General features: G+C 37.5%; 1 protein-coding gene across 2 annotated transcripts; it reads right to left on the bottom strand.

The window, feature by feature from the left end:
* Positions 1 to 2,821: 2,821 nt before the first annotated feature.
* On the bottom strand, positions 2,822 to 110,623 carry SCAMP1 (secretory carrier membrane protein 1). 2 transcript variants are annotated; one of them, XM_059061394.2, is made up of 9 exons: positions 110,372 to 110,623; positions 85,042 to 85,119; positions 64,677 to 64,775; positions 63,304 to 63,412; positions 60,987 to 61,115; positions 56,554 to 56,713; positions 27,659 to 27,760; positions 24,217 to 24,334; positions 2,822 to 5,639 (listed from the first exon to the last, which is right to left on the bottom strand). In XM_059061394.2, exons 1-9 carry the CDS (start codon positions 110,615 to 110,617, stop codon positions 5,475 to 5,477), a joined length of 1,206 nt encoding a protein of 401 aa, XP_058917377.2. In that variant the 5' UTR covers positions 110,618 to 110,623; the 3' UTR covers positions 2,822 to 5,474. The 2 variants fall into 2 exon arrangements, with proteins under 2 accessions (XP_058917377.2, XP_058917378.1); XM_059061395.2 differs by lacking the exon at positions 85,042 to 85,119 and having other exon boundaries at positions 110,372 to 110,577.
* Positions 110,624 to 121,896: the final 11,273 nt, after the last annotated feature.

Here is a 121,896-nt window from a genome sequence, read left to right as displayed (position 1 = left end):
TAAAGGAAACAGAAAGCTGTTAAGATCTTTTCTGTGTCCTTCATCCTACCTGTTTTTGCATGTCTGCTTCATTCTTCACTTTCATTACAGATCAGCTTTCTAGTAACTCTTCTGAAGTCTTGGCAGAATATGGCTATCCACATGTCCCAATTCTGGAACAGTATAATTCCAGACAAATCTACATTCAGAGTAAAAATGTAATGAGCCACGCATGACTCCACTATAGCTAGATGACATCCAGTACCAATGTGGTCTTCAGGGGCCCAAAGAAATGGGGCTTGTGAGAGGTAGGTAAGCCATCCCCAAAGGATCTATTACAAGGATGTAGAAGGAAATCTTATTTCTTAATATTAGGAAAAAAATTGTCTTCCTAGAAAATTAATAGAAAGATATGAACCAAATTTTAACAGTGGTTATTTATGGGTGTAAAATTATAAGCAACTTTAGCTCCTTTTGCTGTAAATATTTTTTATAATTTATATGAAATGTAATTTTATAAACTCAATAAGTTAATTTTAAAAGCTAAACTATCAGGTCATTATGATATAATGCTAAGTGAGGGAGAAACAGGATAAAAGTTCACATTGTTTATATCCCTTAACTGTATAAAATGTATGTATAGAAAAAAATGGAAAAAATACAATAAACATTAGCAGTGGTATCTCTAGATGATAAAATTACACATTGTCTTTATTTTCTCATTTATCATTTGCCATACTTTTCAATATTTCTATAACAGATATATATTTTTCATACTGGAAAAAAAATTACTTGGAGGGATATGTATGCCCAGTGGGCTCAGTTTCTGTATAGGAGACTATAATATTGTAGGAACCAGTCACCGCCAGATAAAAAAGTCATTTGGGGCATCTTGTTTCCTCACCCCCAAGCACCTGAAGAATACTATAAATTGCCAATAGTAAAAACTACACACAACCATGATTTATCTTGAGAATCACTGGCCCACAAAATTTTTAAAGAGTTCTGGAGGAACTCTAGGATTACAGCTAAGTGCTAAAAACAAGTTAAAAAATAAAATTTGCAGGCTATGATTCTACAGATTCAACTGTTTAAATGTAGACAGGATAATATTCAGAGTAATCTTATACAAGTATATGAAACACTACTAGGCACAAGAGGATTAATGACTTTCTGTCCCCAGTAGAGAAAAGATAAAATGGGTTTTAGTGGCAGAAGGATTTTAACTACACCATCAGCCATGCCAAGCCCAGAAAGTTATAAGCTGAAAAATAAATCAAGATTTGGATAAACTTAAAATTTAACACTTGCTGCATTGTTACATGCTGGCTCCCATGTCCCTTGCCATTTGAAAACATGAACAGTGCCAATGAAAATTCTCCAAGTTGAAGACTTTGTCTTACCAAAACCACAAAGTTAAATTGTAAATATGAAACCTACAGGAAGGGTAAGAACACTAGAGGGGAGGCATTCCCTATTTTCCTGGAATCTTCAAATTAAAGATATCCATATATCTCGGATAGATTAGTGGCAATGCCTGGCTGGCTTAGAAATTTTCTACAGATTCCTTCCTATCTTTCTGTAGACTGTGATAAAACCTTAAAATAAGGTTTAAAAACACCCAACCTTACAAAAAGCATGCTGTTTTGTATAATGTACCCTAAAATTCTAGTAGAAATACTTCACTTTCCACAATATTTAACCATTGAGATACAATCTTTTAGTTTAATAAACAAGTATTAAAAACTCTAGTGTTTTAAAACATATTATTCTACTCTAAATAAATTTATACTATGGTACTTGAAAATCTATCGAAGTGTAGATTTTAACCATGCTCAATTATTTTTACATTAACCTCTTTTATTTCCCCTCTAAAGTTCTTAACCACATGGAATAAACAAATTCCTCTAAACATTTACCTTACGGATAAAATGGAAGGAGATACAGTGAAATGGTGTGTGATGGCCACTGTCATTCTAATAAGGGAAAGTTGCACAAAAAAATGCAACAAATTCTGTATATAAACAGTCTAAACGTAGATTTTTACCAATAAAGATATAAAATTAGATGCTAATGTCAGTGTTTTCAGAAAAAGATAAAATAACTGTATAAGCATTATAGTACTACAAATGATTTACAGAAACTAAGAAACTTAATTAAACATAAACCCCCTCTAAAATGCAAACCATACATTATCTCAACATGACTTATAGAAGGACTGTATCCAATGAAAATCCAAACTCACTTTTAGGTAAAACCCAGAAAACTGAAAATGCTGTTCCTATTTTAATTTAACATGTATTTCTCAAATAAGATTCACCATGAACATTATTTTAGACTATATTTTTATATCCTCTTTAGATAGCCAAGTGAAAAATCCAACAGTACACCAATTTGTACTTTCATCAGTACATAAAACAACAACAGGTAGTGAGGCTAGAAAACAGAACACAAGTTCAATCTGATCAATACAATACTAGTACAGAGGCATCCATGTTAACCTACAAGGAAAAATCTGGGCCACAAAACACGTTTTCCATTTTGAATCTCACTAACTGCTAGACAGTCTGTGTATTTTGACCTTAAAGTGGTCAAAATATTTAATGAGTGAACCTCATGTTCTACTACCTACAAAGGTCCAAAGCAACAGAAAAATTGTCATTTTATGTTGCTGTAAGTTTTTAACTAAGTCTTTTATATTACTTATTTTGTTTAGTAGCACGTGATAGAATTATACACAAATTATTTTTTTAATTAGATGTGGTTATTTCTATATACATTAGGCCCTCAGCATAATTTCTGCCTCTGAAGTGTTAATACAGTATTTAAAACTATACAAACATCCAGTAAACAGCATTTTATTGTATGACACTCTGTGTTAATACAATAAATATACAAAACTTCCAAACCACTGAAAACATGCAACATTAGAGGGACAGATGGAGGGCATTTATACAGAACTATGACAGTCACCGTAATGGCAGCGCAATATTACTCGTTGACAAAATATACAAACATCCCTAGATAAATAATCCAAGTCCCAAATTAAAAACCACTGAGCAATGATTTTTCCAGTGTTCAAACTTTAGTTTGAAATAAAATAGCCAAAACTTAATATTACCAACTGAAAAATGACATGGATCCTTACAATGTGAAGACCATTTCATGATTGCGATACTGGGTAATGCTAATATTAAATATAAAACACTAACAAGTGCCAATCTTCTACTGAGTGCAAATGTGACTATTTACTAATAATTATTGTTAAGAGAATAGAGATTATAAGAATTAAAAACCCCTCTACCTTATTAAACTGTTAAGCAGTGCCATCATTTTAATGCATATTTATGTTAAAAAAACATTTTTCTCTTATAAGCTTGTATTAACCCAAATAACTGGAATTTAAAACATTTCCCTCATCCAAACAAAAAAAGGTACAGTTGGTTGTAATTATTTTTTGCTATTTAGCAATAGAGGATTTCTACAGAATAGAGAGAAGCATTACTAATTCTTGAAGGAAAGTATCTCAGTATTTTTCAAAAGTCTCTATGATAAAGTTTTCATTTTGCAGTTTAAAGAAAAACAAAAGGAACTTGAGAGATGAATTAATGACAGACATAAGTACTTTTGCTGTATTTTGTGGTTAATGTTTGTAAAATCCACACTCAACAAAGCATACTAATGAGACAGATTTTCAGTAAGATTATAGACTCTAAATATCTTGAACTGGCTTATTTGGTTGAGAAAGTAAGTAGAGATTATCACTGATCAGAAATATTCATAAAAACAGCTTTAAATTCATACTCTGAATCCTACTTTCATCAGAATAAAAGAAATATCTTCCAAGTATATTACTTCAACAAAGTCCCAAATAAATCAAATGTAAACACCATCTGGATGGATCCGTGTTATATCTAGTATCACACAAAGCTTCTTTCATAAATAGAACTCACCATCTTACCCCCAGCATGAAACTCATTTTAACTCCAGATTTGGGGGGAAGAATAAAAGTGATTTAACCATTTACACCCAGCCAATTTTTTAGTCTCAAATAATATAATCTAATAGAGTACGCTTATTTTTCAAAATCAAGTTGAATACTTATTATTCTTCAGTCCTTTAGGTTAACTAATGACTTCCAAAATAACAGTATCGTGACTTTACAAATGTCTTTAAGTCATTTAATCAGTTATTAAAAGTGACTCAAAGTTTCAACCCAAGTATACTATAAGAATGAAGTTCTGTGCTGCATAGTAATAATTTTAACATGATTATATCCATAATTAATGCATTCAACTGTATCTATTTTCTTGCTTGATGCAAGTTAAATGTTTTATTTGTCCTGTTGCTACAAATTTTAATGTATTCAGTCAGTCTAAAAAATTCAAAGACTGAGGTGCATTAGGGATTCAAGTATATGTGAAGTGCCAGGGTCTTTTTATTTTTAATGCCAACTAGACATGAGAGGCTAAAAGAAAAATTTCTTAAATACTGTTATGTTCTTTTTGGACATGGAGTTAGGCTAGATTTTAATACCTCTGTTAAAAATTACACACACATACCCCAGAAAAGAGCTGCCAAATACAATCTCAATTCAATTAAAAAGAGTAGCCACAAGAATATACCAAAGTTTCCATACAGTAATATTGTACTATGATATGAATACTGAAAATTAAAAACAAAAAGGTACTATCATCACTACATTCTATTCCATCAATTATCTACCTTTTCTTTTGGATAATGCACTGCATATTATATTATATCCTCATATTGCACCCCAGTGAATTTTTATTTAAAAGAAAGTATTACAGAAAATCATTTCTATGATTCTATAAACAACTCCCCAATCCTGCAACCATAAGCAGTGCATAACCCAAAATACTAATTCTTTTAAGAAACATGGTGATCATGCAAGATCAGAGCTTGATTATCAAAATATCAACTACTCTAAAAAAAGAAAATAAAAAGATAAAATTTACATTATCTACCATGAAATGTACACAGGCTCTTCACTGGTGACTGAAACTGCTAAAAAGCAAGCCAATTTAAAAATCCCTAAGTCTCTGATGTCCTATTTCTTTCAATATAAACAAGGAAAAGGAATGAAGCATTGCTTTACTGCTCCAATGTGTAATCCTTACGTCTGACTCTTGAAAGAATGACTGCAGCAAGTACTAAGTGCATTTTTAATCATAAGTGCCATGTTAATTTCAGTGTGTCACCACTGAAATAATTCGCTGAACATTCATCCCCCAAAAAATATGGAGAATATTTATTTCGCATGTAATTTTTTTTTTGCAAGGGGCACTGAAATATTAAGAAACTATCAGGTAAATAATAAGACAAGGAAGTTTTTCTGGTTTTAGCCCATGCACAAGTGATTAGGAAATATACGTGCTGTGTGTACTGTGTTTTGAACAAAAAAAATATTTATAGAATACAGTAACTGGAGAAAAAAGTACAGTCAGAAGGTAACAATGTATTGTTTGAAGACTCTAAATTTGGTTACCCTTGAAAGCATTCTGAGCTGCACTAGTTGCTGCGGTTGAAGCTGCATTTGCAGCTGCAGTCTGGACAGTTTTGTTGGACATCACACCAGTTGCAAACTCTTGTTGGGCCTTCTCAAAACTAGCACCTGTTGTGCGATACAGTCCATGTACCTACAGAGGCACAGAAAAGTGGGAGAAGATGAGTGGTAATCTACGCGTTCATTATCAATAGCTCTTCAATTAAACCCAACATGACTCAGAGATAAAAAGACTAGATTCTAAAAAAAGACTAGATTCTAGGCAGGATTCCTAGATCAAGAACATCAGCCACTACAGTGGCACACAACATTGTATGTAAATATTTTCTTAAAATAGATTCTTCCCTTTTATCCCCAATGCAGAAGAGATAATTATGCCTATGCCAAACCAAAAATAATATAAAAAACGACTTCTTAACCAAATGCAAAAAGCTATGTTTTCCACTGTACCTAATAAAGATATTACAGCCTTACAAAAGAATGGTTTAAACATAACAGGAGACATTCTGACTTAAATACGTTAATTTACTACCCTAGACAATTCCAAAAAAATAATACCTTACCTATTTCTATGTTGGCTACATATACACCACTGTCCCTATTGTATCAAATGGTATCGTTTTATCGTTTAATGTAGTGAGCAATATGTGTGTCCTTAAAGATAATTCACTCTGAATACTATTTAAGTTTTTGTGTATGGTCAAGTCCTAAAGGATTTAAGAAGAAACACTTCTGAGCGCTATCTGTCCATACTGATTCATCACTCAAATCTTAAGATTTTTACGAGCAGGGCTCAAAAATACTCTTTCTGTTAGCATCTCTCTCGAAGATGCATAAACTATGAAGCACATCAATCCATAACATCAGCCACTCCATCTAATACAACTTTGAGAAAGGAAATAACAAGGCACATTAGGACAAATATTGATATTTATTTATTACATACCTACAAACTTGGGGGTATGAAAGATGAGGAAAAAAGATGAGGAGGAAAGATGAGACAGAAAAGAACTTTTCAACTTGCAGTGAACACTGCATTGTGATTAGGTCTAAATTAGAAGCCTGACTACAATGTCATCAAAGCAGGTCTGGAGGATGGGGGCAGTACACCCAAGTCAGCCCTTTTCCCAAACCTAAATATGTAGGAACTGGTAATTGTGAAGTTAAGTGTGGAGTGAGGAAAAGTAGAAGGAGTCAAGTACTTTCAAGTCAACTTTAGATCCTGGGAAGTTGTTTCACAAAGAGAGAATACAGAGGATACACTGGTTTGGGGGGAGAGTAGACACTAAGTTCTAAACATTCATCCATTGCACAAATGTTTATTGAATACCTACTCTAAGCCTGCCCCAGCAGGCAGGTGAAAATTTGGTTTGGAGGTAGAGAGGAATGGGCTAGACACATGGACTTGGAAACCAATGACACATAATGGTAGCTACAACTCTGATGTAATGAAACTGTCCATGGAGAGATAACACATAAAGTGGAAAGAGAAGATAATCAAGTACCGAAGCCTGTTTAGACACCAGTATTAAGAGGTACCCATAACAAGAAATGATTAAGAGAAGAATGAGTAAAACCAGGGACCTTTTCACAGATGCCAAGGGAAGAAAGCAGTTAAGGAATGAAGAGCTGTCGGGGAAAATAAGAGGTCAAAGTCCCAAGTTCTTCTGATACACAGTAGTGAAAGCAAATGCCGTATTACTATGGATAAAAGTATTAAAGGGTCAGGGAGAGGGACTTCCCTGGTGGTCCAATGGTTAAGACTCCGTGCTCCCAATGCAGGGGTCCCAGGTTCAATCCCTGGTCAGGGAATTAGATCCTGCATGCTGCAACTAGAGATCCTGCATGCCGCTACAAAGATCCTGCATTCTGCAACTAAAAGATCCCACATGCCACAACTAAAGATCTTGCGTGCCACAATTAAGACCCAGTGCAACAAAATAAATTTTTTTTTTTTTAAGGGTCAGGGAGAGGGACTTCCCTGGTGGCACAGTGGTTAAGAATCCGCCTGCCGATGCAGGGGACATGGGTTCAAGCCCTGGTCCGGGAAGATCCCACATGCCATGGAGCAGCTAAGTCCGTGCGCCACAACTACTGAGCCTGCTGCGCTCTAGAGCCTGAGAACCACAACTACTAGAGACCGTGTGCCTAGAGCCTGTGCTCCACAGCAAAGAGAAGCCACCGCAATGAGATGCCCACGCACTGAAACGAAGAGTATTCCCCGCTCACCACAACTAGAGAAAGCCCACGCGCAGCAACGAAGACCCAACACAGCCAAAAATAATAAATAAATAAATAAAGTGCAAATTTAAAAAAAGAAAAGGGTCAGGGAGAATAAGAGAGCATTGACAAGTACATATACTGGTGAACCTTAAAATTCTTTTAGTACCACAGCACTATCATAAGTATAAAATATTTTTATTCCCTTTCCAAACCAAGTTTTTAAAATAAAAAATTAAAGATACAGATAAATTACTATGCCTATGTTCAAGAAATTTATCTCACAATGAGTACATATGATTAGATCCTACAAATTAAGTGTATTATAGAAATCTAATAAACCTTCTTTACTTACTAGACCTAGTCACAGTGCAAAGTAATTACAGGTTAACTTGTCTGTCTCTCCCCCTTACCCCCACCCCAATTTATGGGCATGTAATTAACAAACATCTGTTCTAATTTATTCCTTTTTTCAAATTTGTATTAAATTGAGTGGCTGATGTTATGTATTCATGAACTTCATGGTTTAATTACTTAAAATGTAATTAATAGCCCCACAGAGCAGAGAGGTAAAATAAAGGTAGGAATTTCTCACTAGTCTATATCTACATAAACCCAGAGAGCCACCTAGAGGGAAAAGACTGCATATGTATTCAGTGCACAATGCTCAAATACTGCATTAGATCCATGATATCCATGTGAAAGGGGTGATTCTTCATTTCAGTGTCCCAGCAAGATGATGGGCTACTTACAAGGATCAACATCTCAAAAAGCTTACCACTTCCCTGTTTTGTTTCAGTGATATCTACTGTTATCTATTGATAACACACTCCTTAAGAAATCAGGGAGATAGTTTTAAGATAAAACAGTGTAATTAAAAAGCAAAAACTAAACAACTTAAATACTTGCTATGTCTTCTACTTATGAGAACTGTACTAACCTACATATTTAGTCCTAGGAGTACCACAGAAAGGACACTAGATTTGGTACCTACTGATTCCACTACTTTCTGCAGGGCTGGGCACCACTCAAAACCTCAAGTTTAAGGGCTTCCCTGGTGGCGCAGTGGTTGAGAGTCCACCTGCCGATGCAGGGGACGCGGGTTTGTGCCCCGGTCCGGGAAGCTCCCACGTGCCGCGGAGCGGCTGGGCCCGTGAGCCATGGCCACTGAGCCTGCGTGTCGGGAGCCTGTGCTCCGCAACGGGAGAGACCACAACAGTGAGAGGCCCGCGTACCACAAAAAATAAACAAAAAACAACAACCTCGAGTTTACTTCTCATACAATAAGAATATTTCTTGTCCTATTTGTCTCTCAGAGTTTTCCTGAGGATCAAATGAGAATTATGTAAATGTGTTCGATTAATAAAAATTAAAATTAACCTTAAAATATCTGCAAAAGTGTCACAGCCAAGACACAACTCCAGAAAAGAATCCTGCTTCCTTAATGTATCTTCAAAAATATCTTAGTGTACAATGTGGTTGAATGACACACAAAATATTGTATACTATGGAAATTAAAAACCTTGGTACTTTATTTAAACAAAATAATCCAAATATATTGTTTCCTTAATGTTTCCAGAACACCGTATCAAGAAATCATGCTTTTGGATGGCAGTGTAGGAAGACCCTGAGCTCACCTCCTCCCACGGACACCCAAACTTACAGCTATTTACAGAGCAACTATTTATGAGAAAGACCTGAAGACTAGCAGAAAAGATCTACTAAAACTAAAGTTATACAGAAGGACGCACAATAAGACAGGTAGTAGGGCAGAGATGCAGTACAGTCAAAGCCTAAACCCCTGGGTGGGCAATCCACAAACGGAAGGATAATTAGAATCACAGAGATTCTCCCTGAGAAGTGAGGTGTTCGAGCCCCACATTGGGCTCCTCCACTGAGGAGGTGAGCCCCCAGGACGTCTGGCTTTGAAGACCAGCAAGGCTTGCTTCCAGGAGAGCCAGAGGGCTGTAGCAAACAGAGACTTCACTTTTAAAGGGCATGCACAAAATGCCACCTGCTCTGAGACACAGGGCAGAAGCAGTAACTTGAAAGAAGCCTAGGTCAGACCCACTTGAACAGCCTCCTGCAGACACAGGAGGCAACTGGAACTCACCCTAGGGACACAGATGCTGGTGGCAGCCAATTTGGGGAGCTCGTGCCACCATAAGGTCACTGGTGATAGAAAACGCCATTTTGGAATCCTCCTTCTTACCAGGGTCAGGACCTGGTCCCACTCACCAACCTGTCAGCACCAGAACTGGGAAACCTCAGGCGAAGCTACTAACAGGTGGACACAGCCTGACCCACCAGCAGACCAAGCAGCCTTAGGATCCCCAGAGCCCCCAGCTAACCCAGGACCCAGCCCCACAAACCACTGGCCAACATCAATCCCCAGATCTTGAGGGCCATGCAGCCAGAGACTCCAGAACTATTCACCAGTGGGCCAGCACCAGCCCCATGACTCAGCCTCATGCACCAGTGGGCAGTCACCAGCCCTGGGACCCCTTGGGCCCCAGTCACACCCAAAAGAAAGCCAACACCAGCTTCAAGACACCATGGACATGGCAGACAGTTATGTCAGGAACTGGCCCCACCCACCAGCAGGCCAACATGGGATCTGGGACACCTAGCATACAAACCAGCCAACATGAGACCCAGCTCCATCCAGCAGTGGGCCAGAACTAGACCTGGGACCCCCTGGGGCTCTGTAACCAGCCACCTTGTGACACGGCCTGGCCCATCAGTGGCTGGCAGCCTCTACACAAGGCAGGCCATAGCAACCAACCAGACCAGGGGCTAGCCATGCCTACCAGATTGCCCACAGTAGTCAGCATACCACACAAAAGGGCCCATGCAACCTACCTATGGGGCAACCCCAGAACATATAGCTCTGGTGACCAGAGGGGAGTACTCTGCTGGGACACATAGGACATTTCCTACATAAGGCCACTTCTCCAAATCAGGAAATATAACAAGTCTACCAAATACAGAAAAGTGAAAACAGTGAATTAGCCAAAATGAGGTGACAGAGGAATATGTTCCAAACAAAGGAACAAGATAAAACCCCAAAGGAAGAACTAAGTGAAGTGCAAGTAGGCAATCTACACAATAAAGAACTTAAGGTAATGATCATAAGGATGCTTAAAGAACTCAGGAGAAGAATGGATGAACATAGTGAGAAGATTAACAAAGAGTTAGAAAATACAAAGAAGAACCAAACAGAGTTGAAGAATACAATAACTGAAATTAAAACCACACTAGAAGGAATCAACAGTAGGCTAGATGATACAGAGGAACAAATCAGAGAACAGGAAGAGAGAGCAGTGGAATCACTCAAACTGAACAGAAAAAAGAATTTTTTAAAATGAGGACAGTTAAAGAGACCTCCAAAACAACATCAAGTGTACTAACATTCACTTTATAGAGGTCCCAGAAGAAGAGAGAAAAAGGGACAGAGAACATATTTGAAGACATAATAGCTGAAAACTTCCCTAACCTGGGAAAGGAAATAGACATCCAGGTCAAGGAAGTACAGAGAGCTCCAAACAGGATCAACCCAAAGAGGACCACATTAAGACACACTGTAATTAAAATAGCAAAAGTTAAAGATAAAGAGAGAATATTAAAAGCAGCAAGGGAAAAGAAACAAGTTACATACAAGGAAACTCCCATAAGGCTATTACCTGACTTTTCAGGAGAAACTCTGCAGGCCAGAGGGAGTGGCACAATATATTTAAAGTGATGAATGGAAAAAAAACCTACAACCAAGAAGACTACTCAGCAAAGCTTTCCTTCCAGTTTGAAGGAAAGATCAAAACTTTTACAGACATGCAAAAGCTAAGAGTTCAGCACCACAAAACCAGATTTATAAGAAATGTTAAAGAGATTTCTCAAAGCAGAAAAGAAAAGGCTACTACTAGAAATATGAAAATTACAAAAAGAAAAATCTCATTGGCAAAGGCAAACAAACAGTAAAGGTAGTAAATTAACCACTTATAAAGCTAGTAGAAAGCTTAAAAGACAAAAGTAGAAAAATTTGGACTTCCCTGGTGGTGCAGTAGTTGGGACTCTGCTCCCAATGCAGGGGGCCTGGGTTCGATCCCTGGTTGGGGAACTAGATCCCACATGCATGCCACAACCAAGGAGCCAGCGAGCCACAACTAAGGAGACACCAAGCTGCAACTGGGGAGCCTACCTGCCGAACTAAGGAGCCCACATGCTGCAACTAAAAGGAGCCCGTGAGCCGCAACTAGGGAGCCTGCCTGCTGCAACTAAGACCTGGTGCAACCAAATAAATATTTTAAAAATAATAATAATAGGGCTTCCCTGGTGGCGCAGTGGTTGAGAGTCCACCTGCCGATGCACGGGACACGGGTTCGTGCCCCAGTCAGGAAGATCCCACATGCCGCAGAGCAGCTGGGCCAGTGAGCCATGGCCACTGAGCCTGCGTGTCTGGAGCCTGTGCTCCACAACGGGAGAGGCCACAACAGTGAGAGGCCTGTGTACCGCAAAATAATAATAATAATAATAAAAGGTAGAAAAATTATCTATATCCACAATAAGTAGCTAAGGGATACTCAAAATAAGATGTAAAATATGATGTCAAAAACTGTAAATGTGGCAGGGTGGAGTAAAAATGCAGGGTTGTTAAAATGTGTTCAAACTTAAGAGATCAGCAACTTAATCATACACACACACACAGACTGCTATATATAAACCTTATGGTAACAACAAACCAGAAGTCTATAATTGATACACACACAAAAGAAAGGAATCCAAATGTAACACTAAAGATAGTCATCAAATCACAAGGGAGAGAGCAAAAGAAAGAAAAAAGAACTACAAAAATAATCCAAAAAACAATGAACAAAATGCCAATAAATACATAACCTAACAGTCACTACTTTAAATGTAAATGGACTAAATGCTCCAATCAAAAGACATAGAGTGGCTAAATGAATACAAAAACAAGATTCATATATATACTGTCTACAAAAGACTCACTTTAGACCTGAAGTAACACACACAGACTGAAAGTGAGGGGATGGAAAAAGGTATTCCATGCAAACAGAAAAGAAAGCTGGAGTAGCAATACCTATACCAGACAGAATAGATGTTAAAACAAACAGTAACAAGAGGCAAAGAAGGACATTAAATAATGATCAAGGGATCAATCCAGAAAAAAGTATAACAGTTGTAAATATATATGCACCCATCATAGGAGCACCTAAATATACAGACTACATACAGTAAGTCCCCTACATATGAACCTTCAAGTTGTGAACTTTCAAAGATGCATTCCATCAATGTCAGGCATGAGTGAAACTGCAGCTTACCCTCCATCTCCTATTGCTGACGATCCTTCAGCTCTACCATCTCCCACCCCTTCTCCCTCCTCTAGTCAGTAACTCTTCTTGCCTGTTCACTTAATGCCAACCTCTGTATGCCAGCTATTGTACTGTATGACTGTACTTTCCAAGGTACTGTACTGTAAGATTAAAAAGGTTTTTTTTATTTTTTGCATTTGTTTTTTTATGTATTGTTTGTGTGAAAAGTATAATAAACCTATTACAGTACAGTACTATATAGCTGATTGTGTTAGTTGGGTACCTAGGCTAACTCTGTTGGACTTATGAACAAACTGGACTTACAAACATGCTCTTGGAATGGAACTCATTTGTATGTAGGGGAATTACTATACTAACACACATAAAGGGAGAAACTGAAAGAAACCCAATAATACTAGCAAACTTTAACACCCTACTTACATTAATGGACAGATCATTCAGACAGAAAATCAATAAGGTAACACTGGCCTTAAATGACACAATAGACCAAACGAAGTTAACAGATAGATAGCATTTCATCCAAAAGTAGCAGAATCACTTTCCTTCCAAAGTGCACTAGGAACATTCTCCAGCATAGGTCACATGGCAGGCCACAAAACAATTCACAGTAAACTTAAGAAAACTGGAATCATATCAAGCATCTTTTCTGACCACAACGCTGGGAGACTAGACATCAACTACAAGAAAAAAAATGTAAAAAAACACAAACACATGGAGACTAAACAATTTGCTACTAAACAATGGGCCACTGAAGAAATCAAAGAGGAAATTTTAAAAATACTCTGAGAAAAAGGAAAACAAAACCACAATGATCCAAAATCTATGGGAAGCAGCAAAAGAAGTTTCTAAGAGTGAAGTTTATAGTGATACAAGTCAACATCAGGAAATGAAAAATCTCAAATAAACAACCTAACCTTACACCTAAAGTAACTGGAAAGAGAACAAACAAGACCCAAAGTTAACAGAAATCATAAAGAACAGAGTATATATAAAAAGTTCAATGAAACTAAGAGTTGGTTCTTTGAAAAGGTAAACAAAATTGATAAGCCATTAGCCAGACTCATCAAGAAAAAAAGAGAGAGGGTCCAAATCAGTAAAATCAGAAATGAAAAAGAAGTGATAACTGACACTACAGATATATAATGGATAATAGATTGCTATGAACAATTATATGCCAATAAAATGGACAACCTAGAAGAAACAAATAAGTTCCTAGACATGTACAATCTCCAAAGACTAAATCAGGAAGAAACAGAAGCTAGGAAGAGACCAACTACCAAGAATTAAATTAAATCAGTAATTAAAAAAAAAATCTCACAGCAAACAAAAGTCCAGGACCAGATGGCTGCCCAGGTGAATTCTACCAACATTTAAAGAAGAGTTAACACCAATCCCTCTCAGCTATTCCAAAAAACTGCAGAGAAAAAATGTTTCTGAACTCATTCTATGAGGCCAGCATCACCCGATACCAAAACCAGACAAAGATATCATAAAAAAAGAAAATTACAGGCCAATATTACTGATGAACATAGATGCAAAAAACCTCAACGAAATATTAGCAAACCAAATCCAACAATACATTAAAAGAATCATACACCATCATAACATAGGATTTATCCCAGGGGTGTAAGTATGGTTCAATATCTGCAAATGAATCAACATGACCACATTAACAAATTTTAGAATAAAAATAATATGATCATCTCAATAGATGCAGAAATAGCTTTTGATAAAATTCAACATCCATTTATAATAAAAAACTCTACAAAGTGGGTACAGAAGGAACATACCTCAACATAACAAAGGCCACAAATCACAAGCCCAGAGTTAACATCACACTCAGTGTTGAAAAGCTGAAAGCATTTCTTCTAAGAACAGCAACAAGACAAAGCTGCCCAACCTTCTACTTTTAGTCAACATAGTATTGGAAGCAATACACATAGCAATCAGACAAGAAAAAGAAATAAAAGGAATCCAAATTAGAAACAAGTAAAACTGTGACTGTTTGCAGATGACATGATACCATGCATAGAAAATCACAAAGATGCCACCAAAAAACTACTAGAACTCATCAATGAATACAGTGAAGTTGCAGGATACAAAATTAATATACAAAAATCTATTGCATTTCTATACACTTACAATGAACTATAAGAAAGAGAAATTAAGGAAACAGTCCCATTTACAACTGTATCAAAAAGAATAAAATATGTAGGAATATACCTACCTAAGGAGGCAAAACGTCTGTACTTGGAAAACTATAAGACGCTGATGAAAGAAACTGAAGATGACACAAACAGATGGAAACATATACCGTGTTCATGTATTGGAACAATTAATATTGCTAAAATGACCACACTACCCAAGGCAATCTTAATATTCAATGTAATACCTATCAAAATACCAATAGCATTTTTCACAGAACTAGAACAAGTAGTTTAAAAATTTGTATGAAAACACAAAAGACCCCAAATAGCCAAAACAATTTTGAGAAAGAAGAACAGAACTGGAAGAATCACAGTCCCCAACTTCAGACTATACTACAAAGCTACAGTAATCAAAACACTGTGGTACTGACACCAAAACAGACACACAGATCAACAGAACAGAGTCCAGAAATAAACCCGTGTACTTATGGTCAATTAATCTATGACAAAGGAGGCAAGAATATAGAATGGAGAAAAGACAGTCTCTTCAATAAGTGGTGCTGGGAAAACTGGATGCCTACTAGTAAAAGAATGACATTAGAATATTCTCTAGCACCATAAACAAAAATAAACGCAAAATGAATACCTAAATGTAAGACTGGAAACCACAAAGCTCCTGAAAGAAAACATAGGCAGTATACTCTTTGACATCAGTCTTAGCAATATTTTTTGGATATGTCTCCTCAGGCAGGGGAAACAAAAGCAAAAATGAACAAATGGGACTACATCAAACTAAAAAGCTTTTGCACAGTGAAGGAAACCATCAACAAAACAAAAAGGCAGCCTACTGTATGGGAGAAGATATTCCAAACAATATAATCTGACAAAGAGTTAATATCCAAAGTATACAAAGAACCCATACAACTCAACATCAAAAAAAAAAAAAAAACCAACCTCATTTAAAAATGGGCAGAAGACCTAAATAGACATTTTCCAAAGAAAACAAATAAATGGCCAACAAGCACATGAATACATGCTCAGCATTACTAATCATCAGGGAAATGTAATTCAAAACCACAATGAGATGTCACCTCACACCTATCAGAATGACTATTATCAAAAAGACAACAAATTACAAGTGTTGGCAAGGATGTGGAGAAAAGGAAACCTTTGTGCATTGTTTGTGGGAATATAAATTGAAGCAGCTACTATCAAAGAAAGTACGGAGGTTCCTCAAAAAATTAAAAAAAGAACTGCCAAAAGAGCCAGCAAACCCACTCCTACGTATTTATCTGAAGAAAATGAACACACTAATGTGAAAAGATATCTATTCATTGCAGTATTATTTACAATAGCCAAGATATGGATGCAACCTAAGTGCACATCAATAGATGGAGAAAGAAGATGTGGCATACACACACCCCCACGCACACAACAGAATACTACTCAGCTATAAAAAAGAATGATATCTTGCCATTTGTGACAACGTGGATGGACATAGAGGGTACTATTCTAAGTGAAATACTGTATGATTCCACTTACATGTGGAATCTAAAAAACAAAACGATTGAAGAAACATAGCTAAACAGGAACAGAATCATAGATATAGAGAACAAACAGGTGGTTGCTAGAGGGGAGGGGGTGGGGGAGGAGAATAATAGCTGAGGAGATTAAGATTAGAAATTTCTAGTTGCAAAATAAATGAGTCATAGGTATGACATGTACAGTGTGGGGAATATAGTTAATAATTATGTAATATCTTTGTATGGTGACAGTTGGTAACGACTTATTGTGGTGATCATTTTGAAATGTACAGAAATAGCAAAACACTATGTTGTATAACAGGAACTAACAGTGTTCAAGATCAATTATACTTCAAAAAGAAACAAATTCATAGACAAGGAGATCAGATTTGTGGTTATAAGAAACACGGTGGAGGGAGGGGGAACTGGATGAAAGTAGGCACAAAAGGCACAAACTTCCAGTTATAAGACAAAGTACCAGGGATGCAATGTACAACATGATGAATATAAGTAACACTGCAGTATGTTATATACAAAAGTTCTTAAGAGAGTAAATCCTAAGACTTCTCATCACAAGGAAAAATATTTTTCTATTTCTTTCATTTTGTATCTATATGAGATGATGGATGTTCACTAAACTTATTGTGATAATCATTTCATGATGTATCTAAGTCAAACCATTATGCTGTACACCTTAAACTTATATGGTGCTGTATGTCAATTATATCTCAATAAAACTGGAAGAAAAAAAAAGAAAGCATGCTTTTAAGATCCCTGTCATACCAAAATGATTTCAACATTTTTTAAAGCTGGGAAAAATGAGTTTTTGAAAATTGTTTCATTCTCATTTCGAGTTTTTGAAAAAACTTCTGGACCTCTAAGCCTAATTTTTCCAATTAAACATTTCTTAGAAACTCTCTATGAACGCTCCTGCCCATAGATCTGGGTCAGATACCCTTTCTGTAACCTCTTTAACTACTACTCTAGATCCACACTGTTGAAATTCCACTCATCCTTTGAGGTGTATCTTAAATATTGCTGTCCTCCTTCTGCCTGAACTAGCTGTAGCTCTCCCTTTTGTCAGCACTTCCAAGACTTTTAGGGATGTATATTGTGACTCTTCTTTTGCAGGGTTTATTCACATGTCTTATATCCTACATGCTTTTTAAGTTCCTTGAGGGGAAGTGGCAATTTCCACACATAGTTATACCCCCAGAACACATAGTAACTTGTGGTAGAAGTCACTGAACAATTATTTGTTTCTATATCTCCTATGGATTAAACAAATGGCCCCAAATCATCCTCATTATTTAAAAAAAGTTACCAAATAAGTTTAGTACTACTCTAGCAGACTATACCTGTGTTACAAAGTAAAATGCTTATTAGTTTGCAATTACCTCAGAGGTTAATTGTTTTAAAAGTGAACATACTATTTGACACCTACTAGGATGGCTATAATCAGAAAATGGAAAATAAATGTTGGCGAGGATGTAGAGAAATTGGAACACTTGCACATTGCTGGCAGGAATGTAAAATGGTGCAGTCACTGCAGTAAACAGTTTGATGGCTCCTCAAAAAGCTAAACATAGAATTACCATATGACCACCAAGCAATTCCACTCCTAGGTATATACCCACAAGAACTGAAAGCAGAGACAAAGCAATACTTGTACATCAATATTCATAGTAGCACTACTATTCACAGTAGAAAAAAGGTGGAAACAATCCAAGTGTCCATCAACAAGCTAATAAACACAATGTAGTATATACATAGAGTGGAATATTATTCAGTCATGAAAAAGAATGAAATTCTGACACATGCTACAACATGGATAAACCTTTATGTTAAGTGAAATGAGCCAGACACAAAAGGAAAATACTGTTTGATTCCAATTATATGAAATATCTAGAATAGGCAAATTCACTGAGCCAGAAAATAGACTAGAGGTTATTAAGGGCTGGTGGTAGGGGGAATTGAAGAGTTACTGCTTAATGACCCCAGATTTCCTGTTGGGGTGATGAAAAATGGAAATAGTGGTAATGGTTACACAACATTGTGAATGTAATTAATGCCACTAAGTAGTACACTTAAAAATTATTAAAATAGCAAATTTTATGTTTTATGTAGAGCCACAATTTTTAAAAATTAATAATGTAATATACCAAAAAGCATTGAATTATACAATTTAAATGGGTAAACTGCATGATATGTGAGTTACATCTCAGTAATAAAGCCATTAAAATATGCATATAAAGATTATTTGGATGAAAATATCATATGTACAGCATTATAAACTAGCAGATCCACTGAATTTGAAGATGCCTACGTAAAGATAATTCACAATAATTTAGTTATATTAACCGAGGTTTGGGATCTAATAAGTAACTAGCCTAGTACTCATAGAAACGGATAACAAAATTAAGATTGGGGCAATCCAAAAAAAAAAGTGAACATACTAAGGATACCAACTGATAACAGATATAAACAACCTGCTCAGAGTGCCAATTTTTCTAGGGATTCAAAAGTATTACTGTACCTACTCTGTGTCCCCTGGATGAAGATAAGCAGCATGTGGACTAGCATTTAATAGGCAATGTGAATCATCTGAAATTGATACCTAATCAGAAAAGACCTTAGTACTGGACGATTCAGAGAGGGGAAGAGAGAGAAGCAGCATGCTTGTCTGTGATAGTACAGAAAGATATTACAGTAAAATTATCAGCATTCTGTCCTAGATCCAAAATAAATCAGAAAGAAAAGGGGGGGAGGGTAGTGAACAACTACAATGCTTTCAAAGAAAGTGAAATTCACTTTTAATCTAAGCAGACTGTCATTTTATATACAGTAGGATAGCTTCACAAAGCATTTACTGTAAAACACCAATTTAACTAATAAATGAGACTTTTCATTATTGTGGATCCTATACCCCAATTCTATACTCTCACACAAAATAAAAGATCATTTGCAAAACAGATTATTTGTGTATAGAAAAAAATTTGTTAAGTACTTTAAAAACTTGTTTTTTAAAGAAGTGAAATAACTTTTTTCTAAAATTCTTCTGAAGTGCAAAAAAATCACTACTAACAATTATTTTATTAATGTGGACAAAGTCTATTAACAATTTTTTTAATTTCATAGAAAAATAACCATTCAAAACTAGGTCCCAAAGGAAATACAAATTATGTATTATCTATTTATCTCTACCATACTAAGTTATTCTAGCTCTTATATCAATTAAAGGATGGGGGAAATTTTGTATTCCCCTGATATATAATCTCCTATGACTCGTTCATTTGTTATTTGAGCCATTTATAATACCTCCCCCTTAGCCCAAAACTATTATTTAATTCTTTCTAATAGCTTACTATAAAAAGATGGGCCTATAAAAAAATATTGTTTGGGAATAATCTAAAAGAAAATTTTAAAAAATCTATCTGTGAAAGGTAAGGATTAAACTATTCCCTTATCTACGAAGAGGTACAAGAGACAGATATTCCTGCATTTCAATTATTTTAAATTTGGATTATAAGATGACACTATGGGGAAAACAAAGATACCATAGTGCTCATACTGGGCACTTTAGACACCAATGATTAGCTAACTCCGAATTATGCAGGACTTCAGAATGTCAACAAAATTCTCAAAATTGTATTCATTGCCATTGAAATAAATATATACCACAGAGCACCGTTTAGCTGGTACTGGAGACACAGAATAACCTAATAAAAAGCAACTATTCTAGAGCCAAAACAGTGTGCACAGATAACTTTTAGAGGGCATTAACTGCTTATGGAAAGCCTGACTCCTAGTGGTTATAAACTATGGCTACATAGCCCGAAAGGACTTTTCTTTTAAAATGTACAGTGTGGGGAATACAGTCAATAATAGAATACCGTTATATGATGACAGATGGTAACTAGACTTACTGTGATGATCATGTTGAAACATACAGAAATATCAGATCACTATATTGTGTACTAGAAATTAACATAGTGTTGTAGGTCAATTATACTTCAAAAACAAACAAACTCATAGAAAAAGAGATCAGATTTGTAGTTATGAGAGGCAGGGGGTGGGAGAAGGGGAACTGGATAAAGACAGTCAAAAAGGTACAAACTTCCAGTTACAAGATAAATAAGTAATAGAGATGTAATGCACAACATGATAAATATAATTAGCAGTGCTGTATGTTATATATGAAAATTGTTGAGAGTAAATCCTAACAGTTCTCATCACAAGGAAAAACATTAAAAAAATTTTTATTTTGTATCTACATGAGATGATGAATGTTTGTTATACTTATTAAAAATCATTTCATGACGTATGTAAGTCAAATATTATGCTATACACCTTAAACTTATATAGTGCTGTATGTCAATTATATCTCAATGAAATTGGAAGAAAAAACAGCAAGTTTTGAGCAAGTATGGAAAAGAAAATAAAAAGAAAAATCAGGTTTTTTCATTGGATCTCAATTTCTATAAAATTAAAAGAAATCCTTGCTGTTACAAATATGAAAGCTGGCTCAAACTATATTTTAGCTTATATTATCTCCATTTATTGTACTTCATAAAATCATCTTATCTAAATTCCTTATTTCACAGACGAAGAATATGAGACTGGAACTAGGTCTTGAAAGAACACTTGTAAGTCTTCAACTGGCAGAGAAGATAAAGTAACCCAGAGGTCAAGAAGCATACCATGAACAAAAACTGAGACAAAGGAATGTACGTGATGTATTTAAAGAAACCAAGCAGTAACTTTGAATGGAGTATAAAGTCTGGATCCGGGAGTTGTGAAAGGTCACCACCAGCCCTACTACCACTACCACCACAATCCCATTCCCCAACCTGAAGTCCACTTCAAAAATCTTCAGAGTACTGGGTCTGTTTGGGATTTTTTTTTTTTTTTTTGCAGTACGCAGGCCTCTCACTTTTGTGGCCTCTCCCGTTGTGGAGCACAGGCTCCAGACGCACAGGCTCAGCGGCCATGGCTCACGGGCCCAGCCGCTCCGTGCATGTGGGATCTTCCCAGACCAGGGCACGAACCCGTGTCCCCTGCATCGGCAGGCGAACTCTCAACCACTGCACCACCAGGGAAGCCCTGGGATTTTTTTTTAGATTAAAATAGTAACTATACATAAAGTGAACTGAAGGAAGTGGGAATGGGGTATGAGCGACTTGTAAAAAAAATCTCTGGGTTAGCTGAGGTTGGAAATGGAAAGGAAGAGAAAGATGGAACAGACACTAAAAAAGTATCTAGGAAAGTGAGTAAAAAAGTAATGGAAGCACTGACAAAGTACTGACATAAGTTTTAAATGGAATCACATGAAAAAGTACTTAGAACCACTCATGTATAATAGCTACTTAATAAATTTCCTTTTTAAAACACAGCTTCATTGAGATAAATGTTGTACACTATACAATTTATCCTTGTAAAGTGTACAATTCAATGGTTTTTAGTATATTCATAGACCTTGTTCATCATCACCCCAAAAAAGAAATTCTATAACCATCTGTAGTCACCCTCTACCCCACCCCTGGTTATAGGCAACCACGAATCTACTTTCTGTCTCCATAGATTTACCTATTTTGGATATTTCATATAAGTGGAATCATACAATATGTGGTGTTAATAAATGTTTCTTGAATATGAATCAGAACTTCTGGAAGGAGTGCTGCTTCTGAGAAAAGAATGAGTTTATGATGCATTACTGTGAGATGATGATACAAATCAACTGGAGATATAAACAGTCACCTGAAGATGCAACTAAATGTTTGTGTAAAGCATTGTCTTTCAACTCCAACATTCTAGTTCATGCAGGTAGGGAAGAAACTGAAACTATGAGGGAGGTTGAAATTCCCAAGGAAAAAACACTGTAGAGCAGGAACAAAGAGCAGAGACCTGACTGCATTTAAGAAGACCTTTACTTAAGAGCTGAACAAAGAAATGAAGGAGAAAGACTAGCCTCAGAGGCAGGAGAATCAGAACATAACCATAAAGGCTGAGGAAGAGGGGCCACCTGTAGAATAGAAGGCTTCAGAGTCCAAGGAGGAGGAAAACGGAAAAAAAGGCTGGTATAAAATCTAGTAACTTTAGAAAGCAGAGTTTCAATAGTCATGTATATGTATTTCTAAAAAGAAGTAAAAGCTTTTAAGAGGGAAAATGAGTAGCAAAATATGGACAGAAAGAACATAGCCTAGGTTTCACAGAGTTTTGAGAAGGATTAAAGACAAATGTACAAGCAAAATATTTCAAGAATGCAGTTTTCTTAAATATGAGGTACAGTTATTTCTGTGCAATCCTTGTACATATTCTCAAGTTGCCATAAAGTAAAAAAAAAACAAAGAAAAAATGTTTTAAGGACTTATTTTCCTTAATGTGAGACCCAACAAAAAGTATTATTTTAAAACATAGGTGTTATTCACAGGGTCTCTATATTATGTTGGAACATGTGTAGAATATCAAAAATACATAACCAAGGAACGATAAAACTTTATATATAAAAAAACCTGACCTTTCTCCTACCCTATGGAATGATTTTCTTTAAGGCAGGGAAAACAGCTATGGGAATTCGACAGGAGGAGGCGCAGTCATCCCTCAGTATCTGTGGGTACTGGATCCATGATACCCTCATCCCCACGCCCATGGGTACCAAAATCTGAGGGTGTTCAAATCTCTCATACAAAGTGGCATAGTATTTGCAAGTAACTTACGCACATCCTCCCCACATCTGTCCCATAGGTATACTTGAAATCATCTCTAGATTACTTATAAAACCTAAAATAATGTAAATGTTATATAAATAGTTGTAAAAACAATGTAAATACTATGTAAATAGTTGCCATTGTGTGGCAAATTCAAGTTTTGCTTTTTGGAACTTCCTGGAATTTTTTTTTTCCCTAATATTTTCAATCCACAGTTGCTCAAATTAGAGGATGTGGAACATGTGGATATAGAGGGCCAACTGTATAGCTAAGATAATTGGGCAGTTACTAAAAATAAAATTCAGTCCATAATTCAGCCTGAATCTGTTACCAGCTCACTTTATACTCTTAGATAAAATATAGTGTCTTTAAATTATAAATACAGATAAAATGCACATACCACACAAGAGTTTTACTTCTATTTATTAATCGGGCTACTATGTTTCATATTCAAAAAAGAAATCAGAATATATAAAAAGATACAAATTTTTAAAATGAGATTGACTCTTCAATTGATAAAAGAAGCCCTCAGTTAACAGAATTTTAAAATATCCCCTATCTATGGGAAACATTAAATGTGATGCAATTTTCTAAAATTTATCTATATATAACTTTTAATTGTAAAAAGTAATCCTCAGAGAGCAAACTTGCATAAGAATAACAACCAAATGTCTTGAGGTTACACTAAATAAAGAGCAAAATGGGAAAATGAGAACTGAATATCAGGTTCACTAAAACAATTTACAGACATAAAATTTCAATTACCTTTTTAAACATAACTAGTGAGATGACTGCTGAGGCTGTGAAAAGTGCTGCTATGATTATCATCATGATTCCAACAGGAATACTTTTGTTGAGACCAGTAAGGGATGAAATCCAACCGCTATGAAATTAGAAGAAAACTAAAATTAGGCAAATAAGTTAATGCACAATTTTTTAAAACAGCATAATAACTAACACATTTTCAGCACTTACGATCCAGGCAACATCCAAGTTCTTTACATGTATTAACTCATTTAATTCTCAGAACAACCTGCTACGATATATGCTCTTTTTAATCCCTATTTTACAGATAAAAAACTGAGTCACCAAGATTATTCAGTAACTTGCCCAAGGTCACACAGCTAATAAAAACAGCACAGTCTGAATTCAAACCTAAACAGCAAAATCCAGAGCCTTAAATGTGTATCATGAGATTTTACATTTTTTAAGCCTATGATTTCATTATTAGTTTTTAAAGTTCATTTTAAATTTTGCTTAATTATGTAAAAAAAATTTGAGAACCACATATTCAACAAAGGGCTAGTATCCAAAATATATAAAGAAACTTCAAAGCTCAACAGTAAAAATAAATTCTTATAATTAAAAAGTTTCAATTAGAAAATGGGCAAAGGACTTCCCTGGTGGTCAGTGGTTAAAATCCACCTGCCAATGCAGGGGACATGGGTTCGATCCCTGGTCTGGGAAGATCCCACATGCCGCAGGGCAACTAAGCCCTGCACCACAACGACTGAGCCTACATGCCAGAACTACTGAAGCCCACGTACTCTAGAACCCGCGCACCACAACTGCTGAAGCCCACGCACTCTGGGGCCCGCGTGCCACAACTACTGAGCCTGCGTGCTGCAACTACTGAAGCCTGTGCACCTAGAGCCCGTGCTCCACAACAAGAAGCCACCACCACAATGAGAAGCCCGTGCACCACAACAAAGAGTAGCCCCCCACTCGTCTCAACTAGAGAAAAGCCCACACGCAGCAATGAAGACCAGTGCAACCAAAAAAAAAAGAAAATGGGCAAAGATATGAAGAGACATTTCACCAAGAGGATATACAGATGACAAATAAGCACATGAAAAGATAAAACCATCATGAGTCATTAAGGAAATAAATATTAAAACCACAGCGAGATATCATTACACACCTATCAGAACAGCTTAAAAAAAAAAGTAGTGACAACACCAGAGTCTGGTGAGGATGTGGAGGCTGAATCACTCATATGTTGTAGTTGGGACTGTAAAATGTTACAGCCATTCTGGAAAATACTGTCAGTTTTTTAAAAACACTGAACAGGGAATTCCCTAGTAGGTCCAGTGGTTAGGACTCCCTTGGCTCTCATTGCCAAGGGCCAGGGTTCAATCCCTGGTCAAGGAACTAAGATCCCAAAAGCTGTGGTGTGCAGCCAAAAATAAATAAACAAATAAATAATGTATAAACACTAAACATGCAACTTCCATATGAACCAACAATTAACACTCTTCTCTTGGGTATTTATCACAGAGAAACGAAAACTTATGTTCACATAAAAACTTGTTTACGAATGTTTTTAGCAGAATAGCCCCAAACCAGGAACAATCCAAGGTCCCTCAACTGGTGAATGGTTAAACAAACTGTGGTCCATCCATACCATGGATGCTGCTCAGGAATAAAAAGGGATGAACTACTGAGACACAACAACCTGGATAAATCTCCAGAGCATTATGCTTAGTGAAAAAAGCTAAAGTTCACAAACTGTATGATTCCATTTATATAACATTCTTGAAATGACAAGCAGATTAGTGATTGCTGGGGTTAAGGAGGGAAGTGAGTGTGGCTATAACGGGCAGCATAAAGGATCCTTTGGTGATGGGAATGTCCTGTGTCTTCACTGTATCAATGTCAAGATCCTGATTTTGATATTATACCATAGTTTTACAATATGTTACCACTGGGGAAAACTGGATAAAGGATACTTGGGATCTCTCTGCATTATTTCTTATAACTGTCTGTGACTCTACAATTATCTCAAAATAAAGAGTCTAATTTTTTAAAGTCTGCTAAATTACATGAGGTCTGTCTTACAACAGGTCACCTTGTATGCACCCTCAGTAGCAGATTCCTGTGCTATTTAGTCACCTCACAGGCTGCTGTGCTCAATTTTAACACTTTTTTCTAAGTCTGTTCTAAAAAGCAAAAGAAGGGCTTCCCTGGTGGCGCAGTGGTTCAGAATCCACCTGCCAATGCAGGGGACATGGGTTAGAGCCCTGGTCTGGGAAGATCCCACATGCCGCGGAGCAACTAAGCCTGTGCGCCAGAAATACTGAGCCTGTGCTCTAGAGCCCGCAAGCCACAACTACTGAGCCCACGTGCTACAACTACTGAAGCCCGCGCACCTAGACCCCATGCTCCACAACAAGAGAAGCCACCGCGATGAGAAGCCCATGCACTGTAACAAAGAGCAGACCACGCTCACCATAACTAGAGAAAGCGCGTGCACAGCAACAAAGACCCAACGCAGCCAAAAATAAATAATTTTTTTTTAAAAAAAGCAAAAGAAATTATTTAGGTTTCATTAGAACACAAAAAGTGCTGTTAACATACGCAGTGTATTTTTAAAATTAAACATGTAAAACATTTCCTTTATCTCAAATGCTAAAGACTAAACATTTTTAAAAATCATAATGAAATCTACTCTTTCCTAGAACTGATTTAAAATACCCCAATAAATTCTCTGCATATATATGTGCCCGTTAGATCTGCAAAGCTATCAACAGTTGTCTGACTTCCAGTGACTACTCTAATTCAGTAGTAGCATACTAAATTTAAGTCTTCAAATACACTCTAGTTACATAATCATTTCAGTTTACGTACGTAGCACAGCAAACTTGTCTCGCACATGCTTTTAGCTTATAAAAATTCAACTGTACGCAATGGTTGTTAAGAGAAAGAAGAGAGGGAGGGATGATTTTATACATAGGTACTCTTCTATGCACCACTTCTCTCAAGGAATGTTTGCTCCAGAGTGTCTGAAGAGAGATATAAATCTATGACCTAACTTGTGTCCAAATAGTCTCCGTTTCTGAGGGTCCCCCATTGAGTGAGCATTTTGCCATGCTAAGAACGATTCTATTTGTTTACAGATATATCCATATATGTGCATGCAGTGACTCCACTTTTCAAAGACGTGTGTGCATGTGTGCACACATGCATTTGTGTGTGTATGAAAATACATGTTTGTATAACTAAAATAGCACTTTACACATAACAGGTACCCTTTTCTTAAATTCCTTCAAAGGTTATTCCTTAGGAAACTTTTAAATTGCGTTTTTTATTATTTGTATAATTTTGCTAATCTGGTTTTTCTGTGTCAAATATTTTTAGGAATCCAAAAATTATATTAAGATACTAGATGAACAGATTATAACTAGAGTAATTAAAGTAAATGACTTACCAGTTACCCCAATTATGAAATCCTGCAGCCTGGAGTACATGTACAGCAAACTGACAAATATAGACGAAAAAGAATACAAAGAATCTGAATGAACTGTCACTCCTGTTTTTAAAAAGAAAAAGAGTAGGGAGAAAAAGAAAGGGGAAAATGTCATTGTTCTCAATGCCTTTATATTCACTTGTAGACTGACATTCAAACATTAAAAAATATTTTTAAAAATACCAGTGGCAACTACCTGAGACTTGAAATTAAAATAACGTAATAATGTATGTGAACCGTTAATCCAAATACTAGACAACGTTATTATTATTCCAGCCTCACTTTGTCCTTTCAATTTCCAACTGCACCACAAAACATCTTGGCAAAAGAAAAATTTTGTTTTCCTTTTATTTTTTTTATCAAATAGCTTCACTGAATTATAATTAACATACAATAAACTGCAAGTATTTAAAATATACAATTCAGTAAGGTTTGACATAAGTATATAACTATGAACCTTCTCTAATCAAAATAGTGAACATATTCCAAATTTTACCTTGTGTTCCTGGTTAAACCCTCCCTCCCCACCCATTGCTTTCAGTCACTATAGTTTCATATTTCAGAGTTTTATTTAAATGGGATCATACAGTATACACTTTTTTCTTGTCTGCCTTCTTTCATTCAGCACATTTTCAGATTCACTCATGTTGCTACATGTAACAAAAGTCCATTCTTTTTCATTGCTGAGTTAGTATTCCATTGTATAGTACACCACAGTTTGTTTCTTCATTCACCTGTTGATGATCAGTTAGATTGTTTCTAGTTTTTTACTTCTATAAATAAAGCTGCCATGGACATTCATACATATGTCTACATATGAACATACATTTCTTTTTCTCCTGGGTAACTACCTAGAAGTGGAATGGCTAGAACACATAGATATAAGTTTAACTTTTTTAAAAATTAATTTTATTTTTGGCTGTGTTGGGTCTTTGTTGCTGCATGCGGGCTTTCTCTAGTTGCGGCGAGTGGGGGCTACTCTTCGTTGCAGTGCATGGGCTTCTCACTGCAGTGGCTTCTCTGGTTGCGGAGCGTGGGCTCTAGGCACATGGGCTTCAGTAGTTGTGGCATTCAGGCTTCAGTAGTTGTGGCACATGGGCTCTAGAGCGCAGGCTCAGTAGTTGTGGTGTGTGGGGCTTAGCTGCTCCGCAGCATGTGGGATCTTCCCAGACCAGGGCTCAAGCCTGTGTCCCCTTCATTGGCAGGCAGATTCTTAACCACTGTGCCACCAGGGAAATCCCAAGAGTGTCTTTTAAAGAACAAAAATTGGAGTTCATAAAACGACAAAACTTATCAATTCCTTTATGGATCTTGATTTTATTGCTGTATCTAAGAATCTGTGCCAAAGACAAGGACACAGTTTTTTTTCTTGTCTTTTTCCAGAAGTTTTATATATTTTTGGTTTTACATTTAAGTCTATGTCCCTTTTTTAGTTAATTTTTTAAATATAGTATGAGGTATGGATTAAAGTTCCTTTTTTGCATATAGATACACAATTATTCCAGCATAATTTCTTAAAAACTGTCCTTTCTATACTGCATTACTTTTGTACCTTTCTAAAAAATCAGTAATCTATATATGGGTGCGTTTATTTCTGGACACTCTATTCTGTCTCATCATTCTATATGTCAATGTTTATGTCAATACGATTACCTGGGTTTTCTAATAAGTCTTCAAATTTGTAGTGTTAATCTTCCAACTTTGTTGTTCTTTTTCAAAGTTCTTTTGGCTATTCTAGACTATTACATTTCTATATACATTTTAGAATCACTTTGTTCATTTCTATAAAACAACATGCTGGGATTTTTATTGGGATTGCATCGCATCTATAGATCCATTTTGAGAGAATTCACATCATCATAATATTGAGTCTTCCAATCCATTAACAAGGTATATCCATTTATATTTCCTGCATAGATGATTATGTAATCTGTGAATAAAGACAGTTTTACTTTTTCCTTTCTAATTTGATGCCTCTTACTTGGTTTTCCAGCCCGTTTATACTGGCTAGAACTTCCATTTCAATTTGAATATAAGTGGTGAGAATGAACATCCTTATCTTGTTCTTGATCTTAAGCAGAAACCCCTTTCAGTCTTTCACCATTAAGTATGATGTTAGCTGTTACAGTTTTTCATAGATGCCCTTTATCAAGTTGAGAAAGTTACCTTTTATTCCCAGTTTATTGAGTGTTTTTATCATGAAAGTGATTGCTGTTACATTTCGTCAAATGCTTTTTCCGCATCAATTAAGATGATCATATGGTTTTTCTATTTTAGTTTGTAATATGGTGAATTACAGTAACTAATTTTCTAATATTAAACCAACCTTGAATTCCAAGAATAAGCTGCACCCACTTGGTCATGACACAATATCTTTAAACATACTGTTGGGCTCCCCTGGTGGTGCAGTGGTTGAGAGTCCGCATGCCGATGCAGGGGACATGGGTTCATGCCCCAGTCTGGGAAGATCCCACATGCCGCAGAGCGGCTGGGCCCGTGAGCCATGGCTGCTGAGCCTGCACGTCCGGAGCCTGTGCTCCGCAACAGGAGAGGCCCCAACAGTGAGAGGCCCGCGTACCGCAAAAACAAAAACAAAAACATACTGTTGAATTTGATTTGTTTGGCAAGATTTTCAAATGTCCTAAGTTTACTCCATTCCTGTTCATCCCAGTGACTATTCCAACCCCAAAACACATTTTTGGAAGTCTTCATTAGAGAAGATTTGTCCCTTCCACTTCATTTATTTATCATTTGTTTATGTGAGCATGGCTCATAGATATTTTCTTTTTTCTTGTTAATTATTATCTTGCTTTATTATCTATGTACCAAGAAACCAGAATATCAGAATGGTTAAAATTATATATAGAATATATTCTCTGAATAAGGGCTTCATAAATAGACTAATTCTAAAGGCTTCACAACAGCTATTTCAGTTACCTAAGAGCGATCTTTCTACTTAGTTCCAAGCTCACAGATATAGTCTAGAAGCTGAAACTGCCTAATAACAGCCTCAAAGAAATCTATTACAAGGTACAGAATATGTTTTAAAACTTAAACTGTCCTACTAAAAAGGAACCACTTCTAAAACATTGCTCTCAAATACAAATGGAGGAATGTAAAAATTGGTGTGCCTTCCTCTTTTATAGGTACAGTTAGTACCTATAAAAGCACAGCTAGTATACTAAGTTGATGAAATGGAAACCTCGGAGTCCTTAAAACTCATTTTTTCTACTTTTACTACTGAAGGAGGCAAAATATCTTTCTCGATAGACTTCGTTTGCCTCATTTTATCAACCAACTTTCCTGTTTCTGGACAAGGAAACAGTAAAATTCATTTTGTGTACATTTACCATGCTAATATAAATGATTATTTTAAAAATACTTCAACTGGCTTCCCTGGTGGCGCAGTGGTTGAGAGTCCGCCTGCTGATGCAGGGGACAATAGGTTCATGACCCGGTCTGGGAAGATCCCACGTGCCGCGGAGCGGCTGGGCCCGCAAGCCATGGCCACTGAGCCTGCGCGTCCGGAGCCTGTGCCCCACAACGGGAGAGGCCACAACAGTGAGAGGCCCGCGTAACGCAAAAAATAAATAAATTAATTAAATAAATAAATAAAATAAAAATACTTCAACTTTCTCTGAGATTTAATCTCCATGTGCCAGCACTTACTCAACTATCTGGACTCGTACAAGAGTGCACAAATCTTCCTCTATCTAATCTGTCCAAATTATTACAAATGTAAAATCAAATTCAAATTTTTAAAAGGTTACTTTGTTTTTAACTACACAAGCAGTCACTGAAAATATAGTTCTTCACATCAAAACAATATAAAAAAGTGAATCTGACTCCCCTGTGAAAATGATTTTACAATACCAGGTTGCAATTCCCTGCCAAAAGCCTAAAATTTATTAAAGACATATGCAAAAAACTGAGGTAGTCATAGTGCTAGGAAGCACATTAAGTATAAATAATTTCCCATATACTAAATAGTAGAAAACTCTGTAAAGTGTAAACTTAAACAATACAATCATCACAAGAATTTCAAGTTCATCTGAGTTGCTTTAAGAGCCAGGTAAGGCTGTGAAGCTCTTACAGGGCCAGATAACCACTCCCCACCCCACAAGTGGAGGGCTGTACCAGAGCCAGAATCAGAAAAAGTCCAGAAGAAAAAACATCCTTGTGGGTGTGGACAATGTCTACTGGCATCCCAAAGCAAAGGCAATGGGTCTTGTATATACAAAGAGGTTACGAAGCCGACTGTTTAAACAACCCAGCTTGTACACAGTCATTTTAATCCAAAGAAGAAAGAGTAGAACTACAGTTAGAAAAACACTATCAACTGATTTAAGCTAAGTACTTTTAAACTGTAATCTGCCTCAGTTTACAGTGAAGTACTTGTGGTATTTTGAATATTTATTCATAATAGATCCAACTATGTAACCAATTTCTTCATCAGAATAAATAACTAAATAATAAAAGCTTCCTATTGCTTGCCATCCTGGCTCTTCCAGATCAAAGCCTATTGGAAAACTTAATCTCAAATAAGCCAGTTGTTTTTGGTTTAATTGTCTTCAAATAACATACTGACTAGTTATAGTACACCTTTCATAAAAATTTCCTTCCCTAAATTATTATTTAAAATCTCAGAAAAACTGTATTAAGATCACATAAATCTTTTATTTCACATTACATATCAGTAACAGAGATTAATCACAACTACAGTTTGAGGAATCAGGGAAGACAAAGTATTTCATTATTTTAATAGGGAGAACAGAAATTTTACATTTAACCACAATAAATGGGTACAACTTAACTAAAGTACTAAACATTTTACCTTTGGTAACTCAGCATAGTAGTTAAGAGCATGTAGCTTTAGAGAAAGATTTGAGTTTGAATCCAGACTCTTCCAGTTAAAGTTGTGTAACTTCAAAGAAAATTTAGGCCTAAATCTGAGATTTTCTATATGCAAAATAGGAACAACAGTGGAATCTACCTTTATATGGATGAAATAATACATGTAAAGTGCTTAGCGAGGGATGTACAGGCACATAGGAAACAATCAATAAATGTTACTTGTTGGTACCTCTCTTACCCCAGTACAGTACTGCACTGCAAACAATTTTGCTCACAGAAGTAATATTCTGCTTACAGAAGTGACATTTGGCTTCTGATAAAATCTTGAAAATTTCTGGGACATGATTGGTAACTTCATTACTACCAGAATCAAGTAATACATGAAATTCCTGATGATGCAGATGATGTTAAGGCAATAGAATAAAAAGGAACCTAAGAAATACAGCTGCTTTCCTTGTCTTAGTCACTTTGAGATGCAAGGCTATCTAAACCAGCCTCATTCTCCCCCTAATGCTTTTGTGCCAAAATCAATTCTTTCTCCAAGAACAGGGTTCCATAAATAGGCTTTAAAAGGCAGCACCACGAACCCACCCAAATTGTGCATAATATTTTGTATGTCTGTATCTTTTTAAGAAGAGGAGTCACAAATTTTAGATTCACAGTGGAGTCTGTGATATAAAATCTATTAAGAACACTCACTAGCCTAAACTAAAATGCATAGAACTGGGATGGAAGGGACCCTAGACTTTGTCTTCTTTCCATCTGTGTTCTGCTAAAAGCAGGGGGCATAATAAAAAGTTTGTATGTAATGAAATTTTAAACTTGGACAATTTTAAACCTAGTCCACAACCTGGGTTCAAGCTTTGGATCTTCTATACTTAACTGACTCCATATTTTGCAATATCAGCTAACATTTGTTCAACATTATGTGCCAGGAACGATGGCAAACACATGCATTACCCATTTAATGCTTACATTACCCCTATGAGGTAGACACTAATATTGACTCCATTTTACTGATGAATAAGCAGATAGACAGGTTAAATGATCCAAAAACAGAGCTAGTAACAGAAATGCTGAGACCTGTCTGTGTATCCTGATGTTTTTAAGCATGTGATAAAACTATCTCTAGGATATTATTTTAATTCCATCTTGTCCAAGAAAGCTAATCATCAATCAATAGAATACTACTATCTACATTAAATTAATCCCAAATGCTCAGTTTTTCTTATATGAGAAGATTATAAATTTTTTCATTTGTAATAATTTAGGTTCTTTAAAATACTTCCTTTTAGAAAAAGTCAGGGAGAATACAATAGACAGAATAGTATTTTGCAGCTAATAAGAAAATAAGGACTAAAATTTACTAAAACTTTTACTTGATTAGTCAAAGATTTTCTTGAGTGACAACTAAAATCTCACAGTTGAATTGCCATTCAATTTAGAAAGCATTAAACAGCTAAACTCAGCCAATAGCCAACCATTTTCAAATTACCTTTGAACAGCAAAACTAACTAAAGCAAAATAGAAGTCAAGTTAACATTGGTTAGACTCTAGGTCACAATTAAACTGTCTTCATCATATTACACAAGGCTCTTATCAAAGAGAAAACTTAAGAACATATATTTTTTTCCTACAAATATGCCTCTAAGACACTTCTGTCAACAAAGAATACTGAACAATAATACAGCTTGAATTTTGAGGTATCTAGCACTCTTATTTAAAATAAGAAATTTCAAATAACTATGATTAATATGTTCAAGACTCCAGTCAAAAAGGTAGATACCATGAATGAAGAGGACTCTCAGCATATAAGTAAGCTATAGAAAATAACCAAATGACTATGGTAGAAATTAAAACCATGGTAACAGACATGAAGAATACCTTGGACAAGCTCATCAATATACTCAATACAGCTGAGGGTGAACCTGAAGATAGAAACTATACAAACTGAAATGCAAGGATAAAAAAAGAGTGGACAAAACAAGAACAGAGCATCTAAGAGCTGAAGCACAATATCAAGCAGTCTGACATACATATAACAGGAATTCCAGAAAAAAAAAGAAAAAGTGGCAGAAGAATTACCTGAAGAGATAATACTGAGAATTTTCCAAAATTAACTAAATACTCCAATGAGAAATCCAAGAACATTAGAGAACACTAAAGATACACACCAAAACACACACAAATGAACACACAAACATGCACATCATAATCAAAATGCCCAAAATCAGAAATAAGGAAAAAATCTTGAAGGCAGAAAGAGAAAAAATACTTTAAAAACAAAACAAGAAATAACAGACATCTCATCAAAAGCTCGGCAAGGGCTTCCCTGGTGGCGCAGTGGTTGGGAGTCTGCCTGCCAATGCGGGGGACACGGGTTCATGCCCCGGTCCAGGAGGATCCCACATGCCGCGGACTGGCTGGGCCCGTGGGCCATGGCCGCCGGGCCTGCGCATCCAGAGCCTGTGCTCCGCAATGGGAGAGGCCACAACGGTGAGAGGCCCGCATAACTCAAAAAAAAAAAAAAAAAAAAAAAAAGCTCTGCAAGTCAGAATACATCAAAGTGATGTGTTTAAAATACGGAAAGAAAAAAATAAAGAACTCAGAATTTTATATCCAGTAAAAATATCCTTCAAAAATGAAAAACTATAGGACTGGTTACCTGCAGACTTGTACTAAAGAAATATTTAACAAAATTCTTCTAGCAAAACAATTATGATATGAAACAGAAACATGGGTCTAAACAAGAAAATGAAAAGTGCTGAAATGGCTTTAATGAAGTCCATTATAAAATTCATTTCTATTTTTAATTTTTATAAGAGACAACTATCTGACGCAAAAGTAATTACAATGCATTGTGTATTTCTAGTGTATGTAAAAATAAAATACCTAACAAAAATAGCACAAAGAATTGGGGAAGAAAATGGGAGTAATCTTTTGGGAGGTCCTTATAGTACACATGAATAGGAATATTATAATTTGGACATAGACCAAGACTAATTAAAAATGTATACTATAAAAACTCAGGCATCACTAATAAAGATTTTGATAAGAGGTAGAAATAATGAAGAATAGGGGAACATAAAATTATTTACAAATACTCAATTGATCCAGAAGACAAAAAGGAATAAAAAAGAAACAACAGTTGGAACTAATAGAAAATAGTTTGTAAAAAGACAGATTCTAATCTAATCAGATCAATAAATGTAAATGGCATAAATGCACAATTAATATAGACAGACTGCCAACTTGGATGCAAAAGCAAGACCCAAATAAAGATTGCCTACCAAAAAAGTCACTACAAATATAAAAACATTAGTAGGTTAAAGGTACAAGAACAGAAAAAGATATAATATGCAAACATAAATTAAAAGAAAGCTGGAATAGTTGTCATAATATCAGATAAAATAGATGACAAAAAAGGATGATTATACCAGGGACAATGAGGGAAACTACATAATGATAAAGAATTCAAAGCACAAAGAAAACATATCATAAATATATATCTACTTAACAAGAGTGTCCATCTACATGAAGACAAAACTAAAAGAAGACAAAAATCCATAATTAAAGTTGGAAATTTCAACATTTTTGTCAATTCTCAGGAACTGACAAAACAAGCAGACAAAAAATCAGTATGAATACAGAAGACCTGAACAACACTATCAACCATTTTGACCACACTGATATTAACAGAACATTTCATCCAACCAAAGCAGAATATACATTCTTTCAAGTGCACACAGAAGGAGGTGTCAGTTTCAGAGTTTTTCAATCCCCAGCACTGCTACATTCTCTATGGATTTTCATATCAGCTTCTACCCTGAATCTATTCTATATTATTATGGTTGAAAATTAAGAAAATCAGCTTTACACAGATATACAGTTAGAAAAGGGAGAACCTTAAGCTCTCTGAAAGGAGAATACCAAGGGTCCTTTCATCACACTAGAAAAACTACTATAAAATAAGCCACATAAAAATTAACAGACCATTTTCCTTCTCTTCACTCTCAACACTCAGCTGGTACAGAACTTTGTAATGAATAGTAAGCTCTGAACTACTGTGGTTAAAGAACCATTCAAGAAATAAACATTGCCAGTAAATATAGCTGACCTTTGAACAACGGGTTAGGCATACAGACCCCACCCCCACCCCAGTCGAAAATCCATATAGAACTTTACAGTCAGCCCTCTGTATCCAAGGTTCCACATCCACAGATTCAACCAACTATGGACCATGTAGTACTGTAGTAGTATTTATTGAATAAAATCCACATATAAGTGGATTCAAGCAGTTCAAACTCATTTGTTCAAGGTTCAACTGTATTCTAAGATTAATTAACCCACTGAACAGAGATTATTGAGTTACCTAGATTCTCTGCAAATTAAATAATAATGTAAACATAATAAAGTAGAAAGGAAAACAGGAGCCCTAAATTTCCAGTCTGAAGGCTTAGGTGAAAATCTCAGCAACTAATGATCCACTAGAAAGATTCTAAACATTCAACAATATAAAGTACTGAACAAGACTTGTAGACTCTAAAGCACTATATATTTATATACACATGGAAGAAACTAAACAGTAGGTTCCTCTTGCAGGTATAGAAAGAATATTACCCCTCCTTAAGATAAATTTAATATGAGACTTCACTTTGGAATCAAAAAAAGAAAAATTCTCTTTTTCTGGTTATACAAACAGGATGAAAAAGAGTCAAGTTAATTACAAAAGACAGTATTTTAACGTACATTAAACTAACTTGAAAGACTATTTAAACAACATAAAAATGAAGTAATATCAATTCCTGAGCTTTGGATGTTTTTACACTTAAAATCAAATATAAAGTATCTTTTTACAGAAAAAATTTGATTGACTTTCTGGTTTCATACACTAGTATAACACTTTTCAAGATGTTAAAATAGTGTTATAGTTCAATTATATTTGATTTTTAATTTCAATTAGCAAAATATTCCAACATAAAAGGTGCAATATCCCTACAGATACTCAGTATGTTCTAAAGAAACAGGACCAAAAATATACTGTCTACTGCCCAGAGATAGCTTACTTTTAAAAAGTATACCTGAGGGACTTCCCTGGTGGTCCAGTGGTAAAGAATCCACCTTATAATGCAGGGGATGCAGGTTCGATCCCTGGCCAGAGAACTAAGATCCCACAATGCCATGGGAAAACTAAGCCCGCATGCTTAGTGAGCTTGCACACCTCAACTAGAGAGCCTGCATGCCACAAACTACAGAGCCCATGCGCTCTGGAGCCTGCACACCACAACTAGAGAGAAGCTTGCGCACTGCAGTGAAGAGCCTGTGTACCACAATGAAAGATACTGCGCGCCGCAACCAAAAATAAAATAAATAATAAATCTTTAAAAAGAAAAAGTATACCTGGAAGAAGCTTAGAAGTAGCAAACCATCCTAACTACAAGTAAAAAGCTGAACAAACTGAAAAGTCAACAAACTCTTCTTAGATCTGAAAGAGAAGTGAAGCCAGAGGACAAACTGCAACCCCAAAGCTGGGAGACAGATAGATGAATACAGAGAATCAAGTTATTAGAGCAAAAACCCATAAGCAGAAACCTCTGCAGCAACCATTGCCAGGGGAGGAATTCTGAACTGTAACTGACAAGAGGCTCAGAGTGGACAACTCTGAAGAGTTAAAAACTCCAGGGAGATCTAGTCATATGGGGAATCCCACAGATTTGTGAATTTTACCAACAACAGCTCAATATGGTTCTCAGAGTGAATTCTTTAGAGAAAAAAATCCCCTCATGCTTCCTGGAGGAGGTGGGAAACGGAACCATCTGCAAATACTCTAGAGCACTCTGTTCTTAACAAGGACTGACCTCAGGAGAAACTAATTAACCAGAGCCCAACCTGCTGCGGTTTTATTAGAGCCTAACCTACATGAGGAAACAGAAATGGCCAACTCCAGCCCACTGTAGGCCAGCCTGTCCCACCTGAGGAGAAGGAAGTACTGAGAAGCACTGGTGCAGTTCACAGTCCAGAGGCTCAAGCTAACTGAAAGACCGAGACCTAATCACAGGCCTACAGAACGCTTCCCCTCCCCCACACCTTACTATCACATTACTAAAGGTCTATTTATAGCAGTTCCTTTTACCTAGTACATCATGTCCAGCTATCAAGTAAAAATTACAAGACATACTAAAATGCAAAAAACAGTTTGAAGAGATAGAGCAAGCATCAGAACCACAGTCAGATATGACTAGGATGTTGGAATTACCGGATCAGGAATGTACAACTATGATTAACATGCTACAGGTTCTAATGGATAAACTAGACAGTATGCAAGAACAGATTAGCAATGTAAGCAGAGATGGAAATTCTAAGCACCAAATAAATTAATTTTATTTTTACGGTTCCAAATATGACAGAAAAGCTGGTGTCCAACACATCCCTACCAAGGGCAACTAGAACAGTAGGATAAAAATGGGTAAAAAAAAAAAAAAAATCTGCTTAAATCTGCTGAAGCATCCAGGAATAGAGGGACCATGATTCTGGAGTGGAAGAGAACTACAGAAATGTAAGGTGACTTTCTACGGCCTCAATTCATTTTTCCTGAATGCAAGACAATAAGTTGAAAATTCAGATTCTGTCTGCAGAGAGCACTGCTGCCAGGGAACAGACAAACCAACTGAGATTTGGCAGATTCACAAAACTAAACTAAGCGACACAAAACTAAAGATGCACTGTAACAAAATACTGATGAGAAATGAGAAGTGAGAAGCATAAAACTGGCCCAAACATGCAGCCAACTTTTCTCTCAAGGCATGTACCAAATACAGAAGCTAAAGAGATAAGCAGAGCCTCTGAAAGCAAAATAGACTTTTCTGCAGTGTTCCCTAATGGGAAAAGGATTAGAACAGCAATTCTGAAACTTTGGTCTCAGGACCTCTTTATTTTTGAGCATCTCTAGGAACATTTGCTTATGTGGGTTGTAGCTCTTGCTTTACCAAATGAGAAACTAAAATTGAGAAATGTTTAAAGCATTTAACTAATTTTTTAGATAATAAATTGCTTATAATAAAATAACATTTTCATGAAAACTGAAAAAAAAAACAGCAAAAAGAGTAGCATTACTTTATATTTTTGCAAACCTCTTTAATGTCTGGTTTAACAGAAGATAGCTGCATTCTCTTTTCTGTTTCTACATTCAAACTCTTTGCAAGTCATGTAAGCCTCTGAAAAACTCCACTGTATACTTGTAAGAGAACAACATCTTAATGTTATTATGAAATAGTTTTCATGTCATGGACCCTCTAAAAGGACACTGTCCTCCCTCCCTTCTCCCCTCTAGGGATCACAGGACTATACTGTGTGAGTCCAGGACTTGCTGAGGGAGCAGCCCAAGTGAACATATCAGGTTCTCAATTAAAAACCTAGAGGGTTAACCTCTATGACTAGGGCAGAACCAGACATAGAGGGAAATTAAACAAAACTGCAACTCAGCCTTAACTCAGCTTAGCCCCTGACTTATACTCTAGCTGACAAGCACGGCAAAGGTGAACTTGCTCTGAAACAACTGAACATCATCAGAATCCTCCACAATTCTTTATTCACCATATCCAGATTCAATCAAGTCTTGTTAAGTATACCAAGAGATGCACCATATGATTAAATATCAAGAGTTAAGTATGACACAAAAATAAACTCAAAATGGGTTAAAGACCTAAATGTAAGACCAGACACTATAAAACTCTTAGAGGAAAACACAGGCAGAACACTCTATGACATAAATCACAGCAAGATCCTTTTTGATCCACCTCCTAGAGAAATGGAAATAAAAACAAAAATAAACAAATGGGACCTAATGAAACTTAAAAGCTTTTGCACAGCAAAGGAAACCATAAACAAGATGAAAAGCCAACCCTCAGAATGGGAGAAAATATTTGCAAATGAAGCAACTGACAAAGGATTAATCTCCAAAATTTACAAGCAGCTCATGCAGCTCAATAACAAAAAAACAAACAACCCAATCCAAAAATGGACAGAAGACCTAAATAGACATTTCTCCAAAGAAGATATACAGATTGCCAACAAACACATGAAAGAATGCTCAATATAATTAATCATTAGAGAAATGCAAATCAAAACTACAATGAGATACCATCTCACGCCAGTCATAATGGCCAACATCGAAAAATCTAGAAACAATAAATGCTGAAGAGGGTGTGGAGAAAAGGGAACCCTCTTGCACTGCTGGTGGGAATGTAAATTGATACAGCCACTATGGAGAACAGTATGGAGGTTCCTTAAAAAACTAAAAATAGAACTACCATATGACCCCACAATCCCACTACTGGGCATATACCCTGAGAAAACCATAATTCAAAAAGAGTCATGTACCAAAATGTTCATTGCAGCTCTATTTACAATAGCCAGGACATGGAAGCAACCTAAGTGTCCATCAACAAATGAATGGATAAAGAAGATGTGGCACATATATACAATGGAATATTACTAAGCCATAAAGAGAAATGAAACTGAGTTATTTGTAATGAGGTGGATAGACCTGGAGTCTGTCATACAGAGTGAAGTAAGTCAGAAGGAGAAAAACAAATACTGTATGCTAACACATATATATGGAATCTAAGAAAAAAACATGTCATGAAAAGATTAGAGGTAGGACAGGAATAAAACACAGACCTATTAGAGCATGGACCTGAGGATATGGGGAGGGGGAGGGGGAAGGGTAAGCTGTGACAAAGTGAGAGAGTGGCATGGACATATATACACTACCAAATGTAAAATAGATAGCTAGAGGGAAGCAGCCACATAGCACAGGGAGATCAGCTCTGTGCTTTGTGACCACCTAGAGGGGTGGGATAGGGAGGGTGGGAGGGAGGAAGATGCAAGAGGGAAGAGATATGGGAACATATGTATAACTGATTCACTTTGTTGTAAAGCAGAAACTAACACACCATTGTAAAGCAATTATACTCCAAAAAAGATGTTTAAAAAAAAGTTAAATATGGACAATACAAAACAAATTCACAGAGCACTCTAGATACTGAAGTGTGCACACAAAGACATTAACAAAATTTCATAAGAGAATAAAATCTTTAAAAATGTTCAAGTACACATGGCAAAAGTGAAAGAAACTACTGAAATTAAGAATTTAATACATGAGTTTATACTGGGATAAATTCCTAGAAACATACAACCTGCCAAGTCTGAATCATGAGGAAATAGAAAATCTGAACAGATCGATTACTAGTAAGGAGAATGAATCAATAACCAAAACCTCCCAAAAACAAAAGTCCAAGACCACATGGCTTCATTGGTGAATTTTACCAAACATTTAAAGAAGAATTAATAACAATCTTTCTCAAACTCTTTCCAAAAGCACAGAAGAGGAGGGAACACTTCTAAACTCATTTTACAAGGCCAACATTACCCTGATGCCAAAACCAGACAAGTACACTACAAAAAAAGAAAATTACAAGCCATTGTTCCTAATGAACATAGAGGCAAAAACCTTCAATAAAATATTAGCAAGCCAAATTCAACAACAAATGAAAAGGATCATAAAGCACAATTAAGTGGGATTTATTCCAGGGATGCAAGGATGGTTCCAAATCCACAAAATCAATCAATATGATACACCACATTAACAAAATAAATAAAGGATGAGTATCATATGATCATCTCAATAGATGCATAAAAAGCATTTGCAAAAATTCAACATTGATTTATGATAAAAAAAAACTCTCAACAAAGAGGATATACAAGGAACATACCTCAACATAATAAAGGTCATATATGACAAGCCCACAGTTAACATCATACTCAATGGTGAGAAGCTAAAAGCTTTTCCTCTAACATCATGAATAAGACAGGGATGCCCTCTCTCACCACTTTTATTCAACATAGTATTGGAAGTCCTACCCAGAGCAATTAGGCAAGGAAAAAAAATCAAAATCAGAAAGGAAGAAGTGAAATAGTCACTATTTGCAGATGACATGATATTTACATAGAAAACCCTAAAGACTCCACCAATAAACTGTTAGGACCAATAAACAAATTCAGTAAAGTTAGAGGGCACAAAATCAATATACAAATATCTGTTGTGTGTCTATACACAAAAAATGAATAGAAAGGGAAATTAAGAAAAAAATCTCATTTACAATTGTACCAAAAAAAGAATAATAATAAAATGCCTAGGAAAAAATTTAGCCAAGGAGGTAAAAGACCTACACAATGAAAACTATAGGACACTGATGAAACAAACTAAAGACATAAATAAATGGAAAGATATTCCACACTCACGGATTGGAAGAATTAGTATTGTAAAATGACCATACTACACAAGGCAATCTACAGATTCAATGCAATTCCTAACAAAATACCAACAGCATTTTTCAGATTCACAGAAATAGAACAAACAATTATAAAATCTATATGAACCTTAAATAGATCCTGAGTAGCCAAAGCAACTTTGAGAAAGAAGAACAAAGCTGGAGGAAACAAGCTCCCTGACTTCAAACTATATTGCAAAGCTATAGTAATCAAAACAGTATGGTACTGGCACAAAGACACACACATAGATCAATGGAACAGAATAGAGAGCCCAGAAATAAACCCACACATATATGGTTAATTAACATTCTACAAAGGAGCCAAGAATATATAATGGGGGAAAGGACACTCTCTTCCATAAATGGCACTGGGAAAACTGGACAGCCACATAAAAAAGAATGAAACTGGACTACTATTTTAAACCATACACAAAAATTAACTCCAAATGGATTAAAAACATGACCATAAAACCTGAAACCATAAAACTCCTAGAAGAAAACACAGATGGTAAGCTCCTCAACATCAGTCTTGGCAACGATTTTTTGGACTTGACACCAAAAGCAAAAATCAACAAGTAGAACTACATCAAACAAAAAAGCTTCTCAGGACTTCCCTGGTGAGGCAGTGGTTAAGAATCTGCCTGCCAATGCAGGGGACACAGGTTCGATCCCTGGTCCAGGAAGATTCCACATACCATGGAGCAACTAAGCCTGTGCGCCACAACTACTGAGCCTGCACTCTAGAGCCTGCGAGCTACAACTACTGAGCCCACGTGCCACAACTACTGAAGCCCGTGCACCTAGAGCCCATGCTTCTCAACAAAAGGAGCCACCGCAATGAGAAGCTTGCACACTGCAAATGAAGAGTATCCCCCGCTCACTGCAACTAGAGAGCCCACGCACAGCAACGAAGACCCAACGCAGCCAGAAATAAGTAAATAAAAGACCTGACCTTTAAAAAAAAATCTTAAAAAACAAAAAGTTACGTACAGCACAAGAAATCATCAACAAAATGAAATCTATCAAATGGGAGAAAATATTTGCAAATCATATAATAAGGGGTTACTAACCAAAATATATTAAAAATCTCATACAACTCAATACCAAAAACCCCCCTAACAATCCAATTAAAAAGTGGGCAGAAAATCTGAATAGATATTTCTCAAACGAAGACACACAGATGGTCAACAGATACACAAAAAGATGCCTAACATTGCTAATCATCACATAAAAGCAAATCAAAAGCACAATGAGATATCACCTCATGTCTCTTAGAACGGCTATTATCAAAAAGACAAGAAATAAGAAGTATTGGTGAGGGAGATGAGAAAAGGGAATGCCTAGGCACTGTTCATGGAAATGTAAACTGGTGCAGCCACTGTGGAAAAGGGTATGGACATTCTTCAAAAAATTAAAAATAGAACTACCATATGACCCAGCAATTCCACTTCTGGGTATTTATCTGAAGGAAATGAAATCATTATCTGGAAGAGATATTTGTAATTCCATTTTCATTGCAGCATTGTTCATAATAGCCAAGGTACGGAAGCAACCTAAGTGTCCACTGATGCAAGAATGGATAAAGGAAATGTACTGTGTGTATGCGTGTGTGTGTGTGTGTGTGTAGTGTGTGTGTGTGTGTAGTGTGTGTATATAAACAAAATGGAATATTATTCAGCCTTAAAAAAGAAGGAAATCTTGCCATTTCCAACAACATGAATGAACCTGGAGGGCACTACACTAAGTGAAGTAAGCCAGACAGAGAAAGATAAATAGTGCATGGTATCACTTATTTGCAGAATTTTTAAAAAACAAAGTAGATTGGGGCTTCCCTGGTGGTGCAGTGGTTGAGAGTCTGCCTGCCGATGCAGGGGACATGGGTTTGTGCCCTGGTCCAGGAAGATCCCACATGACAAGGAGCAGCTAGGCCTGTGAGCCACAGCCGCTGAGCCTGTGCTCTGCAACGGGAGAGGCCCCAACAGTGAGAGTCCTGCGTACTGCCAAAAAAAAAAAAAAAAAAAAAACCTCATAGAAACAGAGTAGAATGGTGATTACCAGGGGCTGGAGTAAATTGGGAGAAGTTGGTAAAAGGACACAAATTCTTAATATGAATAAGGTCTAAGTATCTAATGTAGAACCTAGTGACTATAGTTGACAATACTGTATTGTATAGTTGAAATTTGCTAGAAGAGTACATTGTAAGGAAAGAAAAGGTAAATATGTGAGGTGATGGATGAGTTAACTCAATTGTGGTAATGCTCTCACAATGTGTATGAATATCAAAGCACCATGTTGCATACCTTATATATATTACAATTTTGTCAGTTATATCTCAATAAAGGTAAAAAATGAAGGTAAAATGAAAATGGTTTCAAACAAAATTTAAGGGAATTCATTGTCTGTAGACCTATATATAAAAGAGAAAATGATAAAAGAATAGATTAAAAATAGAATAATACTTTATTAAATAATCTAAAAGGTAAAGAAAAAAAGGTATTTAACAGATATGCTTTATATGGTAAGCAATAGCTATAAATATTAAATATAAATCCATGTACAGGGCTTCCCTGGTGGCGCAGTGGTTGAGAATCCGCCTGCCGATGCAGGGGACACGGGTTCGTGCCCCGGTCCAGGAAGATCCCACATGCCGTGGAGCGGCTGGGCCCGTGAGCCATGGCCGCTGAGCCTGCGTGTCCGGAGCCTGCGCTCCGCAACGGGAGAGGCCACAACAGTGAGAGGCCCGCGTACAGAAAAAAAAAAAAAAAAAAAAAAAAAAATCCATGTACATCACTAAAGATCAACAAAAATGTAACTAAATTACATATAATTTTAATGTAATTATATATAAGTGTAATTACAGCAAAAATATAGACAAAAATATTCCACTTAAATCTAGATTATCAGATTTTTTTACAACTCTTTATTAGCTGTATTTTTGTATATTTCTTCCCATTGATCACATGCACATAACCATGTACAGAAATGCAAATATCATTTCAGTCAACTCTTTTTTTATACAGCAGGTTCTTATTAGTCATCAATTTTATACACATCAGTGTATACATGTCAATCCCAATCGCCCAATTCATCACACCACCACCACCACCACCCCCACCGCTTTCCCCCTTTGGTGTCCATACGTTTGTTCTCTACATGTGTGTCTCAATTTCTGCCCTGCAAACCAGTTCATCTGTACCAATTTTATAGGTTCCACATATATGCATTAAAATACAGTATTTGTTTTTCTCTTACTGACTTACTTCACTCTGTATGACACTGTCTAGGTCCACCCACGTCTCAACAAATGACCCAATTTCATTCCTTTTCATGGCTGAGTAATATTCCATTGTATATATGTACCACATCTTCTTTATCCATTCGTCTGTTGATGGGCATTTAGGTTGCTTCCATGACCCGGCTATTGTAAATAGTGCTGCAGTGAACATTGGGGTGCATGTATCTTTTTGAATTATGGTTTTCTCAGGGTATATGTCCAGTAGTGGGATTGCTGTGTTGTATGGTAATTCTATTTTTAGTTTTTTAAGGAACCTCCATACTGTTCTCCACAGTGGCTGTATCAATTTACATTCCCACCAACAGTGCAAGAGGGTTCCCTTTTCTCCACACCCTCTCCAGCATTTGTTGTTTCTAGATTTTCTGATGATGCCCATTCTAACTGGCATGAGGTTAGTCGTAGTTTTGATTTCCATTTCTCTAATAATTAGTGATGTTGAGCAGCTTTTCATGTGCTTCTTGGCCATCTGTATGTCTTCTTTGGAGAAATGTCTATTTAGGTCTTCTGCCCATTTTTGGATTTGGTTGTTTGTATTTTTCATATTGAGCTGCCTGAGTTTATATATTTTGGAGATTAATCCTTTGTCCATTGATTCGTTTGCAAATATTTTTTCCCATTCTGAGGGTTGTTTCTTCAACTTGTTTATGGTTTCCTTTGCTGTGCAAAAGCTTTGAAGTTTCATTAGGTCCCATTTGTTTATTTTTGTTTTTATTTCCATTACTCTAGGAGGTGGATCAAAAAAAACCTTGCTGTGATTTAAATCAAAGGGTTTCTTTCCTATGTTTTCCTCTAAGAGTTTTATAGTATCCTGTCTTCCATTTAGATCTCTAATCCATTTTGAGTTTATTTTTGTGTATGGTATTAGGAAGTGTTCTAATTTCATTCTTTTACATGTAGCTGCCCAAGTTTTCCCAGCACCACTTATTGAAGAGACTGTCTTTTCTCCATTGTATATCCTTACCTCTTTTGTCATAGATTAGTTGACCATAGGTGCGTGGCTTCATCTCTGGGCTTTCTATCTTGTTCCATTGATCTATGTTTCTGTTTTTGTCATAGATTAGTTGACCATAGGTGCGTGGCTTCATCTATGGGCTTTCTATCTTGTTCCATTGATCTATGTTTCTGTTTTTGTGCCAGTACCATATTATCTTGATTACTGTAGCTTTGTAGTATAGTCTGAAGTCAGGAAGTCTCATCCCTCCAGCTTCGTTTTTTCCCTCAAGACTGCTTTGGCTATTCAGGGTCTTTTGTGTCTCCATACAAATTTTAAGATTTTTTGTTCTAGTTCCATAAAAATGCCATTGGTAATTTGATAGGGATTGCGCTGAATCTGTAGATTGCTTTGGGTAGTATAGTCATTTTCACAATAATGATTCTTCCAATCCAAGAACATGGTATATTTCTCCATCTGTTTGTATCATCTTTAATTTCTTTCATCAGTGTCTTATAGTTTTCTGCCTACAGGTCTTTTTTCTCCCTAGGTAGGTTTATTCCTAGGTATTTTATTCTTTTTGTTGCAGAGGTAAATGGGAGTGTTTCCTTAATTTCTCTTTCAGATTTTTCGTCATTAGTGTATAGGAATGCAAGAGATTTCTGTGCCTTAATTTTGTATCCTGCAACTTTACCAAATTTCTTTATTAGCTCTAATAGTCTTCTGGTGACATCTTTAGGATTCTCTATGTATAGTATCATGTCATCTGCAAACAGTGACAGCTTTACTTCTTTTCCAATTGGTATTCCTTTTATTTATTTTTCTTCTCTGATTGCCATGGCTAGGACTTGCAAAACTATGTTGAATAACAGTGGTGAGAGTGGACATCTTTATCTTGTTCCTGATCTTAGAGGAAATGCTTTCAGTTTTTCACCACTGAGAATAATGTTTGCTGTGGGTTTGTTGTATATGGCCTTCATTATGTTGAGGTAGGTTCCCTCTATGCCCACTTTCAGGAGAGTTTTTATCATAAATGGATGTTGAATTTTGTCAAAAGCTTTTTCTGCATCTACTGAGATGATCATATGGTTTTTATTCTTCAATTTATTAATATGGTGTATCACATTGATTTATTTGCATATATTGAAGAATCCTTGCATCCCTGGGAAAAATCCCACTTGATCATGGTGTATGATCCTTTCAATGTGTTGTTGGATTTTGTTTGCTAGTATTTTGTTGAGGATTTTTGCATCTATATTCATCAATGATATTGGTCTGTAATTTTCTGCTTTTGTAGTATCTTTGTCTGGTTTTGGTATCAAGGTGATGGTGGCCTCATAGAATGAGTTTGGGAGTGTTCCTTCCTCTGCAATTTTTTGGAAGAGTTTGAGAAGGATGGGTGTTACCTCTTCTCTAAATGTTTCATAAAATTCACCTGTGAAACCATCTGGTCCTGGACTTTTGTTTGTTGGAAGATTTTTAATCACAGTTTCAATTTCATTACTTGTGATTGGTCTGTTCATATTTTCTATTTCTTCCTGGTTCAGTCTTGGAAGGTTATACCTTTCTAAGAATTTGTCAATTTCTTCCAGGTTGTCCATTTTATTGGCATAGAGTTGCTTGTAGTAGTCTCTTAGGATGCTTTGTATTTCTGCAGTGTCTGTTGTAACTTTCCTTTTTCATTTCTAATTTTATTGATTTGAGTCCTCTCCCTCTTTTTCTTGATGAGGCTAGCTAATGGTTCATCAATTTTGCTTATCTTCTCAAAGAACCAGCTTTTAGTTTTATTGATCTTTGCTATTGTTTTCTTTGTTTCTATGTCATTTATTTCTGCTTTGATCTTTATGATTTCTTTCCTTCTGCTAACTCTGGGTTTTGTTTGTTCTTCTTTCTCTAGTTCCTTTAAGTGTAAAGTTAGATTGTTTGAGATTTTTCTTGTTTCTTGATGTAGGCTTGTGTAGCTATAAACTTCTGTCTTAGAACTGCTTTTGCTGCATCCCATAGGTTTTGGGTCGTCGTGTTTCCATTGTCATTTGTCTCTAGGTATTTTTTGATTTCCCCTTTGATTTCTTCAGTGATCTCTTGGTTATTTAGTAATGTATTGTTTAGCCTCCATGTGTTGGTGTTTTTTATGTTTTTTTTCCATGTAATTGATTTCTAATATCATAGCATTGTGGTCAGAAAAGATGCTTGATATGATTTCAGTTTTCTTAAATTTACTGAGGCTTGACTTGTGACCCAAGATGTGATCTAACCTGGAGAATGTTTTGTGTGCACTTGAGAAGTGTAATCTGCTGTTTTTGGATGGAATGTCCTATACATATCAATTAAATCTATCTGGTCTATTGTGTCATTTAAAGCTTGTGTTTCCTTATTAAATTCATGTTTGGATGATCTGTCCATTGGTGTAAGTGAGGTGTTAAAGTCCCCCACTATTATTGTGTTACTGTCGATTTCCTCCTTTATAGCTGTTAGCTGTTGCCTTATGTATTGAGGTTCTTCTATGCTGGGTGCATATATATTTACAATTGTTATATCTTCTTCTTGGATCAATCCCTTGATCATTATGTAGTGTCCTTACTTGTCTCTTGTAACAGTTTTTAAAGTCTATCTTATCTGAGTATTGCTACTCCAGCTTTCTTTTGACTTCCATTTGCATGGAATATCTTTTTCCATCCCCTCACTTTCAATCTGTATGTGTCCCTAGGTCTGAAGTGGGTCTCTTGTAGACAGCATATAGATGGGTCTTGTTTTTGTATCCATTCAGCAAGCCTGTGTCTTTTGGTTGGAGCATTTAATCCATTCACGTTTAAGGTAATTATTGATATGTATGTTCCTATGACCATTTTAATTGTTTTGGGTTTATTTTTGTAGGTCCTTTTCTTCTCTTGTGTTTCCCACTTAGAGAAGTTCCTTTAGCATTTGTTGTAGAGCTGGTTAGGTGTTGCTGAATTCTCTTAGCTTTTGCTTGTCTGTAAAGCTTTTGATTTCTCCATCGAATCTGAATGAGATCATTGCCGGATAGAGTAATCTTGGTTGTAGGTTCTTCCCTTTCATCACTTTAAATATGTCATGCCACTCTCTTTTGGCTTGTAGAGCTTCTGCTGAGAAATCAGCTGTTAACCTTATGGGAGTTCCCTTGTATGTTGTCTTTTTTCCCTTGCTGCTTTCAATAATTTTTCTTTGTCTTTAACTTTTGCCAATTTGATTACTATGTGTCTTGGCATGTTTCTCCTTGGGTTTATCCTGTATGGGACTCTGAACTTCCTGGACTTGGGTGGCTATTTCCTTTCCTATGTTAGGGAAGTTTTCGATGATAATCTCTTCAAATATTTTCTCGGGTCCTTTCTCTCTCTCTTCTCCTTCTGGGACCTCTATAAGGCGAATGTTGTTGCGTTTAATGTTGTCACAGAGGTCTCTTTGGCTGTCTTCATTTCTTTTCATTCTTTTTTCTTTATTCTGTTCCCTGGCAGTGAATTCCACCATTCTTTCTTCCAGGTCACTTATCCCTTCTTCTGCCTCAATTATTCTGCTATTGATTCCTTCTAGTGTAGTTTTCATTTCAGTTACTGTATTGTTCATCTCTGTTTGTTCTTTAATTCTTCTAGGTCTTTGTTGAACATTTCTTTCATCTTCTCGATCTTTGCCTCCATTCTTTTTCCTAGGTCCTGGATCATCTTCACTATCATTATTCTGAATTCTTTTTCTGGAAGGTTGCCAATCTCCACTTTATTTAGTTGTTTTTCTGGGGTTTTATCTTGTTCCTTCATCTGGTACATAGCCCTCTGACTTTTCATCTTGTCTATCTTTCTGTGAATGTGGTTTTTGGTCCACAGGCTGCAGGATTGTTGTCCTTCTTGCTTCTGCTCCAGACAACATTTTTTTGAGTTTATTTTTATCAAGCAATACAAAGAACCTACATACACTTTAGTGTACATCATGATTTCCTCCAGGTTAGACTGGGGTCCCAAAGGACAATGAACTAAAAGCAGCAAAAAATAACTTATAACAAGTAACAGTTTTATGGATCATCAAAAGTAAATGATAAAACCTAACAAAAACAAAAAAAATAAAACATTCCGTATGCTAAAAAAAAAAAAAAGTTCATGAAGAACCTAGGGGTAAGATGGGAATGGAGACACAGACCTACTAGAGAATGGTCTTGAGGATGTGGGAAGGGGGAAGGGTAGGCTGTGACAAAGTGAGAGAGTGGCATGGACATATATACACTACCAAACGCTGAATAGTTAGCTAGTGGGAAGCAGCCGCATAGCACAGGGAGATCAGCTCGGTGCTTTGTGACCACCTAGAGGGGTGGGATAGGGAGGGTGGGAGGGAGGGAGACACAAGAGGGAAGAGATATGGGAACATGTGTATATGTATAACTGATTCACTGCGTTATAAAGCAGAAACTAGCACACCACTGTAAAGCAATTATACTCCAATAAAGATGTTAAAAAAAAAAAAATTCCACCTACCATTTGTTGACCACCTTTAAAGACAAATATTTTGCACATATTATCTCTAATCTTCTTATCAACTCTGCAAATGTTATGCCCAATTTACACTCAAAAAACGGAGGCACTGAGAGGTTTTACTGCATTTTCATAACAGCACACAGCTTTTAAGTGGGGAAGCCAGAATTCTAACCCTTTCTTAGTCTGTTTCCAATAATCATACTTTTTAACAAAACACTGCTTCATTAATAATTACCTAATATTTTAGAGTATTTACATAATGCTTGGTGATTTGTGGAAGCATAAAATTAAGAACAAAGTCTTTTAAAAAATATGTAAATGACAAAATGACAACTCTGAGTTTAATTCTGATACCTAATAAACTTAATTTTGAAAAGCACATATGCTTGAAACTTCTCTATAAAATTCTTCTTCAGATTCAGGCAATGGGATTAATTCAGGGAGGTCAAAGTCCTTTGCATATATCAGTAAAAGGAGCTTCTTGGTTGAAAACTAATGTAACTGAGCAGGCCCTATGGGGCCTCCCTGGGACAGACCATTCATTCCCTCATAACCTCCACTGTAACTCCTCTCTGAAGTACCTAGATAATAATATCTGCTGCACACTTCTGGGGTTGTTCTATAGATGCTAAAACTATCACCAAATAGAAGAAATTAACTACTTGACAAACATGAGCATGTAGCCCCCAGACCTACTGGCGCCTAAGGATTGATAACATTAACTCCTGTTACATCACCAACAAGCAGTCAGAGAATTGTGTATGAGCTGGTCACATACCCTGGGACCCCCTTCCCCACCTTGCCTTTCAAAATGTTTTGCTGAAACACTTCAGGGAGTTCAGGGGTTTTTGAGCATGAGCCACCCGTTCTCCTTGTATGGTACCTTTACAATAAATGCTGCACTTTCCTTCACCACAACCCAGTGTCAGTAGATTGGCTTTACTGCACACAGGTGAGTGGACCCAAGTTTGGTTCAGTCACACTAAGAGAAGTCATATTCACATAGAACAGTATTTTATACAGTTTAAAACTCATCTTTTTCATGGACATTCTGATATTTCAATGGTTCCAGTAAAAACAAGGTTTGGGGTTTATTTTTCTGATTTCAGAAAAGAATGTTTATTAAAAACTTAAATCCTCAAAAAGATATCCAAGAAGACTCATTTGAAAATAACTAATCTTCTATTTAGAGATATATCACAGGTATGATATCAGTATTAAAGTACTCTATATTTCAAATTTTGGGGGTGTTTGAATATTACTGTTTTAATGTATAAATTCTACTAGCCAAAGTTTCAGTAAAGCCTACTTTTAAACTCGTTTATATATTATATATTTCTACAGGGCAAGTACCATGTCTTCTTTGTATCTCCAGCCTAATGTATACTGTCTGTATTCAGTGAGTGATTAATTTAACCTTAGGTACTTATTTTCTAACTGCTTTACAATCATTAGTTATTTATCTTAACATCTCCCTAAGAGCATCAAGTGAATTCAATAACAAACTTGCAAATGAAATACTGAAACAGAAACTCAGATGACACGGGAAAACCAACTTCTCATGCATGATAACTAATTTTTAAATGATTATTCCTAAAAAGAATTAAGCTTTATCACATTTTAAAATCATTAAATGTAATTATCAGTATGATTTAGTATATGAGTTTATTGATTATAATCACTTAAATGTAGATTTAAATTTTTTCAGTAGGCTCTAAAGCTATTAGCAAATACTTTAACTCAATCTAAAGGCATTTTATAATTCAGTTAAAACAATTATATTTTTCTTCCCAGCTTAAGAGTTAATATAAAAAGGTTTACTCAGCCATCATGTTATTAAGCAAACTACAACAAATTCGTGATAACAAAGTTAACCATTAACCTTTAAAAAGGATTTACTTTTAGATTATGAGTCAACAGGGAGGCAAAGAAGGAGATAAAGTATATACGGCAATTAAAAATGCAACTTCAACTGACTAAGGGACAAAAAGCAAAGAACTGATCATTCTAGAATAAAGACTTCCTAATATGCCCTCTAGTTATTTTCAGCACCCCACGACAAAGCTAACAGCTACTCTAGAAACTTGGAATTACCACCTATCTACAAGGGGGGAAAAAAAATTCACCAGACAACTAAAAAAAAAATCTGATCACATTCTCAGACCTAATGTCCCTCTAACTTGTATGTTTGCAAAGACTGGTTTATTCTAAAATCAATCCCTGGGCTTCCCTGGTGGCGCAGTGGTTGGGAGTCCGCCTGCCGATGCAGGAGACACGGGTTCGTGCCCTGGTCCGGGAGGATCCCACATGCCGCGGAGCGGCTGGGCCTGTGAGCCATGGCCGCTGGGCCTGCGCGTCCGGAGCCTGTGCTCCGCAACGGGAGAGGCCACAACAGTGAGAGGCCCGCATACCGCAAAAAAAAAAAAAATAAAAATAAAAAAAAAAAAAAAAAAAAAAATCAATCCCTGCCATTTTTTGGGGGGGCTTACCATTCTTTTCTTCACTTCTAGGAAAATCTGAAGATACCAAGTTCACAGTAGGTATTTAAATATGGCAATAGAGGCAAATACATCATTAGCCAGAGAAGAATAAAACTTGAAAAACTTTTAAAAAGCATTTTAGCTTCACTCCAGAGTCTGATTAATAAAAACTAAATGCTTTCAATAACAACTTCTTTTAAGAAATACATGAATCTGGCCTAAAAGATTTTAGTTACCCATTTTCTACTGACTTACATAATATGTTCAGATGCTTGTGTTTCATTTCTTAATCATCAGTGTTGAAAGAGAATATGAAACATTTGCACATCCTGTGACTCTGCCCCTTCTCAAAAGGCTGTAATCCCTGTCAAAATTGATCTCAAATAAAGCACTTATGTGAATATGTAAAGTCTATTTAAAACCCTGTATTTAATATAAATAATCATATCCAATGTATCTGGTTTAAGATTTCCATATTTAAGGGAGAAATCTGTCATCAGTAAATGTTTAAAAAACTTTACCAGATACTTCAGAAGAGACTTAACAGACCCAGAAACCACTGGCAATCTGGGTGAAGAAAATGCCAAAGTTATACACTGAGCAGGTATATTAATTAATGATTTAAAATACTTTCAACTTTCCCCTAAAAAAACTATTCTTCTCAGTTCTGCTCCAAACAGTAAAGCCCAGATAATTAACATATTTGTGATACATATACTCTAAAGGGTTGAGATGCAGCTAAGAATTTAGCCCAGGGGTTAATAATGCCAGAATTTAAAATGTTCCAGAAAGCATTTTTATTTTCACTGGCAAAGAAAAGGAATAAAAGGAACCAAGTGACTTCAAGTGATAAATGGCAGAAAACTGGCTTTTTATAGTTTGTTCTGGCTACATTTGTCACAGAAGGCTTAAAATTCAAAGTCTCTAGTTTCAGGTCATTTTCAAAGTCTCAAAGACCTCCCCATTCCCACCCACAAGCATCATTACAGATACACTGGTAACATGATGGAAGTAGGCAAGCAGAGGCCCCATGTCAAAAAATTAAAAATTAAAAAACTTGTGAGCCAGACTTAGATAACAAGGAAAAGAGCAGCAGTAACTCTCCTCCTGTTCACGCAAGGAGTAAATAGGTCCCTTTTATTCTTCTCCAACCTACATCTATAGGAGTGCCCCTCCCCATTCCTTGACAACCAACCTCTCACGTTCCATTAGATTCAAAGATTTTCCTCCCTTTCCCTCCTCCCATCTATTTTCTTCCCTTCGTTCCATTTCTAACCAATTTAGTTTTCTGTTGAATGACATCTTTTTTCTCCAAATTCCCTAATCTTCCCCCTTCTCCTTTTACGTTTTCTGTTTACGTATTTGCGTTTCTAATTCCATTTGGCAGGGCTTTGGGGGATGGGGGTGGTGATACAAATTCTGAATAATCAAAGAAATGTTTTGTTCAAATAGAAAAACAAAGTTAAACAACTGAATGTGGCCCTCTAATTTCCCTAATATATCATCTGCACAATACATGCCTATTTCCTAGTAATGCTGCTCCTCATACAGGAGAGTTGAAAGAGGTTTGTTATTCATAAATGAGTTTACTCAAATAAAAATAAGTTGATAAACAATTGAATACATGGACTCATCTAGGGCTATCATCTAAATCAGCATTTCCCAATGTTTATTTCCTAAAGCAAGAGTCCAACAAGGTACTAAACACACGTGCACAAATAATGGTTTCATGGTCATATCATAAAGCACACAAGGTTCTTAAAGAAGTCTAAGAAATTCTGAAATGAAGAAACTTATTTTATTATCCCACTGTCCCAAACTTAAGCTAATGAACTTTTTTTTCTACAACATCTAGTAATACCCCACAGAACACGCATTTAAGAAATGTTAATCCTAACCATTGATTAAAATATACCATGCAAAGTAGTATAGTTAATCTTATAGTCTAAACAGTTTTAAAACATTACTGCATTTTGAGAAACCAAAAATGAATTTACACAGAAAATAATTACCAAGTTGCTAGTTGAAAAGTGACTCACTTTAAATATCATATGTATATTCACCCTACCTAGGCTACCTAGGTTCATTTAAAAATTAGGCCGTAATCACCACTCCTGATTTTTTCTGAAGGGGAGAATAAAAAATAAAATTTTCTTTAAAGTCAAGTGTATCATATGGAATAGAATCTTTTACAAATATTAAGACCTAAGATTGTTCTCATTTTTCCCTCATTCATTTTCATGTTTGATCTTTTTCTCAAGTGGGAGAAAAGAATAGGATATTATTTGTTACAAAGTCAAATGAATACACGAGCATGTTATATACGGACTTAATACACCGAGATGTTATATACAGACTTTTCTGAAGGTATATTATACAATAAAAAATTTGAAAAATGAAAATATGTCACTTTTCTCTTTAAGGTGTACTACAAATTATTTACTTCACAGGTTTTAAAGAGCATATTTTAAAGTACACACATTTTACCTGAAAGCTCCGTAAAGTGGTCTGTACCAACAGACAAATGAACAAGGAGTAAAAAGCAAGAACCACAGGATACTCAATCCAAAATCAACCCCTCTTGGAGGATCAACACAAAACCAAGCCAAGCATCCGAAGATATTTAGAAACAGTGTTACAGCATGGACTGTGGAATCAAAAAACAAAATAGAAAAGAAATGTTTACATTCAATTTATGTGTTCATTCAACAAAAATTATAAATGAAAAAATACTTCCTAAGAGCAAGTGTATTCTACCCATGTTTCCATTTAGTATTTTTCAAAACATCGTTGCTATTTCTTACATGTTTGATTTGAAAACAGAGTATTCACAAGTAGAAGAGTCCTAATACATGCACTGTTTGGCAAAAATTCTTTTGGCCCTCCCCAATGGGCAATTACACAGCTAAACCAGAGATGCACAACCTTAAGGGGTTCTCCCCTGGGAAGGAAACGTGATGACATGTGATGTGTCTCTTGATTCAAGGCCCAAGCAGAAAAATAGTGGCTGCCAGGGAAAGAACCGGGACTTGCGAGGAAAAAGATCCTACACTCAGAACTATAATTTTTACAGAATGGGGTGGCAGGCTCCTCGCAGTGTGAACTACACAAGAGAAGAGAAAATAGAGAAGTGCCCTGCACAATCTCACTGTAACATTTTTAAGCAATAAAATTAATTAGAATCATTGGACTAAAAATACTAACACAGCAGAAACTTCCAGTGACTATACAGTCAATCTATAAGAATTATTAACTCATCTTCATAAAGCTGTCCACTTTTTAAGGTCCTGGGATTAAAAACAATGTTCTGGTAGGGGATTACACTTATTTTTTAAAGTTTACTATGATGCACTTTACCTGCTGTGGCAGATCTTTCTTTTCATTAACACAAATAGATCTTGGCAAATTCTTCTTATATTGTTAGTAATTACTTTCCCTGACAGACCAAAACCCAAAAATCTGAGTAACATCTAAGGACACTATGATCCTAAAGAACAACATTTACCCATTATAATTAATAACTTTTAAGAATTTTAAAAATTTATTCACAGGCTGAATTTATTACAAGAAAGAAATTATTTCAAAAGTTAAAATACTGTTTAATGTAAACTACCAATACAATAAAAATATACCAACAAGCTACTACTTTAATTAAAAATAACAAAGGGAAAACCTAGTGAATGTAAATTTTTAAAATCAACATACATTAAAAAAAACTTTAAAATCTCTTTAAATTATTAATCAAATAAAATTAATACTTAATGAAACAAGGTATAAACACATTCTAGGATGCCTCTAAATTTGCTCTCATCTAACAACCAGATAAACACACAAACTCCACAGAAGAATAAAGAGCTCCAGAGGAGGAATGAAAACACCTGGGTTACAGTGACATAATAGCGAGCTAATCACCCTCTGTGCATTTCAATTTTTCAACGGGAGAAATGCAGGAGGCTCTTCCAGCTTTAAAATTCCACCCCATTCTACTACACAGGAAAGACTGTTATTTATTCCCATTAGGATTTCTAACTCATGAAAGCTAGCTTACTAATAAATTTACTCAAAATCCTTTGCCAGGAAATAAAAGTAGTTCTGTTAAGGGCTTCAAAACAGAATTCAAGAGATTGTGAGATATTATTCTGTAATATTAAATGGCATCCAATTACTTAAAAAAAATTTTAAATGTTCAGAACATTCTAACTCAAATTTCAACCTCCAAAGAAATAACTTTTCAAGGTTTATCTCCTAACCTGCTTAAGAAAAAAAAGACAGACTATATCGGTATGAGTATTTTAAAGTTCACAAAAATTCTTCCAAGTATAGATAAAAATATCAATTGAATTTTGTGTAATCTATTAAAATTTTTTCTATATGTGTTTTCATAGCAACCAACAACCATGATCAATAATAGGTCATTTATTTGTACCCCAATGAAGAGTAAACATCTAGGCCTACTTACTAAACAATCAGCCCACTTACACAGAGATCAAAAAACATATAGAAAGGCAAGGTAATGTGAAATGCATGATTCTATGTTGCTAATGTCAATCCAATTCCAACCCACTTGGTGGATTCCAAGTATAGGTAAAACATTTAAGAAAATTTTAGGGCATTTCATTTACATGATTTCCAAGTTGAATGACCCTCCTTCTTATAAAATTTCAATTTGCTTTATTAAGCACTCAAATCTGGTATTAGTGGACCTAAATTTGCAACTATCACTAGAATCTAAATTTGCAACTATCACTCTTCTTGCTAAGTTCTGCATTACAATATAGATACCTAAAATAAACAAATTTAGGACAATATATATCTTCCTCACTAAGTGGTCTTTAATGTAGCTGGACTTTTTTCCTTCTCTTTAAATTCAAGAGTATACTCAAAGAGGTTGAGATTCATTTCATAGCGGTATTTTCTAATTGCTTCAGTTCCTTTAGAGTGAAAATTATTTGCTTCAAGTAAGGTAACTTTGAAACCATATCTTCATCATATTTGGGTTTAAAATGTAAATTACTTCTTTATTTTGGTACTTTGTAGGTGGTATAACATGGAAATCTAGACTCTGTGATCTAGAGTCAAGCTACCCAAGCCCAACCTTACTTGCTGTGTAATCTTGGACAAGTTACCTCAAATTCTCTAAGCTTTAGTTTCCCAATCTATAAAACTAGATAATATAGTAGCTGCTTCATAACATGGTTAAGATTTAATAACATAATGTATATAAAGTGATTAGTTCTGTGCCTGGCACAAAGTATTGATAAATCCTCCATAAATGTTATCTCTCTTTTTTTTTAATGTTATCTCTCGTTATAATTATTAGTACAATGTGAAAGCATTTAGTCAACTCCAAAATCAGTAACAAGATGACACTTCTTGAAAACAATTTATTAAAACAACCTATATTTTATGAAATTTAGAGATAGTGCTGAACTAGCACTAGATCTTACTTTGTTCCAGGTAATACTTCTTCAAATTGGAACCTTAACTGGATGGAATCTTGAGCCCTCTTTGAATACAGTTAACAGATCTGCCAACTGAATAGGGCTAGGAAAAACTATAGCCAACTATACTATTTCTAAGAACCTCAGAAAGTTATATATTTCTAAGACAAAACAGACCTATTTTGAAACAATCAGCATTGGTAAAGCAGTTAACCATTCAGTTAAAATTAATCATCTTACCCATTCAATCTCTATTTACTAAATTCCTTATAGAATTTTCTTCCAACACCCAATCCCCCATTTAAAATGTTTTTTCACTAAAGTCAAAGAACTTATACTTAAAATGTGAGGCCAATTTCTGCTCATTAAGAAAATAATTATTTTATAATCTGCATATATTTTATGATATATTGATTAAATAAAATATGAGTTGTTTAGTATGGACATATATGGAATCAAAACCTTTAAAAATAAAAATATGTAATACTACTGACACTCAGGATTAACCAAAGAAATCAGATTAACAACATAACTCAAAAGAAACTAAGAGTTAAAAATGTACTATCCATAACGAATCACTTCTCATATTCCAAAGCAGTTTCACAAATGTGAAGAATACCCCTGAAAGATTTTGAGGAAAATGATCTCATATACTTGGTGGAGGGAGGCTCCCTAATCATACAGTAAGAACACACACATTTCCTCCAACGAGAGTTTACTCCACAATGTGTCCATTAACCCAGCAACTGTGCAGATGAGAAGTCATGACAGCTACCTCTCCTACTGACACAGTGACGTTAAATGGGGCTGAGACTGCTGTTTGGAATAAAAATGCAACAGAATAAGTGGGAATTCTGTGTACATACAAAAAAACTGGTAACAGCTTGACATTTAGTTTTAATATTCCATGTGTCATAATTATATTCAAAGCAATGTGAACATCACAGCCTAAAATGTATGTCCCAACATTCTATTTAATGAAACATCCTATATTAATTAGGCACTTCCAATAATAAAAATATTACTCACCACTTGAAAATGAAAAGTAAATTGTGCTCAAAGCTCTAAGAAAAAGTTTATAATATTTCAATATTTTATGCCCCCCTTTAAAAAATCATAATGCTTTAAGAGACTTCATTTGCGTAAAAATCATATGAGTAATTTTTTCAAAGCAAATATTGCCTTGACAACATTTTGCAGGGAGAAAGGATCACTGAAAATTCTACTGTATGATAGGGAAGTCCTTTCCTCAAAAGAATGCCAGTTCTCAATATATAGGTCTTCCTCAGCTAACAACTTAGATTGTCACATAGTATACAATTTTGACATACCTAAATACGACATGATTCACTCAAAATTAAAATATCTATAGGAAAAGACCAATTTATGATACTACCCTTATATGAGTTTTTAAAAAGTGGATTTTGACAATAAAATATAAACTTTTTCAAATAAATATATAATTTGTTCTATACTCACACATCCACAAGTAGTACATAATCTTTACTGTCTTTTGGAATTCTACAGGAATGTCTACAGAAAAATCTTGATAGAAACAAGGTCCCACAGGAAAATTGTCAGGAAGAGGTGGCCAATTGTTTTTTCTTCCTGCAAATAAAAAAATGAAGTTATTTATATAGGGACAAATATGTGCTATTCTTTTTGCATGTAATTATTTGTTTCATAATAAAAAAGAATATTATCTATTATTTTAATAGGTGTTTCAAAAATATAACACTGTATCTCTACATTCCTACAACTCTGAAAACCAAGCTTTTTATTTTTAAAAATTTTCCCAGAATATCAATTTAGAACTCATTAGATGGTAAAATAATTTTCCAGTGTCATACCACTTATGTAAGTTGAAACAAGAAAAGAAGAAAGAGCACAGGGACATATCCTGTGACTGTGTCCTAAAAAGAGATTTATTTCAAAGTCCCAAGACTCTGGCTCTCACATGAAGGCCATGAAGTTTTTAAGTCTCTACAGATTTCCTCCTCCACGTCTTCAATCTTTAAATATAACTCCTAATGCATGTGGAGAGGGAAGACCAGCTTCTGAATCTTTCAAGTTTTCTACTGTTAACTCCATAAAGAAACATAAGATAACCAGTACCAAAGAATCAAATTTGGAAATCTCCAAGTCTGAAAAAAATAATGTCCAAAAGACACATGTAAGAAAAGCATAAAACTATGTGAAAACACAATACAGTCATGAGAAAGAAGCTGAGGAATTATAGCACCTTCAAAAACCTAGAGAAAAAACAAATTCCAACTGTAAGGAGAGAAAATGTGTCTATTTAAAGAAACTAGACTGAAAATAAGGCTTGGGAAGTGATGTGGGGAAATAAAAAACTAAAATTAAAGAAGAAGTCAAAACATTGAAAAGAGAGTAAAAATAGCACCTAAAGGCCATTTTCTCATTTTAGATATTATATCCCACACTTTCAAAGATTAGATTTTACATACTTTTTCATAGACCAGGAAATTCTTCATAGTGGGAAAAAAGCATCTTCTATTTCTGATTCTTCCCAACATGTCTCCACTGTTTTATCATTCTTTTCAAACTACATGTTTTTCTTTCATTTTTCATACAAGTCTCACATTACTCGAGAAGCAGAGAATAGTAGTAAGGAACAAAGGCTCTGAAACTATCAATAGAAGTGCCTAGACACTTACTGGCTAGGAGGCCTTGGGCAACTTATTCAACCTGCTGAAGACTTTGTTTCTACATCTGTAAAGTGAGAAGAACTCACCACCCTTCACAGAATTGTATTGAGGATGAAATGAGCTAACAGATGAAAAGTACTTAAGTGTATAACATATGGCAAGTCTCTTAATTTACCACACTTCATAACTACTTCATTTACTAAAACATCTCTCATAGAAGTAATTTGTGTTAGTCAAAGCTAAGGGAACAGGACAGATTTTCATTACATGTATTTTAGAAATATTGATCTCAATTAAACCTCTAGTTTCTCCTTTCACAGATGCTGTCTCTGATGTTGCAAGCAAGAAAATGGCCCAGGATAAATGTGTGCTCATGAGGAGGCCCTAGACTTACACATTCCAGGATAAGGAAGAAATAGTTCAGTATCACTGAATGTTATCACTGTCCTAAATTGTCACTCCTTCACTACCCAGACATACTCACAATGACTTGTCTAGTTCTCTCATCCCTTCTTACCCAGAGACTTGCTAGCTTTCCCTAAGCTACTCCCTTGAAGTGACCTTTGGTAGTCACAGCCTGAATGAATTTCATAGGACATAATCAAAATTCACCACTTACTTATTCCTTTGGAATCATCAGAATACCCCAGGCTTCCTAGAGTCAACTCACCACAGATGCTTTTTTTTTTTTTTTTTTTAAACATGGTTTGACATGTATGGATATACTTGTGAGGACAGGGGCAGATTAATTCGAAACTGGTCTGAATAAACCAAAAGTTAAGAGTTAAATGTAGTCAAACATAGGGCACACTCCCATGTACTCATAAAGCTTTAACAGACTGAGGTAAAGGCCCAAAAGCAGAAGCAAAGACTCCTGACCTTACAATAAACCAAAATCATCATATTTGCATTCAGAGGCTAACACTGTTCTAATCTATCAAAACACTATGTAAATCAGCCAAGATCAGAGAGTCACAGAGCATCAGGTAGAAAATCTGCCATGTCTGACCTCCTTGCTAGAATAACAGGGCAGAGTTTTATCCACAAACGAAATGATCTAGAGCTAGTGCAGGCTTATTTTAAAGAATTTTAAAGTTATTGTTATTTGAAACTTCTTAGGATATTACCATGTTGACTGAGATTTTGCATTTCTCGTTCTCGACGATCTAATTCTGCTGCTTTTCTTTCTAGTTCTTCCTGGCGTTTAAGAAGTTCAGCTTGGGCCAAGGCATGCTCCTAAACAAAAAATAAGGGAATACGTTGTCAGAAGTATAAAATACAGTAACATTTCTACTTCTACTTCTACTATACTCCTACTTCTCTACTATGCTAGAAACCTAATTCAAATTCTCTTTCCACAATATAGGAATCCACTAAAGATTACAGTTTCAGAAAAAATATTATGGAAATATTTGGCCCATTTTGGCCTTTTGGTTATGAAAACCCACAGTAGAAATGTTGGGCCCATTAGGACAAGAAAAAATTCTCTCAGTAAAAGCAGTTAAAATCCTAAGGTAGGACTTGAGGACACAAGAAGGGGGAAAGGTAAGCTGGGATGAAATGAGGGAGTTGCATGGACTTATATATACTACCAAATGTAAAATCGATAGCTAGTGGGAAGCAGATGCATAGCACAGGGAGATCAGCTCGGTGCTTTGTGACCACGTAGAGGAGTGGGATAGGGAGGGTGGGAGGGAGACGCAAGAGGGAGGAGATATGGGGATATATGTATATGTATAGCTGATTCACTTTGTTATACAGCAGAAACTAACACAACATTGTAAAGCAATTATACTCCAATAAAGATGTTAAAAAAAATCGTAAGGTAATTGGGAAAATGAAATTAAGGTGAACTCTGTGGCTAAATGAGTGAGGGACTGAGACAAAGAGAACAGCTGAGGAAAAGAGACAGGTGGAGAAAAGGGCAACTGAACTGGCTCTTATGAATTGGGTTAAATGGTACATAAGGTTCCCAGTGCAGGAATATTATATAATATCTTATATTTTATAAGATAATGAAGTGAAAGGAGGATATGGTTAAGAAATTCTGGTTTATAACTCCATCTGACTTTATGTAATACCAGGCACCCTATTCATCTCTTTTTCTTGGTATTTTTGCCACCTCCTACTTCCTACCACTGTGCTTTGCTTAGCCATCATAACTCCCTTCCAATAATATCTATTGATATATCATTGTTACTTTAATGGAATTGTGCATTAAAATGTGAGACCAAAAGCAATAAATATTTCTCTACACAAATTATACACCAAGATGATGTATGAATTCAATAACTGCTAATAATGGAGTAAAGCAAATGCTATAAGCTGAAAAAGAGGTATGAGTATTATAGGATTGAGAAGCTAGCTGACCCAGACTCAAAAGTGAGTTAAAAATTGAACAATAAGGAATGCACTATACAAAGAATTATTTTGCTCTCAAAGCAAATGTTATTGATATTGTAATTTCCAATAAGAATTTACAGATGTAACATGAACTAACCTTTGCAATCTGTGTATAAGCCGGATGTTCCTCTGTTGGTTTCATTATTGCTGGTTGTGTACTGGGTACGTTAGGCATTTTCACATTGCCCGGTGGAGGCTAGGAAGATTAAGAAAAGGACAAATTACATAACATAGAAATCCAATTTCAACTTCAACTTCTTTCAAAAAGTGTAACACCAATAAAAACCAAAATGGCAAGAACTGCCTCACTTCCTCCCCTGAATTCTCATAACCCAGTGTGCAGTAAAGAGCTAGTGAAACTCTTCATCTCCATTTTCTCAAGCTCACTCATTTCTTAACTCTTCAATGTGGCTGCTACCTCTAACACAACACTGTTAGCACTCTCCTCCAGAACACTATGCATTCAAAACAAAACAAAACGAAAACAAAAAACCTTCAAGTATGTTTTTTTAGTAAAATACAGATAGCACCAAACCCAAGAATATACACCAAGGTTAACTGTCAACTAGGCTGTCAACTCTTCCCACCTAACAAAGCTATGTGCCAGCGCCCTTAAAAAGTAAATATGAGAGGTCCTGGCAGAACCCCACTAATACTCCTTGAAAAGAATAAGAGGGGAGACATTAGGGAGATGGAAAATAAACTGCACAACCTCCACTTTGCCAGTGACGATCAACAGTACGTGAAAGTAGCAAGTTCAAAAAGTAGGTAGCTATCTTGGGTTTCCCTGGTGGCGCAGTGGTTGAGAGTCCGCCTGCTGATGCAGGGAACACGGGTTCGTGCCCCGGTCCGGGAGGATCCCACATGCCTCGGAGCGGCTAGGCCCGTGAGCCCTGGCCGCTGAGCCTGCGCGTCTGGAGCCTGTGCTCCGCAACGGGAGAGGCCACAAGAGTGAGAGGCCCGCGTACCGCGCAAAAAAAAAAAAAAAAAGGAGGTAGATATCTACAAATCCATCAAAGGGGAATTGGTTAAATTACTATATATACATACAATGCAGTCATCAAAAGGAATTAGTTAGTTCTACAGGAGAATGCCCTTTTAAATACTAAATGAAATAAAGCCAACTACAGAACGGCACACATATGACCAAATTTTTTTCTTTTATGAACACATATTTGTATATGTCCAGAAAAATATCTGGGATGTCTTAGCAAACTATCAAAGGGATTTGCACCTTTTGCTTTATACACTTCTCTATTAATTGCCTCCTCTCCCCATTATACTACTTTTTTTCAGTTAGAAAATAATTGTAAGTATTATTTAAAATGGCCATAAGAAAAAGGGGACAAGAAGAAAGGGAAAGGAAAATTAAAAAAAAAAAAAGAGAGAAAACATACAAGCAAGCAGCTGCAAAGGGAAATTCAAAGATCAGAACTATTAAAGTCAGAAGACACCACCAATGCAGCTTGATTTTATTCTGACACAGCAAACAGCAGCCCTGAAAAGGAAGCCAGACACAACCAAAGATATAAATGGAGTACAGCTGATTCTAAAATTCATATGGAAATGCCAACAGCTAAGAATAGGTCAAACAATTCTGAAGAAGAGTAAGGTAGGCAAACCTATAATATCAAGACTTAATATAGTAATAAACAGTGTGGTACAGATGCCAAAGATACGAAATATACCAATAAACAGTAGGGAGACCGAAACAAACCCCCAAAAACTTGATAAACAACAGAGGTCACACCATAAAACAGTGGAGAAATAATGTATTAGTCAATAAATGGTTCTGAGATAACTGGTTAACCAGATGGAACAATTAAACTAGATTTCCTACTTGACATTACATACAAAAATAAATTCCAGGTGGATGAATGACTTAAAAGTGAAAAAGCAAACTTTAAACACTTTTAGGAAAAAAAATATACATGAATATTTCCATGAACTCAGGATACATAAGAGCTTCTCAAATATAAGCTATAGAAATCTTTGTGTATCCTATCTATGATGTAGCCCAAGTACCTAAAACAGTTCCTGGAAAACAGTAAATGATCAATAAGTATTTGTAAAATTAAGGTTAGCAAGCACATAAACCATAAAGTTAAGATTGTTATTAAATTTCAGTATAGTTGAATTTGTCAAAGTGAAAAGTCAAATCATGGACTAGGAAAAATTGGTTTTAATAGATTTAACAAAAAGTATTGCTACTCAGAATACAGGAAGAACTGTTACAAATCCATAAAAATACAAACTACTAATAGGAAAATGGGCAAAATATATGAACAGGCAAAACAAAGAAGAGAAAACAGGAATGGCCAATAAACATATGAACTAATGGTTCAACCTCACTAGTAATCAAGAAATATAAAAAAACAGTGACATATCACTCATATCACTCATCACTGTATATACACAATGATGTACATAAAAATTAAAGCATATGATCAAGATAGTTTTTCAAATCAGTGGGAAAAGAAAAGATATCAATAAATGGTGCTGGGACAATTATTTAAATGTTTGGGAGAAAACAAAATCAGATCCCATATGTTAACAGAATAAATTCCAAATGGATGAAAGTTCAATGCAAAAAGAAAAAAACAAGGAAACTATAAAGATATTAGAAATAATACAGTACACATAGAATATAGATGACTCGACTTCCCTGGTGGGGCAGTGGTTAAGAATCCGCCTGCCAATGCAGGGGACACGGGTTCGAGCCCTGGTCCAGGAAGACCCCACATGCCGTGGAGCAACTAAGCCCGTGTGCCACAACTACTGAGCCTGCATGCCACAGCTACTGAAGCCTGCGTGCCTAGAGCCCATGCTCTGCAACAAGAGAAGCCACCTCAATGAGAAGCCTGCACACCGCAACGAAGAGTAGCCCCTGCTCACTGCAACTAGAAGAAAGCCCACACACAGCAACGAAGACCCAACGCAGCCAAAAATAAGATTAATTAATTAAAACATTTATAAAAACAAAAAATATATTCAAAATGTCAACCTCACCAGTAATCAAAGAAATGCAACTTTCACCTAATTTATTTTTCAAATGATTATTACCATAAGACTACTACCACATTTTGGGAAAGATGTGGTAAAATGGGCATTTCTCACACACTGATAATGGTAATATAAACTAGTTCATATAATAATCCTGGAGCACAACTTGACATCATGTTTAAGAGTCATTTAAGTATTTATACCCTATGACCCATAAATAGCTACTCTTTTCTTTTTTTATAAATATATATATATATATTTTGGCCGCATTGGGTCTTCATTGCTGCGTGCGGGCTTTCTCTAGTTGGAGCAAGCGGGGGCTACTCTTCATTGCAGTGCACGGGCTTCTCATTGCACTGGCTTCTCTTGTTGTGGAGCACGGGCTCTAGACACGCGGGCTTCAGTAGTTGTGGCACATGGCACAGGCTCAGTAGTTGTGGCTCGCAGGCTCTAGAGAGCAGGCTCAGTAGTTGTGGCACACGGGCTTAGTTGCTCCGCAGCATGTGGGATCTTCCCAGACCAGGGCTTGAACCCGTGTCCCCTGCACCGGCAGGCAGATTCTTAACCACTGCGCCCCCAGGGAAGCCCCATAAATAGCTACTCTTAAAAAATATACAGAAATAATCCAAGGTATGCACAAATGTGTGTATGCCAAAATACTCCCTACAGCATTATTTGCAAAAGCAAAAAAAAGTTAGAAATACCCCCAAATGTCCAACAGTAGATAAAATATAGACAAATTGATAAATTATGATCCACCCATAGGAGAATATGTTATGCAGCTATTTAAAAGTTTTGAAAGAATATTAAATGGGGAAAGCTTGTATCAGTTATAAGTTGTGGGACTTCCCTGGTGGTCCAGTGATTAAGAATCCGCCTTCCAATGCAGGGGACGTGGGTTCAATCCCTGGTCGGTGAACTAAGATCCCACATGCCATGGGGCAACTAAGCCCCCGTGCCACAACTACTGAGCATGCGAGCCACACCTAGAGAGCCCACATTCCACAACTACAGAGCCCATGCACTCTGGAGCCTGCGCACCACAACTAGAGAGCCTGTGTGCCGCAACTACTGAGCACAACTACTGAGCCCGTGTGCCACACAACTAGAGAGAAGCTGCGCACCACAACAAAAGATCCCACATGTCACAACCAAGACCCCATGCAGCCAAAAATAAATACATTAAAAAGTTATAAGTTATAAAACAAAATTGTATATACAGTATAATCCCAATTTTTTATTTTAAAATGTATCAATATGTTAACAGTGATTGTTGCTGAATAGTGGGATGTAAAGCTTTTTCTTGTATTTTTATCTCCACTATAATTTTTGTCACCGAAAGAACTGTAAATTCTCTATTCCAATTGCCTGTTCTCCCACTCCAATACTTCATATTAATAGGCAGAAAAACTGAAGCTGATCAATCCTAACTATTCTCCAACTAGAAAATCATGGCCCTAAAGTATCACTCTCTTGGTTTAAATAAGTAGCAACAACAAAACAATGACCGAATAAAACGCCTGTCAAAGTTAGTTTGGCAGCACACTTCAGGAAAAGCACACAGAAATTACTCAAGAATTCACCCAGTTGAAACCATACTATAAATTCTTTACTGCTTTAGGTAACAAATGAAGTATTAAGTATAAAGAATTACCAGATAAGAATGAAGGCTAGTTTAGAGCTAGTATTTGATATATTCAATAGGGAAGGAGAAAATCAGTGGGAAAAGAAAAGATATCAATAAATGGTGCAGGGACAATTATTTAAATGTTTTGTTTGACTCTGGATAGGGAAGGAGAAAAAAAAAAAAAGAAATCTTCCCTGAGAACTCCTCATCATAAACCTACCACCTTGCAGACTTGGGGCCAGGTTTCACACTACCAATACAGATAAAATATTCCAAGTTGAAATTTTCATTTCCAGATATCCCAGGTTGGTAGTGACCTCAAGTACCTGGCAAAAGTAGAGGAACACACTTTAAAGCCAGGCTTCAGGGCTTTCCTGGTGGCACAGTGGTTAAGGATCCACCTGCCAATGCAGGGTACACGGGTTCGAGCCCTGGTCTGGGAAGATTCCACATGCCGTGGAGCAGCTAAGCCCGTGCACCACAACTGCTGAACCTACGCTCTAGAGTCTGTGAGCCACAGCTACTGAGCCCACGTGCCATAACTACTAAAGCTCGTGCACCTAGAGCCCGTGTTCCACAACAAGAAAAGCCACCGCAATGAGAAGCCCGCACACCGCAACAAAGAGTAGCCCTCGCTCGCCACAACTAGAGAAAGCCTCCGTGCAGCAACGAAGACCCAACACAGCCAAAAATAATAAATAAAAATTAAAAACAAAAAAACCCCCAGGCTTCAAAGAATTTTCACAGCTCAAGTTCCAAGTAACATTGGCTCATGACTTAAACACAGAAGGAAGCAAGCCACCATGAGCAAGGATCCACAGACATACAAACTACAAAGTCAGATCAGAGATACTGGAATAATCAGATGCAAAATATAAAATAGATATGCTTAATAAAGAAATAAAAGAAGGTAATAAAAGCATGACTAAGCAACAAGAGACTATAAGAATTGACCAAATATCTTTTAAAATGATACAAATGGAACTTACAGAAATGAAAACTATAATAATTACAATTATAAATTTAATAGACAAGTGTGAAACAGCAGACTACACAAAGATGAGATAATTAGGGAAACAGAAGTGAGTCTAAAGAAACCACAGGTTGTAGAGAATGTACCTGAGGACATGGGCGGGGGGGGCGTGGAGGGGAGTCTGGGAAGAAGTGAGAGAGTAGCAGTGACATATTTACACTACCATGTGTAAAACAGATAGCTAGAAGGAAGCTACCGCATAGCACAGGGAGATTAGCTCAGTGCTTTGTGACGCCCTAGAGAGGTGAGATGGGGAGAGAAGGAGGGAGGTTCAGGAAGGAGGAGATATATGTATACATGTGGCTGATTCACTCTGTTGTACAGCAGAGACTAGCGTGACACTGTGGGGCAGTTATAATCCAATTAAGATGTAAAAAAAAAAAAGGAGAGAAGAAAAAGAAACTGCACAGAATGTAGCAGAAAGGTGAAAAAAAAAGGAAAATACGAGAGCTTAAGAGAAATGAGAAGAGAGTGGGAAGGTACAATTGAGAGTTCCACAGGAAGCAAACAGAGAGAATGAGGGAGAGTCAGTGTTCAAAGGGAACGTGAGGACACTAATTTTCAGACTCCAAACTCCAAAACCCAAACCAGATGTTTTAAAAGTTAACACCTAGACACACTACAGTGAAAGAGCAAATCCTAAGAGATCTTAAAACCATCAAGAGAAAGGAAGTGTGACCAAGATGGGAGAGTAGGAAGACCTTCAGCTCACCTCCTCCTATAAGCTTCACCAAAATTACAACTATTTACAGAGCAGCTATTGATGAAACAACCTGAAGACCAGCAAAGAAGAGCTTCTGTAACTAAAGATATAAAAGGAGGCACAGCCAAGACATTAAGCAGGGACAGAGTTGCAGTATAGTCAAGACCCACATCCCTGTGCAGGCAACCCACAAACGGGAGGATAATCACAATGCAGAGGTTCTCCCCAAGAAGTTAGGTGTCCAAGCCCCACCTCAGGCTCCCCAACCTGGGAGTCCTGCCCTGGGAGGACGAGCCCCCTAGAACATTTGGCTGTGAAGGCCAACAGGGCTTGCTTTCAGGAGAGGCAGAGCACTGTAGGAAACGGAGACCTTTCTCTCAAAGGGCTCACACGAAATGTCACCTGCTCTGAGACCCAGGGCAAAAGCAGTAATTGAAAGGAGCCTGGGTCGACCCACTTACTTCTTGAAGAGCCTCCCAGAGAGGGAGGAAGCAGCTGGGTCTCACTCTGTGGACATATCAATAGACGCTGGTGGCAGCCGTTTGGGGAAGCTCATTCTGTCACCAGGACACTGGTGCTGGCAAGCACCATTCTGGAATCTTCTCTCTAGCTTATTAGTGCCAGGACCTGGCCCTGCCCACCAGTAGGCCAGCTGCCATGGGACACAGCCCAGACCACCAGAAGGCCCAGAACCATCAACAGATGAATGGATAGAGAAGATGCAGTACATATACAGAATCGAGTATTTCTCAGCCATAAAAAAGAATGAAATCTAGCCATTTGTGACATGGATGGACCTAGAGGCTGGTATGCTAAGTGAAATAAGTCAGACAGAGGAAGACAAATACAGTATGAGTTCATTTACATGTGGAATCTAAAGAACAAAACAAATGAACAAACATAATAAAATAGAAACAGACTCATGAATACAGGGAACAAACAGGAAGTTGCCAGAGGGGAGGTGGGAGCCAGGGAAACAGAAAAAGGTCAGGGAGATTAAGAGGTCCAAACTTCCAGCTACAAAATATATGAGTCATGGTATGAAATGTACAGTGTGGGGAATATAATCAATAACTATGAATATCTTTACATGGTGACAGATGGTAACTAGGCTTACTGTGGTGATCATTTAATATTGAATCACTATGTTGCATAACAGGAACTAAAATAGTGTTGTAGGTCAATTATACTTCAAAAACAAACACACAGAAAAAGAGATCAGGTTTGTGGTTACCAGAGGCAGGGGGTGGGGGATGGGGAATTGGATCAAAGTAGTCGAAAGGTACAAACTCCCAGTTGTAAGATAAATAAGCACTAGGGCTGTTATGCACAACATGATGAATATAATTAACACTGCTGTATGCTATATATGAAAGTTGTTGAGAGTAAATCCTAAAAGTTCTCATCACAAGGAAAAATTTTTCTTCTATTTCTTTCATTTTGTATCTATATGAGATGATATTCACTAAATTTGATGTGCTAATCAATGCATGATGTAAGTCAATTTGGGGGGGGGCCCACACCGCATGCGGGATCTTAGTTCCCTGACCAGAGATTGAACCTGTGCCCCCTGCATTGGAAGTGCAGTGTCCTAACCACTGGACCACCAGGGAATTCCCGTAAGTCAAATTATGCTGCACACCTTAAATTTATACAGTGGCGTATGTCAATTATATCTCAATAAAACTGAAAGAAAAAAGAAGGAAAAAAAAAAAAAAGAAAGACAATACCTATACAAAGGAATGCCAGTAAGACTGAGAGCTGTTTTCTCTACAGCAACAATGGGATCCCAAGTAGAATGTGCCAAACTGATGAAAGAAAGTAACTGTCAATGCCGACCTCTAAATCCAGTGAAATTAGCTTTTGAGAACTAGGTGGAATAATAAATATTTATAAATATTAAAAAGAGTTACTACCAACAGACCCTCACTAAAGGAACTTCTACTTTAGGAACAGGAAAACTAGTACCAGAAGAAATATTTGAGATGTAAGAAGTGGTATCTTTCTGCCTCATTGGACACTCCTGAGTACATCATCTTCATTTTACACTCATCAAAACTGCAGATACAGAAGGAAAGTCAACCCATTTGTAGATAAAAAGAGTGCTCTAGTGCACCTAGATGTACTAGAGTAAGATAGGCTCTTCTCCTGACAATCCTGAAACTGTGTCTGTCACTGCTATGGCAGCCCCTGGGATAAACTTAAAGTATTGAGAAAAGTACAGAAGGTGCAAAGATGGAGACAGACAAAAAACTTTAGAGAAGCCAGGAGAATAGGAGAGTGACCTCGGGGGCAGAGCTCTGGCCAGAGCAAAGCTGTACGTCCTTCTCGCATGGCGGATGAAATTTCACAAGTTAGGAATAGACTACATTTCTTAAAGCTCTGTAAAAGTTATTCTTTTATACTTTACATGGTTATAATTATTTATATTTTAACACAAATTACATTACTAGGTTTGCCTATCTGTGTGGCTTTGGAGAACTCAACCAGGATCAACAGATTAAAAATTATAGTAAGATATATTTTCACTCATTAGAATTAAGAACATTATAACAATCAAAGAAATAAAACTATGGAGAGACTTTTCTGTTATATAGTGAGCTCTCTGCATTGGAAGTTCCAAAGGTGTTTCATTATTAAATAAATGAGCACATAAGATCCCTTCAAGGAATGAGAGGTCCACAAGTTGTCTTTCTCATGTATACAACAAATATGTTCTCCTTCCTGGTTTTCTTCCATATTTGAAACACCTATTCAAGAAAATTTCTCCTTGCTTTTCCTGGCTCTTTCTCTTCCATCTGTGAACCCATAATGTTTCTAAGTATACTCAGGCCTAAAGCAATGTTTCTTTACGTGTTCATAGATCTCCTGCATCAGAAAGCCCTGGTGCTTACTGAAAATGCAAACTCTACGCCCCACTGTGGACATACTGATTCAAAAACTGGTCACATTTTAAGTAAGCTCTCCAGTGTGATTCTTATACACCCTGAAATTTGAGAACTCCCCTCTGAGGCAACAAAGTTTACAGTTTCTATAAACCACTGTCTATTCTTTCACCTAATGGATAGACTGCCAGAAGAAACCTTAAACTTTTTGCAGCTTCCACTGACCTTATCAGTCTCTGATAGAGCAGACAGAACTGATTTTGGTTCTGCCTAACACAGATTCCCTTGTTATTAAGCGTGGTGAAAATTAAACATACTAATGTCAGAATCAGGACAAGCAGAAATAATTTTATCTGAATAGATGACCATTTCAAAACAAGGCTTTTAAAGATTAGAGTAACTGGGGGAGGAGGTACGTAATAGGAGGAAAGAAGGGATATACAAGAATGGGAGTTCCCAAATAGAGAAAGGCACATGAAGGAAGAGGGGTGCAGCCAGACATATTTATTCATACATTCAAACATTCATTGATCAACTGCAATGTGCCACAAACAATTACAGACACTTGGGAGACATTAATGGCAAACATCCCTACTCTCATGGAGCTTACAATCTAGCAATGGAAGATAAACAATAATATAATAAATACATTATAGAGTATCTTAGAAGGCAGTAAATTTTATGGAACAAAAAAAATGAACACGGTAAATGGGTCATGAGTATAAGCTGAGTAGGGATAATTTTACAAAGGTGATTAAGAAAGCAAATAATATTTCAGCAAAAACTTTATGGAAGTGAACAAGTCAGCTTTGCAGATATCTGGGGGAAGACCATTTAAGGCAGAAGGAATAGCCAATACAAAGTCAGGAGAATGCCTGACCTCAGGAAGACCAGGGTGCTGGGAAAGAATACACAAAGAAGGAGTGAGGAGATAAAGAGTGAGAGATATTAGAGACCAGACTATATACTATTTTAAGGACTCTTGGTTTTACTGTGGAAAAAAATCAAAAGCTAGTGAAGAGTTCTAAGCAGGAGACTGAAATGATCAACTTTTTTTTTTTTTTTTTTTTTTTTTGCGGTATGCAGGCCTCTCACTGCTGTGGCCTCTCCCGTTGCGGAGCACAGGCTCCAGACACGCAGGCTCAGCGGCCATGGCTCACGGACCCAGCCGCTCCGCGGCATGTGGGATCTTCCCGGACCGGGGCACGAACCCGTGTCCCCTGCATCGGCAGGCGGACTCTCCAGCCACTGTGCCACCAGGGAAGCCCTGAAATGATCAACTTTTTTTTTCAAGGTATCACTCTGGCTACTGAGCTGAAAATAGATTAAAGGTGGAAAGAGAGAGAGTAGTCAAGAAACCACCACTGTAGTAATCCAGGCAAGGGATGATGGCAGCTCAAGCCAAGTGGTGGCTATGGAGATAAGGCATCAGATCTGTATGTATTTGTAAGGGAGAGCCAACAGGATTCCCTGACAGAAATGTGATGTGTAAGGAAATGGAAATAATGAAATACCACCAAGGTTTTGGCCTAAGCAACTAACAGGATAGAAATAAGAAAGATTGAAAATGGGCAGGTTTCTAAGGAGGGGCCTCAGTTCAGTACTGGACAAGCTGAATGTGCAGTTTCTAAGACATCCACAAGGTAGACATATCTAGCAGGCAGCTGAATACATGAGTGTGGTGTCCAGAGCAGAGTTCTGGGCTGGAGATGTAAATTTGGGAGTCATCAGCACGTAGATGATATTGAAAGCTGTAAGACTGGATGAAATAACCATTTGAGTGGCCATAGATAGAGAAGAGAAGCAAAGCCTAACTCCTGGCACACTCCAATACTGGGGCTAAAGGGTCAGGGAAAGGAGAGAAATCAGCAAAGGAGACGGAGAAGGAAAAACTTAAGTGCTCTGAAAGCCACATGAAAAAAGTTTTCTAAGAATGAGATAGTGATCAACTGTCAATGCTGTTGATAGATGGAGTAAGACTGCAGTTTTACCACTGGATTTAGCCACGTGGAAGTCATTGGCTACCTTGAAGAGTGTGTTTTGGTGGAGTGTTGGGAGGAAAAAACTTACTGAAATATCTTTTAGGAGAAAGGGCTGAGGGGAAAGAGAAGTAGACAGCTCTTCAGAGGAGTTCTGCAGCAACTGGGAGCAGAGAAAGTTTTTCAATGACAGAGATGTGAGAATTAGACTCGAAAGGGAAACAAGGTTAACATAAAGTTTTGTTACAAAGTTACAGTAATCAGGACAGTGTGAGACCGGCATCGGGATAGACACAGATCAACAGAGTAGAATTTAGAGTCCAAAAATACGCCCTTACATTAACCATCAATTGATTTTCATCAAGAGTGCCAAAATAATCCAATGCGGAAGAAGAGACTTTTCAAAAAATGGTGCTAAAACAAGTGGATATCCACATGCAAAAGAAAGAAGCTGGAAACCTATCTCATAACATTCATGAAAACTAATTCAAAATGGATCATAAGGCTTCCCTGGTGGCACAGTGGTTAAGAATCTACCTGCCAATGCAGGGGACACAGGTTCAAGCCCTAGTCCAAGAAGATCCCACATGCCATGGAGCAGCTAAGCCCGTGTGCCACAACTACTGAGCCTGTGCTCTAGAGCCTGTGAGCCACAACTACTGAGCCCACGCACCACAACTATTGAAGCCCAGGCGCCTAGAGCCCGTCCTTCGCAACAAGAGAGGCCACTGCAATGAGAAGCCCGTGCACTGCAACGAAGAGCAGCCCCTGCTCACTGCAACTAGAGAAAGCCCGCAGGCAGCAACAAAGACCCAACACAGCCAAAAATAAATAAATAAATTAATTAATTTTTTAAAAATGGATCATAAATCTAAATGTAAGCACTAAAACTATACAACTCTTAGAAGAAAACTTAGGAGTAAATCTTTATGACCTTGAATTAGGCAGTGGCTTCTTACATATGACACCAAAAACAGAAGCAACCAAAGAAAAAATATACAAATGTGACACCAAAATTTAAAACTTCTGTGTGTCAAAGAACACTATCAGGAAAGTGAAAAGACACCCCACAGAATCGGAGAAAATACTTGAACAATGCAAGGGTTAGGCACTGATCCTCCACACAGCTGGAAATCCACGTATAACTTTAGAGCCAGCCCTACATATCCGAGGTTCTGCATCGGGAATTCAATTAAACACTGATTGTGTAGTGCTGTACTATGTATTTAGTGAAAGGAATTCATGTGTATGTGGACCCCCATAGTTCAAACCTGCGTTGTCCAAGGGTCAACTGTATCTGCAAATCACTTATTTCATAAGTGACCTGTACCTAATATCATGTATTCAATATCAAAAAGAAAATCCAATTTTAAAATGAGCAAAGAATCTGGACACTTCTCCAAAGATAACATACGAATGGCCAATAAGCACATGAAAAAAAATGTTCAACATCATTAGCCATCAGAGAAATGCAAACCAAAACCACAAGGATATATTGCTGCACACCTGCTAAGATGGCTGTAAGCAAAAAGTCAGACAATAACAAATTTGGCAAGGATGTGAAGATATTGGAACCCTTCTACACTGCTGATTAGATTATAAAATGGTGCAGTCACTTTGTTAAACAACCTGGTAGTTCCTCAAAAAGTTAAACATATTATTACCATATGACCCTACCATTCCACTCCTATGTATACATCCAAGAGAAATGAAAACATATGTCCACACAAAAACTAGTACACAAAGGTTCAGAGCAGCCAAAAGTTGGAAACAATGTAACTGCCCATCAACTGATGAATGCATAAATAAAATGCGATATAAAAAGCCATAAAAAGGAATGAAGTACTGATATATGTCACAACATAGTTGAACCTTGAAAACATTATGCTAAGTAAAAGGACCAGTTGCACAAGACCACACATTTTATGATTCCATTTATATGAAATGTCCAGAATAGGCAAATCTATAGAAACAGAAAGTAAATATATTTGCCTACGGCTGGAGAGGGAGGGGGGAATGTGAAAGTAACTGATAAAGGATGCAGAGTTTCTTTCAGGGGTAGAAGAGACAAAAATATTCTAAAGTTAGAATGTGGTAATGGTTGTACAACTCTATTATTACATTTAAAACATTTAATTGTACACTTTAAATGGGTGTATGGTATATTAATTATCTAATAAAGCTGTTAAATGAATAATAAATTTTTGTGATTTTTTTTCCTAACATAGAAGAAAACATGTTTTTATGATGATGTGAATGATCCAGTAGAAAGTGATAAAACTAGTGATGTTGGAGAGGAGCAATTCAGCAAAGTTCTTAAGTGAAAGTACATGGAATCTACTGCACAAATAGAGGGAATGGCTTTAGACAGAAGCACAGACAGTTCATCTATAAGTAAAAGGCAGAAAAACAGAACACATGGGTATAAATGCTGGTAGGTAGGTAGACGTGATGGTGGAACTCTGTGGATGTTCTCTACTCGTTGCTTCAATTTTCTCAGTGAAATAAGTAAGGTCATCAACTGAGAATGAGGATAGGAGGACAGATTTTAAAGATGAGGAGAGAGAAGAAGAGAGTGGACAATTAAATAACTAGGACATTCAGTAGAACTTAGAGCTAGTTATGAACTAAAAATGAGGCCATTCAGTATGTTTACATCTGTTTCTCCGTATTTAGTTGCAAGGTAAGGGCAGAGAGTATAGAGTTGTCTTTAACCAGGGCTTGGCTTCTAGCCAAAAGATTATGTCAAAGTAAGGGGGAGAGGGGAAGGCAAGGGAGTTGAGAGTACATGGAGAGTGATTATGACAACTGGATGTGGAATTTAGGCTGAGAGAAGAGAGTAAGATGTAGATAAAGGGCAGTGACATAGTAGGATCAACAAACCAGAGGTCCTGGTGGAACTGAAAGATGTGTTGAAATTGAGGAACTAGAAGAGTAACTGAAAAGATATAAGAAATGGGAGTGACTTGAGATAACATGGAATGCAAAAATCAATGGAAGAGATGAGGTCAAGGCACTGACAGGCAGGATACTGGAAAGATCATCACTAAGAATTCAAAATAGGACAGTGGGGACTTCCTTGGCAGTGCAGTGGTTAAAACTCCACGCTTCCACTGCAGGGGGCACGGGTTCGACCTCTGGTCAGGGAACTAGGATTCCGCATGCTGTGTGGTGTGGCCAAAAAAAAAAATAAATAAATTATGACATTCAGGAGGAGTTCCCTGGTGACCTAGTGGTTAGGATTCCAGGCTTTCACTGCCATGGCCCAGCTTCAATCCCTGGTCAGGGAACTGAGATCCAGCAAGCTGTGCAGCATGGCCAAAAAAAAGAAAAAGAAATACATAATGGTGGATGGGGAAAATAATGACATGGGATTTTTTTTAGACAGGAAGGAGGAAGACTGTCTAGAAGTAGCAACTAGAAACAAAGACGATACCTACCCAATTTTATGCCCAGTTGTCTGAGAACTGTGAGAGAAAAAGCAGCTAGTTTTGGAGAAGGTTACAGGGGAAGCAGTGTCCTCACAGAAAGGCCAGTTTCCACAGAGCAAAGGATAAAACATTCAGAGAAAAAGATAAAGATATAGGGGATTTTGATGAAGTTGGACTCTGACTTCCAGAAACCACAAGTTTCAGGAATTAAGGAAATAGAAGGGTTCAGAATAAGAAATGTGCAGTGCATCATGAGGATTAAAATCCAGGAGATGAGGAGGAGTCTGGGGCTTCTAGTAGAGAATGACATAAACAGGAATCAAAGGCATAATGAGATTAGTCCTGATAAACTTAGGGCAGTCAAGTGTTGAGGGTAGGGAGGGACAAGTGTTCTGCAGGCTCCACTTTGATCCTTTTAAATGGGCATAAAGAGATATGAAGTTATACAGTCCTAACCCTAATGTGCCATCTTATTCCCAGTGTGGCATACAAACCCTAAGGTGAACCTCAATGATTCTACCCTCCTGGTGTTCATGTCTTAATCTAATACCCTCTCCTTGAGTGTATGCAGGACCTGTGACATGCTTCTAATCGACAGAATTTGGTAACAGTGATGGGATATCATTCCCTTGATTACATTATGTAACATAGGGACTCCACCTTAGTAGCAAAGTGTGAGAGACTCTGCAGACTCTCTGAAATAAGTGGCCATGATGTTGAAGCCTGTGTGGCAAGAAACCATGCAGCCTCTAGGAACTGTAGACAGCATCGATGACCTGAAGGTGGCCTCCAGCTGAAAGATGGCCAAAAGCTGGGGCCCCCAGTCATACAATCACAAGGGTATTAATTCTGGCAACAACCTGAATGAGCTTGGAAACAGATTCTTCCCCAGTCAAGCCTCTGGATGAGAATGTAGCCCAGATCACACCTTGATCACAACCTTGTGTAACCCTGAACAAATGACCCAGTTAAGCTGTGCCCAAACTCCTGACCTACAGAAATGATAAAATAAAATGTGTACTTTTTCAAGCTGCTAAATTTTTAGTAATTTGTTACACAGCAATAGAAAATGAATATACCTAGTATGAGAGGTTCATCTTGACCCATTATAGGAGGTAAGGATAACCTAGGGAAGCCAGGCATTATGACCACATACAGTGTCTCTTTACTCCATTCAATGACCAATAAATGCCCTAAGGGAGGTGGTCTCAATGGGGTTGTGGGTTAGAAAGTAGATGACTTCAGCTGGAGCAAATGGCACCTTAGAGGATAAGATTAAACATATAGTCTGGGGAAGAAGTCTATGGAGACTCTCTACTTTCTGCTCAATTTTTCTGTAAACCTCAAACTGCTCTAAAAAATAAAGTCTATAAAAAATTAAAAATAAAAACAGATAGTCTTAAGTCAAATCATGGAGGCCCCACATGGCATACTACTATATAGGCAATGCATAATCAATGCACACATTTCTAAGGAGAAAAGACCTAATCCGAACTTTGCCTTAAAAAAAAAAATTCTAGTCATAGTGCAAAAAACTGATTTGAGGAAGAGAAACTGGAGACAGGTAAGTAGACAGGTCATTGTATTATCTCACATGAGTACCTGAATTAGGACAGTTTAGTAGGAATGAAAAGGACAGACAGGTAATATCTCCTGGAGGTATAAATGACAGGACGTGGCTACTGATTAGATGTAGGAAAAGAAGCTGTTTGAGCTAAAGACGACTCAGGTACTTCCAGCCAATGACACTAGAAGAACAGAAGGCAATAGTTATCATTAAATGAGACAAGAAACAAAGAAGACTGGTTTCGGAAGGGACAGATAATGAGCTCCAAGAAAGACAAGAAGCAAAGGAGAAAGAAAAAAAAGAAATGCGCGCCAAGGGAAAAGAAAGACAGATATTACAGTACAGAAATTGCTTTTGTGGTATTAAAAATAGGCAAGCTACTATGTACTACCAGTCAGTGCCTGGAGCTAAAAGTTTTATCCATTTTCAAAACAAAAGCTGACATCATAAATTATTTAACTCAACATCTTCCTCTCTGCCTCCACTGTTACACATTAAAAAAAAAAGATGCCCAGAGAGGTTAGATGGCTTGTCTAAAGGTACCAACTAATTAGTAGCAAGGCCTAGATTAGAATCCAGGTCTTATGACTCTCAGTCTACTCCATGTCCTGAATTAACTTAGTCAGAGGCAGTTCTTACTTACATAAATCATTTATCTATGTCCTTTATGGTCAGAAATGACCACTTGAGCGTGCCAGTACTTGGAATTTTCTTCTCTTGGTTCTTCTGCAGATCTTGCTGCTTTATATGACAGAAATCATATATGTCAACAACTAGCAGAACAGAAAAGGAACCAAGCAACCTATTCCTAAAGAAAAAAAATATGACAGTAAACTAGGCCCTGAGAAACATCACTAAGGATTTTATCAACAGCACCACACTTCCCCCCCACACACATAGGTCTCCCTATCCCTGTACTTCAACACCCACCAGAAGACATCCTGTCAGAAGCCGTGAATGCCATCACCAGTGGCTGAAACTAGTGAGAATCAAGCTGCAGTAGGCATTTTTAACTGTTGCCTAATTTAAAAGGAAAACATTCTCCCTAAATACATAACAATTCTCAAGGATGAGCTAATTCTTCTAGTAATTTATGCATTAAGCTTTAGAGGGCAGGCCAGGGAAGCTACCCACCAAGCTCAATATAATTCCAGTGGTAACATGCATTTTGAGTTCAAACAGAAAAAATTATTTCATAACCAAAGACTACCCTCCATTTTATAGCACATCTCAATTCAGACCACCACATTTCGACTGCTGAATAGCCTTCCAGTATACTGCCAACCGACTAAGTCTAAACTATGTGGTGTTTTATGAGGATTCCTTTCTCTGAATTTATAATACAGAATAAATTAATATGTAAATTATTAAAATTATTTAAATATTTAATTGTTACTTTCCTTAAAGTTTCCATTCAAACAGAAACTAAATATAAAAGGAAACCTAGGGCTTCCCTGGTGGCGCAGTGGTTGAGAGTCCGCCTGCTGATGCAGGGGACACTGGTTCGTGCCACGGTCCGGGAAGATCCCACATGCCGCGGAGCACTTAGGCCTGTGAGCCATGGCCTCTGAGCCTTTGCGTCCAGAGCCTGTGCTCCGCCACGGGAGAGGCTACAACAGCAAGAGGCCCCCGTACAGCAAAAAAAAAAAAAAAAAAAAGGAAACCTAATTAAAAAATTAAAAAGACAGGAACTTTCTAAAATCTTAAGGTTATATGCTCATTCTGCTGAAGGATCTTCCTACTTGACCTCAAGTAGCTCACCACACCCTTCTGCAACAATCTAGAAGCTTCATTTTCACAAATACTTTTCTAAGACAAACATGGATAACAGCAATCAACTAAAATAGTATCTGGACTGAGTTCTGACATATCACTTACATCAATTATCCAAGTACGTCTGCTCTTAGAAAATAGTCACAGCTGCAAAAACCGGCGGGGGCGGGGGGGGACAAATTTCTAAAATCATACATATAGGAAACAAAAGAATTTTGAATTTTTAAATTATTGCATCTGTATTTTCCATCATGTAAAAAGTTCAGTGGAAAATGCCTAAGTGCTCTTGTAACAATATTTCTCCTGGTTCTGACACTATCTTACTCATCAAATCTAAGAGAAGTGTTTCGTTGTAAGCTGGCTTTTCATTATTGCCTAGCTACTCTCTTTCAGAAAACCTTTCCTTGACTGTCAAGTCTCAACATTTAGAACCATAATTTACACTTTTGTTTTATTCTTCCTGGATATATCTAATTCGTGTAATTTTTTAAAATCCCAATTAGGTGAGAAATTTTCCATAGACCAGGACATTATCTTCTATTTCTTAGGCATCTGTCTCTAAAGACAGCACTAACAAAATGGAAAAGGCAAAACCTTTACAGAAAAAAGATGAGTTACATAAACCAGTTCTGCCACTTACTAGCTGGATGACTTGTGTCTAAGATTCTTTATCAGTAAAAGAAACAAAAAATATTCATTTTGAATGCTGTTATAAGAATTCGATAAGATAATACAAGTAAAGTACATGGCACAGAGTAGACAACTTGTTGAAGAATATTACTACTTCTAAAAAGAATAATCTAAAGCTGCTACTGTAAAAAGGTTAAACATTTGCTAGTAAAATCTTCCAAAAAATTATATAAAAACCTCCCTTTATTCTTTACCAACAAACTTTTAACAGTCTTGTTCCCATCTCTACCCGCTCCCCCCAGAAATCATCACACTACATATAGTGGAATAAAATATACTGGGCTTTTCTTTTTCTCCCTTTCAACTCCTACCAACTTGCAATCTCATACATTTTTCACAGTTTACTATAAGTTTGAGCCATACAACACTGCCATCTTTACATGTCAAAACTGGTCAACTTATTGGCCATTTCACAGGGTTCAATGTGAAACTGACATGCTCAAAGAACACTTAATGATCCCAGCCTGGGTTGCAGCTGCTACACATAAACAGAGGCTGTTAAAATAAATGAGGGCTTTGAAATAAAGTGAAATTTTAAAGTTCACTCTTGTTTTCGTGTTTTTACTTTGTACAAAGCTCTTCTTAAAACTAAAAAGTTAATACATCTTGAAGAAATTTCCAAGCAAAAGCCTACACAGTCTTCTAGAATTGTTTTCTAGACTATGAAAAACATAAATCAGGAAGAAATGATCAAGTAAGGATCCTTATAATGACATGTAAATCCAAGCACATAACTGAAGAACTTTAATATCTTTAAGAGGCTGACTAACAGTTCAAGAGCCAACAATGTTTATAATTAGGGGCCTCATGAGTGTGATATTTGAGCTAAAAACTCAAATACAGGAGACATAATTATTTACCAGAGAAATTTTGAGGGAGAATTCTCAAGAACCTACCTTCAGTAGTCCTCAAACTGGCTCATAATAAAATCATCAAAAGAGCTAGAGCAGGGCTTCCCTGGTGGCGCAGTGGTTGAGAGTCCGCCTGCCGACACAGGGGACACTGGTTCGTGCCCCGGGAAGATCCCACATGCCGCGGAGCAGCTGGGCCCGTGAGCCATGGCCGCTGAGCCTGCGTGTCCGGAGCCTGTGCTCCTCAACGGGAGAGGCCACAGCAGTGAGAGGCCCGCGTACCGCCAAAAAAAAAAAAAGCGCTAGAGCAAAACCAAAACACAAAACTGCCCTGTGAGAGATTAGAGCCCTAACAGATACTGTAATAAAGTTCTCCAGGTGCTTCTAATATTCATTCAGGGTAGAGAACCCTGTTCTTTAAGGGTTTTTTCCATACTCCTTCATTTTATAAACCAAGACTACATTTTGAGAAGAATATGCTCCTAGGCCAGATTCTAGAGGTTCTAGTCTACCAGAGTAGAAAGCTAGTCCTATTCAGAATCACCTAATTCAAATGACAATCATATAAGTATTCATGGTACAGTTCCAGATGAACATCTCTCTTTGTAAGAAAACATCACCCTGTATTACCATGAAACTAACATGTATACCAAAAAACCTCTCCTGTTTAAAGAAGTGTAGTAATTTTAACATATTAGAGGGGTATTAGCAATTTAATTTGTAGAACCATCATGGTAATTTTCAATTACTAGAAATATTCCTTCCTGTTTCAATAAACTTGCTAAATTCTAAATAAAACACTAACAGCTTATTTTATATAAGTTTAACCAATCAACTAAAAAGAAACCATAGTTGAAATATAAATCCTATTTAATTTCCATTTTAATATTTAAAAGTAGTCCAATTAAGAATAATCTTACTGTTCTAGAATCCGAGAATGGATTGTATTCATCAAGTCCTGGTGGGACATTTCTTGTCACTTGTGTAACTGATGGGTCCTGGAATAAAATTCGAAGGAGAAAAAAAGATTACTTATCCTTTAAGATACAATTATGATATTTACAAAGCATTTGCTTTATCTGTCCTTTTGGTCACCCAGCAAAGCTAAAAGAGGAAAATAAAGAAGATTATCAGATTTACCCAGTCCCACTTCCAGAAAGTTGAAATTTAAACCCACAGCCCTCACACTCTCAAAGAAAAACAAATTAAAACTGGGTTAGATGCAAATCAGCTGCTAGCTATTATTTAAAGAATGAAAATAGACCACCTCATAACAGCTGTGTGGAACCGATTGCAAAGGGCATCTCAGCAAATCTTGAGTAAACCCATCCTTTCCTCTGGGCTCCATAAAGAATTCATGTTCTCCTTTTTTAAAAAATAATGTCTTCAGTTTTCCTCACTGCAGATTTAAGTACCACGATACAAATCAATGTCATGTACAGGCAACATCTAGAGCACTCAAGATTAAGCACCTCTTACTTGTTTTATTCTCCTACAGTACTTCCCCATGACTGTATTTATTGTTCCACATGATCCTAGACTGTCTCCCTCTTCCAAGTATAATATATTACATTATCCCAGCTTTTCAAATCTTAATACTAGGCTTTCATATAAGTAACTAAATCACAAAATCCTAGTTATTCTATTTCTCTTGCCTGTGAAAGTAAGACACAAATATAATGATCATCTGAACAAAATCAACTACATAATTAATGTGAAAGGCATTTGCAAATCGTAATATACAGCCTCATCAGCCTTCATATCCCTAGTCTCAAACTTTCACATTCACCAGAAACAAATAAAACACAGATTGCTGCACCCCACTCCCAGAGTTTCTGATTCAGTAGGTCCCAGGTGGACCTGAGAATCTGTATTTCTAACAAGTTCCCAGGTGATGCTGCTGGTCTGGGGACCATTGCTCCCTTGTCTACACTGTACATTGTCCAATCCATCTTCCTCAACACAGTCATCAAAGTTACCTTTCAAAAATGTAAAGCTAATCTTGTCATTCCCCTCCTCCAATCCCTCTCCTCTGCCCCTTAACCATTTCAGATTTTTAGAGACTCAACTATAAAATACACATTCCTCAAAATGAGATACAACTTTCCAACTAGCCCCTGCCTACCTTTCCAGCCTTATCAACTCTTATAACCACCCTCACACCTTGCCAGTCCTTTCCCTTAACCAAACAAAACAAGCTACTGGGTTTCCCGGGTGGCGCAGTGGTTAAGAATCCGCCTGCCAATGCAGGGGACATGGGTTCGAGCCCTGGTTCGGAAGATCCCACATGCCACGGAGTAACTAAGCCCGTGTGCCACAACTACTGAGCCTGCACTCTAGAGCCCACGTGCCACAACTACTGAGCCCGCAGGCCACAACTACTGAAGCCCACGTGCCTAGAGCCCGTGCTCCACAACAAGAGAAGCCACCACAATGAGAAGGCCGTGCACCACAATGAAGAGTAGCCCCAGCTCCCACAACTAGTGAAAGCCCACATGCAGCAACAAAGACCTGATGCAGCCCAAAAATAATTATTTAATTAATTAATTTTTAAAAACAACAAGCTACTATATAAGGAGCCTCAAACTTGGCAATAAGCAAGCGGTAAGTATAAATTAAAAGTACAGCAGAGGGCTTCCCTGGTGGCGCAGTGGTTGAGAATCTGCCTGCCAATGCAGGAGACACGGGTTCAAGCCCTGGTCTGGGAAGATCCCACATGCCGCGGGGCAGCTGGGCCCATGAGCCACAATTACTGAGCCTGCGTGTCCAGAGCCTGTGCTCCGCAACAAGAGAAGCCACGATAGTGAGAGGCCTGCGCACCTAGATGCGCACTGCACACCGCGATGCACACTGTGCCCCCACTTGCCACAACTAGAGAAAGCCCTCGCACAGAAACGAAGACCCAACACAGCCATAAATAAATAAATAAATAAAAATTAAAACATTTGGTAGATACTAACCAAACTTTAAAAAAAAAAAGTACAGCAGAGATGAAAAATAAAGTCTTTAGGCTTGCTCAACAATAAAATGGGAAGGGGGCAAAGAAATCACTCTACCTCCTCTCAGGGTTACCCTCCCCAGTTTATTCAAAAATGAGTAGGAAGATTATCAAGAGGGGATGTATGCTTCAGGGGGAAAAATTAAGAAAATAGAAACATGAATATTTTAATCAAAATTTTAATCAAGTTGGCATTGTTTTGCTTAAATTTAGAAGTGGCCTCAGAGTCAAGAAGTGGAGACCTAGCAAATCCAGATGGTCCAGCTGCAGTCACATCACAACGCCCAGCCCACCACAACCCACCACAAAACCAGGCGACCTGTGAATGCTCAGACACCATATTCTTCCTTGGCATTGCTTCCTCTGGCAGTAATACTCTTCCAGGCAGGGTCAGCCTAGTAATCTCCTCCTCTTCCTTAAAGACTCAACCCAAAGACTACCTCATATGCTAACCAATAATCTTCCTTATACCTTCCTGATATCCAAGTCACTCCATCCCAATCTCAATGCTCCCACAGAACTTGGTATTTATCTCCATCAGCATTTATTTCACTGAACCACGATGATTTTCATGCAAGTCTTTTTTCCCAAATTAGATTGTGACATCTCTGAATACAAGAAATATGTAAATAGATCTTTTAAATTTAATCATACATGCGAGGTAACACTGTTTCTTGAGTAATTATTATTATGACCTCTGGGGGGGGGGGAAATCCAGAATAATTATTTGCAACAGTAGCAGCAGTAATAACCAAGAAATACTTCCTTAAAAAATTCACATAAATATGAAGTTAATTCAAAAAGTTTAAGTGAAAAGATGTTTAATTAATGTCTACTCTCACTGATAAGGAGAGAAACACTAATTAAAACTACGGCTGACCCTTCAACAACACAGGGGTTAGGGGCACCAACCCTTGGCTCAGTCAAAACTCCTTGTATAAGTTATAGTTGACCCTCCCTATACTCCACATCCATGGTTCTGCATTCACAGATTCAAGCAAGCACAGATCGTGCAGTACTATAAAATTTACTATTGAAATAAATCCACATATAAGTGGACCCACAAAGTTCAAACCTGTGTTGTTCAAGAGTCAACTGGATGCTGATGTAATCACTTCTCACGTATCAGATTAGCAAAAATCCAAAAGTCTGACATACTCTGTTGACAAAGCTGTAAGGAAATAAGGATTCTCACACATTCCTAATGGGAACAGAAAGTGTTACAACCTCTGTGGTGGGAAAGTTGGCAAGTGCTAGCAAAATTACATCTGCATTTAAACTATGACCCGCAATCTCATTTCTAGGAATTTATGCCAAAGATATACTGCAAAATACTATTTGTAATAGCAAAGAATGGAAGCAAACTAAATGTCTACCAATAGAAGATAGTTGAATAAACTACAATACATCTATATGACAAAGTACTATGCAGCTGAGTATTATGCAGTTGTAAAGTGGTATAAGATCTACATGCTATGCAATAGTGAAAAAGTAAAGTGCAGAATAGTGTAAATATAATGTTGCCTTTTATCCACAAAGGAAGATAAAAATGAATGTGTCTTCATTTTTAAAAAAGAATAAATCAAAAACAAACAAAAATGACTGCCTGTAGGGAGAGGAAGAGAACAGTGAGCAGACAGCATAAACTTGGAAGCTAGACTTCTCTGAATGTACCGTCTTTTATAGTTTTTCCTTTGGAACCATGAAAATGTTTTCCACAATTACAAAAGAAAATTAATTCAAAAAGAAAAAAGGGGGAGGCAAAATGTAGGGTCGGAAAGATGGATCCTGCTTAGCCAACATTAATGCCATCAATGTCATTCTCTCAATGCTACTTAAGTACAATGAGTTCCAACTTTCATTCTACAATATGTATATCCAATTATCAAGTGTCCTAAAATTCAAATTCACATTAAATTCTTTTTTTTAATCCTACATAAGGTGTAACTTAGTTCTAAAGAGGCCTAGAATGAAATCATTCTTCCAATTTTCTACTGGTGACTACAATAATTTAAATGATCTTGTTTCCTTTTAGATTCTAGAAAAGTTTAATCCAGGCTGAAAGTTAACTGGCAGTTTGCCAAAATCACTGTCCCAAGTGAACTGAGTTCAATTCTAGTCGGTCTGGAATTTCCCCTAACGCAGTATTAGGTGACCAAGCAGTAGACTATATGCCAAGAATGATCTAGCCAAGAATGATTTAGGGGGCTTCCCTGGTGGCACAGTGGTTGAGAATCTGCCTGCCGATGCAGGGGACACGGGTTCAAGCCCTGGTCTGGGAAGATCCCACATGCTGTGGAGCAACTGGGCCTGTGAGCCACAACTACTGAGCCTGCGCGTCTGAAGCCTGTGCTCCGCAACAAGAGAGGCCGCGACAGTGAGAGGCCCGCGCACTGCGATGATGAGTGGTCCCCGCTCGGCACAACTAGAGAAAGCCCTCACACAGAAATGAAGACTCAACACAGCCAAAAATAAATAAATAAATAAAAACAAAAAACTTACTCACTAAAAAAAAAAGAATGATTTAGGAAGATAAAGAACTAATATCTCTGAATTATCACATAATTAACATTTCAAATTAGTTTTTAATAAATGTAAACAGTGTTGAGGGAGCTATAGTCTCTAAACTGGGAGAAAAACAACAAAGCTGATGATTTAAGTAATAACGAATGATCTTTCAATGCCTATTAAGTATTGAGCACTTGTTTACATTATTTCCAACCCTTTCTATGATCCTCCCTGGTGGATGGTATTGTCGCACTTTTCAGAAAAAGAAGCTATGGCCTTAAAAAAAGAAACTTCCTCAAGGTTAATTAGCATAAATCTGAGATAAACTACGAAGCCAGGACTTCCAATACCTATATATACTCTTTCCATCAGATATACGAAAAACAGTTTACCACAATCGTAACTTTATCCAGAGAAGACACTGGTTGAGCTCATTGTTTACTGATTTTAAAACTTTAGCAGGAAAATATCTCACTTCCTCTCCAACACAATCAAAATGAAATTGTTTTAACTGTTAAGTTGGTTGCTTCTATGACAGTGGTTCTCAAACTTCACAAGCACTGGAATCACCTGGAGAGCTTGTTAAAACCCAAACTGCTGAGGCCAACTCTGAACATACCTTGATGTGCAGGATGGTGGCTGAGAATTTGCATTTCTACCAAGGAAAGCATTCTGACCTGGTCTTATTTTACTGACTTAGAGGAATATACTAGACTTCTTTACTAACTTTCAAGAATCAAGACATTCTTTAGAGTTTAAACATCCTTTTTGGACCTGACTATCCATTAAGTTATGTCATTTAGTCAAGCCGGGGATATTCTGCTAACCCTTTAGTAAGCAACTTAACTCCATGGTCATGTTTCATTAAAAATCAAGATGCATTACAAAAATAAATGTTTTTCAAAGAAGAGAATAAGTAAATACTTTACATCTGGCATAATTAGCTCTTTTCTATCTTTAATCCAAGTTTCTTTACCAAACCCTCCAGGGTTGTGCACCTTCACTGTATTTCAATTGATTTCCTCCATCATGCTTTATATGTTGGACTTTCTCAATCACTGCCACATATAACCACAGGAAGATTCCAACCTGGCAAGAAAGTACTTTCACCTTCAGCTAGACATGAGGACATTAATTCAATTATAGTTTCTGCAGGGAACTAAGATCCTGCATGCTGCCTGGCTCAGCCAAAAATAATAATAATAATAATAGTTTCTTCAATAAATATTTCTTGTGAATAATCAACTCCAGTCTCTTCTCTGTGTGTGTATATATATATATATATATATATATATATAATTCTCAAGCTTAATAGTAGGCTAAAAACAAAAAAAGCCTACACAGATAATTGTGTACAACCATACATTATGTATCCACATACTGTATCTGCTAACACTTAATAGGTTTGGGTTTCAAAATTAACATTCAAAACTTTGTGTCTTAGGTACTTGTTCTAACACAGAAAAGAGGACTAGGTCTAGGAATTAGAAACTCTGGGTTTGCTGGAAATGACTAGCCTCTGCAACCTTAAGCAAGTCACCTAAACTCTCAATTGTCTCATATGTAAAATAGGAGAAACATGATAGATGATTGTCCTGGTCAGTTGCAGCTGTGAAATGTTATGCTATAGACTATAAGTCTTTTATGGTTTGGAAAGGTGACTGCCTGTATTCAACCTTCCCCACCCCACTAATGAAAAGCTGTAAACATTGAACAGGCACTTCATATTTCAATGTGACTCAGTTTTTTCATCAGTAAAATGCATCACATAGCTCATGAGCTACATGTAAAATGCTTAATACAGTTCCTGCACATGGAAAACACTTGTGTGATAGCTAAGGCTGTTATCATTATTACCAACAAAATAGGATCAAACAAAAAAAGCTGTCCATTTTTGATTAACTGAGGTATCAAGAACATATAGAGCATCCTATGTAATGAATAGGCCAAAAAACAACCACAGCCACCTTCTGTGGAAAGCAATCAGGAGTTCTCCATCTAGCCTTGTGTCATGTGACCCCAATAGCTTAGCTACATGTGAAAGGATGAAGAATGGGCCTCTGTGCCAATGGCAGCAATTTTTAGAACTGGACATGAGGGAGCCTAGCAGACCCCAACAGAAGTGACTCTATATTGGATAATAACTAATCAATCCAATTAGAGCCTATTTGTTGAGGCACTTGAATATGAGACAAGAAGATTGTACTATAATCAGTAGCAGCAGCAGATGACACTAGTTCATGGTATAAAGACAGACAAACAGAAGCTAAGTCATAAGAAAGTGACCCAGAAAAGCGGCAGTAGGTTCAGCACCTGATGGGAATGGCATTTACAAGAGTTGCCAGTGAGTCACCAAAGCAAAAAGAGGGCTAAGAGAGTTACTGCCCTTCTAGTTGATGAGGAATGACTGGTGTTAGAGGAGTTTTCACATGTTCCTATAGATCCTCAGAAGGGCCTCGGGAAGAAGGAAAAAGGAGGAGGAAGTGTCAGAGGGGCAGAAGAGGGGAAAAAGGCTGGCAGACATCAGCCAGCCCCCTAACCTTCACTTGAATCAGTGAAGCTCAATTTTTATGTTTTATAAATATTGATTTCACCTGAAAATGGTTTCCACTGCTTGGCAGGAGGGAGGTAGAGGGCAGGGGCTATGGATTGAGAAAACACCATGTTAGCTCTCAGAAACTGTTTCATCACAACTGCAGAGATCCACTGTGTTGGGCTTCCTTCCTTCCCCAAGAATCCAAAACAAAAAGACCTCCATCACCTAATGTAACCTGAGTGCATCTCCATGCCATAAAACCAGAACAGGTGGAACCAATGTTCTTTGCCATTTTGTATTCCATTAAAACTTTACGGAAAAACTGTTTACTGCCATTAAATATATTTAAATAAAATCTTCTGGGTGAGAAAGATTTTAACAAGTATAAATATTTTCCGACGCCTAGTATACACACTGATCGCAAAAATACTGATCCAAAACTGCTGCTCAATCACTTTTTTTTACTCACGTATAGTTGATTTACAATGTGTCAATTTCTGTACAAAGTGATCTAGTTACACATATATATACATTCTTTTTTTTAAATATTATTTTCCATTATGATTTAGCATAGGATACTGAATATAGTTCCCTGTGCTATACAGTAGGACCTTGTTTTTTATCCATTCCATATATAATAGCTTACATCTGCTAATCCCAACCTCCCACTCCATCCCTCTCCCAACCCCCTCCCCCTTTGCAACCACAAGCCTGTTCTCTATCACTTCTTAATTTAACTCTAATTTCACCTTCTCTCTCCCTTCCCATTTAAAAGAGAGGGAAGAGAGTATAACTCTAATTTATCCTTTATTTTTCTTAGTGATAGATATTCCCCACAGTTCTAAAGTTTAAGCCAACTTGGCAAACCTATTTTAAAAAAACAAACCTCTCTTTATATACAAGTTTCATCTCTTCCCATCTTTTCTCAGAATTACCCTATCAGTTACCCTTTTCTCTCATATGTTCATCTGCTTCCTCTCAACAGGATGCCTCACATCTATATTTCAAGTTTCAATCATCTTTAAAATGCACACAAGCAAAGAAAAGCAAAAGCATTCCTTCAATCACTCTCAAGCTACTATCAGCCCCCTTCTTTCCTTCCACTTCTCCAACTCCCACCCCACACTCCCTCCCATTAGCTGCCAGTATTTCTCATATGTAAACTGCAATGGCCTTCTTACTGTTCCCCCCAGTCTTCTGACCCCTTCCCCAACGTATTCTTCACAGTGATCCAGGATGAGCTTCTCAAAATACAATATTGCTCATGTCACACCTACAGATTTGATGAATGTGAAGAGAACAAACATATATTAAGTTTGGTTTATGCTCTCAATAATCAAAGAGCATATTTTGGGCCTATGAAAATTTACGAATCTTTGGGAATGGACAATGAATAACTGGTAAAATCATTTATGGGATAGAGATTGCAAAGATAGGTAAATTCTTACCATCCACATAAGTGACTGCTAAGGCATGAAGACAAGCTTTAAACCAGTGATAACCACTGACATTTTTATCACACACAGCTAAAGCCCACTACTGCTGTAATATTATATTTTACTCACGTAGACCTTTGCTATATAATGTAGCGGCCACTAGCCACATGTAGCTCTCGAAATATATCTAGTCCAAATTGAAATGTGCTGAAAGTATAAAACATACCATGTTTTTTACTTCAAAACACAAACAATGTAAAATATCAATAACTGTTTTGTTGATTATGTGTTGAAAGATATTTTGTATATACGGGGTTAAATATATTATTAAAATTAATTTCACCTGATTTTTTTCCATATGGCTACTGCAAAATTTTAAATTACATGTGGCACAAATATTTGCATTCAACAGTGCTGATCTAGTCATTACAATTTATTCAAGAATGGCTAATAATTTCACTTTCATCCATTTAGGCAATTCAGTACGTTACAAAAAGGAAAACAAACTCAGATTTAAAGCTAAATTCCCTCGAAGTTTTTCAAAATTACAAAAGATGACAAGAGACCTGATCAGAAGTTTTCCAAGCCAACGTTCTTATACAACACAGTAGCAGACTTTCACCATATTTTTTCACTTTCCTCACACTTTTTCACAAGATACCAGAAAACAATAATTTAAATATTTTTTTTTAATTTGGAAAAAAATGAATATTTGGGCTTCCCTGGTGGCGCAGTGGTTGAGAGTCCGCCTGCCGATGCAAGGGACGCGGGTTCGTGCCCCGGTCTGGGAAGACCCCACGTGCCGCGGAGCGGCTGGGCCCGTGAGCCATGGCCGCTGAGCCTGCGCGTCTGGAGCCTGTGCTCCACAACGGAAGAGTCCACAGCAGTGAGAGGCCCGCGTACCGCAAAAAAAAAAAAAAAAAAATATTTACAATTCTATCAAGGAAACCTATGGGAAATTGAAGACAGCTAAAGCAAAGACAGACTGAAGGAGAAAGAAAGAATTCATCTAGTTTAGCACAATACTAGATTTTTAAATTATCTCATGTAATCCTCAGAGCACCCCTATGACTTAGATTCTATATCCTTTCTTTCACCGCTGAGAATACTAGCTCAGAGATATTTAAGTAATTTGCCCAAAGTCATATAGTTAACAAGTGACATGGTCATGATTCAATTTCAAATCTGACTCCAAAGACCAAGTTTTTAGAAGAAAATCTGATAAAGAATACAAATTTATGTTTCAAACAATGTCTTCAAAAGAAAAAGGCTGAATTAAACACTGCATTGCTCCACAAAACTTAATTAAAACACTCAATAGCTCTGCTTAATCCAATCAATATTACACACTAGACTAGGCAACTTGATTAAACAAGAAAAGTCCCAAACTAAGGGCTATGAGAGGTGCTACCTTCAGAGAGTAAAATTTTTTTCCTACTCTATACTTCTCAAAGCTATTGTAATCATATGAATTTAAAAGACACAGAATTTCAAGGGGGGGAGGGGGAACTACTACAAGAAGCCATTAAAAATCTTGGCAAGACTGTAAAACAACATTTAGCAAAACTTCTATAACTCATTATAAGGAGTGCTAAATAATCACTAGGAATTATTCAATAAATCATGATGTCAAAAAATTAATATTCATTGTCACTGCAAGTCATGACAATCTTAACTCAAACCTGAGAGAGACTCAAAACTAACATTTCATGGACCAGATCTCTCCTTAGTAAATTAGAAACAACTGAAGCAAACACACCCAAGCAGATTTACCTCATAAGTGTAATTTAAAAGTTAACAAACCACACCTTAAATTGCAATTTTTGTCCATGTTAACACCAGCACTAAGTGCCAAAAAAAAATTATTTCACTATCTAGCCCCTCTGCATTCTAAAGGAAGAATTCTTTGGAAACAAAACATAATTCCTGAACATAATATAATTTGGTGAAAATTTCATCCAGATAATTAATGATCTATGGAAGGGACTTAAATAATATAGGAAGCAAGAAACTCTAGTTTCTTAGCCCACAGTCAAAATGAAATTAAGAGATCTGGTGCTTTCTATTCTATATTATATTGTGTACATATATGTTCTATTTTATATTGCCAACAGTACTCTGAGCAGTTGCTTTAAGAAATCCTCTCTCCTCATTAAAGCCATTCATGGAATAGTTTTCGTCCAAGTTCTGTAATTACTGACTAAACTTGGAACCATTAACCTCTGTGTCTGAATTTTCCCACCTATAAAATGAAAGAGGCAAACTATAACAACACCTAAGCTTTCTGCCTCAGACTTTGCATTCAGGGGAACTGAGGCTACAATACTGACCAATTCTTCTTTCTCCTTCAAAGCACTTAATCGCACATTATGTCTCCCAACTCAAGTGTGGATCCTTAACATCAGGGACTTCTTCATCTCTGTATTCCTAGTGATTATCACAGTGCCTGATTCACTTTCAATGCTCCATAAATTTGGGGCTATATAAATAATCTACTCTTGTTCCATCTTCAATGATAATAACCTCTTGAAGACAACTGAATTTGAAACTGTTTAATCTCTAATACGATCACAGCAATTACACAAAAACTTTAAGTAACTATAAAGACCTTATCAAACTGGCAAATACTACAGTTTAAATATAATGGTGATAAAGACTGAGAATATGCTTGGCTTGTTTTTCAAATTATGCCACTGGATCCACATTAACCATCTAACCAAAATAACAGAAAATAGTCCACTGGCAAAAGAATTAGCAAATGCCGTGGGATATCACTAAAGTAAAGGGGTCCTACAATTCCAAATTGCATATTTATTATGTATAAGGCACCATTTTTGAGCTACATGAACTACATGAAAGCCAGACAAAAAAAGACAATATGTCTAAAGATAGAGCAGTGGCTAGAAACTTGAACAAATGACTTCTTAAACCAACAGGGTAAAGAACTGAACATTAACATAGTATCAAAGTGTCATACATCTATAATAAATCCTTAAGAAAGATTTTTAAAGTTAAGTAACTTTAAATAGAGAACTGACACCTCTGACCATATACAAAAATTAACTCAAAATGAATCAAAGCCCAAAATATATGCACTAAAATTATAAAACTCTTAGAAGAAAACACAGGAGTAAATCTTCATGACCTTGGGTTAGACAATGTCTTCTTAGATATAACACCAAAAGCACAAGCAAAAGAAAAAAAACAGATAATTGGACTTCATCAAAATTTAAGGGGCTTCCCTGGTGGCGCAGTGGTTGAGAGTCCACCTGCCGATGCAGGGGACATGGGTTCGTGCCCCGGTCCGGGAAGATCCCACATGCCACGGAGCGGCTAGGCCCATGATCCATGGCCGCTGAGCCTGTGCATCCAGAGCTTATGCTCTGCAATGGGAGAGGCCACAACAGTGAGAGGCCCTTGTACCGCAAAAAAAAAAAAAAAATTTAAAACTTTCCTGCTATAAAGTACACCATCAATAAAGTAAAAAGACAACCTACAAAACTGGAGAAAATTTTCACATATATTTGATAAGTGACCTAGAATATATATTAAAAAAACGTTATTCAGTAATAAAAAGACAATTTTTAAATGGGCAAAGGATCTGAATAGACATTTCTCTAAAGAAAATGTACAAATGACCACTAAGCACATGAAAAGACACTCAGCATCACTAGCTATCAGGGAAATGCAAATCAAAACCATGAGATACCACTTCACACTACTAGAATAGCTATAATAAAAAAGATAGTATTGGCAAGGATGTCAAAAAACTAGAATCCTTACACTCTCCTGGTAAGAATGTAAAATGGTACAGCCATTTTGGAAAATACTGTGGCAATTACCAAATGACCTAGCAATTCCACTCCTAAGTATATGTCCATACGTCCACCTGTAAAAAACTTGTACAAATATTCATAGCAGCGTGATTCCTAACAGCCAAAAGTTGGAAACAACCCAAATTTATATCAACTGACAAATGTACAAATCAAATGTAGTATACCCATGCAATGGAATTATAATTTGACAATAAAAAGAAGTCCTGATACATGCTATAATATGGATGAACCTTAAACACATGATGTTATATGAAAGCTACCAGTCATAAAGACTACATACTGTACGATTCCATTTGTATGAAATGTCCAGAAAGAATATTAGTGGCTGCCTAGTGCTGGAGAAGTTGGGAGGGAAATGGAGAATGGCTGCTAAAGGGTATGGGGTTTCTTTTGGGGGTGATGAAAATGTTCAAAAATTGATAGTAGTAATGACTGCACAACTAAAAATCACTAAATTGTACCTGTTAAATTGGTAAACTGTATGGTATATGAATTATATCTCAAAGTTGTATTTTAAAAAGATAATCAAAAAGATAATGAGATGTAACATTTCTTAGAAGAAATGTTGCCAACCAGCTATAAATCTATGTCTTGAAAATCTAAGTACCAAATCACTCACTGCCCTCATTAAATAGAGAAACGCTCATTAGTTAAGTAAAAAGGGATGGGGTAGGGGGATTGGCAAATGGAGACTACAATGACACCAGAGTTTGAATACTTACAAACTGGATACTTTATTTTAGCATTCTATTATATGGAATCATGAAAATTTCTTCTGAAATTTGAGAAATTGGGTAGCTAAAAGAGCTAGGTGCCCCAATACTAATGCACAGACATAAAAAGAAAAAGGTTGATCACAAAGAACAGGAAAATATTGGTCATATGTCTGTTCAACTGACTGCCAAGCTCAAATGACCACTAATGAATGAGCCACTGAACTGATATCCTAAGGATGGGAGGACATCCCTTATTTCCAATAAACTCTCAAGAGATTTTTGCAACAAAAAGTTTGTTTTATCATACTTAGTGGTTCTCCACCAAGATTACTGAGTTTTCTGTCATTCATATTAAATACTGAAATAGCAAAACAATTATCACTAAATGTAGCAAGCAAAGACCTGTGAAAAATTTTTTTAAAGTCTTAGTATTTTGGTCATATTATAGACAGTTAACTTTTTGTTTTAACATCTTTATTGAAGTATATTTGCTTTACAATGGTGTGTTAGTTTCTGCTGTATAACAAAGTGAATCAGCTATACATATACATATGCCCCCATATATCCTCCCTCTTGCGTCTCCCTCCCACCCTCCCTATCCCACCCCTCTAGGTGGACACAAAGCACCGAGCTGATCTCCCTGTGCTGTGTGGGGCTTCCCACTAGCTATTTTACATTTGGTAGTGTACATATGTCCATGCCACTCTCACTTCGTCCCAGCTTACCCTTACCCTTCCCCATTTCCTCAAGTCCATTCTCTACATCTGCATCTTTATTCCTGTCCTGCCCCTAGGTTCTTCAGAACCTTTTTTTTTTTTTTTTTAGATTCCATATATATGCATTAACATACAGTATGTTTTTCTCTTTGACTTACTTCACTCTGTATGACAGACTCTAGGTCCATCCACCTCACTACAAATAACTCAATTTCGTTTCTTTTTATGGCTGAGTAATATTCCATTGTATATATGTGCCACATCTTCTTTATCCATTCATCTGTTGATGGACACTTAGCTTGCTTCCATGTCCTGGCTACTGTAAATACAGCTGCAGTGAATGTTGTGGTACAGACTCTTTGAATTATGGTTTTCTCAGGGTATAAGCCCAGTAGTGAGATTGCTGGGTCATATGGTAGTTCTATTTTTAGTTTTTTAAGGAGCCTCCATACTGTTCTCCATAGTGGTTGTATCAATTTACATTCCCACCAGCAGTGCAAGAGGGTTCCCTTTTCTCCACACCCTCTCCAGCATTTATTGTTTGTAGATTTTTTGATGATAGCCATTCTGACCGGTATGAGGTGATACCTCATTATAGTTTTGATTTACATTTCTCTAACGATTAGTGATGTTGAGCATCCTTTCATGTGTTAGCAATACATTTTGGAGAAATGTCTATTTAAGTCTTCTGCCCATTTTTGGACTGGGTTGTTTGTTTTTTTGATATTGAGCTGCATGAGCTGCGGCAGTCAACTTTTAAATGTAGTTTTTCCACCTCAAATTAAATATATGTATTACAGAACATCTTTTTTTAAAATTTTATTTATTTATTTATTTTTGGCTACGTTGGGTCTTCATTGCTGTGCGCGTGCTTTCTCTAGTTGCAGAGAGCGGGGGCTACTCTTCATCACAGTGCGCAGGCTTCTCATTGCAGTGGCTTCTCTTGTTGCATGGGCTCTAGGCATGGGCTTTAGTGGTTGTGGCTCGTGGGCTCCAGAGCACAGGCTCAGTAGTTGTGGCACACGGGCTTAGTTGCTCCATGACATGTGGGATCTTCCCGGACCAAGGCTCAAACCCGTGTCCCCTGCACTGACAGGCAGATTCTTAACCACTGCACCACCACGGAAGCCCCCAGAACATTTTCTTATGAAATGATTTCTGGCTAAATGACCTACTCTTGTTAACTTAGTGGTTAAGCTCTTCACACCAGTACTTAAAATCATACCACCAAATCCAAATCTACAATATATCCATGGGGAGAAAATGTTCAGAGTTCCAACTGTGACACCAGGGATTCATCTCCTGCTAGCTTCCCATGATGTCAAAAAGTAATCATAATCACAACTTTAAAAAATATTAGACTCAAATATAATAAAAAGAACAATAGATATCCTTTTCAAAAATCATCAACATTAAACAACCAAGTGTACAACTTTCCAACATTTAAACAAAGTTTACATCAAAAGGTGATTTGTCATAAAAATAAAATGAGCTCTCATTATTATTACCCTCAGTTCAAGTTGTGATATATAATAGCTTCTAAAATCCCCACACTTTGTAAGACAACCAGTAATTTCTATGTTTTGTTTTTGTTGCTATTTCTGTTAATACCAAAAGTTTAAAAGTTAATAAAAATTACAGTCTGCCTTAAGAAACATAGGCAATTTAGGGATAAATGAGAAGAATAAATAATCACATGTTGCAACCAAAGATAATCTTGCACCATAATTTATTTCCTTTATCTGTTATTTTAAGAGCTTCCCATCTTTGTCTTAATTCAAAAGCTAAACTTCTGGAATTACAAGAAATGTAAAAAAATTAAAAAATAAATACTGAAGGCAGAAAAATTAAGCAATTTGCCTAAGGTCACCTAGCTAGGAGGCGGACAAGCAAATCTAGGCTGCCTGGTTCCAAAGCTACCCTTTTACCAACTCCCCTGGGCCACCTCTGTAAACTTCATTAACTTCTTCCTCTAAGCCCCCAGCACCAGGCTAAGAACACAGAAATGTTTGTCTGCAATATATATACCTCATAGAATATTTTCTTATGGACTCAACTCTAAATGGTGGTTAAGTTCCCCTGAGATTCAAATATAAACATTTCCATAAAATTTTTTTAATCAAGTAGAAAAAGCATGTAACACTTCTTTGAAGCTTAGGGAATACATTAATTTACATTTTTATAATATGCCACTTACTTGTAAGCAATTCACTAAAATTTATGACTATTTGAGATGCCAAAAATTAGGTATGCTAGGCCATAAATAAAACCACAAGACTGAATAAATCAACCCAAAAGAAGCATCAACAGCTTCGGGAAAATTGCTAAATGGTAGTAAAATTATACTAGTACACCAGCCCCTGCTGTGACTGGCCCATATTCTTGATGCTTTTTTCCTATCACCTACCACCTTCCACATACATTCCACATCACTATATGAGAATTCTAACCACCATTGGAGGGTTCCCACAGATAACATGACTGCCAGTAGCATATATACAACTCTGCCTTTGCTTATTTCTTTTGAACAAAGTGGAAACATCCAGTATTTGTTGTGTACATATTGTTTTTTCTATGATATACATTGTTTTGGCTGTGTTTGATAAGAAAAAATCTTTAATAGCTACATGTACTAAATCACTTGCATTCAAATGTCTGATTTATTTTTCTTCTATTAACAATCAATTTAGAATTATAATGCATACCTATCACAAATCCTTTCTTCCTAGTCTGATATCACCAATACTCAAAATGCACTACACTTTATAATATACACTTATTTCTTGCTTTATTCTTTTAAGAGGTTCCAACAGTTCTGCTGATACGCAAACAAAATTCAGTAATTCATCTCTACTCTGTAAAATAAATGGAAGTGTTTCTTTTAAAGAAAAGGAAAAGTATCAAGGTGGTAATATTGATGTATTTAGAATTACATTCTAAAAACAAGTATAAAACCCACTATTACACTTTTTTTTTTTTTAAGTTTTGAAACAAGCAGAGATTAGAAGGAGTTGCAACACTAGCTCTGGCAATTTGGGAAGCTGGGAAAGCTTATATACTCTAGGGACTTCAGCAGGCATTTGGGAGCCATTTTGCATGAAATACGAAGGGCTTTTTTAACTAAAATATTTCATTTCTTTTGCAAGAACACAGATTAAGAATAGAGATTTTTCAACGAGGGTACCAAGATCATTCAAAGGAGAAAGAACAGTCTGTTCAACAAATGGTGTTGGAACAACTGGACATCCACATTCAAAAGAATGAAGTTCGACCTTACTTCACACCCTATACAAAAATTAACTCAAAATGTATCATAAAGCTAAATGTAAGAGCTAAAACTATAAAGCTCTTGGAAGAAAACACAGGGATAAATGTTCATTACCTCAGGTTTGGCAAAGGATTATTGGATACAATATCAAAACAAAAGCCACTAAATATAGATAATTTGAACTTAATCAGAATTTAGAACTTTTGTGCTTCAAAGGACATTAACAAGAAAGTAAAAAAGTAATCAACAGGGCTTCCCTGGAGGCGCAGTGGTTGAGAGTCCGCCTGCCGATGCAGGGGACATAGGTTCGTGCCCTGGTCCGGGAGGATCCCACATGCCGCAGAGTGGCTGGGCCCGTGAGCCATGGCCACTGAGCCTGCGTGTCCGGAGCGTGTGCTGTGCAAATTAGGCCACAGCAGTGAGAGGCCCGCGTACCGAGAAAAAAAAAAAGTAATCGACAAAATGGGAGCAAATATCTGTAAATCGTATATCTGGATAAAGGACTTATATCCAAAATATATTTTAAAAATCACTTACAACTTAATAATAAAAAGACAAATAACCCAATTTTTAAATGGGCAAAGGATCTGAATAGACATTTCTCCAAAGATGATATACAAATGGCCAATAAGCACATAAAATATGTTCAACATCATACAGTCATCAGGGGAATGCAAATCAAAACCAAAATTAGATACTTCACACTCATTAGGATGGCTAGAATTATTAACAGGTAACAGCGAATGTTGACTAGGATGTAGAGAAAGCAGAACCCTCATACACTGCTTGTAGGAATATAAAATGGTGCAGCCACTTTGGAAAACTGCCTGGCAGTTCCTCAAATGATTCAACATTGTTACCAGAAGACCCAGAGATTCTACTCCTAGGTATATACCCAACAGAAATTAAAACAAGTGTTAAAACAAAAACTTGTATACAAATGTTTATAGCACCATTATTCATAATAGTCAAAAGGTAGAAACAACCCAAATGTCCATCAACTGATGAACCAGCATTACTATTCTTATAAGCACCCCATGCCAAACGCCAGGGAGAAGGAGATTATTGAGATTGCTATCTGCATACACACAAGGATTTCTTGTGGCATTTCTTGCACAGGGAAGACACTTGGTACAAAGTCAAATCCAACCAACCTCCACATCGTCTTTTATGCCCATACCTATTAAAAGCTGGGAAATTTCCTTCTTGTGACTTATTTTTGGCTGCGTTGGGTCTTCATTGCTGCGCATGGGCCTTCTCTAGTTGCAGTGAGCAGGGGCTACTCTTCGTTGCGGTGCACAGGCTTCTCGTGGTGGCTTGTCTTTGATGTGAAGCATGGGCTCTAGGCACGTGGGCTCAGTAGTTGTGGCTTGCAGGCTCTAGAGCACAGGCTCAGTAGTTGTAGCACCTGGACTTAGTTGCACTGTGGCATGTGGGAGCTTCCCAGACCAGGGGTCAAACTCATGTCCCCTGCATTGGCAGGTGGATTCTTAACCACTGCACCACCAGGGAAGTCCCTAAATACAGGTGTGATTCTTTTTTTTTTTTTGGCTGCAATTGGTCCTCATTGCTGCGCGCAGCTTTCTCTAGTTGTGGCGAGCGGGAGCTACTCTTTGTTGCACAGGCTTCTCAGTGCAGTGGCTTCTCTTGTTGTGGAGCATGGGCTCTAGGTGCACGGGCTTCAGTAGTTGTGGCTCGTGGGCTCTAGAGCACAGGCTCAGTAGTTGTGGTGCATGGACATAGTTGCTCCACGGCATGTGGGATCTTCCCCAACCACAAATCGAACCCGTATCCCCAGCATTGGCAGGCAGATTCTTAACCACTGCGCCACCAGGGAAGTCCCTACAGGTTTGATTCTATCACTATTTGGGCAAGAAGATATTGCTTTGCATTTACCTTTAGGCAATTCTGGTTGAAAGAAACAGACTCTGCAGACAGAAAGACGGATGCCAGGTTTCACAGAGGCTGGAATTCTTCAAAACATGGCAATATCGCTTGTACTTCAAGAGCAGCTCGAATAAGGGACTGAAATTCTATAAAATGACCTCAGAAGCCCTGGTCAGACGATTCCTACTGCAGTGCTTCATGACATGCATGGTAGATAATTTGACTCTTTCCTCATGTCTTTCCGTGGTTATTCCCACTACAACTACCTGACTTTTTCTCTGTGCTCTCAGTTCACGTTCCTGAGAAAGATAGCTCAGTTAACTATCACTGTTCTTGTTGGGGCCAAGTTCTTGGACCAAGCGATCTTATCTGCTCCTGATCAGCTCAAAGACTGGCTTCTGCTTGATAAGATCAGTCAGCTAAGACCAGCATGGCAAGCATCACACGGTAAAGGACATGATCGCCTATGTGTAAGTAATCACTTCAGGCTGCTCCCTCAGTAGATGCTGGGGCTCAGAGAATAGCATCCTAGAACATAATCCCTTTTCTGAGATGATCAGACTCAATTCCAATATCCAGTAGATTAAAACATGAGAGAATTTATGCATTCACAAAATGGTCCATAAGGGTACAAAAATGTAACAATTAGAGAGTTTTAAAGTAGAAAAAAAACGTGAGACACAAATCTCTGCCTTAGCATCTGTGATAGGTCATTGAAATTCTGTTTGAATTCCTTCAAGTGCTGCGGAACTCCATACCAAAAGAGCATTGTCAGGCTATTCTAATAATTTTTTAAAATCTTTATGTTAGGACAAAATCTATTTTCATATAAACTCTGCCAAATGGCCTTTTTTTCCTGAAGCAAGAACAAATTTATTCATTCAACCAACTAAGAACCCTTCAAGCATCTGCATATCTCAAACTTCCCTTTAGCCGTCTGTAGACTAAACCCATTGAGTAAACTTAATTTTCCTAGGACTTGATTCCAGACCCATGGTCATTCTGTTTTCTTCTTAGGAACAACCTATCTTGTTCAAACCAGTCTTTAAATACGCACTTGAAACTGAAGACAATATTCACTGGATGGACAATAATAGAATACTGTAGATTCATTTTTAAGAACTGGTCACTAACTTCATTAATCCAATATATATTTTCAGGAACTACATAACACTGTGATTCATATTAAGAAAATATCCAGTAAGTTTCCTGGATCTGCATTCAACACCAGTAAATATTAACTGCACTCCAAAAAACCTTTCTGGTGGTGGGGGGGGGTGGCAACATCAGCAAAAGAACAGTTTATATTCAAAATTTTCACACTCACCATCATTTCTGTTACAATTATTGTTAAAGCCAAGGACAAAAATAAAACCTGTTCAAACACTAGTTTTGTCATTTAGCATTTGTGAGAGGTACCCCGCCCATACTAGCAGCCTCCCATTGTATCTGCCTGGGAGCTTACATTGCTGTAGGAGATACTCAATCTAGACAAAAGGTTTTCACATATCTTAAGAGGTTGATCCATAGCATCCTGACACTATACCCTAAATAAAGAAGACTGTATCAAAAAGAATTACAGATGTGTTTTAAGTGATAGTTTGAACCCAGATAAGATTAACAAATTGTTAAGAGAGTTGTACCAGCCTAGACTAAAAGAAACAGACATTTCAAATTGAAAAGAAGTTTCTGGACTCCCAATTTTCAATGGGAAGGAAGCAGACTGAAAATACTACTGTTACAAACTGGGGTAATTTACAGAAAAGAAGGACTTCTCAGAGGGTAGAGCCAAAAGCAGAAGAAAATAAGATTAGAAAAAGACTTCCAAGGTAGTACAACTGGGCCCTAATCAAAGAACTCTCATTGCCCCCAAAGCAGGGGACCCTGACTAATGAGCCAGGCTAGATTTCAGACCTGCTATTTGTACCAGCGACTGCTACGTGCCTCCCACTCCTCCTCCATTTGATGGGAGTTCCTTACCTGTCTCACCATTTTACGCTGGGTTTATCTTTTCAGTTCCTAGGTCTATATCAAGAAGGACAGAGTTCCTTTCATCAAGATGTGAAGTCTAATCCTCCCACTCCTTTTCTGAATCTGGGCTGGTTTTGTGGATTGTTTCGACTAAAAGAATGTAGCAGAAGTGAACTGACTCAAGAAGCCTTGTGGCTTTCACTCTTGTCCTCTTGGAACACTGCTACCACCACATAAAAAGCCCAGGCTATTCCTAGGAAAGGCCACATGAAAGACCACCAATCGCTGCCCCCACTGACAGCCCCAGGTAACTGCCAGGTACTTGAGCGAGGACATCTTAAACCATCCCACTCTAGTCAAGCTGCCGGGTGATTGAAGCCACATGAGTGACTCTAGACAATAACATTTAAAAACAAACTGTCCAGCTAAATGTAGCTCAAATAACAAAATACTGAGCAAATAATTTTTGTTTCAAGCCATTACATTTTGGGATTACAGTCACTCGTCCCTTGCTAAAAGCAGGATATTGGTTCCAGGAGCCCCCTTGGATACCAAAATCCTCAGATGCTCAAGTCCCTTATATAAACTGGTGTAATGCAGTCGGCCTCCATATCTGCGGATTTTGCATGTATTTGTTACACAGCAATAGATAACTGAAACGGAGGTAAATAATGATGCATTTTAATTTGATGAAATATAATCAGCAGCTCAATGGACTCATTTTTAAAATATCGACCTGAGGAAAAGAGAGTGGGAACTCATGCAGTTCACATGAACATAAAATACCATAGACCATAAATTACTACCGCTATATTCCAGATTAATGCTGAAAGATAAAGAAAAAATCCTTTCCTGTTGCTATCCAATCTCCAGTCTTAAAATTTTAAATGGCTAAGGGAAGCGTGGAATCCACTTCATTGTAAATGAAAACAAAATGGGTAACATTCTTGAATTATGGGTCTTTTTTTTGGCTACGTTGGGTCTTCTTTGCTGCGTGCGGGCTTTCTCTAGTTGCGGCAAGCGGGGGCCACTCTGTTGTGGGGCGCGGGCTTCTCATTGCAGTGGCTTCTCTCGTTGCAGAGCACGGACTCTAGGCCTGCGGGCTTCAGTAGTTGTGGCTTGCAAGCTCTAGAGCACGGGCTCAGTAGTTGTGGTGCACAGCCTTAGTTGCTCCATGGCACGTGCGATCTTCCCAGACCAGGGCTCGAACCCGTGTCCCCTGCATTGGCAGGCAGATTCTTAACCACTGCACCACCAGGGAAGCCCATGGGTTTCTTTTTAAAACAAAGTTTTCAATTTTCAACTTCAACTAAACTCTTAGGATACCACTGATATTACTGCAACTAAAAAGATAAAAAGAACACTGAATTGTACACCATTTTAAATAGATTATTTCAAGAGAGTAGAATTAACGTTTGAGGCTAAAATAAAATGGACAGTTGCTCAATTTTAATGTAGAGTTCTTTTATTAGGGAGGAAGCATGTGAAGTGACAAAGCACTAGGATTCAGACAACCTGGGTCTACTCTTAGTAGGGTGACCGAGGGCAAACCACTTAATTATTTTTAGCCTTGATTCCTCAACTATGACCCGACAACAGCTATTAGCACTCTAGAAGATTCAAAGGTAACAGGAACTTCACCAAATTAATAAGCTAAGAATAATATCGTCAACTATAATTAAATACAGTTCCTTGAACTCCTATTAATACCACCTATTATTATCTAATTAAAGGCACCATGCATTGAGCACTGATAACACACTAAATGTATGTCCACCGAATCCTATTAACAATCCTATGGAGAAGGTACTATTGATATTATTCTATTCTACATAATAGTAAACTAAAAGTATAGAGAGGCTAAGTAACTTTCCAAGGTTTCACAGCTGGTCAGTGACAAAGCCAAGATTAAATGCAGTTTGGGGTCTTTTGTTTGTTTTTTTAACTCTTGAGTCAAAACTTTTAAATACTACATGGGAGCCTCAAGCCCAAGCTCCAAACACAAAACAAGAATTTTGGTGAAAGAAATGCAAACAGAGAGAATATATAGTGCCATCAGCAACTGACCAGGTCTAGATTCCAATGCCAATTCTGCACTACCTACACCTCGATGTAAGACAATGGGCAAGTTAGCAATGGAAATCAAATAGTTTTTAATCAAGAAGAAATTAGGATGGTTGCCAAATGTGAAATATATATTTTGAAAATATGAACTTTATTTTTGAATACTCAAATATTGAAAATAAGAACAGATTTGAAAAGATGACGATAAAGTAACACAAAGATGCACCTGAGAACTTTTTATATGTAGTAGAGAGGACCAGAAATGTTATTTCAAAAATCACAGTTACATAGAAGGAAACCAACAGTAGAAAGAATAAAGAATATGCTATAAATGTAAAGCTTTACTTTGAGAGGAGGAAGGGCAGCTGAATTTAATTTGAAAAATAAAAGGTCAGATACACAATGCTCTGACAGTCACTGAAAATAGGGAAAGATCATAAACAGAAACGTGTACAACCAAGTCTTCTTTAGGCCTAAATTACACATCCTTTGAGGCATTTTATGAACCTAAATAATCACTGTCCTCTGAATGCACCCACTTATAAAGAACAAAAAAGTTTATAATTTTATGCCACAATGAATATTTAAAGCTACTTTTGGGATTAGAATTATTACAGCAACCTTCTGTACAGCAGAAGAGTAAAGTATCATGGCAACATTACATGTCACAAAAAAGCAGTCTGGGCTAAGAAGCCGACAATGTCTTGCCCTAACAAGAGAACTAGCTACGTAAATTAAGCCAGGAATTGGAATGACAGAACAGAAGACAGCCAAACTGTCAGATGCTGAATAAACAGCATCAATGATTTGAATTGGGAAGAGCTAACAGGTTCTTAATGTTATACCTCGAAATATTCTAAAATAATACCCGTTTGGCAAGTTATGAGATGTCTCTTCAGAATGTTTATGATTTAAGAATAATCCGATTTTCCACAACATGGGATGATGGAATACTAAATACTAAACTTCTGGGGGGAAAAAAATTCTACTCAAAGTATAACCATATCATCTTTAAAAACCTAAAAGTTTCAGGCCAGGTGTAGAGAATTTTCTTAAGTGATATTAGAGGCAAAGGAATAGTTGACTGAGTCTATTCTACGTTTCTACAGTGAGTCAAGCTGTCAATAATAATCAGAATTATTTAGTTAAGATAATCCTCCATGAAATTAACAGGCGAACAATCAGAAGAGGGATGTTTTTCCTTTTCTAGAATTCTTAATAAGAGATAAAACCAGGAGCAAAGATGAGATGTAAACTCCACAAGCCAGAAGTGACACTTGTATGACCACAAATTAAAGTTACTATTGTACATAACCAGGAGAAATTAACCAACTTCAAGCAATAGAAACAAATTACACGTGCTAAACAACAGCACTCATTATGAAAACTGGAGTCGTACTTTTTAAGATATTTATATAGACGTTGCATTAATTTAGGCGCAGATAATGAACACCTTAGTCGTCTTCCTTTGCCGGTTTCTATGCCAAGCCCTCTCGAAGCTAGGATCCAAAAGGTAGACTCCAAGAAAGAAAGAAGCTCATGTGGGAAATGGTATCCTCATACAGCCCAGAGAACAGCTGACGCACAAGGAGCTTGGAAAATATCCCGTCGTTTACCTTACTAAGAGCGGTTAGGAAGGAAGATGATCGTCCACGTGCACTATTGTTTCCAGGTGTGTTTATTTATATTTAACTTACGCTTTGATATCAGTACCCTCAACCTCAGACAAATGGTGGAGAGGAGGGATGGCAGCGCCGCTGGTGGCACCTGGGCGCAACACAAGTTTAAAAAATAAAAACAAAAACCTTTTATTTTTAATGGCAGCGTACTCGGTGCCCTCACCTCTCCTCCACATCTCTGCCATCACCCACGCAGCTCCTGTCAACGCCGCCTCGAGTCCCCATAACAACCCCTCCCGAGGGTGAGCCCCCCTCCGCCGCGTCCCGGCCCCCGGCCAGCCACACTTACCTGACAGGTGACAACTCCACCTGCTCTAGGCTCTCACTCTCCCCGCTCCCGACAGGCGGGCCGGGAACCCCGAAGCCCCGGGAACCCTCACTCCCGAGCCAGGGCACGATCCTCTCCAGTCGGGGACGCGGGGAGGGCCGGCCGTATGGGGAGCTTGGTAGGTTCCACTCCGACCCCCAAACGAGTGACGCGTGGGCCGGAGCGCGACCCCCCAGAGGGGTGCGGCGGCCCCGAGCCCCTGTCTTAAGGGGCTGAAGGGGGCCGAGTGACGGGCGCGAAGGAACTTGTCGGTTTAAACAAACAACGACGCGTCACGGTGGCGGGAGATGCTGGGGACGACGCTCACCTTGAAAGGGTTGTTGAGATCTGGGTCTGCAAACGGGTTACTATCAAAATCCGACATCTCGCGCTCGGCGTCACCCACCCGACCCAGGCGCAGAGACAGAGAGAGAGAGAGAGAGAGAGAGAGGAGGCGAGGCCGCCGCCCCCCTGCGCGCTCACGTCGCCGCCGCAGCCGCAGCCGCCGCCGCCGCCGCCGAGCAGATCCGGGTGCAACTCGCGAGGCCACCCAGCCGGCCGTGCCACTGAGCATGCCCGGTGCGACGGGCTGCCGGACGCTGGCGCCGCTCTTAGTTCGCCATCCCGTTCCTCCGGGGCGTATTCCAGCACTCCGGGCTTTAAGTACGACCGAGTAGGAACTAGGGGCGGAGGAAGCTGGGAACGGTGGAAGGAGCGCGGAGGTGTTCTGTGCTAAGCGCATTTGGCAGAGCGGAGTGTCTGGCTGGATTTGGTTGTGTTATCGATTTAAAATCGGCGCCGTGTGGCCGAGCATGACTTACGGGAGAGGTGGCACTCTGTAGGCAAGGAAGACGTACACTTGAGACCACTTCCCCAGGTTGGGAAGGCAGCTTGGGACGCAGGCTGCACACCTGGGGAAGGAGTGGCAGCTTAACTGGGCTCAGAGGCGCGGAGACCTAGAGAAGCTCCGCACTTGTAACCATAGATAACGCCCGGTGGGGCCTTGTCCTCACTAATGAATTTCGCACACCCCTGATTCCGCTTGGAATCCCTGCCTCCCGTCTTCCGGTTTTTTCCGACCCTAGGTTGTTGCTAAGTCACGGAGACCAGCCGTGGTGCTACCGATCCGGACTGCCTCCGCAGACGTTTGGGAAAGAGAGATTCAGTACCAGGGTCCGACCGTTGGTACCGTTCTCCAGAATTTGCAAAATGGCTACTTCTCCAGAAATGATCGCGGGGTAGCACAGGTCCAAAGATCAAGGCCCTTAAGTTAATGTTAGTGGATGACAAAAAGATGCCGTTTTTGTTTTCTTTCAAGCATTCAGGCGCAAATATACACTTCTGATTTTTTTCCTATCCACAACCCAACACCAGAAATTACCAAAGAATGCGTATGTGTGTGGAATTTATTTGTATCATTCGTTGCCCCACCCTTGAACTTAATGAGGGGGCATCTCTTCCCCCCCCCCCACCTTCCTTTTGCTCTAACAGCAAAACACTTAGCAGATAAAGCTATAAAACGCCAGAATTATTTTCACTTGATAGGTGCCTAAGAATTGGAAGGAGCTAGAGTTAGTCTTCTTGGTCTTCTTGCACTATTCAACATCATCTGGGAAATAATTTCTCCCCACTGTGAAAACCCTAGCTAGTGACGAAAGACAAAAAAGCACATTTGCTGTAATCTCTCTTTGGCGGGATCCAGGTTGGGATATATGACAAAGAAGCTGCTTCTAGGCAGCCGACTAGGACTGTCAACTAATAAGTGACAACAGACTGGAATGATCATGGCCAAGCTGCAAGATTGTGGACATGAAAAAGAGCAAACCGTCTATTGTGCTTGTCCTCCTATCCTCAACAGCTGCTCGGAGTCTAGTTTACAGCTGAGTGCTCAAAATATGCGTGGGGTTCAAATCCCAATTTTGATACTACTTGTGCTACCCATGTCACCTCTCTGAGTTTGTAAAGGGTTATTTTAGAATTGAATGAAATAAGATAGAGAAAAGTGCCCTGCATGTATATAGTGCCTAACAAATACTGTTGAATGTTTGAAAATGCCAAGGGAGCCCAGTCCATTGTTCTTATGTGTTTTTCCTCATGGCTCCTGAGCCTGACCTTGCCCAGCTGATCGACTTCTCCCACCACTTTGGCCCTCACTCCCTCCACCTGTCCTCCAAATGACTCAAATAATCAGCAGCTATTTATTATGCATCTACTATGTTCCAGGACAATGAAGATCAGCTGAACCTGCATTCCAACGAAGCTGTGTTTACAGCTAATGATATTAGCACTTAATGCAAAGATTTACAGATTTCATTGTTACAGAATCACTTGGAATATTTGTTAATGATGCACCTCTCCATATCTCCTATCCCTGAGATTTGGCTTTACAGTAGGGGCCATGGATCTGCATTTTTTATTCTATTTTTAAATGTCTTTATATATGAATATATTCTTTTATATAAATGCATAAATGGGTTCATAGCATACACACTAGCGTTTTCACCTTTTTTTTTTTTTTTTTTTTTTTACAGCATGATATTATTTATTTGAAGTTTAAAAACATACCAAAAATATAACGTATTGTTTATAGTTATATGCTATATATAGTAAAAGTACAGCATCATGCCTGGAAATGACATGCAACAATTTCTGGATCATGGTTCTCCCGGGGAAAGGAGGGAAGATGTGAGTTCACGGAGGGATATACAATATGGTTCAGTTGTCTCCACAAGCTTTTCTTTCTTCACGTAAACGTTTTCACCTTTTTAAATTTTTTTTTTATTTTTTGTCCTCCTTCCTCTCTTCCGTATGTTAACAACCCATTATGTTCCTTTCAATATTCTTATAATACTGTATATCTACAAGCACATAACCTAACTCACATAATCGTATACAAACATATAATACATATTCATGCAGACATGCTTATACATAGTCATACAGAATTTTGGTATTGTCTTGAAAAGGGGGGATCATTTTTCTTTTTTTGCAACTTGTTTTTCTCACTCAGTGGCACAGTTTCTCAGTGACAGGGGAATTGGCAAAGAGACAGTCTAAAGTTTCTTACCCCAGTACACCACATAAATATTATCACTTTTTATGTGTACCATTACTGTAAAGGTGGGAAGTGTTAGGAAGCATAGCTTAATGGAAATCCCTCCAAATCAACAACTACGTGTCTAATTTATTCTTTTTAACCATTACAAAATCAGCATAGTTAAAGGACCCCAGGTGATTCTGATAGAGGTGATGCAATGACCACACTTCAAGGACACGGATATAAGGATATTCAGACATACAGTCCACAGGTGAGCTTATTAGAACCTTTCATGAAATTTAGAATCACAGGACAGGAGAACTGAAAGAACCTTTAGCCCCTCTCACGACCAAAAAAGAAACTGAGTTTGAACAGGTTAAGTCATTTGCCTTAGTTACAAAGGAAGTGAACGGAGGAACTAGGAACAGAACTCGAGTCTCTCAACTCACATTTCAGACATTAAATTGATATATTTGGTTGGTAATATTTCATATAGGAAGAAGAAATGCTAGTGCAAGGTAGAGAGAAAGCATACAGGAGGCTTCATTCGTTGGAATAGTTCATTTTTTAGGAGCTGCCTCCTAAATTTGATAGAGCAAAGAATGAAGAGTCAAAACTAGTTGCTAGATCCAGCTCTACCATAAACCAGCTGAGTGACCTTGATCATATCAGTTCACCTCTCTGACCTGAGTTTCTGTACTAGTCGGTCAACAAGTATTTACTGAGCACCTACAAAGTGGTGAACACTGTTTTAGGTGTTGGGTATAAAGCAGTGAACAAGCTGTAAGGGGAGGCTCTGTTCCCAAGAAACTTCCTAAAAGGCCCAGAACATGGCTAAATGGTATCTCAGGTCCTTTAAATAGCTAGAACATTCTGTTAATCTATGCCAGTGACCCACTCCTCCCTAACTCTGTTTCTTTCTCTCCTTAGGGTATGCCTCACCCCACCATCATGCTGCTTCTCCCTCAGTCTGACAAATTTAATTTGTGAATCCTTTGGGCAAGGGCTATAATCTGAATTCCATGTTTTCTATACTGACAGCCGGTGAGTACTGAGAAAACGTCAAGTTAGAAAGTTATATTTCTTACCTCAAAAGTTTCACTGGACTCTGGGTTCACTAATGGGTTAAAACTGAAATCCATCATCTCTTGCAGAATACAGTCCCCAGCCATGCTGCTGTGACTGCTGCTACTGATACCCACCACACACTAACAGGAACATATGTGGCCCTCTGTTCTGCCACTGGCTACACTTCCAGGAGGTATCCAAGCAGCTGAATGCACTGTGTGGTAGGCCTAATAATGATCCCCCAAAGATGTTGACACTCTACTCTCTGGTACCTGTGAATATGTCACCTTACATGGCAAAAGGGACTTTATGATTAAGGTTAAGGACTTTGAGATGGGGAGATTATCCTGGATTATCCAGGTAAGCCCAATGGAACCACATGAGTCCTTAAAAGTGGAAGGGGAAGGAAGAAGAGTTGCTGATTTTGTATATGGAGGAAGATGTTCATGAGCCAAGACATGTGAGTGGCCTTTAGAAGCTGGGGACAGCCCTCAGCTGACAGCCAACAAGGAAATGGAGACATCAGTCCTAAAATCATGAGGACTAATTCTGCCAACAACCTAAATGAGCAAGGGAACAATTCTCCCTGAGAGTGTCCAAAAAGGAACCCAGCCCCGCTGACACCTTGATTATAGCCTCATGAGACCCATAAACATATTCACAGCACCACCCATTACCCAGCTCACTGCCTTCCAAACTCACCACCTAAGCTAAACCCAGCCCAGCCAGCTCTCTCTTATCACCTTTTCTCCTGTGATTATACGCTGTTGAATAGGCTGATGGTCTGAGTATCCTTCAGATAATTATTTCATAGTGGCATTCTTTTATGCTTCATTGGATAAAAGTATTGTGTAGTACGTAAACACAATACACTTACCAAAAATAAATGTATGTTTTGAGTCTCAGTTTACCTATGACTGTACATGCACATACAGTCCCTGCTACGAAGAATGTCCTTCTCCCAGTCAGTTCTCACTTGTCAAAGTCCAATCAATCATTCATGGCCAGTTTCAAATAACATGCCTTGAATAAATCCTTACTGGCTATCCCTAATCCAAACTTGTCTCTCCTTTCCCATAGTATCTAAACAATTCTGTATCTTTGTTATAGAACTCACAATGTACCATCTCCTATGGGTATAAAGTTGTTACTACATGCCCAGCACGTATGGTAGCTCTTAATATTTGGAGTGAATGAATGTATCTGTCTCTCTCCACGATGTGAGCTTCTAAAGGCAGGGAGAAATTTCATCTTTGTATTATTTACAGAGCCTAGCACAGCATCTTGTTCAAAGAAGGTACTCAAGAGATAATTGTGTTTACTGTTAAAATGTCTTAGCTTATAAAAGAGATTGCCACTTAACATCTTTGGTCAGAGTAAGTTCAAGTATAAAATTAAGAGTGAACATTTTAGTAGTCAGTACAAACAGAATTGTACAGCTACTGTGATAAAATCTTCTGGTCTGAAAATCTAAACGACGACTTCATAGAAAGACCATGGAACATTTCAAATGGTATGACCAATGAGATGTAAGAACTAACTGTGAAGCTCATTTTATTACCTAGAATATTCTGCATAAGAACATTATGGTGAAATTATCCTCATTTTGCAAGACAGAAAGACATTATTGCACATTCGTATACATTATGTAACACACAACATGTATACATATACCTAAATATTAAGGAGGCATTTACCAATAATCATATTTAAAATACTATTTTTAAAAAGCAAAACAGTATTATAGTGAAATATATAAATTATATAGTAAATTGTATGGTATATAATGTATACTATAATATGTGATAAATTATATAGTAATAGTAAAATATATAAATATAGCAATATAGAATAATATTTAGTAATATACACAGTAACATATAAATGTAGTAAAATAGTAAAAGAAGCATTACAGTCCTGTGACTTTTTTGGATATACTATTTGTTCTTGTGTGAACAGACAGAAAGAAGACTACTATTACTTTTATCTAGGTACATTTTCAGAAAACTGATTTTGTTTTTTTCATGAACCATGAATTATATAATCATACTTGATATGACCTAATGTCTATGCAATTTCATAAAAGTCTTCAAAGCAAGGACAGTTTATAATTCTTAGATTGCAAAATTAGGCATAAATTTTCAGGGGGACTCTTATAAGTGAGGAAATAATCAGAGCAATCTAACCCATTTTCTCCCATCCAAGTACTAACCAGGCCTGACCTTGCTTAACTTCCAAGATCAGAAGAGATCGGGTATGTTCACGGTGGTATGGCCCGTTTTCTGATCTCCTGAAAGAAATACCCCAAACCTGATTATTAGGTCTTTAAGGAAAGAAAGATTGCTTTCAGGTTCTCCCTTTACTTTAATGTTGAGAATTTTAAGAAAGAAATAAGATTTATTTAAAATAGCTATTCTCAAAATAAATAAATAAATAATAAAATGGCTATTCTCTTCCTTACCTCATGAGAAGAGAGGGTAGAGACAGCTAAAATTTCTTGAATGCCTGGTATATGTCAGGCACTGAGATGCTGGAGGCTCAACAGACATTTTTTCATATGCAACATACCTTTGGGAGGTAAGTATTATTATTTCCATTTTACAAATGATAAAATGGAAACTCAGAGAAGCGAGTGAATCTGAAAGTAATTTTTTTTAACTGTGTGCTTTTTATTTGGTTACATAAATAATGTGTAAAAGATTCAGATAGGGCTTCCCTGGTGGCGCAGCGGTTGCGAGTCCGCCTGCCGATGCAGGGGTCACGGGTTCGTGCCCCGGTCCGGGAAGATCCCACATGCCGCAGAGTGGCTGGGCCCGTGAGCCATGGCCTCTGAGCCTGTGCGTCCAGAGCCTGTGCTCCGAAACGGGAGAGTCCACAACAGTGAGAGGCCTGCATACCACAAAAAAAAAAAAAAAAAAAAAAAAAAAGATTCAGATAATCCAGAACAGAACATAAAGTCCCCTTTACCATTCCCTCCCACGCCCAGCCTCCCAGCAAGTAACCACTGTCAACAAACAGGCGGCTCCCTTCCAGTCCCCTTTCAACGCCTTTACACTCTTTTTTTTTTTTTTTTTTTTTTTTGCGGTATGCGGGCCTCTCACTGCTGTGGCCTCTCCCGTTGCGGAGCACAGGCTCTGGACGCACAGGCTCAGCGGCCATGGCTCACGGGCTTAGTTGCTCCGCGGCATGTGGGATCCTCCCGGACCAGGGCACGAACCCGTGTCCCCCGCATCCGCAGGCGGACTCTCAACCACTGCGCCACCAGGGAAGCCCTGCCTTTACACTCTTACACACGTCTTTTATGTATGTTGTACCTTATTATACATCTGTTCTGCAACTTCCCTTTATTTTTATTTTAAGAATTATGTTGAGAAATAGAGGCCTAAAGCTGGGAGTTTATGTTGTTTGTCCTTGCATGCTACATTAGGCTTTATTATATTGCCCAAATGGAGAAGTCCATGTTGGTTTTTTTTTAAAAAGTGGCATAGTCTTGTTGGTTCATTAAGCATGACATGGTAACTCATGCTTTCCCAGTGTCCAACTACCAGATGACCAGGGAGAAATGGTGACTGGGTTGTGGATAACCATATTCATAGTCTCTGAGTCTGAGAACCAGAGTTCTCACCCAACCCCCACTGCATAACTACCTCATCTGCCCAGTTCATAGGGCAGCTGCCACAGTTGGCTTCCTGCCATTTGTGGCCTCAGGAACTTCGATGGTTCTGCCTGCCTCTTGGCATGGTTAGAGGATCTAGAGCCGAGGAAATACATTGTTCCTCCCATCAACACCAGTATGGACCTGCTCAGACCTCATACGCTCCAGAGGTCTCAGGCAAAGCACTGGGTTTTCCTGGGGGATGGGCCTTCCCCAGGGAGGTTCTCGTAATTTTAGGGTTTTTTTACAATGATTTGATGAATCACAACTTTTCCTCTTGACCTTCTCTTTAAATTTTTACAGCCCTTCTCTCATGGAACCTGACACACATTCTCCTGGGAGCTTGGTAATAAGACAACAGAAAGCCACCACACATTGTTGCAAGCAAATTGTCCTTTCATCCCTGACCACAACCATTATCCTTGGACCAAGCCTGGATATCTTGACGTTCTCCTACCTCGAAGCATCCTCCCTGGTCCAGGGTTGTTTTCAAAGGTCAAAGCATAGAACTGTTCCTTTTCTTAGTTCTAAAAGCTACTTAGTCTGAGAACTGGGCATTAGCTCCACCTTATCATTCACTCCTCCAGAAAGCCTAGAAAGGCTCAGGCACGTATAAGTCACGCAAATAACAGGAGATATGTAAAGTAGCCTCTATTATATCATCCCAGAATTATATATCTCATATTGAGCTATAGTTAAAGAAATTGGAGAGCTTTATCTTTCAACTATCAGTTTCAAATTTCTCCCTTTCTTTGGCTCCTGCAAATAGTCTTTCCTGGCAACTCCTACCGAGACGATTAGTTGCTCCATCCTCTGTAGAACAAGAGAACTCTGTTTATACCTTTATCATCTACAGATATTATTACTTTGTATTAATAATACAAGAATTGGGTTTGACCAAAAGCAGGATCTGGGGTGAAAGTGACGAGGAGCTTAAGTACACATAATCTATTTGGGTGGTGTTCCCAGGAAGCCAGAGTGAGGAAGAGGGAAGGGTGAGACAGATAAAGAGGGAAAGCCAATAAAGGAGGAATTATTAAGCAGTTTACAACTGTGGGTAATTAGGGCTCAATCCCAACACACACACACACACACACACACACACACACACACACGCACACACACACAGAGGCAGAGAGTAGCTTCAGGGAGATCCCTGAGGCAGTAAAGCTGAGAAACTCAGTGAACACTAGTAGTGAGAAGCCTTCATGGGACATCCCTGTGGTGGCCCAGTGGTTAAGTATCTGCCTTCCAATGCAGAGGACGCAGGTTCGACCCCTGGTTGGGGAACTAAGATCCCACATTCCGGAGGGCAACTGAGCCCACGTGCCATAACTAGAGAGCCTACGTGCCACAACTACAGGGCCCACATGCTCTGGAACCCATGCACCACAACTAGAGAGAAACCTGTGTGCTGCAAGGAAAGATCCCACATGCCACAACTAAGACCCAACTAAGCCAAAAATAAATTAATTAATTAAAAACAAAAAAGAAGGCTTCAACATACATGGCACTGTCTACCACAGCTCAGGTTAGAGGTGGCCAAAGGAATGTGACCTGGAGCATCAACAATGTCTATAATACCTCTTGACACATCTCTGTCCCCCTTTAGATTATACATCTCTCTGGGGCACACACCATATCTTGATCATTTTCATATCCTTGATACCCAGCACAGCATCTGGCATAATGTGCAAACTAAATGACTGCATGGATGGATGGATGGATGGATGGATGGAGTTAAGAAAGAAGTTTCTTTCACATGAGATTTGCACTCACCTAACAGCTTTTCTAACCTCTTTTTATTACTTGCTTTGTTAATAGTCATTTTTACCATACCTCCTGAAGCTTTGCCATAAAGGCTACATTTTATCATAGTACATAAAAGCTGTAGGAAAAGTTTCTAAAAAGATTTTTTAAGAACAATGAAATTTCTATATAAAAATTTTAAAAAATTATTTCCCTTCCTTTTGCCTGCTTTGTCACCCACTTTTCACCATAAAGGGCATGGGAAGAAGAGTGAACATAAAACAAAAACAGAAAACATCTACTTCGTCAGGCAAGGTTCCAAAGAAATTAATCACATTTTCACAAGGGTATTAGACCAGTTTCCTGATTAAATTGTAGTTTGGTTCACAAATGAATTTGAAAAATAAACTCAGTGGAGATTTAGTGATGTGAGATTTTAACATTAGTGTTAACAAAAGAATAATCAAGTCCAACAATTTCTAAATCAGTGGAGTGTGGGTCCCAGAACATTAGCTCAAGTTGAGAAGTTGAGAACTCAGACAGGTCTAAACATGTCAGGGTAGCCTGTAGACAGGCTCACCAGAGCACAACTTTTAAGAGGACCGAGGAGCATCATGGGAAGAACAGTGGGAGATGCTGACAGCCAACCTCTAGGCCTGAGGCCCTGAAACCACTGGGGAGCAGAAACTCTTCCTTTATCCTCTGACAGGCAATGTACTTGGTGGGGAAAGAGTTCTACCCCAGAGGAGGGAATGAGAGAACCAGGCTTGTTAAGTGGACAGGGCTGAGGTCTAAGAAGGAGAACAAATCTGGATGCAGCATGAGAGGCAGCACTTGATTGCCTTCCCATCCAGCCCTCAGAAACTCATGCCAAATTCCTAGGGAGAGAAAAGCTGTAATAGAGAGGAAGCTAAATAAAGAACTATTATCACTAGAAGCACAGCAAGACACTGAGAACAGATAGCTCTGTGTCACGTGAGGAAAGAAATAACCTCACTTCAGAACCAAGAACCTTGCCAATATTGGGAGAACGGAGAGAAGAGGTTAGGCTGAGCAACAGGGGTGCAATGCCATGTACTTCTAAGCGGAAGAAGAGGGAGGTCATGATGGAATGACCTACAGAGAAAAGTAGTACATCAAGAGGAAGGGTGGAGGCATCCAGGCCACCAGCTAGGAGGCAGAACTGAGATTAAAACCCCACTTCCTGCCTTCTGGGTGGCAGAATCATAAAGAACATCCTCTTACCCTCTAACCTTGTGACTGCCCATCTCAGGCCAATCCACACTGCCCAAGACAATCACTCCTTACTAGACAACATTGATTTTTGTTCCTTCCTTATGTGGAAATCTTCTGAAAACTGGATTTGATTAAACATACAAAAGAGACATAGCATTAAATATTTCTTAGTATTTGTCAAGGTGAAGAAAATTATAAATAAGAAAGCTTATTTGACTTGATTATTAAATTTAATTCACATGTAAATACATGTGTTTTATTATATAAGCAATTGATATCTATTAGAAGAAAGGTTCTGGATTACCCTATGGTTTGCATAGATTTGAAAAAAAATGTTTGAAGTGTTATTCTGGTGCATTATCCCACCAAACAAAGAAATAAAAACATTATTTGAGAAAAATATAGAAAACTAAAGTCAAATGGTAAAATCAACAATGCTAAATCCATGCAAGAATTATTATATAACCATCAAAATGATGGTTGTTTTGTTTGTTGCAGGACGCGGGCCTCTCACTGTTGTGGCCCCTCCCTTGCGGAGCACAGGCTCCGGACTCGCAGGCTCAGCCGCCGTGGCTCACGGGCCCAGCCGCTCCACGGCATGTGGGATTCTCCCAGACCAGGGCACGAACCCGTATCCCCTGCATCGGCAGGCGGACTCTCAACCACTGTGCCACCAGGGAAGGTCTAAAATGATGTTTTTAAAAAATGTGTAATAACTTGAAAAAACAAGTATAATGATGAATGGGGGAAAGATAAGATATGTTGAATATAAAGAGTAGAGATACAACTTCATTTTTAAAACCTAAAATTAGAAGATAGATGAGACAATGGACTATTTGTTTTCTTTTTCTACTTTGCCTTCTATTTATTCAATGACCATCCATTGTGTTAACAACTTGAAAATAGGCACAGGAGAAAGAATATGGCTTAGTTTTAACTTAAATGATTGTGTAAAAAAAAAATACCAAATCTTCACAGGGCTTAGATTTGAAAAAAATGACTTTACAGATCTAGAATAAACTGTTTTGAATCAAATAATTCTGTGCCTTAGTTAGAAAATCACCTTTCTCTCCTGCATTGTCTGGAACAAATATGTGAAAGATTGGAG

The sequence above is a fragment of the Kogia breviceps genome, chromosome 4 (genome assembly GCF_026419965.1).
Source record: "Kogia breviceps isolate mKogBre1 chromosome 4, mKogBre1 haplotype 1, whole genome shotgun sequence".
NCBI classification, from domain to species: domain Eukaryota; kingdom Metazoa; phylum Chordata; class Mammalia; order Artiodactyla; family Physeteridae; genus Kogia; species Kogia breviceps.
Note: the sequence above shows the minus strand (reverse complement) of the source record. Positions and strands in the feature narration are given on the sequence as shown.

Excerpts from the sequence above, each read along its gene's own strand:
- SCAMP1 (XM_059061394.2), bottom strand. The coding sequence starts at position 110,617 with ATGCTCAGTGGCACGGCCGGCTGGGTGGCCTCGCGAGTTGCACCCGGA. Across the intron at positions 24,335-27,658 it reads TTTCATAATTGGGGTAACTG|CGGTTGGATTTCATCCCTTA; the intron begins GTAAGTCATTTA and ends CTAATTTCATAG. Across the intron at positions 5,640-24,216 it reads CACTAGTTATGTTTAAAAAG|GTACATGGACTGTATCGCAC; the intron begins GTAATTGAAATT and ends GTGCCTCTGTAG.